Here is a 131,377-nt window from a genome sequence, read left to right on the forward strand (position 1 = left end):
GGCATACTGCAGGATTCCATACAACTAAACCCAGCAACACTAAGGTCATAAAGTCAATTCAATTACATAAATTGACTACACTGCAGACACAAGCAATGCTTGTTATCTGGGTATAGGTTGATAGTGGGCTGTAAGAGGTTATTATAGCTTTCTTGCTGCTGTAGACGTCATACATACAGTAACTAAGCTGCACCCACACTGTGGTTATAGACATCCTTCCTGTACGTTTGCAAATGTTCTGTTGTAGGGAAATTGAGCGAGAATATATGACAGCATTGATCATAGTATAAAACGAGCGCTCGTTCTGAATGTGGCCGGCCACTTCTCGTTTGAAGTGTGGCCTCCTGGTCGCTAGCTAAGCGACCGACCAGGTTGATGGTCGCGATGGTCAAGACCATCGCGACCATCGGGGCTTGCGACGAGACCCTAAGGTCTCGGCAACCGCAAGCCCCAGGGAGCTTCCTGCTCTGATCGAGCAGGATGCTCCCCACTGACATCACTGCTGATGTCAGTGCGGCAGCCCACAAAACGGCAGGCGTTCCTTAAGGAACACCTCCGTTTGTGTAACCACCCCCCCGCCACGCCTACAAAACGGTGCGCACTGAAAGCCACCCATTTTGTATTGAGCCCCAGAGCGAGAGAATTTCTCGCTCCGGGGCTTGCGCACGCACATTGCGGCCACAGCGCGTGCGCAGGGCCTAAACATCGACCCGCTTGCGAGCGCTCAGCGCTTGCGAGCGGGTCTGAACGAGGTCCAATATGTGTCCAAGTTGTCCCTAAACACAGGGCCGGCAATAGAAATCTTGGGGCTCGATACACTATCTCTGAGGGGCCTACCCTTTGTACCCCAACCCTCGAGTCCCACATCCACACATCCCTCCCCTGCATTTGCCAATGCATGTAGCAGCAACACAGCATATTTATTTTGAAAAATATCCCATATATAATAATCCAATCCAAAATTAAATAAATGATTTGACTTACCACACCACACAGTTCAGGCATCTGCTGCGCTGCCAGTCAGTGTCAGTCACTGTGGACTGGCTCATGGGTGGGTCAGGTGTCTGTAGACGGACTGGAGTGGTGGTGCTACAGGCCTGCTGACGGACTGTGCAGTGCTGCCTGTAATGTCACTGTGACTCAATGTGCCTGGCGGGCAGTGGCAGCCGACGGTTACTTCCTGAAACCGGCTCGCCTCGGATTCTCCTCTTTGTTTTCTCGGGCTGCGGCGGCTTGCGAGGCCATGAAGTCTGCGTCCATGGACGCAGACCATACTTGCCTACTCTTGAAAATGCATTTCAGGAAGATTGTGAAAGCACCATCTATGAGTGCGGTGGTAAAGTGGGCGTGTACTGCTACATCTGAGAGGCGCGTCATAAAATTGCCTTATATCCAAATGTAAATGAGCCCCAAAGCAGTTAGTAAGATCTAGTTGTTGATGAAAACACACTAATGATACTGAAATTAACCTCTATATACCCCTGCCTGTACCTCCTAAAATCCTTCCTATAGACCTGTAAGGATGACGCTAATTTGCGTACGCAGTCATACAGTAAATAAAAGACTCCAGACTTGGAACGTGTGGTTCCGAAGCACAAAGTATTATTCAAGTAAAAGTACAGTCAGTTACACGCTATTGATTCAGACTCAATTAGACGCAAAGGAATTATACAGACCCCAAGTACAGTATATATACGCAGCGCTTCCGTACCAGATGATAGGCATCAGCAAGAAACCCCGTCGTCATTCAGCATTCAGCACGAAGACTAAAATCCCAGTGTTTGAGCGCACATATTTTTTATACCCCCCCAGAATAGACCGGACAATAGGGAAGTTTGTTGCTTATGTCATTGGTTCCCAGGGAGGAAGCATCTGTTACAGAGAGTTTGACAGGCTGGTTCAAATAGACTCACCCAACAACTGGGGGTCTCTGCCCTCCCGCCCCCATGCAAAATCCTAACAGTTATACATTTTGTTGCTTGAAGTCTCTGCGGTCCATAAGTTGAGAATGCATGTTGCGATCTCCACACCGATAGTACCGGAATTCTGTTGAAAGAGTACGCATCAGTACGAAACCAAACACGGCTTTCTTAGCATGTATAAAACCCTAGTTATCAAATATCTTTATTTCACAGCATTTATACTAACTGAACCAACTTAAATCTTATACTTTAAAGCTTATTAAACCTTATGTGTGAATATGTAATGTGTGAGTATGCGGGGTTTGATATAAGGACGCTAGTTAACTTGGGGCAGATGCGTGCGCATAAAGCTAATAAAACAGCGATTTCATACAAAGTCTTATGCATTCTCTAATATACGACTAGTTAACAGCGCAAGTGTGCGTATTAATGTGTGTATGAGAAATGGTGAAAGATGCAATCGCATGTTGCTAATAGTAATATCGCCACATGTACTAAAGTGTAAGTTTATCTAAAATGGCGCTTAGGCGGCCATTCGCAAAATGGCGTCTTGCGATCTCATTTTCTAAAATGGCGTCTTGCGGCCAGTCGTAAAAGATGGCGTCGCTGCGATACAATTTTAAACTGGTCTTGTCTCAGCCAATTATCCAGCTTCGACAGTCCACCCTTTGATAGCAAACAACATGCTATCACAATCTGTTATTGGAATTTTTATGTTAGGCTTACATTTACATATTATTTCGTGTTATTATGGGATGGCACAAGGTGGTTCTTAATCCATCAATAATGTGTCTCTGGGTGAGGACATAAAACTACTATTATACGCACACCGTGGATCTTGGAAGATCATGTGAAAGGTGTGGGAATGCACCAGTCTTATAAAAGCAGTCTTGAAGGGGAATTGAGACTTTACATTATCTGAGGTGTTTTAAAAATAACATTTCAATAATACATTCTATGCATGTCTAATATAGTACATTAAATGATGGTATTTCCTAGCTCAGGGTTGTAATGCAGTTCTCTATTTACCTCGGTATTCATACTGGCCACCATCATAATTTCATTCTTTCATTTTACTCTATTTTTACATTTTCCTTCACTTCAACACAATAGGAACACACCGGACGCATATGCCAATTATTATGACGACAATTAGTATAAGGATCAAGAATTTGCCTATGCTGGCAATCACTTCCTGGACCCATTCCTCTAGACCTGAGAACCATTTCACTGGGTTCAGCCAGAGAACCCATCCTTCTATCTTTTCCCCTACTTCAGCCACTGAAGCATTATGGTTCTTACGAAATTCCCACTTTAGCTGCAGGATTTCATCCATCTTCCGGTCTATCACCTCCTTAGGGTCGCTGGTATCGTTGGTGATATAGGTGCAAACTTTAACTCCAAATTGGGTGGCTAACATTACGCAATACCCTCCAGTAACAGCAGTTAAATAATTCAACACTAGCCTGTGTTGCACTAGTTCTTTCTTGTACGCTTGTAATTCGCTCCCTGTATACCTGAATGTGTAATCGTACATCTCGGTAATATTATCTATCAATTTAGCAAGTTCCTGAATATATCTAAAATTTAATGTTCCCCCAGTGATCCTGGTGGGATCCAGTGCCACTAAAACTTGAAAGCCAGTTGTCTCACTAATTAACTGAGTTGCTTTATGCACATCACCAGGTATCATATTTCTCTTGCCTCTGTGTTCATATTGCATGTGAAGATATGGTGTTGGTGTGTTTTTATGTATACCAAGCATTTCAACATGTGTGAGGGTCATAACTTCTGAGACTACTCTTCCCAGGTAACACAAACCTTCGGAACTCGGGGAGAGCCATTTATACGCTTTTCTTCCACATACAAAATATACATTATCAGGGAGAACATAAGGGATGGTATGCATCATTATCATTAAGCACATTTCTCTTGCAAACAATCCTATTTCTAGGTTTTCCATCTGGTGCATGCAAGTCTCTGGCTGTATTATTTTAGCACAATAACCATCTGGCACCTTACCAATAATCTCCTTGGTGGAACTCAGTCTATACCGACACCTAAAATGTTTCCCACTACATTTAATTGAGCGTAACAGATCATGGTTTATGGACTCATTATCAGCTCTTTGTGAGAAGGTCATCGTCTGGTTATTCCCCGTCACTTCCCAACCTCCGGGTTTATTGGGGTTGGTTATGTTTAAACACAAAAGTGATCTATCTACTTGGAATTGATAGAGTTTGAAATGAGGTGGTTTTAATGAGAGAAATCATGCATGTATGAATTTGTACATGTATATGTGCATACTTTATGTGAATGTGTGTACACATGTACTAATGCATGCACCTCATATGAAACCCTTGATAAATCAGGGGAATTATCTGTCTCTCATTTGGGTATCAAACAATTGAGTTTAATAATTTTGCTTCCATCATCCTCACTATTGATGAATTAATCATTACTAGGAATATCTCAATTACTTTATTCTAATATTAGTGCTATATATATGGCTATGATATGCTTTCTACTTTTTATTTATGTTATCCATGTATTTGGATAACATAATAGATTAGTAACTCTCTCTGGGCATGTATATTATGTCATAATTGCCAATTGGCTTTCTAATTACTTTAACCAGGTAGGGTATAAATATCACTTGAACACATCACACATCACACTTTGCTGGATGTGAACAAGCCTCTCAATAGGCGAAACGTACGTCATCAACAATGGTCATGTGATCTGGGAGGCAGGGCACCCTCCCGACTGACGTGCACAGGGATTTCCCCTGCACTTCACCGCCACTTGGTTACAGGACGGCAGCCGCAACCACTTGTCCTCCATGGACACATCTTATTAGAAGTTGCCCTGATCTGCACGCTGTGCATCAGCACGAGGTATTTGAATCCCCGCACCTACAGACACCACACGGAGCTGTGCGGTGATTACAGCACACCCGTCCGGGACTCAGTCATTCTCAGTGAGCTGTGACTCCATGGACACAACTTATTAGAAGTTGCCCTGATCGTGCATCAGCACGAGGTAATCCATTCCCCGCACCCACAGGCATTATACGGAGCTGTGCAGCGATTACAGCACACTCGCCCAGGACTTAGTCACTCTCAGTGAGTTGTGACTCTTTGGTATTATATATCACAGATTTCTATTACTGTTAGGAGCAGGACGCTAGGTAACAGATAGAACTATTTAGTTAGCCCTCTGGCGTTTGCATACACTGGGGACAGTCAGTACCATTACATTGGGATACCAATTAGCACATGTCCTCCATATCCAACGTATGCCTTAGCAGCTATTTATTCCACCTTCACTAACTTTATTTTGTTGAATTGCAGTGGCAAACGCAGGATTTCTAGAGGGGGGTTTCCAAATGCTTGATTTTAGAGTGAGTGTGGCCAGTCCATGAAGAGGGAATAAATAGCACTTATCCAGCTTTAATATATTGTGTTGCATAATCCCAGCATATACAGGACCAGTGATCACAGTAAGCCATTAGATGCGTCAGTAGGGCCATCCTGCCTGAGCCGAATGTTTTTATGTCTGATGTGGGCATCATTCCAGAGTATTGGAGCAAGTTTGGGAGTCTGGGGAAGCAGCAGAAGAACCTAGCACTGCCCTGGACATATATGTACATATCGGACTCCTTATGTACTGGATAGTGTATTATTATACAGTATTAATAATTAGCCCTATAGATGGTCTGTAGCTGTGCACCCCTAACAGTGCATGTTTTCCACATCTCCTAGTTGGTGCACAGGTATATTTATTACTGGCTGACACATTTTAAAAGATACACAGGTGGTGCTAATTATTTCATTTGTGATACTGAGAAGAACATGCAGCGCTAGTAACATTCTATTATATTACTATTTCTATTGTTGTCATGGTGTTGGCCTGTACATAATTCACCTGTGTCTGTTTGACAACTCCCATCCGTATAAAAAGTCACATCCACATTCTCTAAAGGTGTGTCATTTATGTAAGGTCTAGCAGTAAAGGTCTGATTCAGATATGTCATACAATCATGCGTATCATTATGTCCGCTGAACTAACCTCCCGCCAGCAACTCCACCCTTTGTACATCATGTACATATGGTAAATACGTTGCTGGATTCAGCATGCTGCAACGTTTAACAGTGATGTTTGCGGGTGTGATTAGGGCTAGTTCCCGTTTGGTAAACCTAGCTGAAGAGACGTGTCTGGTTTGAGCTGAGTTCAACAGAGCAGATACAGCATGGGGAGTGTAGACAATCATATCATGGCCCAGTACTACGTCCTCACTTTTACTCACCAATAGAGCGGTAGCTGCTACACTTCTCAAACAAGTGGGGAGTGATCTTGCTACCGTGTAAAATTGGGCACTGTAGTATGCTACGGGCCTACTGACATCACCATGTTTTTGTGTAAGGACACCTGCAGCACAACCATCGGCTTCCGTACAATACAAATCAAAAGGTTTTTCATAATCAGGTATTCCCAATGCAGGAGCTTTTGTCAGGCTATCCTTAAGATTAAGGAAAGCCTGCTCTGATTCCTCTGTGTGTATGACACGATCGGGCTTTGAGGAAGAGACTAATTCCTGTAAAGGCAAGGCCAAAATAGAAAAACCTGGGATCCACATTCTGCAATATCCACACATTCCCAAGAAGGTACGAATTTGCTGTTGATTCTGCGGCAGTGTCATGTTTTGTATGGCTTGGATTCTATCATTTGTAAGATGTCGTAACCCCTGGGTTAGGCAGTGTCCCAAATATTTTACTCTGGATTGGAACGGCTGTAGTTTGTCCTTAGCCACCTTGTGTCCTGTATGCGAGAGATGAAGTAACAAAAGTTTAGTATCATTCAAACATGACATAAACGAGTCAGAACATAGCGATAAATCATCCACATATTGAATTAGAATAGATCCATTGGCAGGTTGAAAAGATTGTAAACAGTCGTGCAATGCCTGGGAGAAGATACTGGGGCTGTCTATGAAACCTTGGGGTAATCGTGTCCATCTATATTGCACACCTCTGTATGTAAATGCGAATAGGTACTGACAGTCAGGGTGGAGAGGCACAGAGAAGAAAGCAGAACAGAGGTCAATGACAGTGAAATGGGTTGCATTTGGTGGGATCTGCATCAGGATGACAGCTGGATTTGGCACTACAGGGAATTGGCTCTCTACTACCTTATTAACACCTCTAAGGTCTTGTACCAGTCTATAGCCCCTCCCACCACTCTTCTTTACTGCAAAAATGGGACTGTTGGCTACACTAGCTGTACGAACTAAAATTCCCTGCTGCAATAATCGCTCAATTATTGGAAACACCCCTATTTCTACCTCCTGTTTTAGTGGGTAGTGGGGAATTTTTGGAGCTTGCCTACCGCCTTTTAAATCTACCATTACAGGGCTTACGTTTGCCATTAATCCAGTGTCCTGTCCATCCTTGGTCCAAAGGGAATTTGGAATTTGGGACAACATTTCATCTACCTGTGATGGATTTTCATTTAAACTTGTAGAGTGATACATTATCCTTTGAGGAGTGTCCAACATATCCCGTACCTCGTGTGCAATTCTCTCTGGGATATCTAAAAATACACCATCAGGGGTGCAATATATAACACATCCCATTTTACATAACAAATCTCTTCCCAGCAGGTTAGTAGGCGTCGCAGCAGCCAGAAGGAAAGAATGTCTGGTATGCAACAGCCCAATAGTAACCTCTGTGGACTTTGTTAAAGGATAACGTTCCACTTTACCTGTTACACCCATTGTTGATACTGTCTCGTTGGTCACCTGTAAATTAATGGGAGATTTCATGACTGACCTGGTCGCCCCTGTGTCTATAAGAAAAGCATATTCAGTACCAGCTACATCAACCATCATGACCGGTTCTTCCTTAGTACTTCCCGTTAACCTGACTATCTGTAGACTACAGGCATGACCTGACCCCTAGCGTTGGTTACCATTCTCCAATAAAGCATTTACGGCCACAATTGGAGCTGGTGCCTGTTGAACATTTGCTGGTCTCTGTGCATATCCCTTATGGGGATATCCAGGTCTTCCCTGATTTGGGGTTCCTACTCGTTTTACTGTACAATTTCTACTTAAGTGTCCTGTTTGTTTACAATTAAAACATGTCCGTGGATCAGGTGAAAACATGTGTTGTGAGGTTTGAGCAGAGGGTAAAGGTGGTGGATATGGGTAAGGATAGGAAGGGTAAGGGTATTGTGGGGGATATGAGTATGGGACCTGTGGTTGTATTGGGTTAGCGGAATAGAGCTGTGTTTGTTGTTGTGTGGGGTTAGTGAGGGCAGGTGTAAGTGTGTGTGCAGGTGCGAGTGTGTCTGTTGGCTGTGATGTTACAGTCATTCCCTCCAGAGCTTGGATACTGACAGCCATTAGTTTTTTGCTCTGGATCTCCCTCTTTTTTGAGATGTTTTTATCATGTTCTATGGCAGACTCTATGAGGTTATCTATTGTGAGTCCCCTCCAGCCAGGCTGTGAGGTCTGAACTTGAGTTTTTAAGTTCTCCTTCAGACCGTCCATGAGTACCGTGACTATCATTCCCCTCTGGTGAGTGCTATCTTTAATATCTTCTATCCCAGTGTTCTGCAGTTTCACTCTCCTTGGTTGTGAAAATTTTGTTCCAGTTAACTACTACTGGAAAATATATACCCAATTGAGTTACAATGCGGGAAAAGTTACCTTGGTTTACTTGGTCTGTTAAAGGAACGTCACCATCCAATACACAATCCGTGATAAATTTTGTCACGTCGGTATTGCGTGGCAGACAGGCTCTTAACACCACATGCCAATCTTTATTAGTTGGTTCATGAGAACTACCCAAATTTCTCAAAAATCTTTGACATTTGGCTAGTTCCTTTTTGGGATCGGGGAAATCATTTATGATGGAGTTTAGTTCTGCTCTTGTCCATGGACAATGCATTACTACTTCTCTCGTGGGCACTACACCGTTCGCATCTGCATTTCCATTCGGAACAGTTATCGTCCGAATGGGATGCAGACCGGTAGCGTTGCTACCTCTGACCTGGTTACCTGGCTGGGGGTTTAATCTGCTGCTGCTACGTATGGTATGAACAACTTCCTCTACGGGTGCAGAGGGTGTTAACACTTCCCTTGCTGTTACCGATGGAGATGGCGGCACCACTCGTGATTGTGGTGATGCAGCATCTATCATTTGCACAGCATGGGAAATGGCAGACATTACAATAGGCTCATCATCCACATCATAAACATTTTCTTTATGGTTACTTAAGAGGGGGTACAAATTGCTTGTTACAATTTTATGGGTATTTTTGGTAACTGTACTTGCACCTCCATCCACATAAGGTGGGGGAGGTGAGCGTGAATTGCTGACAATACTTTCCACAACGCTACCACAAAAGTGCATCTTTACTGTGCGCAAAACTGCGACTCAACCGCGTACTCAATACTGCGGCACCCCTTTTAAACGTTAGGTTCTATCAACAAAGGAAAACAGACTTTTTCCTTTCTTGTCCCTGGATTCTAGTCAGCTTCCTTTGCTCACACGAAAACGGGTAGCGATCTTTCAGCACAAAGCGGTTACAGGAAAACCCTGCATGTGGCCACTCCACCCTTTGCTGAGATATCGATAGCCGTATGTGCCGTGTGAGTAGGTAAGTGACCTCACTACTACGAACCCCCAACTAACGACACTGAAATGAACCTCTATATACCCCTGCCTGTACCTCCTAAAATCCTTCCTATAGACCTCTAAGGATGACATTAATTTGCGTACGCAGTCATACAGTAAATAAAAGACTCCAGACTTGGAACGTGTGGTTCCGAAGCACAAAGTATTATTCAAGTAAAAGTACAGTCAGTTACACGCTATTGATTCAGACACAATTAGACGCAAAGGAATTATACAGACCCCAAGTACAGTATATATACGCAGCGCTTCCAGACCAGATGATAGGCATCAGCAAGAAACCCCGTCGTCATTCAGCATTCAGCATGAAGACTAAAATCCCAGTGTTTGAGCACACATATTTATACCCCCCCAGAATAGACCGGACAATAGAGAAGTTTGTTGCTGATGTCATTGGTTCCCAGGGAGGAAGCATCTGTTACAGAGAGTTTAACAGGCTGGTTCAAATAGACTCACCCAGCCTCTAACAACTGGGGGTCTCTGCCCTCCCGCCCCCATGCAAAATCCTAACAGTTATACATTTTGTTGCTTGAAGTCTCTGCGGTCCATAAGTTGAGAATGCATGATGCGATCTCCACACCGATAGTACCGGAATTCTGTTGAAAGAGTACGCATCAGTACGAAACCAAACACGGCTTTCTTAGCATGTATAAAACCCTAGTTATCAAATATCTTTATTTCACAGCATTTATACTAACTGAACCAACTTAAATCTTATACTTTAAAGCTTATTAAACCTTATGTGTGAATATGTAATGTGTGAGTATGCGGGGATTGATATAAGGACGCTAGTTAACTTGGGGCAGATGCGTGCGCACAAAGCTAATAAAACAGCGATTTCATACAAAGTCTTATGCATTCTCTAATATGCGACTAGTTAACAGCGCAATTGTGCGTATTAATGTGTGTATGAGAAATGATGAAAGATGCAATCGCATGTTGCTAATAGTAATATCGCCACATGTACTAAAGTGTAAGTTTATCTAAAATGGCGCTTAGGTGGCCATTCGCAAAATGGCGTCTTGCGATCTCATTTTCTAAAATGGCGTCGCTGCGATACAATTTTAAACTGGTCTTGTCTCAGCCAATTATCCAGCTTCGACAACACTGATACTTCTCAGAAAATACATGTAACCATAGGGATCATTGTGCCTTATAACCAATGCAGGGAAATTATACTAATGATCCCATTTGATTTTTTTTTATATAACAGTTTGAAAATGAGGGTAAGGTGCAATCAAGGAGATTGCTAGTCTCTTCAGGGAGATTGCTAATATTTCCGGGAGTCTCCCTGACAATGAGGGAGAGTTGGCAAGTATGACGCAGACCATGGCCACATCCCTCCCGGAAAATGGCTATAGTACTTTTTTATCCTTATTAGATGCCAATGACCCATTTTGCGCCCCAAAATCTATGGGCACCTCTCTGTGCCTGCCTACGAACACACGCCACCAAAAACCATGATGGTCTATGGGGGTCAATCCAATTAGCCTCAAAGGGGGCGCGTTGCCATTGAAGAGGTACCGGAAGTGCGGCATACAGGAGACTTGCAGCTAATTAGTTTGACCCTTATGTGCGACTATATAAGAAATATTAAAATGGCCCCAGTTCACTATCACCACATAACTTCTAAAGAAAATTAGAAAAATTCACCGGGAAATCACAAAAGCACTGACCACTGACGGAGGCCATGCTAAATTCAAGAGATAAATTGTGGATAATAAAGGGGGAGACCCTCTGGATAATGTTTCTAAATTATACCAGAAAGTTAACTTCACAGCTTGCCTAGTAAAATCTTTTACATGAAGGGGTAGAGTATTTAAACTTTGGGAGCCATATAGAAAATATATTTTTTTTCAGCCCTAGTCCAAAAATCTAACAAATATTCTACCTAATCCATTTGGTTAAGAAATGTCAACCTAGGAATCATCAATGATATTGAAATGGTCTCCCGATTAACGCACTGGGATAGGATTGTATTTTTAGCAGCTGCTGCAGTTCGGGCTAAGTGTATGGCAGTGCCCTATGAATAAGGGCATGGAAAAGAAGAGGCTTGGAGAACCCACAGTGCCCATGCCATGTCAACTGTAAAATTTATATCCAGGGGGGCGTGGCCTGACTGGATACCAGGGCAGACGTGTTGCACCTCAGCTCCCTACAAACCCTCATAGATTGCCCTGCTACGCCTGCCCCTTGCTGTTTGAGGAGACCTCTCCTGCATATTTACCCCCTCTGGGCTCCGCTGATCCCCCGGCTGGAAGTCGCGAAGGCTTATCTCCTCCGGGGCCTTTGCGGCCTACTCCGCCTCCAGAGTCCCCGGCCTCGATTTTCAAGCCGGGCCCGCCGGTGCCACACCTGCCGCCGATCGCGGCCGGACTTTCCCGCGGCCGTCCTGTCACCTTGGACCCCACTCTGCCTGACTGGAGTGGCGGTCTAGGTGGCCTGTGGAGTCGGGGGAACCCAGGAAAGACCAGTAAACGGAGCCGCGAATCGCGGGAGGGCGCCATTTTGGCTCCTTTATAACTCCCCCTGCATTACCTCAGCATCTGCCGCTTGGGAGACCCTGATACCAGGAGTAAAGAGGACACCTTACCAGGGCCCCTTTGACCAACCACCTCTATACACAGGTACATGATAATATCAAATTAATTCCTGTGTTGAACTGTGGCTCGTGATCCCTGGCTCCCTTAAATCTGCTCCCTGAGTACACATTGAGATACTGCAGCTATAGGTGGCCGTGACGAGTGACCTGTCGGCTGGCCCGGGGTTGCAGTTTTGACTCTGGTCTCCTTAATATTGCAGTACCCTCTTCAGAGAGTAATCGAGTTATAGCAGACGCCATTTTGGATCTTCTGTGCAAACATATAATACCAAAATCAGTCACCTCTATGGTTATTGCTCTATATGCCTACTTGTTCTCCAGGAGCCCGGGCGGATTACTGAAGTGTCGTTACTAGTTGTGACTCATTATGTCTCTCTGAAACAGCTTTCCGCGTTGACCCTGATGCCTCTCTGAAACTTATCAACATGCAGATTTAATCTTTCCTTCTCAATGTAACCACCGATCATAAATTTAAACATCACCAGTACCTGTATCTGCTCGACACTAGTTGGAGGTGCCGCTTCATTGGATCACATCGATATGGCTCCAAAAAGAATAAAAGCGGCCAAATCAGCCCCACCTGTTCACTTTTTTGGATCCTCTTCTACCTCTACTAAAAGTCGTCTTCAACAATCACCACCTGAGTCTGCTACGTCTCCAAAATCCCCACCTAGACAAGCAAGTGGTCCTCCTGTACCTTCTCAGGAAAATGAGGACAGTTTAGATGGTCCAGTTACCCTGCGTTCCATTCATACTATGTTAACGTCATTTAAGGTGGATATAACCTCGGAATTAAAATCTACAATTCAATCTCTGAGAGCTGATATTAGTGAAATCGGAGATCGTACCGACCATTTGGAATCTAAAATGGAAGAATTGGTTGCATCACATAACGACCTAATCTCAGCACACGACTCTCTGCAGGAGGAATTAGCCTCTGTGCGAGACAAGGTAACAGATCTGGAAGACTGCTCCAGACGCAACAACATTAAAATAAGAGGTATTCCGGACTCCGTCACAAATGCTGAGTTATATGATTATGCCACGGAATTATTCCAGAAACTTCTTCCTGATGCCTTACCCTCTGATCTTCTGATTGACAGAATCCATAGACTTCCAAAATCCAAACAAGCTCCAGCCCAAGCACCTAAAGACACCCTCCTTAGAGTTCATTTCTTCCATATTAAGGAGCGTATACTTAAGGCTACTCTCCCTTCCTCCCCCACAGTTGAATGTCTGGATAATCTCCAACTTTTCCCTGACATTTCCCCAGCGACTCTGGCAAAACGACGTCTTTTCCTCCCAATTACACTGGCCTTGCGTAAAGAAAATATTCAGTACAGATGGGGATTCCCGACGAAACTGATTGTAACAAGAAATGGCTCGTATACAGTCATACAGTCTCCAGAAGATGGGCCGGCTATTCTTCAAAAATGGGGTGTTGCTCTTACTAACCCTACCAATATGCCTCCTAAACCTATACCCCAAGAATGGTCCACAGTGCCGAGGTGATCCCTTGGGGTGAAGTATCTTTACAGTTACTGGCTGTAGTTCTACCATTCCAAGCTATATTTAGTATTTTGTTATTCAATATGCTCTTTCTGTTTTTATTTTTTTTTACCTGTACTTTCTATGTGTAATAGGTCTACGGCTTTATGATGTACTTTATCTAAGATTTTTCATTCAGTCCTTTCACAGCTAAGGGCATATATTATATTTGCGTGGTTATTTAGTGGATTGGGTTGATGAAGAATATACTCAATGTTATTGGTGGACCGATAGATAGCTTAATGGATAACTGGTAGTATATGAGTCTTCCATATAATTTGGGAACTGCTTTCTACAGTCTTTCTGTCTTTTGTAGTGGTTACATTGCATTTAATTTCTCCTTTTTTTTTTTTTTTCTCCTTTCTTTATATACATAAATGATATTTGATAGGTTGTATCAAATATGGCTGTGTTTGAATGCTAACTATGTTGTTAATATTACAATTGAAGGAATTATTTGAAACGAGGGGTATTAGGTGGTCTTCTCTTTGAGCCTCCCCCCCATACTTTCAATTTTTCTGTCATGTTCTGTTTCAATGACAGAAACTCTAGCTCCTTTATGGATGCTATTTCGGTTTGTCCTGTTTTTTTGTTTTATATGTTTGTTATTTTATTTATTAATTTTTTATGCATACAATCTCTGTATTTGTCATTTTTGTGCAGGTCTATTTGTAAAAAATCCACACCACATTTATCTGATTCCTCCCCATGGTCAATTTTTTAAGCATAAATGTTAAGGACCTTAATTCACCTCATAAGCGACGTCTTGCATTAAAATACTTCTTAGATCAAAGAGCTGACATAGTAGCAATCCAAGAATCGCATTTCCCATTACATTCTACTCCTCAGTTTATTAATAAAGCCTATCCGACTTGCTATACCTCCTGTAGCCCATTTAAGAGGAATGGAGTAGCCATACTTTTGAGCAGATCATGCCCATTTAAAATAGAAAGTAAATGGGTGGATTGCAGTGGTAGATATATTATCTTGGTGGGGAAGATAGGTACTAAATACATCACTCTAGTGTCAATATATGTCCCTAATACAAGACAACCTAGTTTTCTTAAAAAGTTTCTACTTAAATTACAGGAGACTAGAAAGGGTGCTTTATTCATTATGGGCGACTTTAATCTTGCACCAGATCCTAAATTGGACAAATCTTCTTCTCTCGATAAACAATCATTGAATGTGGCTTCCTCCCTAGCTCGTTCCTTCTCGCACTTGTTGGCTGAACATGACCTCTATGATGTTTGGAGAATCAAACACTCAAGAACACGTGATTATACCTTCTATTCAGCAGTTCACAAATCATACTCTAGAATAGATCTTCTCTTGACTGATAAATGGTCTCTCCAGTCCATTCCCCGGATTGATATTTTACCAATTACTTGGTCCGACCATGCTCCCTTACTATGGTCTTGGACCCCCTTTCCCACGTCTCCCACCTGTAGACCTTGGCGTTTACAAGAATATATTTTATTAGATGATGTTGGCTCGCGTGTCATGACTGACACATTTACTGCATATGTAGAACTAAATTCTCCCAAAGACACTTCAGCCACGAATCATTGGTGTGCACTCAAGGCGGTAATGAGGGGGGCTGCTATACAAGCCGCAGTTAAGATTCGGAAATCGAATCAAGAAATATATCTCGCATATCAAGCTGATCTTTTAAAATTAGAAACACAACATAAACAAAATCCAAGGGATTCTATTGTCCTCTCTGCCCTATTAGAAGCCAGGAAGAAGTTAAATAATCTACACCTCTCCCAAATTCAACGTGCTATCACTAAATTAAATCAGAAGTTTTACTGTCTTGGAAATAGAGCCAATAAACTGCTAGCCCACAAGCTTAGAGGGAAAAATGCTATCAATAGAATTAAAAGTCTCTCTAACCCCAATGGATCCTCAATATCAAATCCTAAAGATATTGCTCAACAATTCGCCTTATACTATGAAAAGCTTTATAACCTTTCTCAAGATACCCATATACCTCAGCCCTCTGAATCTGTGATAAATTCATTCTTAGATTCTATTAATCTTCCATGTCTTTCCCCTTTAGAAGCAGAAGCTCTATGTGTCCCTTGGAGTGATAGCGAAGTATTAAGAGCGGTTAAATCCCTTAAAAAAGATAAAGCACCTGGCCCAGATGGATTCATTAACAGTTTCTATATGCATTTTCAAACCATTTTGACCCCTATTTTAGTAAATTTATTCAACGATGTCTCTACTCAATCATTTCCTAAAGAAATGTTAGAAGCCCAAATCATCACTATTTTGAAGCCTGGCAAGGACCCGACACTTTGCCCAAACTATAGGCCAATAGCTCTATTAAATTCAGATATCAAATTATATGCAAAAATAATCGCTAATAGATTGAATCCTATTCTCCCTAATTTAGTTTCTTTTGATCAGGTGGGCTTTATCTTAGGGAGACAAGCACCAGACAATACCAGAAGAGTTTTTTCCCTTCTGGAAGCCCAAGCAGCTTGTTCCGTGCCTATGGTTTTATTGTCCTTAGACGCGGAAAAAGCCTTTGATAGGCTACACTGGCTTTTCATGTCCCGGGTCCTGGTTAAGTTTGGCTTTTCTGGCTTGTTTTTGAAGGCTATCTTGAATCTCTACACTGTCCCTTCAGCTAGAGTATACAGTAATGGGTTTTTGTCCAACGGTTTTAATATCTCTGACGGGACTAGACAGTGGTGCCCCCTTTCACCTTTAATTTTTGCACTAGCTATGGAACCCCTCGCAGAAAAAATTAGATCCTCCTCCTCCTTTTTGGGCTTCAATATTGGCCATAAGCAGCATAGGATATGTCTTTTTGCTGATGACGTCCTGCTATTCGTCACGAAACCAGACATTTCCTTACCTGCTCTTCACAATATACTTCAAGAATATACTGCATCTTCATACTATAAACTAAATACCTAAAAATCAGAAGCACTAGCATTCAATATTGATCAGGCTTCCCTAGATAGTCTCCAGAATCAATACCCTTATGCCTGGCAGACATCATCTCTTAAATATCTGGGGATCAATATCCCTTTAAATCCTCAAAATATTATTAAATATAATTATCAGCCTTTGTTAGAACAATTCTCAGCACTTACCAAAGCATGGGTTAATTATGAAATCTCCTGGATGGGCCGTCTCTCTTCTGCAAAAATGATGCTTCTTCCAAAAATTCTGTACTTATTTAGAGCCATTCCATATTTAGTTCCATTGACCCTGCTAAACAAATTCTATGCAGTTCTATCTGCGTATATTTGGAAGGGTAAACATCCTCGTATAGCTAGGACTCGACTATTTCGGTCCAAATCTAGAGGGGGACTAGCGGCTCCTAATCTCAAATTCTACCAACACGCTTGTCTTTTGGATCAGATGAAAGACTGGTTAGCCCCTGTACCGATTAAGCCATGGGTATCTATTGAAATCTCTGTATCTCAAACTCTCCCCTTACAGGACATCTTGTGGACTAAAACTGCTGATAGACCCCATAAATCCCTTATTCCAAAGAGCGTCTCTGATACCCTTATAGCTTGGGACAAATTGATTTCCACACATGGAGAATTTTCTCTTCCCTCGTCTCACATTTCTATATTAGCCCTTTCTCGACTGATCCAGGATCTAGTATTAACACCCTGGCATGAGAAAGGTATTATAACAGTTAGAGATCTTTATACTAACCATCAATTTAAATCCTTTCAACAATTACAGGATCAATATGGTATTCCCAAAACTGACTTTTTTAAATTTTTGCAGGTGAGACACTGGGTATTTTCTAACTCTGGCCCAAATCATCTCCTTCCCACCCCACCTCCCTATATACTTTCTAAACTGTCTACTACTGGCCATAAGAGTGGTATTTCTATGTGGTATAATACGCTTATGACTCCAATAGAGGAGTCTAAACTTTCTATACAATTCAATTGGGAGTCGGATCTTAATATATCTCTAACTTAAGAAGATTGGTCTATTCTATTTATGAACATTTTCAAAATGTCCAAATGTTTGAACCATTCTGAAATGCTTTATAAACTAATTCACGGCTTATATTACACCCCGGTCAAGTTGCATAGAATCTGGCCAGACTCCTCTAAATTATGTTGGAGGAATTGCGGGTTAGACGGTACTCTGATACATATCTTTTGGTCTTGTCCTAATATATTTTCCTTATGGTTAGAGGTATTTCAATTAATAGCTCAGGTCACTATGGAGCCTCTTCCCCAATCTCCAGAAATCGCACTCCTACATTATTTTCCTCCTACAATACAATCACATAATAAGTATGTTGTTGGACACATTTTGATAGCTACAAGGGCAGCTCTAGCACAATATTGGAAGAGACCTGACCCCCCATCTCTCTCGATAATAATATCCAAAATTCAGAGAAGTTTTGAAATGGAAACCTCTGGATTTAAATATTCTTCATCATCCTCGTCCCCACTGCTAAAATGGTGACCCTGGTCGGCCTTTATTGAATCATCTTCTCACACGACATCCATAATTGGCTAGCTTTAACACTGCCCCAACTTGATATGGAAAAGGTTAATATGACAGACCACACGTTTTCCCACAATTAATGGTTGTATGTATTGTACTGTTCTGTTTTGTCTATTATAATTTATAGTAATGTTTTGTATTACTTGGTTTTTCTATGTAATACTTGCTATATTTTTATTTTCTTTTTTTTTATATTATATAATTTGTCTAGTTTATATGTTTTTCTGTATTATATATTTTTTTCTTTTCTATTTTATTTTATGTGTATAAAATTTCAAAAATATAAAGTTTATATTATGATGATTGTAAATTACTGTTTACTATTGTCTTATCTGATGTATATTGGATTTTTTTGTTCTACTAATAAAAATTATTTGAGTAAAAATTTATATCCAGATACAATGTAATATAAGGCTGAACAGTCAACCAGAACTCCTGTACTTTAGCACAGGACCACATGCAGTGCAGCAGATCCACCTTAGGCTGAGAGCACTTGAAGCACGTTAGGTCTGACGAGGCACTCATCAGGCATCTCAACTTCAGAGTATAAGCCTTATGATACAGCTTGAAGTGCATCTAAAGGTGCGTACACACTTGCCGATATTTTGTACGACTGAACGATATCATTGTCGTTCAGTCATTCACTATATCGGCCAGTGTGTACGCTAAAATGAACGATAATGACGAACGACCAACAATGCGCGCTCCCGCAGGTCATTGGTCATGTCGTTCATCGCCTTAACATGCAGGCCAAGCTGACGATATTGTCAGGTTGTTACATATTCGGGGGTGAGGGAGTGTGCCTGGCACTGAACGATAACGTTCATGATATCAGTCAGTGTGTGTGCTCAATGTCGTTAACGACATTGAGCACACCCCTGCCGGGGACACACTAGACAATATCGCTCATGGAGTGAATCATGTAGTGTGTACGCACTATTAATGGGCGAGTTGTTCTGCCTATATATTTTAGATTGCTCCACCAGGTAAATTACATCTAATAGAGTAAAAGTCTATAATTTGAATTATGGAACTTGACACCTAGAAGTGGGGGGTGGGCCCACTGGCAGTGAGGCCCACCGGGGATTTCCCCTGTACCCCTTGTGGGCCAGTCCAACAGCCCCACGATGAAATCCCGATGCCCGGCATACTGAACATAGGTAAGCCGGGCGTCGGGAGCTCATAGCCGCGTGGAGGGGGGAGGGTTAGGTATAGGGACTCCTGGGGGGACTTAGGGTCAGGCACCTCCCCGGTAGGGTAAGGCTAGAGGAAGGGGGGTTAAGTTCAGGCACCACCAGGGGAAGGTTAAGGTCAGGCACCTCCCGGGAGGGTTAGGTTTAGGGTGCGGTTAGGGGGGGTTAGGTTTAGGCACCCCTGGGGGGAGGTTAGGGTTAGGAACTAGGGGGGAGGTTAGGGTTACGCACTTCTAAGGGAGGGTTAGGAGGGGAGAGGGGAGAGTTAGGGTAATTACTTACCTGAGTCGGGATCTTTATCTGCCGGCCTTCCAGCGTCGGGATTTTATCCACTGGGCCTAGGTCCAGCGGTAATACATACCAATTCCATATGACATAGGATGCGTCACAATGAATATAAAAATTTTGTAGCATAAGGTTTTTCCCCCTCTATGGTGATTGTGAGGGTTTGGTTTTGTACAAAATTACAAGTAGTGCATCTAGTTTTGCCACATTTGAAGTACCCCTGTGGCCTCCTTGGAAGCCAGTTGGTTTCTTCAATTGGCACTTTTTGTATTTCCTTTGAATGTTTTAAATAGCTTGGTGCTAACAAATTCTTTAAAGATTTATTTTTACAAAAATGAAACTCGGCTTCTGTGGTAGCAGGTTACATAATATACTATCTTGTTTGAGAATGTTATAGTTATTCTGAACAATTTTCTTAATTTCTGAACATTGGTTATTATACGTAGAAATAAATTTAATATCCTTTACAAAATCTTCTTTATTCTTTATTTTATTTTGAATTAAAAGGCCATCCCTATTTATATCTTTGACTTCTTCAAATGCTCTTTTAACTAGTTGTTCTGGATATCCTCGCTCAAAAAAGGACTCCATCATTGGTTTTACTTGTGTATCAAAGTACTTCACGTCCGAGCAATTTCTCCTGAGACGTAACATTTGACCCTTTAGAATATTCTTGTTCCAAGGGGGGTAATGTGCACTGCTGTAATATAAGTCGGCAATACTGCACACTTCTTTAGAATAATTATATGCGCATATTTTGTTGTCCTTAATTTCAAGAGTCAGGTCCAAGAAGTTAATTTGTGTTGGATGGAAAGAATGAGTGAAACTTAAATTTAAATAATTAGAATGCAGATGACTGATGAAAGAGTGAGCAGAAGTGAGGTCCCCATCCCAAATAATAAACAGATCATCTATATAACAGCCATAGAGAACCAGGTGTGCACCAAAGTCACTCCCCCACATGAGCTGGTTTTCGACCTCGCCCATGTAGAGGTTGGCATAACTGGGAGTGAACCTGGTTCCCATGGCCGTACCATCACCTGTAAGAAGAATGTGTCCAGAAATAGAAAATAATTGTGTTTTAAAATAAAACAAATAGAGTCTAGAATAAAGGCCCTGTGTTTCTCCATGAAGTCCCCACCTGTTATTAATTTATTGGCAATAGCCTGCACACCTAACTCATGTGGAATATTGGTGGATTTACACCCCCATTTTTTCTTGGACTACTGCTACCACTATTAATACGGGACTTTATCCTCCAGCAGTGACTTATGGTAAATACCTAGTATGTGGCTTATGCCCAAACGTGCAAGAAGTCCTTATATCTAAACTGACCAGCTATAGTGTAGTCCAGTTATCTGAATAGGAACAAGCATTATTGTATACATTGGTTCTTACATTATAAAGCTGATGCGATAACAGATTTTAATTGTTTAATCTGTTTTATATATTGTGATTATATACTAATGAATTTATTACTATGAGGTAATTCTGTGCATCTATTTTTTATTAAACATCTGCTATATTTTATATTATATAATTTTCATGTGTGTGGAGGAGACTTCTCCTATTGTTTAGTAGCTGCTTTAGAGCAACATCCCTTATTAGTGCCCGAATACTACCATATTGGTTATTTGCTACTCCTGGTTAAGTGTCTTTTAATGGCAGCAGACACTGCAGTTTAACATATACATACAAAAGCCTGGACAAACAAACACAGTGATGAGACGAGCAGGTGAAAAAAAATTATCCCGTGCCCAAAATGCTATTGTTCAGTCTGCGGCAATAGCATGCAGCCACAGTCTGCTATGCTTCCTAGCACAGCCGAATCTGAAAGTCCCTGGCACTGAGGAAACTCAGGCCTACTTGCTGGCCACTATTCGGTGTCAGTGCCCAGAGCACCGGGTGAATTAGAGTTTTAAACGCTTCCTGGTTTCCATTGATGACTTGCAGCTGGAGCTGTGCAATCCTGAAAACCCAAACCTTCACTGCTACTGCAGACTGCATAGATTTTAGTTTGGTCTCCCTTGGGGGGAGTTGATCCCACCAGAATGTAGGTAATTCAGGTGAAAGACAACCCCTCTCACCACACCAGTTACATGGTCACCTCATGGTATGTTTGTGGTCTCCCTCCACTGGCTTGAAGTGTCTAGTTCCAAGGAATGCCTCTGCTTCTGCGGGGCCTCTGGACGCTCCTATTCTCTATGGCGATGCTCATTATGCAGGCCCTCCAGTGGGCTCCTACCCTGTTCCACTCACCACTCCTCTTCTTCCATCTCAAGGGGATCCTCTTCTCTGATCGGGTCCTCTCTTCTCTGTCTGCTTCCCTCCTGGAGCTGCTTAATCCCTCGCCACTCATTATGATAAATAGGCTACTGGGAGACTAGAGGCAAGGTTTGCAGCTGACATGGGTAGTGCAAAGGAGAGAGCAAGAAGAGAGAGCCCTGCCCATGACAGCTAACATACAAAAGGGAAGGATTAACAGTAGGATGGTGTTCTGGCAAGAAGAGCAGGCCAAGGGAGGAGACGGGTGATGAGACAGGATGCAGCCATATTGCTGGCGTACAGAATGCCAGGTGTCAATAAACCGACGACCGAATCCCGCTGCCCGGCAATATGCCAACACAGATATCTTGATGGTGAACAGGATACCAACATCGGCATCTCGAAGCGCTGCAATCCCGATCGTCCGGTAGGGGAAAGGGCTGTGTCTCGGGGGAAGGGGGGGTTAGGTTTAGCCACCCCGGGGGGAGATTAGGGTTAGTCTAGGGGAAGGGGGGTTAGGTACCACTGGGGGGGGAGATTAGGGTTAGACACCCCCTGGGAGGGTTAGGTTTAGGGTGCGGGGAGTGGGGTTAGGTTTAGGCACCCCAGGGGGAGGTTATGGTTAGGCACTAGGGGGGAGGCTAGAGTTAGGCACCCCTAAGGGAGGGTTAGGGTTAGGGGGGGGAGAAAGGGTAGGTTAGAGTACTTACCTACCAATGTCGGCATTCTGTACCATGCGGCCTTCTACTGTCGGGATTTCAGCCGGCGGCTATTCAGCTATAAAGACAGACACTGACTCACCCCATACAAAAACAAAGGTGTTAGATTTTAGGAAGGCTGATTTTGTAGGGATGGAAAGATGTGTAAGTGAATCTTTGGCAGAGTGGAGGAACTTGAAAGGAGTGCAGGAGAGGTGGGAAAATTTAAAGAGTGCAATATTAAAGGCAACAGACCTTTGTATCAAAAGGGTTAGGAAAACCACAAGGAAAAGGAAGCCAGTGTGGTTTGGGAAAGCGGTAGCAAGTATTGTGAAAGCAAACAGGTGGAATAAAAAGACTAAAGACAGAAAGAGGAAGTCTTGTTGAGGGAGACAATATAATAGCTGATCATCGTAATAATTATTTTTGTTCAGTATTCACTACAGAAAGGGAGGGCAAGGGGCCACAGTTAAGTTTCAGGTGTAATCAGAAAAATGAGGTAGGAACAAGCACATTTACAGAGGAGAAGATCCTAACAGAACTCTCAAAACTGAAAGTGGATAAATCAATGGGGCCAGATGGGATACATCCAAGGATACTAAAAGAGCTTAAAGGGGTGCTGGTAACACCATTATCAGAATTATTTAACCAGTCACTAGCTACTGGAGTAATTCCTGAGGACTGGAAAAGAGCAAACGTTGTCTCACTGCACAAAAGTGGAAGCAAGGAAAAGGCAAGCAACTACCGACCAGTGAGCCTTACAGAAGTAGTAGGGAAATTTATGGAATCACTCTTAAAAGAAAGAGTCGTAGATTATCTCAAATCCAGCAATTTGCAGGATCCCAAACAGCATGGATTTACTGGGGGGAGAACATGTCAAACAAATCTTATTGACTTTTTGACTGGGTGACTAAGGAAATAGATAAGGGGGGGGCATAGATATAGCTTATCCAGACTTTAGTAAGGCTTTTGACACTGTTCCACATCACAGACTGATAAATAAACTGGAAAGCATGGGATTGGATACAAAGATAGTTGAATGGATAAGATCATGGCTGCAGGATAGGAAACAGAGTTGTAGTAAATGGAGTGCAGTCTCAAGAGGGAAATGTTACCAGTGGAGTACCTCAGGGATCTGTACTTAGACCAGTGCTTTTTAATATCTTTATTTGTGACATTGCAAATGGTATTGAAGGGAAACTATGCCTTTTTGCAGATGACATAAAGGTATGCAACAGGGTAGACACACCAGGAGGGGTAAAACAAATGAATGATGATCTAGGTAGACTAGAGGAATGGTCAAGAAAGTGGCAACTACACTTTAATGCCAAAAAATGCAAGATCATGCACTTGGGTCTCAAAATCCAAAGGCTAAATATAGTATTAATGGCACTATACTGGAAAGTACTGAAGAGGAAAGGGATCTAGGAGTCACTATTTCAGGTGACTTAAAGGCAAGCAAACATTGTAACAAAGCAATGAGGAAGGCAAGTCAGATGCTTGGTTGCATAGGGAGAGGAATCAGTAGCAGAAAGAAAAAAGTGATAATACTACTGTATAGGTCATTGGTACATCCTCATCTCGAATACTGTGTTCAGTTCTGGAGGCCATATCTCTAGAAGGATATTAATACATTAGAGACTGTACAAAGAAGGGCAACTAAAATGGTGCAAGGTCTACACCACGAAACGTATCAGGAAATACTAAAATATCTTAATATGTATAGTTTGGAACAGAGAAGGGAAAGGGGGGACATGATAGAAACGTTCAAATATATAAAGGATTTTAACAAGGTAAAGGAATGAGACATTCTTCAAAGAGAGAGAAGTATTAGAACAAGAGGACATGTTCTGAAACTGGAGGGTGGTAGGTTCAGGGGAAATTTGAGGAAAAATTACTTCACAGAAAGGGTAGTGGACAAGTGGAATAGCCTCCCATCAGAGGTGGTAGAGGCTAAGACAGTAGAGCAATTTAAACATGCATGGGATAGACATACGGATATCCTTCAGAAGAAGTAAGGATCAATAAGGGTTGAGGAAAAATATGTTTAAAAATGGGGCAGACTAGATGGGCCAAGTGGTTCTTATCTGCCGTAAAATTCTATGTTTCTATGTGGCATTTCATACCGATTCCGTTGAGACATAGGGGGAAGGGGGGTATGCTGTATTGTTAGTATCTCTTTAAATTAAACTGTTGCTACTGTTATGATTTTAGATTTAATTCCTAGTGCGTATTAACTCTTCTCTCAATACTGATAATATATGTATCTTCTGCTGTTATTTCTGATTCTTTTACTGGTGCATTTGAGTAAGGTCTCTGTGGGGCTTCTGTTATCATTCATCATATCCTTCTCATCTCAGCACTGTCACCAGACTAGTCCATTCCAGCTACTTTTTAGACTAAGAAAACATTTACCTGGCCGTAAGACCTTCAGCAGTTTAGGTGAGTACCAGTAACTTTTTTTCATAGAAACCGGTAACCTTTTCTTATAGAAAAAAAACGAAAACACTGCACCTCGGTTTACACCTCTATCTCTCCCTCTTTCTCTCCCTTCATATGTAACAGTAACACCACACCCTCTATCTCCACCTTCTGCCTGTCAGTCTCCACCAATCGCACCTCCACCTGCACCCCTCGGCCTTCCCCTTAAGCTGGGTACACATTAGCCGATATGTAGACGATATGTTGTCCGATCCGGTGGATCGGACTTACACATTGTCGACATTGGCCAATGTGTACGCTCCTGTTTGGGCATCAGGTCGGCCCTACATGCAGCTCAATCTGACAATCTGGCTGATGACTGTCACAAGCCGCCGTACTGAGGGCCTGATTCAGAGCCGAACGCTCTGACCAGAGCGCTCGCTCTGAATCAGGGCCCTCCTCCATGAAAATGGAGCGTCCTCCCGGACGCTTGCATAGCTGTGGGTGACCTGTGGCTATTTCCTGCTGGTGCGAAGGCTGCTTCGGTGCCGGTGAGAGCGTTTCACGTGTTTTTGGTTTTGGTGTTGTCTCCTGTTATCCAGTCGAGTACCCGGTTCTCCTGTCAGCTTTAGTTACCTGCCATTTGTGTCATCTAGGCGGCACGGTCTGTGTATCCTCACTCAGCTGTTTGTGCCATCCAGCGGCACAGACAGCACTCAGTGTCCAGAGTGCGCAGCTCAGCGTCCAGCTGCTTGTGTCAACCTGGTAGCACAGGCCGCAATCCAGCGTCCAAAGTAGGCAATCCAGCGTACCACAGCTTGTGTCAACCCGGCGGCACAGGCCGCAATCCAGCGTCCCACTGCTTGTGTCAACCCGGCGGCACAGGTTGCAATCCAGCATCCCAAGTACGCAATCCAGCTCACCACCGCTTGTGCCAACCAGGCGGCACAGGCCGCAATCCAGCGTCCATGCAGCGTACCACCGCTTGTGTCAACCCGGCGGCACAGGTCCTTCATCAGACCATCACAGCCAAGGCTGCTTCACAGCCCAAAGGCCACATCTTGTTCTATGGCCCAGAGGCCACAGCTTTCCAAGGTTTACCAGCCCATAAGGCTGCCACAACTAGTTAAAAGCCTACCTGCCCTCAAGGCTGCTCCACGGCCGTAGCTAGCCAAGTGTTCCAGCCCTCAAGGCTGTTGCGGGACTATATCCTCAAAAGATAATACCCATTCCTAACAATGACCCCATGCAGTGGGATGCATCTGGTGTCGACATATCGGGCGGTCGGATCGTGTAATGTGTACCAGCCACCCGATATGTTGGCCAGTCAGCGGCGCGGATGGCCGTTGTATTGCTGGGTACACACATCGTTAAGTGTGTACCCAGTTTAAGTTTACTCAGCTAGGACAGCATCCTCTCAGTGTGTGGCAGTTTGCTGGGTTCCTCCTTCATTGGAGTCCCACCATATCACCTCTTGACGTGCATGTGCTTCTAGTTTCTTTAAAGTGTTCTGCTTATGCTGAATAAAGTGTTACAGGTGATTGCTTTCTACTAGTTCAGCTGTTGGGTCCTCCGCCACGAAAAAAAGGTTAGCCACTGGTGGAGTTTCTTCAGCCCAATCTGCATCCACATTTCCAGTCAGATTGCATTAGCCAGTTGCTAAAAGTCTCAGATGAAAGTTCATGGGTTCTTTAAACAGCGTATAACCGTACATCACTCCACTTGCTTTGCCTTGGCCTTGAGATTTTTCTACATATACTCTACAGCTGTTGCAATGTTAGGTCTTGTGTCAGTAGCAATCAAGCACTTTTCCAACTGATTTTCTATCCTTGCTGTGTGCAGAACACTTCATTAGGTTGTGCACCCAGGGAAATCTAGAAAGTAATACTCTTCTCTGAAGGGGGTGTTTAGCACTATTGTAATGTCATCGATCCCCCCTCTCATCATCATGTCCCCCCAATCTCCTCTAATATCTCACCCCATCTCTCCTATATCATCATATCACCATCAACTCTGTTAACTCACTTGCCTATGACCATATTATGCAACACAGTAGTGCCCTACTTCGTATTATGCCAAATACAGTAGATACTGACAATGTATTTTATATAGTACAAGTGTAACTCTCTTCACTGCTCTAACCTTAGCTCATCTCGGTGAGATGATTAGGGCGCAAAGTGTAGTGGAGTGGAAAAATGTGCTGCTATGTCTTGTGAGATGGCATCCACCATTAGGTTGTGCCTGTACAGACCTTGGTCCCTATGTGCCCATTACTATGTTTTCGGTATTGATGATTATCTGATAGTGAAATATCTTGGTTATTCATTTCGATTGTGTAGTGTCCATGGGAGTACTTACAGATTTTGTGTCTTGTATACCAAAATGCTCAATGATCTTTTATATCATTTGATTAGGAAGAAAATTGACATCTGCTCCTCTCTCAGGGCTTTATTCAAAGGCGGCCGTACGGTCTATGACCGCACGGCCGCCTCGATGTTTGTCTAGTGCGCATGTGCACGAGGGAGCCGGCTCCTTCGTGCGCATGCGTGAGACCCGCTACGACCGACAGCGCCGGTCGTAGCGGGTCTCTTTCCAAAGGGGGCGAGCTGTCGATGTTGATTTACAACGCGCCCCGTTTGGAAGGCGGGCCGGGGGGTTGGCAGCCCAAACGGAGGCGTTCCCATGGGAACGCCTGCCGTTTGGGGGAGGTCCCACTGACATCACTAGTGATGTCAGTGGAGAGTTTCCGGCTCTGACAGAGCCAGAAGCTCTCCGGGGCTTACGACAAGTGAGACCCTACCCTAGGGTCTCGTCGTAAGCCCCGATGGTCAATGACCATCGCGACCATCACTCTACCGGTCATTAGAGCTGTGGGTGTTAACCCACAGCCTAACGACCGAAACAGAAGCGGGCGGTCAGGATGCAAGCAGCCGCCCAGTTTCTGAGCGACCGCAATCTGAGTATACGAGATAAAGTGTTATGTTCCTGAGTTCTTTTGTCTAAAAAATCCTGGTTTAGGATTTGTAGTATACAATTTCATTACTACTTGCTAAAAACGGAGTATGAGATCATTCCTATAAATGAGCAATTAGAGGGCCTGATTCAGAGCCGGACGCTCTGACAAGAGCGCTTGCTCTGAATCAGGGCCGTCCTATTTTTGGAGCGGCCTCCTGGCCACTTGCATAGCTGTGGGCGACCATCGGGCTTGCTACGAGACCCTTGTGGTAGGGTCTCGTCTGCCGCAAGCCCCGGAGTGCTTTTGGCTCTATCAGAGCCAAAAGCACTCCCACTGACATCACGGGCCGGCCCCAGACGGTAGGCGTTCCCATGGGAACGCCTCCGTCTGGGCAGACATGCCCCCGGCATGCCCACCAAAGGGGATGTGCTGTCAATCACCATCGACAGCACGCCCCCTTTGGTGCGAGACCCATAGCGACGGCTTGGCCGTCGCTATTCGGGTCTCGTGCATGAGCACGACGGAGCTCCCTCCGCCGTGCGCATGCGCAGTAGGGCAACATCGACCCACTTGTGAGCGCTCAGTGCCCGCGAGCGGGTCTGAATCAGGCCCAGATTTATCTGTCAGTCAGTCCCTACGTCGTGGGCTTTGATAGCAGGTGGTGCATGCACAGTCACGCTCTCAGAGTATTTTTATGAAAAATACCCTGAGAAATGTGCAGAGAGGATTCGCAGGGACAAAGCTTTCTCGTAAGCTCTGCCCCTATGTCACGCTGGGAGGCGGGTTTCTGAAAGCTGAGGCCTGAGGCTGCAGGAGGAAACGCAGGCGAGGGTCCTGAATGTACGACCTCCGCATCCACGGGTCTTGGTCGTTGGCGAGACCTAGTCAAAGGTGCGGAATCTAACCCACGAGATGGTGTTCGCCAGTGACCCCACCAATCGGGATATGGGCTTGAGCTGCACCTCGTAAGCAGGTCGCGGTCCTTTGACAAGGTGACCAAAGCCCGCGGGAAAAAGGAGAGACGAACACTCGTGGCCCAAAGGGTCGGTGCCAGTAAGAGGCACGTAAGGACAGGGGTGGAACCCCTAGTTCGGGATACGGCACTACGGACACACTATACTGGGTTGCCGGTCAGAAGGAGTGCACCACGGTGCAATACTGTAGCACATAGGTAGGGACCACAGAGTCCAGTAAAGAGGTGGGTAGTGGTGCTGGGGCCAGCCAGAGATGATGACACTGGAGAGGTGGGTACGTATAACTACACCCAGGCTTTGATGGTAAAGCACTGGTGAAATGGATAGTATACTGCACACAGGCTGAGGTGGTAACGCACTGGTGAGATAAACGATATAGCTGCACACAGGCTGAGGTGGTAAAGCACTGGTGAGATAAACGATATAGCTGCACACAGGCTGAGGTGGTAAAGCACTGGTAAAATGGACGATATAGCTGCACACAGGCTGAGGTGGTAAAGCACTGGTGAGATGGGCGATATAGCTGCACACAGGCTGAGGTGGTAAAGCACTGGTGAAATGGGCGATATAGCTGTACACAAGGATAGATCACTGGAAGCAAGGGAACCTGGAACGAGAGACCACTAGTAACACTAGCAGCGACAATGGTTGTTCAGGCAACTACCTGATACACAGGAGCCGGATGTATACCCCTGGAAGCCCACTTTGGTCCACAGAGTCAGCTGACCGGCCAGACTGTCAGGGAAGGAAGGCTAGTCAGAGAAGGAAGTGTCATGGTGGCGGCCATGACGGAGACACTGATCCCCACGCACCAGGCCACCCGATACACCAGCATCAGGGAGAATGCTCAGCACCTCCCATGTCGCCGCACCAGCCGCCCGACTGCCCGGGAAGTCAGAGGAAGCCGGCGGGACGGTAAGGGACGGCCGATCCCCGGCTGAACTCTGACAGTACCCCCCCCTTTCAGGGTGGACACCGGACACCCACCATGTTTACCAGGAAATCGAATATGGAAGGCTCGAACCATCTGAGGCGCGTGAACGTCTGTGGCTCTGATCCATGCCCTTTCCTCCAGACCATACCCTTTCCAGTCAATTAAATATTGGAGGTTGTTAGATTTGGCAAACCGAGAGTCCAAAATCCTCCCTACCTCGAACTCTGTACCTTGAGAAGTTTGCACTCGAGGTAACTTGGGAGCAGAAGTTTGAAAACGATTCAGCACTAGAGGACGCAGCAAAGAAATATGAAAGGTATTGGATATTCTTAGTTGAGGAGGGAGTTCCAACTTACACCCGACTGGGTTGATGACCTTGGGAACACGGTAAGGACCAATGAAGCGTGGGGCTAGCTTCATACTGGGTACTTTCAATCGAATGTTCCTGGAGGATACCCAGACTTTATCTCCAACTCTCAGCAGTGGAACAGCGACGCGTCGTCTATCCGCAAATTTCTTGTAGTTCTTAGACGACTGCTTCAGAGAAGAATGAACCCTCTTCCAAATGGTTGCGAAAGACTCCACCAATTCAGAAACTGCAGGGACCTCTACTGTAGGTAAATTTTGAAAATCTGGGACTCGAGGATGTCTCCCAAACACCGTAAAAAAAGGAGTGGCTTTGGAGGAAGTGTGATATTTGAAGTTGTGTGACATTCTGCCCAAGGTAATAGATCCAGCCAGTTATCTTGTGAGGAGGAAACAAAGAGTCTTATGAAAGTCTCCAGCTCTTGGTTAACTCTTTCGGTTTGCCCATTAGTTTGTGATAGGCTGGTGAAAATTTTAACTTGGTTCCGCAAGTGCTACATAAGGCTCTCCAAAATTTAGCTACGAATTGAACTCCGCGGTCGGAAATGATCTCTTTAGGAAGTCCATGCAACCTGAATATTTCCTTAACAAAAACTCTTGCCAACTGAGGAGCAGAAGGAAGACCCATCAATGGAATAAAGTGTGCCATCTTAGAAAAGTGGTCCACCACTACCCATATGGTATTGTATCCTTGGGAGCATGGTAGTTCAGAGATGAAATCCATGGATATATGGGTCCAAGGAGTACTAGGAATGGATCGGGGTCGCAGGAGACCTGCTGCCTTCCTGCGGGGAGTCTTATGCTGTGCGCATTTTACACATGAAAGAATAAATTCTCGAATATCCCCTTTCATTGTGGGCCACCAATAGGAACGCTGAAGGAACTTGTAAGTCTTGAGGATACCAGAATGGCCAGCGAACAGAGAGCTATGAGCCCAAGTTAGTAATTTTCCCCGTAGTTCCGGGGTCACAAAAATTTTCCCTGGGGGAGAAGTCAAAATTTGATTAGAGATGAAGACTACAGGATCTAAAATTGGCCGGGAACGTTGATGATCCTCTTCCTGAGTGCTGGACAAGAAAGACCGTGAGAGGGCGTCAGCTTTTCTGTTTAGACTGCCAGGACGAAATTGAAGTTTTAAATTAAATCTTGAAAAGAACAAGTACCAATAGGCCTGTCTAGCATTTAGACGGTGAGCCGTTTGGAGGTAGATTACATTTTTATGATCCGTGATCACGGTAACTGGAAAGTTGGCTCCTTCCAACAAATGCCGCCATTCCATTAAAGCTAAACGCATGGCTAGTAGTTCCTGATCACCAATTCCATAGTTTTTTTTCGGCAATAGAAAACTTACGTGAAAAATACCCACAGGGATGGTACTTTCCATCACTTGAGATTTGAGACAGCACTGCCCCTACCCATACTGAAGAGGCATCTACCTCAACTGTGAATGGTTTGTCCAATTGAGGTTGGCACAGGATAGGTGCAATGGAGAAGGCTTTTCATTTTTGGAAGGTTTGGATGGCAGTATCTGGCCAGTGGATGGGATTGGCACCCTTCTTTGTGAGATCAGTGATAGGTAACACCAGTGTGGAGAAATTTGGTATAAACCGTCGGTAGTAATTTGAAAATCCCAAGAAGCGTTGAGTAGCCTTCAAGGATTTGGGTAACGGCCAGTCAGAAATGGCTTTTAACTTCTCCGGATCCATCCGGAGGGTCTTTCCAGAAATTATATGCCCTAGGAAGGGTACCGAGCTTTGTTCAAAAAGGTACTTGGATATTTTTCCATAAAGATGACGCTTCCGGAGGCGTGACAAGACTTCGCGGACATGCTGGCGATGGTCTTGCAGATTTTTGGAAAAAATTAGAATATCATCCAAATAGACTATAACAAAGCTGTAGAGGACATCCCGGAAGATCTCGTTCACATAACCCTGGAATATCGCTGGAGCGTTGCAGAGTCCGAAGGGCATTACGAGATATTCAAAGTGGCCGTCTCTGGTGTTAAAAGCGGTCTTCCACTCATCTCCAGCTTTAATACGTATTAAATTATACGCACCCTGTAGATCAAGTTTAGTGAACAAAAAGGCCCCGCGAACTTTGTCAAAAAGTTCCGGAATCAAAGGCAGAGGATATCGATTCTTTACAGTAATCTGGTTGAGACCACGGTAGTCAATACAAGGCCACCGTCCTTCTTGCTAACAAAGAAAAACCCTGCCCCTGCTGGAGAAGTGGAGGGTCGGATAAACCCCTTAGCTAGATTTTCTTTTATATATGCCGCCATAGCGGCTGTTTCAGGAACTGATAATGGGTAGGTTCGACCCCGAGGAGGATTCTTCCCTAGCAGGAGCTCACCCGACTGCCGGGAAGTCAGTGGAAGCCAGCGGGACGGTAAGGGACGGCCGATCCCCGGCTGAACTCTGACACCCTACATGCGATATTTGATGCATCATTGTGGTGTATTCAAATATTACACTTCGATTTTGGGCAAATTTATCACATCTCATCCAAATCTGAGATGTGAATTGTGTTTAAATAAGCCCCTAAGAATGCAATTATGATAATCTTGACAATTATAGATGAGGTTCTTAGCACATCAGATGGGTCCCTAACATCCCTAATACTAACACATTGGGGTAAATTTACTAAGATGGTAGTTCTATTAAGAAGTGATGTTGCCCATAGCAACCAATCAGATTCCAAGTATTATCTTCTTGAAGGTGCTAGATAAATGAGAAGTAGAATCTGATTGGTTGCTATGGGCAAGATCACTTCTTAAATAGAACTCCCATCTTAGTAAATTTGCCCCATTATGTCAATTAATGACTTAGGCCTGATTCAGAGCCGCTCGTAAGCGGCCGCTTGTTCGCTCCGAGCGATGTTTGCCCAACTGCGCATGCATACGGATCGTTATACGCATGCGCGAACCAGTCAGTGCGGTCGAAATTCATGTGCTCGCAAAATAGCGAATGCCTGATAATATGAGTGACAGGAGTAGGCGTATGTGGGTGGTAACGGGGGAAGGTACTTGAAAACGGGGAGTGGAGATCCGAACGCAGGCGTGCTTAAAGGTCAAAACGGGCTTTTATGGGTGTGCATAATTAAAACAGCAGCGTCATTGACCACGTCACTGGGTTATTTTATAGCCAGAACTGCTCGCAAAATTGTGGTAGCAAAAACCAACCCCAAGAATAGCGAGCAGTTCATACACTGGTCGATGTACTCGATTAATCTAATAAATAGCGGACATGATGCAGGATGCGAGCGGCCAGGGGGCGTATTTTTTCAAAAAACGACCGCAAGTTTTGTTCGCTCTTTCAGACCTAGAGGCGTGAACAGACCGCAAAGAGAACGGTTGATTTGAATAGCCACCCCTATTTTCTGGACGAGCGAGCGCTAATTGCGTCCGGCTCTGAATCAGGCCCTTACACCGCTGTTATGCTACTGACATCTGTTGCAACCAAACAGGTTCTACCAATAGGTTTTACCATTAGCCTCTACCTTAAAGTGTACTTTATATACACAAATACAGAGGAAAGGGGTCAGACTGGACTGCAAACCCTAATTTTAAACATAATAAGAGGTGCTACCATGCTGAGACTTGTAGTGCAATACAAGAAATCATCTGTGTTTCTGAACCAATGTTTAGGACTAGACAATGTTTTTGACCAATGTACTACTGATGTTTCCTTTTCAGAAAAGTAATACTTTTCCCTGAACACCTGCCATGGCCCTATGGATTTCCCCGCCGCCGCCGGTATCTGTGCCCCCCCCCGCCCTCAGTTGCAGCCCCCAATGTCTGTGACCCTACCCCCATGCTAACCCCGCTGCCCTCTGTATTATCTCTCTTTTCACAGTGTCCGTGGTGTGCACTGAGGGCCTGATTCAGGGAGGGAGCTCCGTCGTGCGCATGCGCGAGACCCGGCTAGCGACAGGGTAGCCGTCGCTCCAGGTCTCGCACCAAAGGGGGCGTGCTGTCGATGTTGATTGACAGCACGCCCCCTTTGGTGGGCGTGCCGGGGGCGTGGCTGCCAGACAGAGGCGTTCCCATGGGAACGCCTACCGTCTGAAGCCGGCCCCACTGACATCAGTAGTGATGTCAGTGGGAGTGATTTTGGCTCTGATAGAGCCAAAATCACTCCAGGGCTTGCGGCAGCGAGACCCTACCGCAGGGTCTCCATCGCAAGCCCGATGGTCGCGATGGTCTTGACCATCACGACCATCATCATGGACGCTCGCTATAGCTGTGGGTGGTCACCCACAGCTATGCGAGCGTCCATGAGGCCACTCTAAGTTGAGGGAGGAGGGCCCTGATTCAGAGCGAGCGCTCTGGTCAGAGCGTCCAGCTCTGAATCAGGCCTTCTGCCCTCTCTCTCTCCCTCCCTTCTGTTCCCGGTTGGGCTCTCTGTTCCCACACCCCCGCTCCCTCTCACCTGTCTCCTCTTCTTACCCGGAGTGGTGCCATAGAGCCTGGATGGAAGGAAGAACGTAACAGGTGAGTAGCAGCAGGAGGCAGTGTGGGTTGTACACAGGGCTGCGCTGCGGTGCCCAGAGCTCTCTGCTCCCGCAGCTCAGCAGTGCAGATACAGCAGGGAGGGATCTGAATAGATCCCTCTGCTGGCTGCAGTGGCTGCCATGTAAATCTTCACTGGCTACCATAAAAATGCAGCATGTGAAGATTATGGGGGGCTGTACGCCATCTGACATTTTTTTGAATAGTCCTGAAATTGATATAAAAGTATGTGAAAGGGTTAATTTTCACCTGCTTTTATATAAATTAAGTGATGATGAATAGACCCCGCTGACATGAAGGAGAAACAGTTTAAAGGGGCCTATCCATTATAGCCGGCAAGGACCAGCGATGTTCAGAGATAGGAGGTCGGGCTCCTGGACTGAATGGCGTTCAGTGAACGCCGTTCAGTGCGGGCACCACACCTCGGCGACCTGAAGGTCTGAACGCTAGAATTTCAGTCTATTAAAATCTTAAAAGCTTTATTATTATTATTATTATTTTAAATTATTATGCAGTACCAATAGGATAAGACATAAAAAATAAGACAAGGTTTTGAATTACTATTTAGAAATATTATTTATTTAAAAACAAAACAAAAAAAAAGCAATATTTAAAAGAAAGGGAGATACTGAAAGTGTTAAGTAAGATAAATTAGTTGAATCAATGTACATTACTTTATAAATCATATATTGTAGGGGAGAATTTTAGAGTGTTCTATATGGATTTGTCATAAAGGTGCTATGATCTTATTACCATGTCTTTGTATAGATTTTTTTTCTTAGTTTAAAGCACCATCTAGTGGTTGCTTTGGAATCCTATTTGACTTTATGGATACATTTACTAAGCGGCAGCTTTCAATTTGCTGCTTCATGCCGGGTTTGGCCCCTAAATTTAAAAGCAAAAGAAGCGTATGTTGCTTCAAAGACAAGTGCCATTTTGGGGTTAAATCCACCTAGAAGAGGCAACTTGCAAAAGTCACTGCTTTTACCCCTAAAAAATTTACCCCTTTTTATTATTATTTTTATTATTATCCAAGAAACTCTTGGGGTCATTTAGACCCGCTCGCGAGCGCCGTCGTTATGGGTCTCGTACCAAAGGGGGCGTGCTGTCGATGGTGAGTGACAACACGCCCCCTTTGGTGGGCGTGCCGGGGGCGTGGCTGCCAGACGGAGGCGTTCCCATGGGAACGCCTACCGTCTGAGTCCGGCCCCACTGACATCAGTAGTGATGTCACTGGGAGTGATTTTGGCTCTGATAGAGCCAAAAACACTCCAGGGCTTGCGGTCACCAAGACCCTACTGCAGGGTCTCGTCGCAAGCCCGATGGTCGCGATGGTCTTGACCATCGCGACCATCATCATGGACGCTCGCTATAGCTGTGGGTGGTAATCCACAGCTATGCGAGCGTCCATGAGGCCGCTCCAAGTTGAGGGAGGAGGGCCCTGATTCAGAGCGAGCGCTCTGGTCAGAGCGTCCGGCTCTGAATCAGGCCCGCTGCATTCTGGCTGGACCAAATTGCAATATATAGCACCTATCCTTGTGTATCAATACCTATTTCCATATAGATTGTAAGCTTGCAAGCAAAGCTCTCTGACCTATATATCTGTCTGTTATTACCCTGCTTTGTTCTATAAATGTTTCCAATTGTAAAGCACAACGGAATATGCTGTGCTATATAAGAAACGTAATAAATAAAATAAATAAATAAATTATCCGTCTTATTCCCAGAGTGATACTATGGGGCTGATGCACATAATACAAATAATGCCCATTAGTATCACTGACAATCAGATATATAACAAGCTACACAGAGTTCCTTAGCAACCAAAAATGTAGATGGTACTTTAAGCTCAGAAAGTACATATACTTTATATACAAGGATATAGCAATAAGAGTCAACGATATATTAGTTCATTATAACAAATGCACCTTGATGACAAAACCACATCTAACCGATCACTTTAAAAGCAGTAAAAATGACCCTTATAATCTCTTGGACGTCCCAGTGCTCCTTACCCACATTGATAAAATGGGTTCCGGACTATAGATAGACAGTAATTAGATAAACAATGTCTAGATAGAGACCAGATGTTAGACAGTCAATAGTTAGACAGGGACAAAAGGTCAACAGGGACAAAAGTCAGACACACTAAAGTTCGACAAGAAAATGGTCGACACAAAAATGGCCAACACATTTTGTTAGGGTTAGAGTTAGGGTTAGGCACTTACTGGAGGGTTAGGCACCTACCCCCACAATTAGGGTTAGGCACTTACTGGAGGGTTAGGCACCTACCCCCACAGTTAGGGTTAGGCACTTACCCAGATGGTTAGGCACCAAGGGGAGAGTTAGGGTGAAGATTAGGGCTAAAAAAAATCAATTAAAAAAACTGTTGACCATTTTCATGTCGAACTTTTGACCCTGTTGACCTTTTTACATGTAGAACTTTAGTGTGTCTTACTTTTGTCCCTGTCTAACTATTGACTGTCTAACATCTGGTGTCTATCTAATTACTGTGTATCTGTTATACCACACCCGATAAAATTATGACTGCTCTACACTTTGCAGCCCTGCGGGTGACACATTTTTTTAATCCTGAGTAGGATGTATGCAGTGCTCAAAGTGGGAATTTAGAAGTGGGGGTATGGAAATTTGAATAGAACAGCCAGGGGTCGGGGGCCACTTCAGGCCCCAGTAGCTTTCAGGATTTTGAGATTAATTTTAGATTATTTTTAGTACTATGTAGTATGATATAAAACATATTATATGATGTAAGGCTATTCAACCTGTGTCATACTTGTCTATCCACCCGGAACGGCTGGGTGGTTCCCGAAAATTGGGTGGCATTCCCGGCTGCCCAGAAGAGTGGGCGAGTCTCTCGAGGGGGCAGACAGAAAGTCGGCACAGAGACACTCTTAACGCATTTATTTCTCGATGAGAATTCTCTGTGCCGGACTGCACAACATATCCTATTTCTGGACCGTGGGAGAGTGTGTGAAGCAGCGCTACAGTTGTTCACTACCCATGTGATCTGGGAGCTTCTGTTAACAACTTTGTTCATATTGCTGAATACTGTATCTACGAGTGCTGCCGGCTCCCTTGGCGTGACCTGGCTGGTTCTCCTTATGGGATCTTGTGCTCAGTCCTGGACGGGATTCGGCTTACACTTTGACCGCATGAATCAGGTGAGCAGACTACTTATATGGTGGAATTTGCAGTGAAACCCAGAGACTGATGTTGTGACCAACGAATGGTCTATCCCGATATACACACTAATCAAAGATGTTAGTTATATTTGTATACTTACCAGCTTTTTGCAAATACACGCTCATTTGAATTCCTAATCTTTAAGAACAATTAATTCATTAGAGCCCTAGCTTGGATAAGCAATGTTCTGAAACTTTTTCAGCTTATGTAAATGATATATGCAAATGCTATTTCTTAACTACTGAGACATTACTGATTTGCACCTTACATTTTATTGCCCTATATACAGTATTGGATTAACTGCAGTTTATACAGATTCAATTCAAAACTTGGACAAATATCCCATGATTTTATTTTCCTTTGAAGATATTAAGTGGGGAAGGTTGATACATGTAAAACAGAGTTTGTTTTACACGCAGTTTAAGAGATGTGTATAATATAATGTTATTTTTATCAGTGTTATAACACAACATACTTTTTAAATAGAAGTATTAATATAATAAATACATTTTTATTTTTAAATATTGATTTTTTTATGTCTCATATCTGGTGTGGGCTATTTGGTGCTACCATTTTCAGGAGGTGTAAATCCGTCCATCTCTGAATCCAGCAAGGGGTTATCACCAGCTCCCTCTAATTTAGGTATGATTAGGGCTGGCCTCCTAAAACTTCTTTATTTTGACAGGCAATCAGCACTCTTTGATGTACAGTAGAGAAGGTGGTAAATATAACAAATGGCAAGTGTATCTTGATTATCTGCCACACTATAAGCGTATTTATAATGGGTGAAGGCTGTGTGGTAAACATGGACCCCCGTACCACACACCTGGCCCCCATAGTATTCTTACCTTGTGCCGGCAAGCATGTCCCTCCTCCTCCAATGAGCCATCTTCCCAGTGACATCTTCGGGAAGATGGCGCCGTGCAGTGAAAGCAGAGACTCTGTCACTGTGCCAGAGCCTTTGTTTTCTTGTGCGCATGCATCATCTTCCCAAATATCATCTCAACTGTTTAAGAACCAGGGAGTGCTTTATCCTGTCATTAATACCTTTCACATTCCAGGTCAATATCTTAGTCATACTTAGAGAGTGAGAAACCAGAAAGAGTAAGAACAATACATACGGCAGTGCAGTACATCACGGCCCGACAAACAAAAATAACATAAACAAACATAACCCACCAAAATTTCCGCCACCCTGTATACCAACCGAACTAAGGCATATTTAGATCCCTAAACACTAGAAACCCCAAAAGGAAACTAACACAACCCACCCAGTGGAACAATTACCCCAGTAGCCCAACTAAGCTCAGGGAAAGGAAAGCAATGAATGCTTATAACCACCAAAAACACAATGAGCTCCCCAGCAAAAGAAAAAAGAAAGAAGAAAAAAAAAACCACAACAGAGCCCAGGTCGTCAAATATTAACATTAATAGTTAATAATTAATGGTGATAGGTACCCTATGGGGTAAACAACCTGCTCAAGATATAAAGGCAAATCTCAATCTAATATATATCTAGTGACTAGATAATGTATACACAGTAATCATTGTGATAAAATGCAAAATCCAACCAGAATAGAATCATTAGGAGAGTCTCACAGCTCAAATAGTAGATTACTAAAATTATGACCATACAATTATGACTACATAAAGTCATTCTGGTTCCATCTGCCTTGGACCGGGCAATCGGAGATCTAACCAGGCAGCGGCCTCTCTTGGAGTGGCAAAAAAACGTAGTTTCTTCATCTGCTACCACCCGCAACTTAGAGGGAAATAGCACTGCATAGGACAGATTAAGGTCAGAAAGGTTACGCTTGATGGGGAGGAACTTTGCTCTATCCTTCTGGACATCCACCGCAAAGTCAGGGTTAACAGAGGTTTTAAATACATTCCTGTCCAACGGACCTTGTATACGAGCCAGTCTGAGAATTGTATCACGATTCTGGTAGTGAGGTAGTCTAGCAATAAACGTGCGTGGTGGGGCACCAGGTGGTAAGGGCCTAGGAGGAACACGGTGTATCCGCTTCACCGCAAACTGTGCAGAAAAGGAATCCCAACCATAGGAATCAATCAGCCATTTTTCAAGAAAAACCTCAGGAGAGGTGCCCTTCTCCTTTTCAGGAAGTCCTACAATTCGCACATTGTTTCGACGGAGTCTTCCCTCAATATCAGAGATCTTATTCTGCATAGTAGCCATTTGTGTAGTTAAAGAGGCAACTTGGGACTGCAGTGGGGTGTCTGAATCTCCAAATACGGGTCTCCGCTTCCCCAACACGCTCCCGCACCCACTGCACATTATGTCATAATAGGGATAAATCAGATATTATCACCCAACTTTGTTTCGCAGGAGGTGACTGCCTCCAACACCTGCTTTAAGGTTACTTCTGAAGATAGAATACAGCTCAATCCAGAAACAGGTGTGGCAGAGGATTGCCCAGATGTTCCCTGAGGGGTTGCACCCGGGTGTCACCCGCCGAGGGGTTACACAAAGGTGCAGGCTCCCCCTCAGTGACAGGAGTCGGGTGCAGCCCTGTAGCATTCAGTGCAGCACTCGGCTCCTGTCACAGTGAAGGAGCTGGTACTGCCCACACCTCTGGCACTCCCCACCACCCCAGTGATAACCACTGGCCGATGTTCGGGCCGTGAGGCCATGCCCCCTCCCCAAGACCACGCCCCCTTCCCAGAGGCCATGCCCCATTTTTGCCAGGCGCACGGCGACACGTGCATTGCATCCCTCCCCGCATCAGGTGTCACTGCTGGGAGGGACGCCACTGGTTAGGAGGTGTGTAGCTGGTAGTTTATCACTCTTCAATTTATCACTTTCCAGAGCTTAGTACACCTCGCTCCAAAGTGTGAATAATCAGTTTGTGGAATAACAATGTAAGTGAATGCTCCCATATGGTAAACTGAATGTGAATCATCAAATGTTTAACCAGGATTATACCAACAGGTTGCTCAGATCGGCATGTGGTCATAATCCCGTCTCCAAATAATGGCCCCGAAATCCCAACACCTGTCAGAATCCCAGCATCGGTATCCCAACTGCTGACATCCTGAAGGAAAATAGTTGGGTTAGGGGGAGGGTTAAGGTTAGGATTAGGGGTTAAGGTTAGGATTAGGGGTTAAGGTTAGGCACTAGGGGGAGGGTTATGGTTAGGCACTGAGGGGGAGGGTTATGGTTAGGCACTGAGGGGGAGGGCTAGAATTAGGCACAAGCTTGTGTAGCATGTTTATTAGCATGATGTGCGCCATTTACATTCAGTTTCTACAATGAACAATAATGTAATTTACCCCAATGTTTCTAATGTACACTGACAGTATATGGTGCAGTCCGGGCTGGTATGAAATTAAGCAGTTATATACAGATGTGTCCTCGCTCATCTTTGCTGCAGTTCCATCAAACAGCCCCTCTTGGCCCAGGAGACTGTGCTGATTAATTTGATATGCAGCACTTGTATATCTGTGTGCGATTGAGTCTCTTAATCAGATTATGAAGTGCTATGGTGCAGCGGTTACAGCTTTTTCTGTTTACAGACTCAGTCGCACATAGACACAGATATACAAGTGTTGCACAGTCTCCTGGTGCGTCTATTTTTGTAAAAAAAGAGACCAGATGCTAGCAAAGTTGCATGGGAGCTGGCGACTCACTTACGCCAGGCATAGCGCGCTGCGTGGTGCATTGAGGCTAGATGAGCAAGGACACATCTGTAATAGGTTGTATATCAAAATTGTGTGACATCATTTTCTCTCTTTCTCTTAAAAGAATCCCCAAACTGTTTGGGAGGATGACAACAAGGCTGTAGGCACAGGACCGGGCCTGCAGGGAAGTACAGGTAATGCTTGTATAATACAAGCACTATATAATAAAAGCTGGGTTTCTATATAGCAAAGCTTATGATCTTGGGGCCTGATTCAGTTCGGATCGCAATATAGCGTACGCACGCAGTTCAATTGCGATAGTTTGCTAATCCATAGCGATCGCAATGCCACCGCAGCACTACATAAGGACGCCCACTTCACCTACACGTACATCCGTAATGGTTAGCAAGATTGCGAAAACATCGGTACAATCAAGTACCATCGAAACCATACGCACAGTTAAGGCAGGTCAGACCTCACTCTGGAAATGCTAACTTCAGCGCATGCTATGAGGCCTCAGGCTGCCTACAGCATCGCAGTGGCTAATTTATGTACGCCCATGCAACGGCATTGAAAAGCACTGGCACGGCTGCGTTCGGCCGACCACCTCCCCGTCACCACCCACAAACGACACATCCTGTCAATCACTCTGCAATGGGTCTGCGTGGTCACTGCGATCGCAGTTGCCAGTTCGCGCACTGCAATGCATACGCAGTACGGCCGATTGCATGCGTATAAGCAACTGCGATCCAAGCTGAATCAGGCCCTTGGTCATTAGCCATCATGAAAACAGTGACCATATTTTTGTTTGCAGCTGATGATAGAAATCCCCATCTTTCCTTATTGGCAGAACAGCTATAGTTTACCTGGAAATTGTTCTGTCACTAATGAAATACTGGGCCTGATTCAGAGCCGAACGCTCTGACCAGAGCGCTCGCTCTGAATCAGGGCCCTCCTACCTGTTCTTGGAGCGGCCTCATGGACGCTCGCATAGCTGTGGGTTACCACCCACAGCTACAGCGAGCGTCCATGATGATGGTCGCGATGATCAAGACCATCGCGACCATCGGGCTTGCGACGAGACCCTGCGGTAGGGTCTCGCTGACGCAAGCCCTGGAGTGATTTTGGCTCTATCAGAGCCAAAATCACTCCCACTGACATCACTACTGATGTCAGTGGGGCCGGACTCAGACGGTAGGCGTTCCCATGGGAACGCCTCCGTCTGGCAGCCACGCCCCCGGCACGCCCACCAAAGGGGGCGTGCTGTCACTCACCATCGACAGCACGCCCCCTTTGGTGAGAGATCTCGAGCGACGGATTCGCACTTCGGCACCATCGACCCGCTTGCGAGCGTCCTGCACTCGCGAGCGGGTCCGAATCAGGCCCTCTGTCCTATATGCCATTTTTTCTGTTACGTTTTGCATACCATTTCTTAAACTTGTACATCTACTTAAGTATCATATTATATAAGTTTATGGTTTTAATCTTCAGTTTCATTCATATGGGTTTCAGATTGTTGATTGCCAAAGTATTTAGTGCTAGATGTTAGAAAAAAAAAACTATTTTAATTTACATATTTTCAGATTTAAAAAGTGATGATTCAGATTTTTCAGAAAAAATGGTTAATTTGCAAAATGTTTCCACGTAATGTATCAGCTATACTGGGGACTATTCCTGGCCTGGTATCACATAAGGGACTATCCCGGATAACATCTTAATCATATGAGAGTGTAACTAATGAATTATATTTTAGACGCCTGTCATTTAACCCTAGCCGGGATTGAGGAGTCGGGAAGCCGGCGGTCGGTATTGCGGCCGCCGGCATCCTAAACGTATACAGAAACCACATACATTGACGCTGGTTAGGTCTGTGTATAATATATGAAATAATCACACTCTCTAAACACTGCACAGTCTGACACCTTTGAGATGCTCTGTAATCCATCATCATTTGATAAGATTGGCATTGTAATGTTGTCACGACCTGGCCCTTGTTAACTTCAGTCGGAGGACTGAGGACCTCATTCAGAGCCGCTCGCAAAATGCGAGTGCTCGCTCTGAATGAGGGCAGCCGCGTCTCTAAAATGAGCCGGCCTCCTGGCCGCTCGCTAAGCTGTGGGCGACCACCCACAGCTTTAGCGAGTGGCCAGGTTGATGGTCGCGCTGGTCAAGACCATCGCAACCATCGGGGCTCGCGACGAGACCCTTGTGGTAGGGTCTCGTCTGTCGCAAGCCCCAGTGAGCTTTCGGCTCTATTAGAGCCAGAAGCTCACCACTGACATCACGAGTGATGTCAGTGGGGCCGCCCCCAAATGGCAGGCGTTCCGTCGGGAACTCCTCCGTTTGGCAAGGCACCCCCCCGCCTCGCCTACAAAATGGTGTGAGCTGACCATCGACAGCCGCCCCTTTTGTAGTAAGTCCCGGAGCGAGAGAATTTCTCTCTCGCTCCGGGGTTTGCGCACGCGCAGTGCGGCCGCTGCGCGTGTGTAGGGCTCACTTGGAGGGAAGGCAACAGCAGCCGAGGAGGGCAGATATAGGGCTTCCTCATAGACAGGAATCAGTAGCTAACACCGGGTTTTAGCGTAGACCTAACCAGAGGCGCAGAGTCTAACCCGCCGGGGGTCCTCACCAGTGACTCTAGCAAGAGGATATGGTCTTTGCAGCGCCCGACGAGCAGCTCACAGCCCCCTGGCTAGGTACCCGGCAGATAGCAAGGAGTAGGGCAGAGGAAGGTAGGAGACTGATGTTGAAAATCAGTAGAGGATATCTGTAGGAACCGATGCTGCGTGTCACTGGAGTGTAACTGAAGAATATTGGTGTGGACCGATGCTGAATATCACTGGAGAGTGTCACTGGAGAATATTGGTAAGGACTGATGATGCATGTCACTGGAGTGTATCACTGGAGAATATCGGTAAAGACCGATGTTGAAAGTCACTGGAGAATATCACCGGAGAATATCTGTAAAGACCGATGTTGAATGTCACTGGAGAATATCGGTAAGGACCGATGTGCGTATCACTGGAGAGTATCACTGAAGAATATCGGTAAAGACCGATGTTGAAAGTCACTGGAGAATATCACTAAGGACCACTGGAGAGTATCACTGGAGAATATCTGTAAAGACCGATGTTGAATGTCACTGGATAATATCGGTAAGGACCGATGTAAGTATCACTGGAGAGTATCACTGGAGAATATTGGTAAGGACCGATGTTGAATGTCACTGGAGCGTATCACCAGGGAATATCGGTAAGGACCGATGTAGAGTATCACTGGAGAATATCTGCAGTGAACACTGAAGAGCACACTGGAGATATTGCCACGTTGGAGCCTGGAACAGCGGTCTGGTGCAACACAACTAGAAGTAGCAAGGGCATTTTCATAATGGGTGCAGGGTGTGCGGTGGGGGAGCCTGCACCGCACACCTTGCACCCATATTATACTTACCTCTCCGTAGTCCCACGTCGGTATCTGCGCTATAAAAATGTCTGGAAAATGGCTGCTGCTGCCATTTTTCCGTCATTTTGTGCATGCGCAGTACAGGGAAAATGGCCGATGCGGCCATTTTCCCAATGACCTGCACATGCGCTATAGACTCTGGGCACACTCTAGTGCACAGAGTCTATAAGTGCAGCACTGCGCTCAGTGCGATGCCAGCCGCCGGACTGAGAGGAGGGACCCATGATGGAGACTGCACACATCCCTTTCCACTCTTGAAACGCCCTTGAGAAGTAGAGAAGTTGTTCCCAGAGTCCTGCTTTATACCCTAAGGTAGCTTGCTATATGCAGACGAAGTCAGCTGACTGACAGCAGGAATTCCCTTGGTGGAAAGTCCAGTCAGCTGACATATGGCAGCGCCCATGACGGCAGCCAAGGGAACCTCACAATGGGAACACTGGAGTCCTCAACCCCTGGCGAGCATAGACAATGCGGCCACCCGCCGCCATACCTGACATCTGACTGCGCGGCTCCTGACAAATGTGACTTAAATGTTATTATATCCTACCCTGCCAATAAATACACATATTCAGGGATTAATTTCTCATATGAAGGCTTACAATAATAATAGCATAAGGGTCAGTATGTATACCCTGAGCATGCTGCCCAATTAAAGATGTGATGTAAAAAGTACTTACCTCTCCTTCCAGTTAATGACACCAAGGGGCATATTCAATTTGGTGCGAAAAGTCCCATATTTTTCGCATGCCGGACTTTTTCGCCGACATCGCTGTTTTTCCAGGCGGAAAAGTATCGCGCTCGTCCTCACTTACCCCATATTCAATTAGCAGTCGGAGAAAACAGGACCCAGCGAACTCGGACCTGGCGAAAAGTCCTGTCAGATTTGGGGAAATCAGCCTGACACCCCCCAAAAGTTGAACTAACATTGGGGATCACTATAGATACCCCCGAATAGGCCTGCTGAAGGTATTTGGGGTACTTAAATGCTCTCAATAGCTGCTAATTAGCATCTTTGTAAAAGTGGTGAAGAATAGTATTTAGCAGGGTTTTTTTGCAGAAAATAAGTAGTCCCAGCAAATTTAGGGTACATGAAAATGGATGCTAACATATTTTAAAGTTGCTAAAGTGAAGTTTTTAAAAACGTAAAAAATCCACCTCCCGCAAGCACCTGAAAACTTGGGGACCCCCTGGAGTCTATTTTGATAGTTTTTAAGTTTGTCCCCCAACTTCTTCAAAGTAATTTTTTGGGGTGTTCTTAAGTATTTTTCAAACTTTTTTTTGACACAGTTTACCTTTGGGGGGCTGTCCCAAGGGTGCAGTGTGGTTCCCGCAAGTTTGCACCCCAAAACCCCAATGCTGCACTTTTTTTCGACAGCTTTCATAGGCAAATCTTTTTCGCCTATTCCAATGCATTGACTTTCTGCACCAGCGAAAAGTATTTGGAATTGAATACGGGGATAAGTTTTTGACTGGCAAAATGATGTCACCGGCGATACTTTTCCGCAGAAACTGGTTTCTCGCACCTAATTGAATATGCCCCCAAGAATCATCCCATCCTGCAGGAGAAGACAACCTCCTTGTACAGAGGGGCCCAGGACCTGAAAGAGGACAGGAAACAGGTGAGTTGTCTCTTTCTCAGCCTCAGCTGATCATTCTACACCTCTAATGGTACATACACACGTAACGATCAGCCAGCGATACGAAATCGCTGACTGATTGTTACGCACCCTCTCTGGTGTGCTGGAAGATTGATATCGATCATCCAGCACACCACCTACTATACCGTAGACCAGGGGTGGGTAAACTTTTTTCGTCCGAGGGCCATTTTAATATATATAACATTATTTGAGGGCCCAGTGCAGGCCACACCCCCTCCATGTGATGTCATGTGGGGGCGGGACCACAATCGCCAGGGATTACAGCAATGCCCGGAGCATCCTGAGGATGCTCCGGGGAGCTGTAAGGGCAGCAGTGCAACCGTCTGACGCATCCTAAGGACGCTCCAGACAGCACTGCTGCATAGATTCTGGCTGCAGGATGCCATTCTAGACACCCTGCTGGCCAGATGAGGCTAGCAGAAAAATGCTCAGAGGGCAGCACCAAATGATGCACGGCCGATGGGCGATATCACTATCGTCCATACATGGCCACGCATCGCTGGTCGATGGTAAGTTGGTAGGGACAATTTAAAAGAGCGGTTTGAACGATATTATCGATATCGTTCAAATCGTTCTTTTAAATCGCTACGTGTGTACGCACGATAACTCTCACAGTACTTAGCTACTTCGCCTTTATGTATTATTTTCTGCTTTACCTATCCCTTCTTCCTGATATCTCTGATATTTGTAAGTGTTTCCTGAACTTGAACCATCCAATTCTGTGCTGTATTCACACACTGATTATTTCAGCAGGAGCCGATGCAGAAACTGCTGGGCAAGAGATCAGGAATTCGTACCCAGAAGGTGGATAAAACCAGCAAGATCAGTCTGCAGCCAGGTAACATCAAGTGAGAGAGGAGACCGAGAGCACAGAGGACCTCATTCAGACCCGCTCGCAAGCGCTGAGAGCTCGCAAGCGGGTCGATGTTTAGGCCCTGCGCACGCGCAGCGGCCGCACTGCACGTGCGCAAGCACCGGAGCGAGAAATTCTCTCGCTCCGGGGCTCGCTACCAACATGGTGGCTGTCGATGTTGAACGACAGCTCGCCCCGTTTAGTAGGCGGGGAGGGGGGGTAGTTTCACAAACAGAGGCGTTCCTTAAGGAACGCATGCCGTTTTGTGGGCGGCCGCACTCCCTGCGATGTGCCTGGAGAGCTGCCGGGGCTACTGCTCATGCGTAGTCACGCTGACTGCAAATGCACGGCCGCCATTGCCAGGGAGGGTTCCGGAGGATGCCTCCGCCGGCTAATTATGTGCGGTGTAGCCAATCGCTACAGCAGCTAACGCCATCTTCAGAGGGGCCAATATCCGGAATGCCTCGCAAAATGTGTATTTTCTGGGATTATACCTCAAATATACAATGAGACGTGTTGTGAGACGTGTTGTGCTGTAATATACACGCAGGTGGGATTAACCTTTTTGCAGTGGACATTTTGCTTGGCCAGTTGCTATTTAGGATACTACCACGTGGTGGTAGCAGTAGTATAGATGAAGACTTGACCATAAGAGGACCTCATTCAAAAGATGCAATGAATGGGCACTGCAAAATGCCTTGGCACAGTCCTTCCCCCATAGGACCACCCCTTTAATTAAATAAAATATATGGTTTTCTCCAAAAATACTACTTGGCTTTGCCTCATTTTATGGTTTCATTTAATCAGTGCTGAGGGAGCATTGGGACTCTTTATTACACACGTCACTGTTGTATGCTTTGATGTTTTTTTTTAAGCTGTTAACATTGGGCTATGGGTCTGACTCAGAGATAAACACTATGCCGATATTTATGCAGATTGACCAATTTTTAGCCATTACGCACACGTGAAAGCCGTACTGCGCACGTGCAGCAATTGGTTTGCAATTACACTCACAAAGTGAGTGACTGGAAGTCAGCGTTTGTGGGAGGTAACAAAGGGTGTCGAGTTCATTTTAACACTGTTTCATGTGTGTGCATAAATTAGCCATTGCGATCTCCTTCGCAGCAAAAGATTGCAATTGCGATTGCATTAGCGTAAATTCGGAATCAGGCCCTAAGTGCACCTAGAAATGCTGAGAGTGCCGTGATTACAATTTCAGCCTCAACAAACTTTATTGTCCTATTAGAACAACATTTACAATAACTTTATTGTTCAGGAACGATCCCGGGTAGTGACACTTCCGGCGGCGGCATTCTGAATCTGGTTCGCGGGTATGTAACTCCATCAGCTACTGTACTCTTACACCTTGAAAAAGACCTTAGTGGAGGTTCCCTCCCCTTTTATCACATTTACAAAAGGAGGTCTGTGGTATACATTGACCTGAACGGCGTCCGGCTTTGATCACCTCACCAGCCATCTCTCTATGCTGCACAAAATAGAATCATCCACCTAGGAACATTGGCCCTCATTCAGAGCCGTACGCTCTGAGCAGAGCGCACGCTCTGAATGAGGGCCGGGCTCCATTTTCATGGAGCGTCCTCCTGGACGCTCGTATAGCTGTGGGTCACCACCCACAGGCTATACGAGCGTGCATTGTGATGGTCGCGATGGTCGAGACCATCGCGACCATCGAATTTGCGAGCCGGAGCCTGCGGTTGAGGTTTTCAACCGCAAGCTCCGGAGTGATTTTGGCTCTATCAGAGCCAAAATCACTCCCACTGACATCACTAGTGATGTCAGTGGGCCGGCTTCTGACGGGAGGCGTTCCCGTGGGAACGCCCCCGTCAGGGAGGCACGCCCACCAAAGGGGGCGTGCTGTCAATCAACATTGACAGCACGCCCCCTTTGATCGGACACAACGAGCGAAGGACTTTCCTTCGCTCGTCGCGTCTGGCGCATGCGCACGACGGAGCTCCCTCCGTTGTGCGCATGCTCAGTCCATAACATCGACCCACTTGCGAGCGGACAGCCGCTCGCGAGTGGGTCTGAATCAAGCCCATTATTGGAAATAAATCACCTACTTATACCCTTAAAACTTCACAGGTGTATATGTTCTTTAAGTTAAACCTTATCACACTATGGATTGTTCCTTTCTTCTTTTTATGAGAACATCATTTAAAGAAGAAAAAGGATGAACAACCATTGGAGAAGAATACTTATATAGTCTCAGACTACAGAACTGGGATGGACTATGTATCAATTGTGCTATAAATTTTATGTTGGGCAAATCACACTATAATGGTATGGAGTTTATATGTGCTTTCTGTTTGAATCTTGCCATTGGCGCCAGGTCCCGTTGTTGTTGTATTTATGATTGAGGAGTTGGTGGTCCTTTTTTATGGGTGGCTACCTAGTGACAGTAGCGACTGGGATTTTTATTTTCATATTGTTTTTTTGAGAGTCCCACTCTGCCCAACTCCTTCCACTGACTGGTGCAGACTTCTGTTACCCTCTGACATCATGTTCCATAAATACATGTGTTTGGGTGGTGATCTTGTTGCACAGCTCCTCCAATGAGGCTTTTGCGCTTTGTAACTTAGGCAGTAATGGACCGATGCAGTTTTGCAGGCAACTCTCTTGCTTGTTTTCACCCTGCACATGCTCTGTAGTCAAGCACCCAAATCTAAAAGTGAATGCAAGCCTGTAACTAAGCTGTAATGGGGAATTCACATGTCGGCAAAGCTTAGTGAAGGCGTACACAGTAGATACACCTGTTTCCACATGGATCTCTTACAAGAAGGATAGGGCTGATGCAAGTGTGCACTGATAATAATGATGGCTATAAAAAAAGCATATAGATACACATAGATGCCTACAACTCAGCAAAGAAATTAATATCTGCATTTCATACATGCACGCATTGTGTGATTAAGCCTGGCGTGCTCAGCTGTACCTGAGCCCATGAGTCTTTAGATTTCCAGTTTTATACCAAATATAACGCTTTCTATTTTGCTGAGTGATGTAACAACTTTCTGGCTAGTGTGGAGAGGATATTAACCTTCTACCTGGAGCTTCAGAAAGACTGCCGCTGCCTGGGGTGGAGCAACAATTATATCTGGGATAGAGTAGGATGGAGTTTTGTTAAGAGTGTATTTTCCTGCATAGAACAGATGAATAATTATAGATAGGATGAGCCACAAGTTTACAGCTAATTATACTGTGCCTATAATATTAAATAGAATAACCAATTAACTGATTGTAATTCTCTCACACTAAAGAGATTTTAGAAAGGAACAATCACAGCCCTTTATATATTTCCAGGATTTCCTTCATCATACATAGGCGTAATTATAATATATAGTTAAACCTTCAAGACCTGTTGGGGTTTGAGACTCTGGCCTGCCTGTGTCTGGTACTTTAGTGTAGTATTTATATGAGAGAGACTGCTTTCATTTGTAAATTGGCACTTGATTTATTAAAAGTCCAGAAAATGTGTGTTATCCTAAACCTAAATTCAGATCGCCCTTCTGCCATATACATGTAACACATGGTACATTACCAGGAATAAGACATTTGTGTATCAAGAAGTTAATAAAAGCACCATTTATATTGATAGTCTTTTGTGCTATTACACCATAACACATGGGGAAGGTTAAAGGTAATTGTTCCCATCACAGTCACTTTCCAGCACAGGTTATCTCCAGGGCCAGAACACACAAGGTATAATATAGATTCACCAGGAGAAGATGGTCTGATCCGCAATATGTCGGCGTCCTCCTATGTAAACATAACTGGAACATGATGCAGCGTACCTGAAATACTAAGGCCCATGTTTACTAAGTGGGTGTAAAGTTGGAGGCACAGTGTTTGTAGGTGATATGAAAGCACTTAGTAAATATGGCCATATGTTCAGTCTAGAGGCCTCACACTTCTCCCTTAGCTCCTCGTTTTTCTTTGCCAGTTGGTGACGGAATAGGCTGGTTCTTCTTTAGCACAGCTTCCTCTCCATATCTCTGTACACACTGTGTCACCGCTTGCAGGACTATCTGCACACGTCTGTCCAGGGCAGCTAAGTGAGGCTCAGTGAGGACGGCTTCCAGATGATCGCGACTTAAAGACTCTCTCATAACATCGCTCAGCTGGTACTCCGGCAAGGCGAGGAGGCTTAGACGTTGCCATGTGTCCTCTCTCACTCTACAATAGTAAGTCAGGTAAATGTCACAGCAACTAGTGACTTGCACATAATGGAGTAATCAGCCAGTGTGTAAGTAAAGTCTGCCCCTACTATGGAGGATGTGGACATGGTCTCATTTTTAGGTAAGGCCTAGTACAGAATTAGGACAGACTTTATAATCCTATAGGAGGAGAATATCAGTGACTAGAGCCCAGTAGGAATGAAAATCTTATCTAGGGTTTGTGAATTACTTTAAACTAGAAGAGGTACAGGCATGTTTTCAGGTGATCGGTATGGAATACCGCCGGACGCATATTCTAATTCCGACGGCGGAAGACCGGCAGTGAAGATCCCGACAGGTAAGTATATTTACTATTAACTAACCTAACCCCCCCCAACCCTCACTTGGGGGGAGGTTCGGGTTAGGCCCCCCTAAGTGCCTAACCCTAACCCCCCCTGTAAGTTCCAAAACCTAACCCCCTCTTCCCTGCAGCCTAAACCTAAGTCTCCCGGAGGGCCTAGCCCTAACCTCCACCTGGGGGTGCATAATCCTAACCCCCCCTTCCTCTAGCCTAAACCTAACTCTCCTGGGGGGGGGGGGGTGCCTAACTCTAAGTCCCCCCCGGGAACCCCTAACCTAACCCTCCCCCCCGCGGCTGTCCGCGCCCAGCTTACCTTTGATCGGTATGCCGGCCGTTCCCAGCGTAGGTAAAATGACAGGTGTCAGGATTTCGACCCCTGTCATTAGACCCTGCCGGGATCAAACAGTCGGGAAGCCGGCGGTTGGCATTTCGACCATCGGCTTCCTGACTGCAACCCGTTTCCAGTAATGTAGTAGCTAAGCCCCCTTGTTAGACCAAACCTTTTAGCAAGGATAGAATATAAAAGAAGGAGACCCAATGCAGTGCATATATTTTCATGCAGTGTGGGTAAGACTACACCCCATGTGATATAGTGGAAACCTATGTTAGTTATATAATAGGAAATGTGTAATACTCACAGACAGCACTGGTACAGGGGCGCCAGGATGGAAAGCTCGTCATGGGCGTGTTGCCCAAACCTATAACACATGTAAATATGGAAACATTTAAAAACAAAAGCACAACTAAAAGATTAATCTGGTGGTAAATAATGGCGGACAGCAGTGACACAATGTCAGGTGCCTTTACGCAGAGGGGAACCCTTGTAGTGGTGTCATGTGTTTATGGTTATGTACTGGTAATTATACTGAATATGGATTGTAAAAGTCACTGCGTTCTGTGGCCTGTTTAAATGTACAGCACATTGTTTATTTATATGGTCATAAAACTCCAATATCTTATAATTTACAGTAAATTGTGAATTATACCTTTACATACACAATTTTCTAAAGAACTGAAATGAGGATATCAGAACTGACTGTTTATACAGAGATTAATATAAATTGAGTATTACATGAAAAGGAGAATTTACCCTCTTGCATTGTCCAGGTGCAGAAGAAAACCATCGTCACCAAACTTGGTGAATATTTCATAATGGTGCCGGTCCATGTTTCCTGGAGAGTGAATGAATGAAAAGGGGTTTATAACTTCCTGCACTCAAACTTTGTGAGCAAACACTAACTAGCCTTTTACATGGAGGTTCCACATCTCATCCTAGGTCAGTCAGAAATAGAACATGCTAAAGTGGAAATGCTAGTATCTATTTTCATATAATAACAGTATACAGAAGGATGCCGCTTTCTGAAATCTTTTTGGGAAAATGTAACCTAGAAACCCCCCCTGCCCTCCGATCAGTGCCGTAGTGCCATCCGTTTCAGTAAGTGTACTGCGGACTGCAGTGAGTGCGGTTCGCACTACACAGTAACAAACACACCGCTGGCAGCAGTGTGTTTTTTATTTAGCAGCCAATGAGAGTCAGAGACTCATTGGCTGCTGCATCCACGGAGGGAGCCGGGCTGGAGCTCACTCATGAGCTCCGCCGTCTGGCTCCCGCAGTGGGTGATGGGACAGTGACGTCATGACGTCTATCCCTTAGTGCCGAGCGGGAAGACAGAGGAGCGGACGTTGGCGGGCGCAGGAGTGGGGAATCAGGTAAGTATATTGTGTCTTGTTTTATATATGTAAGGGCACTGCATAGGGCGGACCACTGTATAAGGGGCACTACTGGGGGCACTGCATAGTAGGGACCACTATATAACGGGCATTGCATAGGGGGGACCACTACTGGGGGCACTATATAAAGGGCACTGTATAAGGGGCCCTACTGGGGGCACTGCATAGTAGGGACCACTATATAATGGGCACTGCATAGGGGGGACCACTACTGGGGGCACTATATAAAGGGCACTGTATAAGGGGCACTACTGGTAGCACTGCATAGGGAGGACCACTACTGGAAGCACTGCATAGGGGGGGACCACTACTGGGGCACTGTATAAGCGGCACTACTGAGGGCACTGTATAAGGTGCACTACTGAGGGCCCTGTATAATGGGCACTGCATAGGGGAACATTACTGGGGGCACTGCATAAGAGGCACTACTGGGGGCACTGTATAAGGGGCATTACTGGGGGGAGGGGAGTCTTTAATAAATCATGCTGGCTGTATTTATTTGGTAATATATGAGGTGAATTTAGAGGCTGTTCACCCCAGGGTGCGCTCACATAGACACACATAGACATCAGGATCAATATAATACAATAATACATTTCATTAAATATATATACATTAAAAAACAAAATAAATATTTTTTCAAATCAGCAACTGAATATCTGTTCTCTCATATCCTACGCAATATATATCATTAGTATCATTAGTATCATGTGCCGCTCACACCGGAGTCGGGTCTGCATAGATCCGGTTTTCCAGGCGTGAAAGTGGACGCTTGGAGATGACGTCATCTCCAAGCGCCACTGAAGCCGGACCAGTCGGCCGGCTTGCAGCGCACTCCAGGTCATCGTGATCCGGAGTGTGATGTTCTCACAGCAGGGTTTCACAGGCTACGCCCGTGTTAAACCCTGCTAGTTACCTAGGTTGGATTGCCGGGTCACTCGACCCGGCAATCCAATCCTCTCCCCTTTTACACCTGCAATAACCCGGGTTTTAGCTCCGGTGTAAAAGGGTTATAAGAGAGTACTAGGGGTAAATTTACTAAAGTGATAGTTTTTAGAAGTGAGTTTTAAAAGTGATGTTGCCCATAGCAACCAATTAGATTCTACTTAACATTTAACTAGCACCTTCTAGAAGATAATAGCTAGAATCTGATTGGTTGCTATAGGTAACATCACTTTTAAAACTCACTTCTAAAAACTCTCACTTTAGTAAATTTACCCCCTAGTCTCTAGTCCCATCAGTGGTTAAAACTCCCAAATAAAAGGTATAATGTAACCTCCATGCAAATTTCAACTGTTAAAGTGTCTACTCCAGTGGTGATTGAAATCTCCAACTAACACTATCTGCAGCCAGCCGAAAGTAGTCTGATGCAGCTATTTCCAAAGATAGTGGTAATGTAATTGTTCAGTCTCGGTATATTTACCCAGCTGTTTTGCAGTTACAAAGTCATGGAGCCCCTTCCCTGTATTGGTTCAGGGGGATGGATGTTTCTTGTGTGGTCTCACCTCACACGGCAGGCTCTCATTATCTCGTTATCATTGCGGGAGATATATAGGGGTATTCAATATGGGTGCGATAACATAGTTTTTTGCGTTAATATCGCACTTTTTAACGGTTTTGTGTTAATATCACTTGTTTTAGTTTTGCACCGTATTCAATTTCAAAGACTTATCGCAGTTTTGAAAAGTCTTTGATAAAAAACGGTGATAACTTTTCACCATTGAATAGGTGTCGAAAAAAAGTGCAGAATTGGGGTTTAGGGGTGCAGGCTTAAAAAAAATAGCCTGCACCCCTGAGATTGACATTTAAAAAAGAACTGTGTCAAAAAAAGTAAAAAAAAAAAAATAGGGACACCCCAAAAAATGTATTTAAAAATTGGGGTGCAAAAAAATAAAACGGAAAAAATTGTTAAACAATAGGGAAATAAGTTCAGGGCTATTCTGCAAGTATGCGGCAGATGTTTTCTAGAATAGAATTATAGCGGCAGGTGCACAAATGCAGAATTTTTAAAAACTGACTTTAGGGACTTAAAAATATGCTAGTACCCATTTTCATGTACCCCGAATTTGATGGGACCACTTAAAAAAATGAAAAAAAATAACCTAAGTGCTCTTCTGCATCACTTCTTCAATGTCGGAAAAAAAACACCTGCTGCGGCTATTTAATTCCCCGACTTTCAATTAAAGGCTAAAACGGGGGTACCCATAGTGTTCCCCTATGTTTTTACAACTTTAGGGGGTCTTACAATTATTTTAAGGAAAAATTCGTAACTTTACGCAAATCCAACTTCGGAGTTTCCCGCTTTTGTTAATTTTATTTTGAATACGGGGATAAGCGGGAGCGTGCACCATACCTTTACGCAGAAAAAAACTCCGATATGAAACGTTAACTTTGCCAGGGAAGTTAACCTTTCATATTGAATACCCCTCATAGTGTGAAGGAGACAATGTTGCGATACAGATATTGTAACTGTCAAGTTCCTGCCCTCTTAAGGAAACGGTCACGTGACGGTCATTTGAAATTATTACGCACAACTGAATTTATGGACATCTATGGTGTGATTTCTTTGCATATGTGGATTGCATGGGCTGTTGCTGACATTTGGTGAAATTTTAATTACAATAGCCCCATTTTAAATATATTTACTGAGAAAAATGTTGCTGTGTTCAATGCTTATTTTACCCGCTGTGTTTATCTATATTATCTGTACCCATGCCATTGTTTATTTAAACACTTTTTTGAACTTTAAATTAGGGAGTACCGCCTCTCTTTTTTCTTATTGCTGTGGTGCTGCCATGCACTACTATAGGAAAAATCTTCTTCTACATTTTGTTTAGGAAGGCACCCTTTAATATTTTTCTTATCCAGAGTGCCTAATCATTGGAAATTATATATGTATACATATATATTGTAAATTTATTTCTAGTTAGTTTTTTCATTGGATTAGGAAACCCCCCTTTCAAAATCCTGCATTTGTCACTGCACCTGGACAGTTATCAAACGTATAACGTAATCAATGTAATTAAACTACCTCCTAGAGATATCTGTCAGCTGTACTAGTTTCTCCACCAAACCTTGCAATGTAATAAAAGGGATATACAGTATTTTAAAAATAAATTGTGTGTAAGTGAAATAATATTGTGAAACGATAAAGGACAAAAGCACTAGTGGTATAAAAGCTATGAATAAATAAATAAATAAAAGCTTCAATATCTTAACAGGCCTTGAGTGGTCTCTGAATCATGAAAGGAGAGTGCTAAACCACATATTTCTAGACAAAGGAAAGGGTACATGCTACTGATTCATTGGTACATATTGTTTTTGGTATGTGGGAGGCAGCCTGCAAGGACTTAGAATGGTTCAAAGATTTAGGGTCTGATTCAGAGATGTATGCTAACCGGATTGTAGCCGCATGTGCAGAGCGGCAGCAAACTGTCAGACGTGTGGCTGCAGTTGGGGGGAGAGGGATGAGGCCAGTATCTCTGTCGGCTGATGGAGATTTCCTGGCCTCTTTTGAGCAACTGCGATCTCCGGCTTGAGTGACCCCATGGTCTTTCAGCCGGCAGAGGATCACGCAGATCACGCACATCAGATGGTCCGATGCTGCGTCCACGGACACAGCTTGGATCAGTAATGCATGTAGGAGGCAAGACGCCACCTGCTGCATTACCATATTTGTGCGATCGCAGCTGCTACCATAGCAAATCCGTCCGAGCCTTAATCACCTCCTTAATACATTGTAGTGTACGTGCATTTTACCATTTAAACAATCACTTCATTTATTTGAAGTCTGTTTTGTGATTTTTTTTTTGTTCAGCTCCCACTTATCTAAGTGAAACTGGTTCACCTTGTGGTGACTAAATAACTGCGGTTCCATCAATCCATGGAGACACTGGACCATGAGGTTTAGAGCATCCTTTAGGACAAAGGGACTTTAAATAATTTTTAATATTTTATGCTCCTCCCTCTTCCACATCCTGCAAGGAACTCCAGCAACCCTGCTTTCGACGTAGGATGTCTCTCTGGAGGTACCCTTCTCTGTCTGACTGGGCAGGGGTACTGCAAGTGTCTCCTCCATCTGGGTACCTGTGAAGTGTAGATCCGTGAGTCAGGTTCTGCTGGAGACCTGGGCTTTGCTAGGCAGCAAACCCCAGGTTCTGCTCAAGAGGCTAGCTGACCCACACAGGGCACAATCTCAACCCGAGGGGACAGTCTCTGACAGCGGTTGCTGCAGTGCTGATGTACTGGGCGGTGGGCCGGTGGGCCTGTCCCCAGACTCATTTTAACAGTGTACTAAAAATCAGTGTAAAACAGACTCTGTGTCAGCAGGTCCTTCTTACATCTTTGTCCAAAGCTGCAGGTTGGGATTGCATTGGGATTGTGTGTTATTTTCTGCACAATTTCTGCTGATTTTATTTGTTTTACCCAGTACACTTTTTCTTATTGTGTGCTCTGTATTTCTCCCTCCTCCTTTATTCCTGTCATGTTGGATAATAGAAGGTTTAAGACTAGTGTGGCTTTATCTGTGAGTTTTTAATACTTGTGTTAAGTTTCATGCTAAATTGACAAGTGGACAGTAAGTCAGAGAAGCCTATTTGCTCCATGTGAGATGGGAGGCTAGCTGCGGGCACTCTTGGCCCGGTAGAAGCAGCATAGACTAAAAGTCTACTTCTAATTTCACAAAGGGACCCATTTATTAATGAACATTTGCAATGTGATCTGGGCATGATATTTCCACCCATGATCGCATTGCAAGATGCGATCATACCGGTGGAATGTACCAACCGCCACAGGAAGGGACAAGCTGTCCCTTTGCACAATGGAATTTGATAATTTGTGACCACAGGTGCAAGATCCAGGGCTAGGGCTATACTACTGTTTCAGGGTTGAACAGACAGAAGTCAAACTTCCAATAAATGTTCTAAAAATAAAAGCAATTATAAATGCTCTGGTTTAGGGTCCTCTTTTGTTGCAAGTACAAGGAAAACCCATAAGAATCAATTCAGTCAGTCATAAACTGCATAAGAAACTCTACCTACAATATCGGTCATGTTCATTGCATGGGTGGTAAACTGGCAAGCAGATTACCTCAGCAGGCACATCCTGTACCATGGAGAGTGGTTCCACAACTTCAACAGCTTCTAACAGCTTGTGGAGAGATTTGGTCAGCCAAATGTCGACAAGATGGCATGCTGGTGCAACCAAAAGGTGGAGTGTTTCAGCGCAAGGGTCAGAAGACCGCAAGCAATACTTGTCGATGCTATGACCAGAGAAGTTTCAAATGATTTACCTCTTCCCACTGGTGGTGATGCCTAGAAACATTAAAACAGGAAGGGGTCCAAGTGCTGTTAATAGCACCAGACTGGCCAAGATGGTGATGATACAGGAACATTCTCATAATGTCAGTAAGTCCATTATTATAACTTCTTTTAAGCCAGGACATGTTAACTCAGGCCTTTTTTCATGATCAGAGTTTAGCAGGACTGGCTTTTAGGTGTGGCAGGTGAAACCATGATCCTTAAGAAATAGAGGTTCTTTGGCAGTGTGGCAGAGACCACGCACAGAGCCAGATTGGCCATTTCAGCACAGAATTATTGGTGGCATTACAATCCCCCAGTGAACTAATTGACACAGTGGAGTGGAAGTTTCTACTTAGAAAACCTCTTTGTCATTTCCAAAGGCCCAAAATGGTGTAAGAGCTGGGGCCTTTGTCTTGCAAATATCCCTCTATGATTTATAATGAGTATAGGGCAGCTCTGAGGACAAACCATCTTTTCTGCCTAAGATGGTTTCTAAGTTTCACTGAAATCAAGATACTGTGATTTCTGCACTAGGTCATAATTCATCTATGGAGCAATATAGATCTCTTCACTTACTGGATGCAGCTAAGGCATTGAAGATCTTTGTCAAAAAGTTGAGAAAAACTGAATGTCCTCTAGACCTCCATACAATGTGAAGGCACATACTGCCAGGTTGGTGTGCACCTCGTAGGCAACGCACACAGAGCTTCGGCCGACCAGCTGTGCCAGGTAAGGTACTTGATACAGTGCGCACTTTCACAACATTTTTCAAGTTCAATATAGTTGTGGGAAGAACACCTGCAATGCAGCTCTGTGAGTGTACCCACCCAAAGAGGTTGCTTGGGGACGTGCCAGAGGTCCGGTTTCCTCAAATGGATGATGGAGATAATGGAGTTTTTTTCTTAAATTCTCTCATGTGAATCCTTTGGGGGACACTACATATCCAGTTCTTGTTCTCCTGTTAAAAGTTTACAAATGTTCTATTTGTTTTGTTCTGCTCTGTCCTGTGGAACTTGGTTTGAAGAATGACAGAGTATAAAAGGGAGGAGCATAAAATACCTGAATTATTTAGAGTTCCAATGTTCCAGTGTTCCCAAGGGATGCAAAAAAAAGGATCCAATTTTTTTGTTAATCTGAGTTTTCCTATTGTTTTATGTTAACAGCCATTTTAGACAAAAGGGCCAATTCAATTCAGCAGATGTGTTGCCGAACATCACTGCAATGTTCAGTTGTGCACATATCCACCGTATAACATATATAGCAGATATGTGCACAGCTAAACATTGCAGTACCCCCAACATTGCTATTTTGCCTGCGTACCTCTATGGGGTGCGAGGGTAACGTAGCAGTGATGCTTATCAGGATATGTCACTCCAAGAAGGCACATTTGCCCATCACGTTTAATTTAATCACCCTAAAAGAGACTGACTACAGTGTCCTCCACCTGAACTATTTAGGAAAGCTGTTGTGTGCAAGAAACATATTCTCAACAATCACCGCATTATCTCCAATATCTCTGTTCTGGTAAGCCTGTTTCTCTTTTATTTAACTCTCTGGTCACTACAGACAATGTGTTACCTATTAAGAAGTCAAATATGGCCAGGTCCATCATGTTGAGAAGCCTCTGTGTGTTGCTGTAGGGATGCAACAGTTTTACAGAGTCGCAGTAAGATGGATTTATTTCCCACCTAAAAACAAGAATAATTAACTTTTAGATCCTAAGGTACTCAGAAGAGGCAGGAATATATACAGGCTATAACAGTCAGATATAGAACCTCAGCATTTTTCTCTTTCATTCATACCTTTTCTTTCTGGGAACAGAGGTGTAGTGTAATAAACTGTGATGACAGAGAACTGCTGAGATGGATTTGGGGTGAGTGAGTTGCTGTTTATTGCCATTAACTTGATGTGAGGCTGCTGCGTGTATTGTAACAAACTTTTAACCAGAAGAGGAACAGTCGGATGTTTTAAAATGTTAGAGGCTTATTATTCCCATACGGGCTGCATTTGCTACTCATGAAGAAAATGACATGAAAATTCCAATTCACAGTGGAGTAGAGCACACATCCACGGTGCCTTTGCATATTTCACTGTAGAAATGTCATCACAATTTTCCAATAAAATGCAGAAAATATCTAAAAGTGGCTCCCCAATGCAGGAATCTGCTTTCAGTGCTGACATGCAGTTATATCCCTGTTTCCCCACATGATGGCGCCATGCTTTGCAGCATAATATACTGCAGTGAACTTTCAGAAGAGATAATTGGGTTAAATAAATTATTATCAAACAATGAAAAGTCAGCGATTCTGCGGCTCCATGGATGCGATTTCCCCACCCTCGGGTTCCTGCATCTTAAAATCCAGATGTTTTGTGTAAATGTCAGTGGAAAATTGGCCACTGAGATTATTTTTTCCTGTATTTTGAAAAACAACAAGTTGGGAAACCCTTTCACCACTAGACAGGGGAGGCAGCTGGGAAACTAACCCCAATACAAAGTTAAATGTAGTGGTGATTTGTTTGTACTGTAATCATTCATTCCCTGTACCACTCAATTTTTGTATTAGAGAACAGTATATACTGTAGTAACAGAGAATACGAGGCATGATATGGCAGTCCAGCACTAGGTATAATGGTAATGTATAGTTTACATTTGCTACAGATGGTCTGGGATTACCAGGCTCCACAGAAGTAGAATCATTGGATATGGCATTGCACAATATTAGCCTTCTGTGGTTAGACTGCATTTGGATAGTGAATATATGATATTGCAATCCAGCACTGGGTATAATGGCAATGCATAGTTTACATTTGCTACAGATGGTCTGGGATTACCAGGCTCCACAGAAGTAGAATCACTGGATATGGTATTGCACAATATTAGCCTTCTGTGGCTAGACTGCATCTGGAGTGTGAATATATGATATGGCAATCCAGCACTGGGTATAATGGTAATGCATAGTTTACATTTGCTACAGATGGTCTGGGATTACCAGGCTCCACAGAAGTAGAATCATTGGATATGGCATTGCACAATACTAGCCTTCTGTGGCCAGACTGCATCTGGAGTGTGAATATATGATATGGCAATCCAGCACTGGGTATAATGGTAATGCATAGTTTACATTTGCTACAGATGGTCTGGGATTACCAGGCTCCACAGAAGTAGAATCATTGGATATGGCATTGCACAATACTAGCCTTCTGTGGCCAGACTGCATCTGGAGTGTGAATATATGATATGGCAATCCAGCACTGGGTATAATGGTAATGCATAGTTTACATTTGCTACAGATGGTCTGGGATTACCAGGCTCCACAGAAGTAGAATCATTGGATATGGCATTGCACAATACTAGCCTTCTGTGGCCAGACTGCATCTGGATAGTGAATATATGATATGGCAATCCAGCACTGGGTATAATGGTAATGCATAGTTTACATTTGCTACAGATGGTCTGGGATTACCAGGCTCCACAGAAGTAGAATCACTGGATATGGTATTGCACAATATTACTCTTCTGTGGTTAGACTGCATTTGGATAGTGAACATATTTACCTACACCTCACACTGATCTCATAACCAAGCTCCATGTAACAGACTCACTAATACTCAGAGTGCTGTCATTATTTCTCAACATGTTTTTTTAACGTTTCATCAAGTCTCAAATATTCAACCCTTCAGAGACACCATTTCTGGAAGGGGAGCGTATGATGCAAGCCATGATCTCTGATAAACAATGTGGTTTTATAATTACAGACTGGTTGCTAAAAAGGGCGGATATTTGAAGCTAAATAATACGGATAATCTTCTGATCTCTGGGGTCCCGAAAGATTACAAAGCTACTAGCATAGGCCAATGAAAAGATGAGCAGAACTATAGACTGGGCGCACTATAACTGAGCAACTACTGTAAACAGAAAACGAATTGCTGAAAATATCAGTTTCACCATCTTTACTTTGTAAGTAATGTCATTGCTTTGGCTGCAGACAACCCTATTACTTCTTGCTCATGTGTTGCTAAATTGCAATATAGGGATGTACATTTCAATGTATCGAAGAGAAGATTGAAATGTATTCAGCATTTATTGAATGAGGACAAGGGGTTAAAAAAAGCAGAGAACATTTAAATCCTGGCCACAGCATCTGGTTAGCGGACGTTGCGTTGGGCTCTGTGACTCAAGCTAAGGATTGTGGGATCTGTCTTACATCTGGTTGCATACACAAAGAAGAGTCATTGAGCTTATCTGCAGATGGATGTGGGTGCCTTATAGTGAGATCATATAACACCCTACATTTACTTAAAGAGATAGTATCATTCAAATATGACTGTTGTAAGATTTGAAAAATTAAACTGAAAGAATATTTAAATTGTTTTATCTGCAGTACCATCTTCTAGCCTCCAGATGTCACTGTCACTAGTTAGATTGTCCATGAAAAATGAAAAATGCGTGACTAGTGTTTTCTCTGCGCATGCTGCAATGGTAGCACCTATGGTTACTCAGGTCAGAGGTTACAATGCAGTACTTACTCTTCTTTTCCAGTGAAGGTATAGGACCTTATCCAGGGATTCGGGACAGACAGACGGGGTGCAAAGGTCAAAGATGGCAGGAACACTGAGAGTGAGGCCTCTAGCATGTGGGGATTTCCACAAACGGCATACTCCGTCTTACACATGTACAAACACTTTGCATAAAAACACACATTGTGTGCTGAGAAAAGAATAAATAAAATGACAGTCACAACACAGACTTGCATAAGGAACTGAAGTTGTACATGTAAATGCTGAACTAGTCCTCTGGGGGATCCCTTCCTGTGGATGAGAAACACTCCTGTAATGAAGGATAACCTTGAAGTATTGCTGCTGGATAATATGTTTGCTCAATAAAAATATGTTGTAGTAGACAAGAGTCTTCATGTGGAATGCACCAATCACTGTATACACAGAACGCCCCAATTATAATGGGGTAAAGCTTTGGTGTGCAAACTTATACTTCTATTATATCTATTGTACCCCTCTATGGTCAGGAGGCGTTGGGGCCTCATTTAATTTTCTTTCTGGAGAACCATTTTTATAGTGAAATATAAAGCCCAAATAGCAGCAGGTCAGCAGCTGAACAAAACACGGTTTTGGCATGGTACGAAGTGTCGATCAAAAACTACCTAACTCCTATTAATGTAAATCGTTATTCTCCACATCAAATCAAACTGCTGGCTGCAAAACATCAAACCAGACGTGTCTAAATGACTGTGCTAATTGCAGAAAGGAGCTGTTCTAATCACCGTACTCCAACAGCAGTGTCTGTGGCCATCAATCATTCTACACTCTGAGCTCTCCCAGGAGCCTCCTCGCTCAGTTACATACACTGTCAGGGGCCATCCTTCTGTTTACATAACCAGGGCCAGATTACCAATAGGACAGATGGAGCTACAGTTCCAGGCCTCCACATAAAAATAGGCCCATCATCATGGCAGTAAGATGATGGATAGCAGCCCAACTGGCCAAACAATTGGCGTCAATCGTAAGTATTAGTATTAATGTCTAGTTTTTTTCTCAAAATTTGCCAATTTTGCTTGATGTATAATTGGTATATTGGTGTATTTTGGAATTCCAAGGTCAAAAAATATACATACTAAAGAAACTACATTAAATAACTAATACCCCTTTTATACCAAAGTCCCGGGTCTGACCCGAGATTTGGAACACATTTCCAATGTGGATCAGACCCGGGACAGACCCCCTTTTACACTGCGGCACCGACCTGGGCAGCACTGACCCGACTCTCCGGCTCAGATGAGCAGCGCTTCTTACCCTCTCTCCTCCTCCACGACCCCTTTACCTTACTCCGAAGTGGTCCGGAGGCATGGAGGGCGGTTGGGGCGCACTGCTCCGTTCTGGTCGGCCCGGCAGTGGACACTTGGAGATTATGTAATCTCCAAGCGCCACCGAAGCCGGCCAATCGGGCGGCCTGCGGTGCGACCCGGGTCATCGTGACCTGGGACGCGCCGTTTACACTGCAGGGTGACACAGGAATGACCCATGCTCAACCCTGCAATCCAGCCGGGTCGGATCCCCGGGTCACTGGACCCGGGTTGATCCGTTTAAACCGACAAAAATCCTGGGTTGACGCGTGTTCACGTGCATCAACCCGGGATTTTTAAGTCGGTGTAAAAGGGGTATTAGACATTCAAGGGGAGATATATGTACCAAGCCTTGGAGAGAGAGGAAGTGCAGAAGTTGCCCAAAGCTACCAATCAGCTTCTAACATTCATTTATCTAGCACAGTCTATGAAATGATAGAAGCTGATTGGTTGCTTTGCGCAACTTCTCCACTTTATCTCTTTATGGGGTCCATGTACTAATACTCCATTTATCGTGGAGAAAAAGCTGCTCCTGCTTCGCCTATTACTGGTGTGAAACAGGAGGTGGCCACCATGATTTTTACTAAAAATATCCCTGCCAAGGACAGCACACGAAAAATCACCCCTTTAGTGATGTCAGTAGCACAGAGACATTCTGCATCTTGAATAACTTCTGTCCCATCCTCCAATTATAACTGCCCCACAAACCTGTGCTCAGCATCCTCTCATCTGTAGACTTGTAAGAGCATATACTGCAGCTTTAAGGAAAAAAAAACTATTGATAAAAGAACAATACTACAGGAGAGGACGTCCAGATTTCAACTCTTCTCTCTGCTGGGGGCAGATAACGGGACCTCCAAGTGACGACATCAGCGCTGGAGAAGACAGCTGATGGTCATTATGGCAGCACCAATATTTTATCCTGCGCTATTTAGCGCTAGCAGGCAGAAGACAGAGAACACCCTTTAGTACATATAGGGAAGTGATATGTACAGGGATTTACCCTGTGTTTTTCGTTTGGCCTCCTTATCTCCTCTTAGTACATGGACCCTTGTAATGGTGGCCATACATGGCATGATATACGTGCCGATCCGACGGATCGGCACGATATAGGTGCTGTATCGTGCCTTGTATGGGCACGATATCGAACCTGATACCGTGCTGCGCGCTCCCGCGGGGTCGTACATCGCATCCCCAGGTCTTCCTGCAAAACCATCTGATCTGGGATGCGATGTACGATCCCATTCAAATGGTGGAGGGGGGAGCCGGCATATCGTGCGGTCTGCGGGGACCACACGAATGCCGGGAGTGACAGCACGATCCGTCTGATGACGGATCGGCAGTCGCACTACACGGTGTATCGCACCGTGTATGGCCAGCATAAGGCATGATACATCTCTCCCTTAGTTCATTTATCCTGTTGTAAAATCAAGTTCATGAATAATCCCAATACCTGGAGACACAAAGAAAACACTCTCTAGCTCTGTGTTGCTGGTCACTTCCAGGATATCTCTTGTTACATTGACAAGCCGTCCAGCGACAGGAGGAACACGCCGGAAATCCAGGATCCTGCAACACAGAAAAAATATGCGAGATGGGCAGCATTGGAGGTATCAGTATTGGCACTGAAGAACATGTACAAGTATGTATCACAGCAAAGACTGCCAATTGCATGGTCAAATGTTTACTTTTACATTTATTAACTAATCTACAAGACTATTCAGACCTGGCTCTTTAGAAATTCCGGGCCTGATTCCGACCTGTACGCTACGCATTCACAGCTGTGTTCCCGCACGCAGCCGATGTGCGAACATATGCTAATGCTGCAGCCGCTGTGCGAACATATGCTAATGCTGTAGCTGTCTGGAAATGTATTGGGACGCTTACAGGTGGCTTACCAGATCCAAGCAAGTTCGTACAAATATGCAGCTACCGTCGCAGATCATTCGATAAATGGCCATATGAGCAGCCCTATGGTCACGTAGAATGGCCGCCTGGCCTGAGACGTCGGAACCACTTTATCTGCGTACAGGATCGCAGACGCAGGCTAAGACATGTCCCAAAAACAGCAGGGACGCGCTTGCAATTTTTGCCGCAACTCCCTGTTACCTCCCCCAAACTGTCAATCACTTTAAAGGAAATCCTTACTGCGAGCAGCATCACAAAGGCACCTTGGCACGTGCGCAGTGTTACTGATAATAGTTGAACTGCGCAAATATTGGAATAGCGTACTTCTCTGAATCAGGCCCTATGCTAACCTAGAGCTCTATTTCTGTTATTCAGCACAGTCAGTGGCGTAACTACTGCCCCCACGGTGGCTTGGAGGCGCCGGGTGGCTTGGGGGCCGTAGCATCACCACTGCAACTGTGAACGCTGGCCTCTGAAGTGATCGGAGGCTAAAGAAGCCTCCGGTCACTTCAGAGGCCAGAGTTTCCAGTAATGCAGTGCGGGGGTGACGTCATGACGTCACCCGCGACCTGGGGAACTTGCGCGGCCGCGTCTGCTGGATCAATTTAGATCCAGTCAGCACGGCAGCAGAAGTGATAGCCCGGACGAAAGCGTGGAGTCAGGTAAGTACTGGGAAGGGGAAGGGAGGGGAGGGGGCCCGACTACAGGAGGCACTACTTAAAAGGATACAACTACAGGGGGCACAACTCAGGGGGCATTACTTGAAGGGGCTCAACTACAGGGGGCACTACTTGAAGGGGTACAACTAAGGGGGCACTGCATATGGGCACAGCTACAGGGGGCACTGCATATGGGCACTACTTTAAGGGGCATTGCGTAAGGAGCACAACTACAGGGGACACTACTTTACTACTACAACGGGCACTACTACAGGGGGCATTGCATAAGGGGCACTAGTACAGGTGGCATTGCATAAAGGGCACTACTACAGGGGGCATTGCATAAGGGGCACTAGTACAGGTGGCATTGCATGAGGGGTACTAGTATAGGGGGCATTGCATAATGGGCACTGCTACAGGGGGCATTGCATAATTGGCACTACTACAGGGGACATTGCATAAGGGGCACTATTACAGGGGGCATTGCATAAGGTGTACTATTACAGGGGACATTGCATAGGGGCACTAGCACAGGGGCATTGCATAAAAGGCACAACTACAGGGGGCCTGCATAATAGGCACTACTACAGGGGGCCCTGCATAATGGGCACTTCTACAGGGGGCATTGCATAAGGGGCACAACTACAGGGGGCCTGCATAATTGGCACTACTACAGGGAGCATTGCATAAGGGGCACGATTATAGGGGCATTGCATAAGGGGCACAACTACAGGGGGCCTGCATAATTGGCACTACTACAGGGAGCATTGCATAAGGTGCACTATTACAGGGGGCATTGCATAAGGGGCACTAGTACAGTGGCATTGCATAATAGGCACTACTACAAGGGGCCCTGCATAATGGGCACTACTACATGGGGGCCCTGCATAAGGGGCACTATTACAGGGGGCATTACATAAGGGGTACAACTACAGGGGACACTGTATAAGGGGCACTAACTTGATATATACGCAGTTTACAGGTTATAAACTATGTTCCCAATAACCTGGTTCTGCATGGACATAAAAACTGTGCAACTTGTCTTGAGCTGAGGTGACAGACTGGGAGGAGCGGAGAGAAGGGCTGGTGAAGTAGATCTGTCAGGGTGGGATGTAATGGGCATTGCTGTGTACACAATTTGCTATTAGAGGTATTACTTAGTGTGGCATTATTGTTATAAGGGGCATAATGTGTAAGGGGCATTACTGTGTGGCATAATGTATTGTATGTGGCATTACGGTGTGGCATAATGTGAAATAGGGGCATTATAGCATGGCATAATTTTTTATAAGTGCATTACTGTGTGTCATTATGTGTTATACGTGGTATTATTGTGTGGCATGTGTAAATGGCATTGCTGTGTGATAATGTGTTGTAAGCGGCATTACGGTGTGGCATAATGTGTTATAGGGGCATTCCGGTGTGGCATGTGTTATATAGTGGCATTACTTAGTGTGTCATAATGTGTAAGAGGTTCCCAATCATGGTCCTCAAGGCTCCCCAACAGTTCTTGTTTCAGTGATATCCATGGTTGAGCACAGGTGACTTCATTAGTACCTCATTCAATTTCATTTAACCACCTGTGCTTAACCATGGATATCACTAAAACCTGAACTGTTGGGGAGCCTTGAGGACTGCGTTTGGGAACCTCTAATGTAAGGCACATTACTGTATCTTGAAACCAACACCTTAAACGTCGTCTTTGGGTGTATTTGTATTTTGGGCGGGAAACTTTTTTGGCATGGGGGAGCAAAATTTATAGTTACGCCACTGAGCACAGTCTAGTTACATTATTGTGTTGTTGCCGCTCTGAGGATATTTAGATCTGTAAAACATACAGTAATTTGAAGTTGTTGCCCCTTTACTTATGTAGTAATTAAGTAGGAAACACACAAATATATTAACCATAAGTACACCTTCCTAATGGAATAACAGCAAAAACAAAAATTATGACTAATGGAAGGTAGGAGAACTGGCTTGCTACCGATTGATTATTCATATATTAAGTTTATTTATTGACCACTAAGGGGTAGATTTACTAAAGCTTCTCAAACAGAAGTGATGGTGTTGACAATAGCAACCAATCATTTCTCTATTGAATTCTAGAAAATGATAGGCAGAATCTGATTGGTTGCTATGGGTAACACCACCAGCACTTGTCTGTTTTAGAAGCTTTAGTACATCTACCCCTAGGGCTCAATATTTGCACTACCATTCAGAGTGTAAAATGTTTCTGTGCCACCAACTGGACATATGGTCACATATAATGGCAGACTGCTTGTGATACAAAGTCACAATCTGAGAATAATTAATCTCAGGAATAACTGTTTCATTCACAATAAGAAAATATATATTTTGCTAATGCTCCCAAACCCAAACTGGGTGCCGCAGGGCACTTGCAGGGGTGCCATGGGTTTATGATCAAATCAAATGGTCAAAGTGAGAGGCAAAACCAGTGTTAGTATCTGCCAATCATATAATATGTAGACAAACAGAAGTGTAACCCTGTCCACCACCACATAACTGACCCTAAGGATAACAGGTATGCACAATTTACTTGCTTTACTTAATTTAATAATTTTGGCTGAATTTCTTAATATCATACTTTTGAACTAGGGGTGCGGTGAACAAATTGGTCATACTCTAGGGCGCTGTGATTCAAGAAAGTTTGGGAAGCACTGCCTTATAGCATGTGGAAAAAGTGACCCGCTCAAAGTTTACAAAAGTTTTTCTCCCATTAAATGAAACACGAGAACTTTAGTCAGAGATTACAGCTCACAACCAGACAGTCAGATTGTGTCTACTCTACCTATGCACTGCACATCCAGAAGCTTATAGCAACATCCCTTGTGCACTATATTCTCCTTTACTTCAATATGAGAACAAATATTTGCATATTGAAGACACAATTTGCAAAACAACTTTTTTCTTTTAATAAACAATTTTTATTTCATTGGCAAACATGGTAAACATTTCCATAGCAAATACATTCCAGTGCAATAGTACATTGACTTCTGCATTATTTGAACTATGGGTATTTGCTGGTAAAATAATTACATTTTTCGGAGTACTGCCCCTTTAAGAAACCTGACTTCTGAGTTTCTGCAGTATCAGCGCCTGTTTCTAGTATCATAACAAGAAATAATGGAGGGTGTTCCGTGGCACCGGGATACCCTGGAGGTATTGTTTCTGGTTTGTATCTACAGTAAAACAAAATTCATTCCATCTCCCTGAGTCTGCTTTACACAGTGATCACTTGTTTATGGCTGGTGGACATTATGGGGAATCGTCTGTTTGGGCCACATCTTGTACATGTATGGAATGTGGAGGAGGGAGTGGCGAGGAAAGAGGATTTCACAATATCATTCAGAACCATTGGGGAACATCAGGCCAGCAGATTATTAATCCAAGGGAAAGTTCTTCACAATGTTCACCATATAATATGCATGTGAATTGTCCAGGAGAGGCAACCATTCCTACTTACCCTCTCCCCTTCATCAGTTATCTCTCCCTGGGGTAGATGTACAAAGCCTTGGAGAGAGATAAAGTACCAACCAATCAGCTCCTAACTGTCATGTTTCAAAGCTGTGTTTGAACAGGAACAGTGCAGGTTTGTACTTTGTGATAGTATTATTTAACTGTTCTGACTTTGGTGTGTTCATTTTACTTGGTACATGAAGGAGTAGGTGCAATCCTGTCCACACCTCCCTCACAGACATTGTGCCAAATGTAATAGGGTGAGAGATTAGAAAATGTGATAGTTTAGCAGTAAACTCTCTATTTAAACTCGACCAATGTAATAGAGGCTGAGAACATACAAACTCGTATGCTTTTCAGACTCAAAAAACTCACAGTTTAAACTCTCATTCAGATGTTTTCCCATTTTGAAGATACAACTCGACCAATGTAATAGTGTGAGGGTTTACTGCTAAACTCTCTCATTTTCTAATCTATCACATTTGGCCCATTGTGTGTATAGTCATCCATTTGCTATCAAATAGATCAGAAAAACACTATTGTTCGCAGGTCTTTGGCAACACAGCAAAGCCAGAACTATTATCCTGGAGCACCATTGTCCTAATACACAGGTAATTATACATTACCGTTTTGTATTGATTCCAATCTGTTCAATGACCCAACAACCTACCATTTATTTTCACTAATCTACCCAAGACTTGAATTTATGTTAGTAGCAATAAGTACACTGAATTTGTAAGAATGGGACCACTTCAAAGCAGGAAATCTGAAAGTTAGAAATAAGAAATCTGCAAAATATATATCCCCATATACTGTAACTATGCTAGAAAATATCTGAACTGATCATTGAGAAATAGAACTCAATAAATAATGCTGGAAGTCATAGGCCTAGAGCTGACCAGTGAGTTTCAAGTGCCCCTCTCCCAGACACTTCACTTTATGTCCTAACTATCCTCACCCCTGGAGGAAGAACGGAGCATGGTAGTGAGTTGTACATTGTATAAAATACTACTATGTGGCATAATATGGTTATAGGTAAATGAGGTGACGGATTTGGGGGGATTGTTGAAGAATATGATGAAATGAGGGCAGATTGATGACATGGAAGTAGTGCTAGACACACCCCTGGCTACAAACCCTAAGGAAATGTTGTGGACGCCAATACTGAAAGTTTGCTTGGAATCCTATAAGACTTACCGGTCTAAGTGGAATGCAGCGATCTCAGCATTGTGTCGCTGGTAGTCCACAAAATAGAAGACGTCTTCTCCGGTCTGTTCTTCTCGGCTCTGTCTTATGAGGGATTGGATGAAATATGAGTAGACATGGCCCAGAACAAAAAGAGAGAAGAGACAAGTTACCTGCTTTGTCCAGTTTGTTACTAATTGTCATAACTTTTACAATTCTGGGTAGGTGGAATCTATCCCAGCTTACAGAGGTGGCACTAGTGGAGTTTTTAGACTACTGTAGCATCAATTTACTTTTTTTCGTAGCCCAACATCAGGAGATTTATATGGGCAGGACCTTATTATGCAGCTCAAATCATGTTACAATTCTGTCATTCCTTTAAGCAGAGTTTCACAAGCTCCGCCAGTACAGTCCATGTTTTAAGGATATCCATGATTGAGTCCAATTGGTTAAATCAAATTAACTGAGGTACTACCTGTGCTCAAGCATGGATATCCTTAAAACATGGACTGTAATGGCGGAGTTTGGGAAACTCTGCCTTAAAGGATTTGTGAATTTATTATGCCCTGTAGGACACCCGCTCTTTGTCCCAATGGTCATTCCCTGGGGAGCGTATGTGAGAACCACGAACCACTTCCTAGCTTCAGTTATGGCACTACATTTGGCCTACCAAATACTGATAAATGGGCCACAACAAGGCCCTCCTAAGCATTTTGTGGTTCCCAAACGTCCCACAAGAATATTACTAAAACATACCTTATACAAAAAGCAGTGCCTTGTACAAGACTGCTAAATTTTAATAAACGGCACTTAAAATAAATTGCATAAACATGAAAAAAAGAAATACAACTTATTCTCACCAACACCTATCCCCAGATCAGAACTTCCCACATACCTCATAGGCTTAAACATGGCTTTCCCAAAATCCTCGAATCGCATGATCAGTTTCAAGTGAGTCCCGCTCGGCTTCACAACTGTGACAGGGATAAATTCTGAGTTTATCAGTTACTGTTATCACTGTACTTCACAAGTACATGTACAAATCACTTGTATAAAAATGCAGCCGGCAATTTACAAAAAAAACACACGATGAGATATAATGAAAATGGGGTAAGGAGATGGATAGTGTGGATTTAGGGGCACATGTATCAAGTATAATAACCTCCTTTTGCAAAATTTTCACAGAAAAAAAGGTTTATTGCGACTTCAAAATGTACTAGTCCGTGGAAGCGTTGCCTTTGGTATCTGTTAATAACTTTGCTGTCATAGTCGGCTATGGTGGAAAAGCGTGACGGGCACATACTAAGCAACAAACAGGCTGACTCGCTTGTCCACAACTGAGGATGGCACTATGGTCACACATATGTCCTGCAGCTGGATGTCCTTGTGCATGTGCCATCCAGGCCAAATTAACTTTCACGTGTTTCCCCTAATCTCACTCATGAACAACGGGGCTACCCAGGAGCCATTGCATATACAGGTACAGGGATCGCTGGAGGTGGGATTTTTCTCTCCTCCTCTCCGATGACTGACATATTAATACATTCCGTGGCTATAGTGTCCTGCTTTGCTATGAAATATGGCGAAGCAGGAACTGTAATAGCGCTGAGAAAAGTGTTTTTTTTTATATATATTTGCTCCTTAAGCCTCAGTTTTATACTTTGCATTTCCCACTTTTATGTTACTGTATATAATGATGGCGGAAACAAATCCATATGCAGTCCAGTTATACAATCTAGAAGGAGACAAAATGGAAAACGAGTGCAAAGACCGCAGAGTTAAATGTGGGGTGGTAAGCTAGAATGTAAGAATGAGTTTTAAGATCACACCCCAAGGCTGGTAGGAGCAGCACAGGAAAAATCCTGAATGCAAGAATGGGAAGTGTAGGACAGGGAGGAGGTGAGTGAAGAGAGTGGGAGAGAGTGTGTGAGGATATAAGGCTGAAGATGTAGCGGTGATGCTGAGAGCTTTGTAGGTGACAGAGAAGAGTTTGAATTTAATAGGGAACAAGTAAAGTGACTGGCAAAGAGGAACAGCAGAGGTAGAGCGAGGAGACAGGAAACTGAGGCTGGCAGCAGAGTTAAGGATAAACTGTAGACGGACCAGACGAGAGTTAGAAAAGCCTGAGAGGAGCAGATTGCAGTAATCAAGGTGGGAAATGATCAGGGCATGAATCACAGATTTAGTAGCTTCCCAGGTGAGGTAGGATCTAATTCTGGAAGTATTGTGGTGATGTAAATGTCAGGATTGTGAAAGGATTGATTGTGGGGGGACAAGGAAAGGTCAGAGTTAACGGTGACACCTAGACATCGAACTTGGGGAATCAAGGAAAAGAGTTGTCAACAGAGAGGGAGAAGGTGGCAGTACAGGGGTAGAAAAACCATGAGAGAAAGATGATGAATTCAGTTGTTTAAATATTAAGTTTCTGGAAACATTGTGTCCTCCAGGATAATATGGCTGATAACTGGGAGGTGACACAGGAAAGGACAAAGGAAGCGAGGTTCGGGGAAGAGAAGTAAACTGGAGTATCGTTAGCATAAAGGTAGCAGTGGAACTGCAAAGCTTACTGAGGGAATAGGTGTAGGGGGAGAAGAGAAAAGGCCAAAGACAAAACCTTTGCAGGACCCCAACCTGAAGAGGAAGTGGAAGTGCCTGTGGATACAGAGAAGAAGCAGCCAGACAAGTAGGAGGCAAACCAAGAGAGAGCTGAGTCCCAAAGCCAAAGGGAGTAGATGATTTGAAAAAGAAGAAGGTGGTCATCTGTTTCAAATGCCAATGTGAGGTCAAGAATATATAAGAACTGAGGTCTGGCCTTTTGATTTGGTGATATCATTAGTGAGCAGGTGGAATGAAGAGACCGAAAGTCAGATTGGAGAGGGTCTAGGAGGGAGAGGAGGTGAGACTATTGTAAACTAACGGTTCAAAGAGCTTGTAGACAAAGGAGAAAAAAGGTGGGATGGTATTTAGTTTGCAAGGGAGGAGGGGTCAAGAGAGAGTTTCTTAAGAACTGGGAGACTACGGCATGCTTGATGAATGCAGTGAATGCCAGAAGAGTCCGACAAGTTGATCAAGTGGGCAATGTTTCAGTTTGCTTCAGAGTCAAAAGTATTAGGAATTCAGAGAGAATGGAGTCAAGCGGGCAGGAGGAAGATGGAGAGGAGGGTATTTATGGCTTGGGTTGAAGGAGGACGAGGTTGCCATTCCTGGTAGGGAGCCCTGAAGTTTTAAGATCAGATGTCATGGCGAATTAACACTTTTTGGGAGTGTTCCCTCTAGAGCACTGAGGAGGAAGGAAGGCGGTACAAAGAAGAGGGGGTCGAAGGTAGTGAAAAGGCAGCGAGGGATGGAGGCAAGGGATGAGATGAGGGTTTTGAAGTAGGTTTGATTAGGGAGGTAAAGAGTGGAGCAAGAGGATGAGAGAATGGACTTGAAGTGGAGGAAATTGGCGTGAAAGCGTGACTTCTTCAAAGGCCCTCAACAAAGCGAGAGCACTTTTGAGAGTGTAGAGTGCCAGGGTTTGAAAGGGGATTGTCGAAGATTGATGGTAACAGCAAGGCAGCAGAATCAAGGGTAATAGAGAGAGCACTGTCATAGAAGGAGACAGCTTGATAAGGGCAGGTGACGATAGCCCAATATATACATTTTTACCTTCTTGCTGTGAAAATTGTTGTGTGATATTTTTGCTACAATTTTATCCTGTGATTTTTTTTTAAAAAATGTTCTGTTACGTCACAGAAATATCTATATGATTTCATAAATTGTGTAACTGCATACATTTCTCTGTTACCATAAGGCACATTATGTTATATCACCAAATTACAGCATGCAGATTAACTGAACACTCATGCAGGCCTGGTGTGATGGAGGACAAGGTTGGCAGCCCTGGCAGGGGCCCTGAAGTGTAAAGATGTCATGGCGAATGAACGCTCTTTGGAGCACTAAGCAAAGTGAGCTTAAAGCGTGAGTGCCGTTTAAAATTTTCAGCTCCAACCTGCAGAGAAGCAGCAGCTTACAAAAGCCGACCCTTCGTAAATATAGCCCAATATCATTTTTTCCTAATTAAATATTTCAGTAAGTATTTGATTTGACATCACCTTTTTATTTTAATGATAAGATGTCAGTTTACACTTTAATGGCATGCTACTACTCTGAGGGTTACTCACTTTGGTTGCAGTCACACTCCCCATTCAAAGCTTTTTCATCTGCACTGTAATCTGTAATAAAGAAATGAAAAATATGTTTATAAAAAAGAAGCTTGGTACAGTATACTGACTACAGAGTAACATAACACACTGTATGGCCAAGGATGACCTGTAACCCATGCCCTTGGCAGTCCCACTAATTGTGCCATCTGCGAGCTGGCATACAATGAGGCAGCTAAGTGCTGTAATTACTGGGGCACACTAGCCATGTCTCAGCAGCTTCTTGTAACAGTTCCCAGACTAATGAATGGTTGCGAGGGGCTATGCGGGTACTGGGCATGTTCAGGATGGTTCAACAGCATATAACCAAGACCTGAGCCACTGCCTATACTGATCACGTCTCCTATAGAAAGTAGTGTCTTAATGAGATCAAGAGGTGAACTGTAGAAAACTAATGATGGGGTTAACTGCTCAGCATTTGAACATCTACTATACTATATTACTTTAGTAAAATAACTTCTACAATCTCTACCAGGTATTGGGTCTCTTTATTCCCTACCCCCTGAGCAATGATAGCACATCACACAGAAAGAATGTCAATAATGTCAGTATAAAGATAATAACAACATATTTGTATTATTAATTTATTCAATGAGCATCCAGAAGTACAAGCTGAGTAACTCTCATGTACAGTATATTTTGCCATGTAGATGTCTAGTATCTAGAAACACAGTTTCCCCTTTACTGAGCATTCTCTTAAAAAATGTATAGCTCATTAGCAGAGGTCGATGTAATATAATATGCAGATTATTTTCCTCTCTAGAGAGCAGCACAACATTAATCTGTTTCATCATCTACACACCCTGAATGATATTTACTGATATAAGGACTGATTCTGAGTGGGACGGATCTCTGGACATTGACGCATATGGCGAGATTTAGCATAGAACGCATGCGCATATGCTAATTTACACTTATTTGCATATCTCCGTCCTATTCTGAATCAAACAGAACTAGGCCGGGTCTGTCTTTGCGTGAAATAGCCTTTACAGGGCAGGAACTAGGAGGTGACAATGCGATCGCACAATAATATAGAAGTGTCATGGGAGTGTCCTGCGACACTCCGTGTGATTCTGAGTCATGCGTATGGAGAATGGTAGCCTGCTTCTGTCGGATCTCCTGCACTTAGCATGGAGCTGGTGCAAGTGCTGATACTAATGATCACGGTCACTGTGGCTGGCCAATAATCAATGGGCAATAATATAATAGGTGTTTATCACTCTCAGCGAGAATCACATATAATTGTCTACAAATTCACAAGTGTTAAGTGTCACCAGTGTTTTTTCACTGTTGGTGTTTATATGAGTGCACTGTTTGTGCCATTTTTTTTGTTCACATTTTTACAAGTTGCATGGCTTTCTGCTTGCAGACGCACTGACCCTCGCATTAGGCATACGGAATCCCGCATTAGCAAAAGGTAGTAAATGAGGCTTCCACTACTACCTGCAGAGACAGCCACTTTGCATCAAACTCTGAATTGGCCCTATAGTCCCATAGCCTGCAGAGAACAGGTTGTAAGCTTGTGATCAGGGCCTTCTTACCTCTTTGTTTATCTCTTTGTCTGTTGGTATTATTATGCTTGCAGTGTGTGACACATTATATCTGGTGTGTTGTCATTAAACAGTGTGCAAGTTCTGAGACTACTGTATATCAAATGGATCTCATGTCACTCACTACACACTGTCAGCTGTCACTATACATTGTGTAGGATGTAATGTGGAGGGGTGATTTCTCTACATACTGTGGATGTGATGTCACTGCACATTGCGTAGGATGTAATGTCACTATACATTGTGCAGGGTGTGATGTCACTACACATTGTGGATGGCTGATGTCACTAGATATCGTGGGTTGTATAACGTCACTACACCTTATGTAGAATTTGATATCATTATACATTATGCGTGGTGTGATGTCAGTAAACATTACGCGTGATCACAAGTTATGAAGGAGTTAATAGGTTTCTGCTGCTTGCTGACTGAGATGCAGTAGAAGAGTAATTATACAAGATGCTAATGATACAGGAACTCTGACAGATGTAATTTGCACGTCTGATTTCCACAGGGGCACCGTGTATATTTTTGAATTTATACACTACATTTCTTAGATTTTATATGATCAGCTCATTTATGACATGTTACCCCTCACAGATACACAACTAGTACAGATAAACAGGTGTACATTGGCGTGTGTACAGGCAAGAGTCCAACACAAAGGGCCTGATTCAGACGTACAAGTCCGATGGCCGTCTTGCAACGGGTCTTGCTCTTGCAAATAACAACATATGATATTTGTATTATTAATTTATTCAATGAGCATCCAGAAGTACAAGCTGAGTAACTCTCATGTACAGTATATTTTGCCATGTAGATGTCTAGTATCTAGAAACACAGTTTCCCCTTTACTGAGCATTTACTAGCAAGACCCGTTGCAAGAGCAGGACCCGTTCTGCACATGTGCAGATCGAGTCCTACATCCTCACACACAGTCCAACTGCAGACGTCAGGTGAGTGACAGTCTGCAGTTATTTGGGGGCGTGAAGCGGGCGACATGGGGTATATTTCACAGGACTGAGATGATTTGTGGGAGTGCTGAGGCCAGTGTTTGTGTCTTCCAACGCAAATATAGTGGCTTCGGCGGCAGAGTTTGGGCAGCCATTCTGCGTAAGCTTAGGCTTACTCAGATGGCCGATGCTGCAAACGCTGCGAATAGTGATCCGATGCTACAGTACGTCTTCAGGTGCAGCACTTGGATCTGCTATGCAGACAGGAGGTGTCTTTTGTCCTTATATGCCTCCTGCAGCATTAGCATTTTTGCACACAGCAGCTGCATCCAAAGACGCACAAAAGGCCTGATTCAGAGTTGTACGCATTTACACAGCAGCTGCTGTACAAAAATATGCTAATACTTGCGGGAGGCGTCTAGATGGAAAAGACCCCTCCTGCCGGCATCTCAGATCTGATGCCTGCGTCCAAAGACGCAGGATCAGATCAACATCGCGACAATCGGTCGTGATGTTAGCAGTATCAGTCACAAGATGCAGACACTGGCCTCAGCGCTCCCAGGAAATGGGGTATCACCTCCCCGTCTCCAAACAGCTGGAGCATGTCAATCAAACTGCAGCTTGGGGGCACTGTGTGTGATGTCCCCCCTCCATTAGAGATGTACGCAAATCTTAGGGTTTGCGTACATCTTTAAAGCAGGCCCAAAGTACACAGACAGTCTGTGATTTTTGTAGTACTACCATCAAATTCTCCTGGGCTTACTACACAACACGTCGGCACTCAACAGACAACTATGAGGGGTGACAGGGAAAATGCCCGAGCTAGCCCTGTTTTCTGGTACAAACTACCCCATTCCCACACCACTTTTCCTTTAAGTTTCTCTGCATGCTGGTAGTGTACAGATGTATACGAGGTGGAGACACCGATGCTCTCTGTGTGTTTACTGTAGATCATTGAACAATTGTGAAAATGTGAAGTGATTATAAGATGTATTATACAGTAATTTATTCTGTAAATTCATTTATTTTGTAAAGTGTCCAAATTACACAGCACAGCTCTCTTGAATACAGGATGAAGAGCTAGTTGGTACCTGTGGGTGGTAATGGAAGCCACAACTCTGGCCCACAGCTTACCTGTACTTATAAGAGTCATATTGCTCATTCGGTCAAGGAGACGGTCCACTACAGTGCTGGAACGTGGGTAAAGGGCAGTTTTACTGATCCCCAAGTGGAACTGCAGCCATGGAGCGTTGAACTCAAACCTGGCATCTATGAGAGGGGTGGTGTAGTTCAGCTCATTGTGGCGTGCTTTACGGCGTCTGTAAAGAGAAAAAATTACAGGGTCACGTACTGTACCCCAACAAAGTGTTCGTTTCAGCTGATAAAAGAGGAAATTAAAGTGTTGGTGACCCTAGCTGCTAAGGGGGTGGGATTCTCTGTGCTGCCTGCGTGGTTGTCATGTGTTGAAAGATTATCATCTAATATCCAAATAACAATCTGTTGAGTCTATTTAGTGAAATCACTCCAAATATCTTCTTAATCTACCTCTGAGAGCAAAATACTGCCTGAGCCAGAAACCCTATAGATGAGGAGATAACAGAAGGGGTGTGCATCGGGTCTTGAGATAAGGACAGTGCTCAGCTGAGAGAGTTCCAGAGAAGAGAAGTCCTGTAGATGTAATTTTGAGGAGATAATGAGACAGGACGAGAATTAGGTTTCGGGATGTTGTGGGTGTTTAGGAGAGATCAGGAGAAATCCTGTAGAAAGTACATGTGAGAAGATACTGAGAGGGGCTGAATATCGGCTTCTGGTTACAGCACAGTGGGCATTTGGGAGATACTAAAGTTGGATGTATGTAAGTATGGATATGTATAATGGAGCAGAATTGTGGATGACTTTATAAGTTAAGGATAACACAATGAATTTTACAGGGAGAGAGTTACATTAGTTTAGGTGAAGAATGAGGGACAGATATATATAATTTTGCTCCCTAGAAAAACATTTGTTCCTTATCTCTCTTGTCATCACAGATCACCGTGGCCAAATTTTTCACCACATCCCACTGGCCACAAAGAGATACATGTGTATTATGGGCAGGATTTAAAAAATATATATATATTTTGTAATTGCCACAGTATGTCTGGTCCAACATACTCACTCCCCAATTAAAAAGACACATAAAACAACATTCAAAATTAAGATTAAATGACAAAGCCTATGATATGCTAACATCTGGGTGGCATGGTTGTCAGAAGAGGGTGTAATGCAGAGATGATGTGTACGTGAAGTCAGCGATGGAATGTGATGATGGACAGAGGTAACTATGGGAAGTGGGTGATAACGGTTGTTGACAGAGATTGGAAATTTAAATGGCAGTGGGACATCCAGGTTTATCTGTAGTATAATTATTAAGACACACGAGACCATGAAGAAAGGGTGTGCATGACTTGAAAGATGGATTTACATATGGTATAAAATGTAACACATACCGACAAAAAAATATATATATATTCTGTTCTAAGTACGCCAATACTTTCCAAGGCATTAGGTTATGGTATATTTTCCTACACACAATAAACTTTCTGTAATGTTGTAATCAATGTGGAACAGATGAGATCATGAATGAAAGGGTAAAGGTACAGCAAAAAATAATAGCTCCCACCAGAAAATGTAAAGTCATTAAAATATTTGTTCTTTAATCTAAATATGATGAAACAGGAATTATTTCAGATTTATCTGTGGATATCATAATGGTTATTTTTTACAAAGAATCTCATGAATATACCCATAGTTCTCCCTTAGGGCCTAAAGCGGATTATGATGTGTGGGAAGAGGATGCAGGTTTGTAGATTGCGGTGTATCTTTTACTAGATAATTGCAGAGCTATTGAAACAGTTTGGTAGTTGGGATCCACAATTAAACTCCCACATTCTAAATACAGCTAAGCACTATATTCCCAGACTTCCTATAGTCACACAGAAGCACAGCGTAGGTCTGAGTCCCCAAAAATAACAAAAATATGTTACATTTACTGTGCTTCTATATGTATGTTTTTTACATGTCTACATCTTGGCAACATTCATGGATATTAAGAAGGGTACATACTATACGATGTGTGTCCCAAGTGATGGTATGATGAGATGTAACAATACAATGCGCACGCTGTACCCACCACACGATCCGGTGTACCATGGCGAGATGTGTCGTTACATGCTGCATGTAACAGAACTGTGTCGTTCATTGCATCGCCCCATCTGCGATGAACAACCGTCATTAATGACGAATCAGACGTACATATGATGTGTACGATGCATTGTACCGATCCGCGTAGGGACAAAATGTAGTATGATTTATTGTATAGTGTGTACCCAGCTTTAGAGAGAACGAAAAGCCCATATAGGGATGGCCATCAACCTTTGATGGTTAACAACCATCAATGGTTAAGCCCCCCTGAAGCTCCACCCCCCCGACTGTGATTGGTCTGCTGCTCCTGAGGACAGGGATGACTATCAGTGGGCGAAATCATTGGTGGTTCACGGGCGATGGATTTATACCATTGAGGTTAGCCACCAACGGTACCATCGATTGTGACCATCTATAGTTAACCTACCGATGACCATCCGTAAGCCCATGTAATGCCAAGAGCATGCTCACTGTGCTTAAGTAAAACATTAGTCTGACTGCCAGTTTTCAGCACATTGGCTCTGAATGATCAGTGGGCCTGATTCAGCAAGGAACGCAAAGGAGAGAACGCATGCACTTGGCTGTTTTTGCTCTGCGTATGCATCGCACTGCGCGTGCGCAAACTAGCCAGTGTGTTGGGTTATGGTAGGCAGACTACAAGCACTGTGTACGCAGACCCTTCCAATAGTGATTGACAGGAAGTGCCATTTGTGGGTAGTGACGGGGGGTGGTCAGGCAAATGCAGGCATCATAACGCCGTTATAGGGGCGTGCATAATGAAGGCAGTGCTGCGGCATATGCAGCCATACCACATGTAACACAGGAAGCAGCCAAAATCCTGCGGTAGGTCAGGTCAACCACTATTGTGCGTATGGGTCGATGTATATGCTATCTTGCGTACTGATCAGGCTGTGAGTAAAGGGAGATGGGCAGCTTAATATGGGGCTGGGCGTCTGCATCTTGTGCTGCAGTCTCCATGCGTATGCATTGATTAGCATATTCCCGAGGCGAATGGGTGCGTGCGTCTGCTAGCGTGCCTTCCTTGCTGAATCAGGCCCAGTGTCACAGGAACTTCTGCATTCTCTACAGCTAATTTGAATAATGCTTAAGGCCAGAACTTGCACAATTCAAGAAATGCGATGACAGATTCACTTTAAAATTTGACAAAATTTACACATTGACGGGACCATATACTAATTTCCCACATCATTCTTCCCAACTGTAGTGATATATGTACACTGAAGTGCCAAAAGAGATAGCAGTATGTAAAGGTAATGGTAGAGAATTGCGCACACCTGTATCAGTCGTAATCTGACATCTTGTGAGTCAGTTTGAACACCAGCTAGGCTGCTCATGGCAATGCGATGTGAATTATTGGAGTTCGGGGCATGATTGTAGGTGCCCGACAGATGGAAAATTCCATTTCCGAAGTTGTTCCTCGATCTACATGTCACGTGTGTGCCGGAATACCTCATGGAAGGCATTACCACTCACCATGGACAGCGCAGTGGCTGATTAATGATCAGGTTCAAGCTTGTGATCGACGTCTGGCCAGAATTGTCCGTGATAACAGACAAGGGACATTGGCTCAAATTACATCCACAGTCAGTGCAGCGTTCTTTAGCTTCCATGGGAAATGGAGCAGAAGACCCACCAGAATGCCCGTTAACACTACGACACTCGACACAGCGCCTCACCTGTGCTCATGACATTGCTATTTGGACCCCGGAGACAGGCAACATGTGGCGTGGTCCAATGAGTCGTGGTTCCAGGTTGTTTCGGGCTAATGATAGGATTCAGGTGTGGCGCAGACCCAATGAGGCTAAGGACCCCAGTTCCACAATGGTGTGGAGTGTGTTCACATGGCATGGGTTCGGTCCGCTGGTCTGACTAAAAACGTCATTGAACGGTAACCGCTATACTGTATTACTTGATGACCATTTGCAGCCCATCATGGACCTCATGTACCCCCACAACGACGGAATATTACAGCAGGATAATGCACTGTGTCATCGGTCCCAAGTTGTCCAGAATTGGATTGAGGAGCATTTGGAGAGTTCCGAAAAATGGTGTGGCCACCTCGTTCGCCTGACATGAACCCAATCGAGCATTTATGGAACATGGTGGAGAGGTTCATTTGCACCCAGGATGCTGCACCTTCAAATAACAGGGACAGCATGGGTCAACATCTCTCCAGAGGTCTTCCATTCACTTGTGCAAACGATGCCACGTCGACTTGCTGCACTTCACGGGCTAGTGTTGGTTCAACACGATACTAGGCATCTATCCCACGACTTTTGGCATTTCAGTGTTATATATATACACACACACAATTAATCCGGCAATTTGCAGGCTGTGTAACTGTAAATCCAATGTTTCTTACCCTGGTGTCTTCCTGCCTTCCTTTACACATCCAGTGAAGCCTCACATATGAAGTCCATGCTGGCGGCAAGATCTTGCACAGTGACGCAAAATGCACGACCAAATAAAGCATTGAAACGTTGGTAACTCACCTTGCATGTTTGTTTATTTCTAAGTGCCACCAGAATGGACTTCATATCTAATATTTCATGTCCTTTTGATGTTTCCTTGGTATGAGCTTACTGCTGTTGCCTTTTACTTCGAGGAACTTATGTACACTCGTGTGTTGTTGCAGGGGGTCTGTGTAATAAACGCACACCGGGTTACACTGGTAAAGGGGGCGGAGCTTAGCAGACGCTGTTGCTGGAAGTCTCCGGAGGTGGGGTGAGTGACACTGACAGAGCCAGCGGTGATCCGGTGGTACGCTAATGGGGTAGTTAAGGTATGTTCCTTATGTATTCAATGTTGGTGTATCCTGATGACGGGTTGCAATAAACCCGAAAGGTCGATTATGTAAAGGGACCTGAATAAAGTGGGAATCTACTGAGGAATTATTAGTCTGATTAAGAACTTGAGAAACATACAGTAATAATACCAATGACGCCAGGGGCGTTTTAAGAGAGGAGGAGGCCTGTGTGCAGACTCAGCGCATGCCCCCTCCTCTTTCCGGTGGCCGCGGGTGCAGAAGATTGCCAGAATCTACTGCGCATGCGCGGGTCTCCAGGAAAATGGTCTGCATCGTTTTCCCGAGGACAGCAGTACTGCACATACGCGAGTCACCGAGAAAATGTCTGCCGCCATTTTCCCAGTGATTTTTGCTGCTTTGCAGCGTTGGCCCAGCAGTGGTTTGGGCACTCCACACTCTGCACCCATTATAGATACACCCCTGAATGACGCATATGTAGGTTCACACAATCAGAGATGATGGTAAAAGCAGCATCATCTGGACAGTGGACAGCATCATCTGGATAGCGGACATCCGGCCAATTGCCACGGCTCAGAGGACTGCTATCTCTGCTGGCGGCTACCAAGCAACATAAGGTTCGAGGTGATATGCTGTTTTTTTGCTTTTACCATCATCTCTGATCGTGTGAACCCACATATGCTTCTTTGGTATTATTAGTTTGTTTTTAATAAATGTTATGCCTATTTACTGAAACGGCTATCTCTTGCTTCTATATGCTATTAATCCTATGCTGAGGATAAGAAGCATTTGTTTATGGAGAGGATATACTCAGTATCATAAATCTACCCACTGTATGATGTTTGAGTACGGTATGCTAATCTTTTGAAGAAGTCTACTTGGTATGGTGTATACTTTTTTCCACATGGTGGAGGGCGAATCTGGCTTTAAAGATACCTTTATGTGCACTTAATACCCCATTCCATTGTGAGTAGGGTATGCAATTTTGTTTGTCTAGAAATCTGGATTAGCTGACTGATTTAAGTAGGCTTGATTTGTTCTTCATCTATTAACACTTTCCTAGCTGACAAAACTCTGGGGGGTGTCATAATCTACTACACTATGAGTCTTTTTCTATGTTTCTGTGTTTATTTCATATGAGCGAACTACGTGTTAAGTGTCTGCAAACTACTACTGAATTCCGTGACTAGCAAAGACTGCAATTACATCATATATATGGACATTTTTTATGTGTGGTAACATAGGATATATTGTACCGTTTTGGAACTGAACTGAGGCCCTGATTCAGAGCCGGACGCTCTGACAGAGCACTCGCTCTGAATCAGGGCCGTCCCTTCTCCTTTTTGGAGCGGCCTCCTGGCTGCTCGCATAGCTGTGGGTGACCATCCACAGCTATAGCGAGCGTCCAAAATGATGGTCGCGATGGTCAAGATCATCGCGACCATCGGGCTTGCGACGAGACCCTGCGGTAGGGTCTCGCTGCCGCAAGCCCTGGAGTGCTTTTGGCTCTATCAGAGCCAAAAGCACTCCCACTGACATCTCTAGTGATGTCAGTGGGGCCGGCCCCAGATGGTAGGCGTTCCCAGGGGAATGCCTCCGTCTGGGCAGCCATGCCCCCGGCACGCCCACCAAAGGGGGCGTGCTGTCAATCACTATCGACAGCACGCCCCCTATGGTGCGAGATCCATAACGACGGCTTGGCCGTCGTTATTCTGGCTTCGCGCATGCGCACGACGGAGCCGCCTCCGTCGTGCGCATGCGCACTTGGGCAACATCGACCCGCTTGCGAGCACTCAGCGCTCGTGAGCAGGTCTGAATCAGGCCCTGAGCACCAGACCTGTTTTTGTTTGTGTTAATGAACAGAAATATATATAAACAAAAAATGTATACATGAATGTATAATTAGTTACAATATACAGATTAAGTTATATCAACTGTTTTTATTCAGCCTTCCCCCAGAAAATTACCTGCACTAAAAGATTAAATCAATAAATGATTTTGCTTGTTTCTTTACTTTTTCATTTGACAAAGAACTATTTATCACAGTGAAAACAAAATCTTTGCAAGGCTTGACATAGTATAATTTGCCGACCTATAGAGCTCTAAGGAGACAACAATAGTCAGACAAAAAAAGTTTCCAGGTGCATTCATCATAAATGCACAGACAAACATGCAATGTGACATGCGTCAGTGCTCCAGTACATCTCCTGTCAGGCAGTGCTCCAGTACATCTCCTGTCAGGCAGTGCTCCAGTACATCTCCTGTCAAGCAGTGCTCCAGTACATCTCCTGTCAGGCAGTGCTCCAGTACATCTCCTGTCAGGCAGTGCTCCAGTACATCTCCTGTCAGGCAGTGCTCCAGTACATCTCCTGTCAGGCAGTGCTCCAGTACGTCTCCTGTCAGGCAGTGCTCCAGTACGTCTCCTGTCAGCCAGTGCTCCAGTACATCTCCTGTCAGCCAGTGCTCCAGTACATCTCCTGTCAGCCAGTGCTCCAGTACATCTGCAGTGTTATCCCCAGAAATTTTTTCCAGCCGGGTGGCATCCAAAAGTAGCCGGGTGGGGGCCTTAGCAATTATGCGCGCGCTGGGAAAAGGGGTATCTCCCTTACCAATCCAGCCCGATAGGTCTCAGGCTGCTTCCCCACTGGCTCTCAGTCAAAAGTGCCCATAATACAGTGCCCCCTGTAGTTTTCCCCTTTATGCATTGCCCCCTGTAGTTTAACTTTGCCCTTATGCATTGCCCCCTGGCTGAAGTAATGCCCCTATGTAGTGCGCCCAGACTGGTCTCTTATGTAGTGCCCCCAGGCTGGCCCCTTATGCAGTGCCCCCAGGTTTAATAGTGTCCCTAATGCAGTGCCCCAGACTGGTCCTGGCCCCAGCCCAGCACTTACCTTTACTTGCTGGCAGCTCCCGCTCCCTTGCGCTGACTGGATCTAACTAGATCCAGCAGGCGTGCGGGGCAGGCTCCCCACATCGCGGGTGACGTCATGACTTCCCCTCACGCAGTGCATCACTGGGAACGCTGGCCTCTGAAGTGATCGGAGGCTTCTTTAGCCTACGGTCACTTCAGAGGCCAGCATTCCACAGCAGGGAACTGCGGGGGTCGGCGGGGGTCAGCAGGGAAAAGTGCCGGGCGGCAGGCTGTTTCTGCCGGGCGATGCGCCCGCAGAAAACAGCCTGGGGAGAACATTGCATCTCCTGTCAGGTATGTGGAGTCTCCTTAAACAAACTGGCATAAACCTTATGCAAACTCCATATTTGGCAGCCCTGACACTCCATTGTTCCTGTATTTATAAATTCAACTTTAATTTTTTGGGATTAAATACTGTGTTAGTGCAGTAAATGAAATAAAAAAGAAATGCGGTCCCCTGTCCTCAGCCAATACAGGTAAACAAGCTGTCTTGTGATTTTGACATAGAGCAGGTCAGCCTAGCAAAGGTCACATTCTTATCTGGACAGTGGTATGTGAAATTATCCATGAAGTTATTGCACAAACTCAGCGGATTTTAAAAGTGTAGATGGTGAAATAACTGCAAAGTTGTGTTATATAGATCAGGAAAGTAATGCTGTGCTGTAATGCTAACTTTACAGTGAGTGTCAACCTGTTGCTTCATCCAAGAAACACACTATGTTTTCTCACTACAAATGCTCAGTAAGTGAGAGCACACAAGTACGGGAGATGCAGAGTAAATAAGCATTTCATCGTATCTACACTTATAGCTGAACAGGGGGAACAGAGCTGTAATGGAGCGATCTCGCGTAGGACAAGTTCTGTGAGTGTATGTTGACCGAATTGCAGGCTATGCAGAGTTGAGTGCAAGCATAAATAAGCTGTATCTTTTACAACTAGTAACAGTGCGCAATTATGATGATGATGACTAGAAGTACACCAAGCATACACATAGGGGGTGGCCACGCAGCACAATGCATACAACTCTATATACAGGCATTTTCCAACTCTGTATCAGGCCAATAAACACACTATTGGGGGTATATGCACTAGCGCACGCAGGGGGGGTTCTGAGTACCCAGAAAACCCCCTGACAGACTGGAGAGCAGGCACCATCTTCTTAAGCACTGCCCCCTTGTGACAAAATGCCACGATTTGCGGGTCAATCAGGAGGAGGCAGAGTCAATATGACGTGACTTCATTAGAACTTCATAATTTGGCTATGCCCCTCCCGATTGACCTGCAAATTGCGACATTTTGTTGCTAGGGGGAGGGGCCCAATGACATGGTGCCAGTCTGCCAGGTCCCATCCCCTTATCAGATCTACAACCCGCAGCTGCTGCAAGGTAAGTGTGTGTGTAATGTATGTGTGACATACAGTAGGTGTGTGTGTAATGTATGTGTGACATACAGTAGGTGTGTGTGTAAGGTATGTGTGACATACAGTAGGTGTGTGTGTAAGGTATGTGTGACATACAGTAGGTGTGTGTGTGTAATGTATGTGTGACATACAGGTGTGTGTGTGTGTAAGGTATGTGTGACATACAGTAGGTGTGTGTGTGTGTGTGTAAGGTATGTGTGACATACAGTAGGTGTGTGTGTAATGTATGTGTGACATACAGGTGTGTGTGTGTGCAAGGTATGTGTGACATACAGGTGTGTGTGTGTGTGTGTAGGTATGTGTGACATACAGTAGGTGTGTGTGTGTGTAAGGTATGTGTGACATACAGTAGGTGTGTGTGTGTGTGTGTGTGTGTGTGTGTGTAATGTATGTGTGACATACAGTAGGTGTGTGTGTAAGGTATGTGTGACATACAGTAGGTGTGTGTGTGTGTAAGGTATGTGTGACATACAGTAGGTGTGTGTGTAAGGTATGTGTGACATACAGTAGGTGTGTGTGTAAGGTATGTGTGACATACAGTAGGTGTGTGTGTGTAAGGTATGTGTGACATACAGGTGTGTGTGTGTGTGTGTGTGTAAGGTATGTATGACATACAGTAGGTGTGTGTGTGTGTGTGTGTGTGTGTGTGTGTGTGTGTGTAAGGTATGTGTGACATACAGTAGGTGTGTGTGTGTGTAAGGTATGTGTGACATACGGAATCGGTATGATTTACCGCTGGGCGCACGGCCGGCGGTTCAAACACCGACAACAACGTGAGGCCGACAGGGCTGACAATCCCGATCGTTATAAGGTAAGTATTGACTAACCTAATTCCCCCCGTAACCCTAACCCTCCCATAGGGGTGCCTAACCCTAACCTCTCCCCCAGTGCCTAACCCTAATCCCCCTTCTAAGTGCCTAAACCTAACGTGTTTAGGCTTCCCCGCTGCCTAAACCTAAGTCCCCCGGGGGGAGCTAACCTTAACCTCCCCCCTGGGGGTTCCTAACCCTAACCCCCCCTTCCCCTAACCTCCTGGGGGGGTGCCTAACCCTTGAAAGGAAATTATGGGAGAAAGCACAAACATACAGCATGTGGGTCCCCTTAGGGATATACAGTTACTACAGCCTGTATACACCAACACATAACTCTATATAATACCGCAGCCCCTATATACCGACACACAGCTCTATATACCACAGCCCCTATATACTGACACACAGCTCTATATACCACAGCCCCTATATACCGACACACAGCTCTATATACCACAGCCCCTATATACTGACACACAGCTCTATATACCACAGCCCCTATATACTGACACACAGCTCGATATATCACAGTCCCTATATACTGACACACAGCTCTATATACCACAGTCCCTATATACTGACACACAGCTCTATATATACCACAGTCCCTATATACAGACACACAGCTCTATGGACCTCATTCAGAGTCGGTCGAAGCGGCCGCACGGTCGTATAGAAAAAGGGGCCGGATATGCTAATGATGCACACGCATGTTGCGTCCCTAAGGTCGGATCGTTAGCTGGCCGACCAAGGGGTGGATGCGGTCGGATCGCTAAAAATACGCCCACATCTCGTACGCATAGCACGTCATCTCCGGCTACATAAGGATTAATCGCGAGCATCGTATACCATCGGAACTGGTCGTAGAGCTAAAGGTTGACCATACCTTCTCTTAATCTCTACGATCATGTCAGTGTAAAACCTCCCCTGTCACGTGTGCCATGACACTACTTTGTTAATTATGCACTCCCATAAAACGCCGTTCGCAAAATGAGGCACGCCTGCGTTCGGATCTCCACACCCCCGTTTTCAAGCACCTTCCCCTGTTACCACCCATAAACGCCGCAATCTGTCACTCAAACTACCGACCTGGCGGTATTCAAGGACAGAGAAATTTCTGATCGTAGCGGCTAGTTTGCGCACGTGCATTGCGAACTGTACGCATGCGCAGCTTAGCGAACATCGGCTGCGTACGACCGTGCGGCCGCTTCGACCGACTCTGAATGAAGTCCTATATACCACAGTCCCTATATAAATAAACAGCTCTTTATACCACAGTCCCTATATAAATACACAGCTCTATATACCACAGTTCCTATATAAATAAACAGCTCTTTATACCACAGTCCCTATATAAATACACAGCTCTATATACCACAGTCCCTATATAATGACACACAGCTCTATATAACACCAAAGCCTCCTATATACAGACACAACCCCCTATACACTGAAATACAGTTCTATATATACCACCACAGCCCCTATATAACAACAGAGCTTCTCACATAACATCCCCCTTAATAACACCACATCTCCCATATAACAACACAGCCCCCTATTTATAACACTGCATCCCCTATATAACAACAGTGACAGTCACCTGCTGGACTCACTCACCAGCCACAGTCATGAGGCTGCCAGGCTGCCGACATTGAAAATAAGATCCATTCCCTCTGTGCTGCAGCTGCACCTGGCTCCTCTGAGACCCCGGACCCAGTTACTGCCTGGCTCCTCCCCTTCCTGTCACACTGATCCATTCCCTGCACAGTGCACGCACCCTACGTACTGCTGCTCTCAGCAGGGGACGGGGCTGTGTGTCTCCTTGCTTCAATACACAGAGTGGAGCCCCGCCCCCCGCTCACTCAGCAGACATGTCCAGTTACGCAGCCAGCAGCAGCCCTCTAAAGCTCTGCAGAGCGATGCAGCCTGCCGCGGTCCTTTCAGCGCGGCCAGTGTTAGTCAGACACTGCGCTTGTTTACATGCAGCCCAGCCCCGGACACTGAGTACTAGTGGCCGGCCCTGGGGGAGGGAGGCAGGAGCACATTTGAGTCGGCCCAGCGGGAACTGTCCCGATCTCCCGGCGGCCCAATCCGCCCCTGGTGTAAGGTATGTTTGTGTGGAAACCCCCCTGTAAAAATCCTGCGTTTGCCCCTGATATTTAAAGTGCAGGCTTTTAGAAGTGGAGTTATTGCCCATAGCAACCAATCAGATTCTAGCTATTATCTTCTAGAACAGGGGTCAGGGAACTTTTTTACCTTTTACCCCAAAATATATTTAGATACGCCGACGTTACCCCCTTGATTTGAAAGGAAGGAAATTATATAGTAGTGCCCCCATATAATGCCCCTGTAGTAGTGCCCCCATATAATGCCCCTGTAGTAGTGCCTCCATAGTTATGCCCCTGTAGTAGTGCCCCCATATAGTGCCCTTGTAGTAGTGCCCCCATATAATGCCCCTGTAGTGCCGCTTGTACAAAAAAAAACCACCTTAATCCCCGCTCCTGCATCCGCCGCTGTCCTGTCCGCCCGGCTGTTCCTCGGAACTATGGGAGAGATGTCATGACGTCTCTCCCATAGTGCGCATGGAGAGGCGGAAGTTGGGAGTTCAGAAGAGAACTCCAGCCTACGGGTAACGCGGCGCTGCAGGGAAGGAGCCAGGCGCCCACTGGTAATAACATCTCAGCGGGCATCCGGCTTAGAGCCTCCCAGAAGCACAGCCAGGCATGCATATGAATCATTCTATATTATAGAATGATTCATATGCATGCACGGCTGTCTATCCATTACCCCCAGGAATTTAATTTTTACCTCATGTGGGGTAATTTACCCCTGTTCCCTGACCACTGTTCTAGAAGGTGCTAGATAGGTGATACGTAGAGGAAGCAGTCGGCTTCCCGACTGTCTAATCCCGGCAAGGGTCTAATGACAGGCGTCGAAACTCCGACTCCTGTCATTAGACCTACGCCGGGAGCCCGACGTCCGGCATCCCGATCGAAGGTAAGCCGGGCACGGGAGGGTTAGGTTTAGGTTAGAGAAAGGGGGTGTTAGGGTTAGGCACCCCCGGAAGGGGGGTTAGGGTTAGGCACCCCGCCACATGACTTAGGTCTAGGCAGCGGGGAAGTGGGGGTTAGGTTTAGGCACAGAGGGGGGATTAGGGTTAGGCACTGGGGGGGAGGTTAGGGTTACGATTCTGATAAGTAGAATCTGATTGGTTGCTATAGGCAGCAACTCTACTGCTACAAAATAAGCACTTTAGTAAATATACCCCTTGGTTACTACATCTTCATTACCAAATCCCATTCAGTAACAGATCAATATATCAACATTAATTGAAATTGTGTTTTTATTCATGCTTGTTAAACTGTTCAGCGATAATCAAAGCTTCATTTGGAGTTGTTAACTGGTGTACTGTCATATGAGAGGCAAAATAACAGACCGTAAATATTTATCTTTAGAAGGATGTGTACAGCCTATTTTTGTTGCACATTTTGTCAGGTAGGTAAGTGTGTCCAGAATGTTATGGCCAACATGCCCCGGTTTCCCAGAACGCTGACCGTCCCCACCCCTTAAATGTCAATCAGGCAGAGGCATTGCAGGGGATGCGTGCGATCACCCTCTGCACATGAGCAGGACGGTCCTGTGCCCGCACAGATTCCCGATAATCGGGAATCTGTGTTCAGCATTGCACCCTACTGAATTAGCCCCAGAAGCTTGAAGAACAACATTTTTTACAGGCTTGCAAGATATGGCCAAGGCAGTCCGGGTTTCAATCAAGGGTCTCGCAGTTTTTCTTTTATTGGAAATATTGGTTAGTATTTACTGTATATATCTGCTGTTTTACACTGCATGTCATGTGCAGATTTTACTGTATGTCCTCTTCAGCTGTTGAAAAAAAAACATTGATTTCTCATTTATTCCTGGAACTGGGATCACACAATGGTGTGCAATGGAAACTTCCAGCTCTATTAATATACAGGCTATGAATGTACAAATTAGGGTATTTTCATGAAACTCTGATATACACTTTAAAGCCTATGGTGGCACAGACTAAAATATGACATCATCTCCAGACGAGCTAATTAAACACACTGGGTAGGGATGTACTAAAGGGTGAAATGTGGTCAAAACTCTGAAAACCAACAATTTTTCTGGTTTTGTCGCAGTGAATATGCTGACATTAAAAATCAGTAATCCCACAAACATTTTTGTTATGTGATGGCAGGGTAAGTCACAGTGCACAGAGCAGACACAAAACACATTGTGCAGGCATAAAGCGGGTTATGCCACCTGAGGATGGCATAGACCAAAGGGACCAGAGGTACATAGGGGTCAGATCGTAGTCCCTCTTGATAATAGTGGGGACTGAGATATGCCCGATAGTTAAGCAGGTTACACACCTATACAATCGCCGGACAGATCTTCCGAAAACCTACTTGTTCGTGAGTGTGCGCGTCTACGATCATGTTTTATCAGAAGAAAACTGACCGCATCTGAATATTTGATATTATGAGCATTCTAAAATCCATCACTTATAATGGTACAATGGGCCTGATTCAGAGCTGTACACTAATGGTGCCACAGCCGCGAATATGCGAAAATATGCTAATGCAGCAGCCGCAGAAACTCGTATTGAGACACCAACCGGAGCCTTCGTAGCTAGCACACATATGAGGAACATCCTAGCTGGTCAGGCAAACATCGACTCCATGGGCAAAATTTACTAAGCGGCGGTTTGATGGCAGGTTATACTCTATTCTAAAACCCGGGGGTTTGGTGGCGGGTTCTATTCTGTTCTAAACCCCGGGGGTTTGGTGGCGGGTTCTATTCTGTTCTAAACCCCGGGAGTTTGGTGTCAGTTTTGCAGTGGTTTCTAAATGACATCCCTGTTCTATTCTATTCTAAAATGTGTTTTGATGGCAGATTTGCAGCAGTTTTGGCCTTAGTAAATCGCAGATAGCAAAACCGCCGCCAAACCACAGTCAAAACACATTTTAGAATAGAATAGAACAGGGCTGTCATTTAGAAACTGCTGCAAAACCGCCACCAAACCCCCGGGGTTTAGAACAGAATAGAACCCGCCACCAAACCGCCGGGGTTTAGAATAGAATAGCAACCTCCGCTTAGTAAATTTTGCCCCTTGAGTGAGTCTCTCACCGTGCAGCAGTGCCGCCGTACCTGAGACGCTGGAGCCAAGATCTATGCATACAAGATCGCAGACACTGCTGTAAGCACGCCCCAAAAACGGCCGGAACACGCCGTTACCTCCCACAAAACATTTGCTTCCTATCAATTACTTGCCATTGCACCGTAACTGCAACCGTAATTGCAATTCAATCTCTGCACATGCACATTGCCGCAGGGAGGCATGCACAGATCACCGATGGTTGCTCAACTGCGTGAACATCGGAATAGTGTACAACTCTGAATCCGGCCCAATGAATCCGAAGCGAGAGCGGCGGCCAGGACCATTGTATAAAACGGGGGGTTGTCGCCACCATTTAGTAAGCGTGTCAAGCCCAGCGACTACATCATCGGACCAGAACCAGGAAGAACCTGGCAGAGGGCTTATCTCCGAGCCCTGCACTCGGATGGCAGGTGCCAGCAGAAGGTGTCTATTTCCTACAGACACCTCCTGCTGCATTTGCATTTTAGTTGGACGGTATGATTCTTTTCTGCAGATGCTTTAGAGCAGTGGTTCTCAAACTCGCGCCTCAGGACCCCACACAGTTCACATTTTCCAGGTCACCCAGCAGGTGCACAGGTGAATTCATTACTCACTGACACATTTTAAAAGATCCACAGGTGGAGGTACTTGCGATTCTGTGAGGAGACCTGGAAAACGTGCACTGTTTGGGGTCCTGAGGACCGAGTTTGAGAACCTGTGCTTTAGAACAGTGGTTCTCAAACTCTGGGCCTGATTCAGACTCAGTCACTAGATGCGGACGCTCGCTCCCAGCGTATGCAAATTCAGCTAAGGGACGGCAAAGCAGGCGATCGCACGGCAAGGCATAAGCACGCCCACTATGTCTTGGCGTGCGATCACTTTGTTTTTGCTGAATCAGGCCCAATGTACGTACAAGGACCAGAGGATGACACTGCTGGAGCTGAGCTACTTGTAAAGCGATCAGTATCCTTCAGTTAGCATCATAATCTGCAATGTTTTCTCTGAACGTCTGGACATTTTCCTGTGAATCATGACCATAGCCGTGTTTACTTGTCCAGGCTTGACTGCCAGCTAGTGAGCATATAACCTGCGTAAAATCTGGCTTTTTGTTTTTGTCGTGTCTTTCATGAATACACTCAGCCATGACTTGCTATATAATCCTAGGTAAACAGACACAGCCCTGCTTGGCTATCTCTGTCAGTAGGAATTAAAAACCAGTGTGTAATACCCCTTTCAGATATACAACCCGGGAAATTTCCTGCTCAGACCAGGGAATTTCTCCTGTGCAAATTCCCAGGTATTTGGTGGAGACCCCCCTTTCACACTACAGTGTCTACCTGGGAAATTCCCAGGTAGACCCCTTTCAGACAAGAGCAGGGTTTTCCTGCTCACCTGCCTCTTCTCTGCCATCTGCTCCTCCTAGCCTATCCCCTCTCTGGCTGATGATGATGATGATGTCATCATTCAGCTGCCGGAAGCCGGCCAATCATAATGCAGATTTTTTTTTAATTATTTTTTTATTATTATTTTTTAAAAATTTCTTTTAATTCCCTGGTGGTCCAGCTGGAGTGCGTGTGGCCCGCTATGGCTAGGACCAGTCGGCGGTCTCCAGCGCGGGTGTCCCCGGTGTCCGCCTGGAGTCCTGTGTCGCTGACACAGCGACCGGCGTGGCAGGCGGCCCACTGTGGCAGAGACCCGCCGGCGGGTGTCCATACTACCCAGCTGGGGTTCTCTGTACACAGCTGGCCGGCGCTGAGGGTGGTGAGCAGCAGCGCTGAGCGTCCTATAGGACGCTCTGCGCTGTAAACTCCATGTAAAAACTGCCTGGTGCTGCCCGGGAGTAGTAAATTCCAGGGTAGTACCATTCAGACAGAAGCAGGGTAATTTCCCAGGACTTAAGTCCCGGGAAAAACCCTGGTCGATTGAAGGGGCGATTGAACACGTTCCCGGGTAGGTACCTTTCAGACAGACACGGCAACCCGGGAATTTGGCTGAGGCAGGCCAAATTCCCGGGAATCTCGAGATGTCTGAAAGGGGTATAAGACACCCAAACTGTGTATATTTACATATATCAGCCTATAGACTTTAACCTATATACATATAAAACATACACTTTTGTTGTAACTGAAATGACCACCACCCAGTGTAAATAAGTCAGGCTTTAAATCATCCTTTACTACCCTTTATCTGACTGAATACAGAGAAAAGAGCACATACTAACTACTAAGAATTACATATAACATACAGGTGGCATACTGTGCTTTTGTCAGTACAATCAAAATAGACACAAAGCATACAGTGCAAAAAAAAGAGACAATTGTTATTGTGCACCTTCCCATACACACGGATGTGGAGAAATAGATCCGGAATAAGGCACAAGAAAATAGACGTCACACTATGCACTTTGTGAAATGAAAGTGATATTGCGTGAGACATTATTTTCAGGGATGCACCTGGATATACAGTAAGCAACACAGCTGGCAACTAAGAAGAATCATATAAAATGCACACGTTAATATTAATTTTCACAAAATCTTATGCAAAACTGTCCACCTGTCTGTCACTCTCTGCTGGGACAGACCATGAAGTCCTAGACACCCCCAGAACCAAGGGGTCTATTTACTAAGCCTTCGATAGAGATAAAGTGAACAGAGATAAAGTACCAGCCAATCAGCTCCTAACTGGCATGTCACAGGCTGTGTTTGAAAAAGGACAGGAGCTGGTTGGCTTGTACTTTATCTCTGTCCACTTTATCTCCAACAAAGGCTTAGTAAATAGACCCCCAAATCCCTGAATCCCCAGCTAGCTGATAACCCTGACTGCTACTTAACACACAACAGTGTCATACCCAGGAACAGAGGATAAGCTTCAGTTAACCCCTTCACTGCCAGAGCCATAATACAGAGGCCCCAGTACAGGTAATGATAATACCCAGCAGGCAACACTTAATTGTTGTGTCCTCTATGCCAGGATGTTACATTATGAAAAATCCATCATCCAAAACCAGAATATCAGCCTTTAGCTGTGACCTCTGGAAACGAAAACAGTACAATAAATCCCCACCAACTGAAGAATCATGTTCCAGACCTACAATCCTGACACCCAATACAGCCTGTTCCCCTAGAAGTCGGCAGCTGAAGGGTAAAGGGGAGCCAGGGAGGAAGAGCAGTGATGAATTTCCCAGCATGCCAAACTATGTTAAGTTGGCGTTTGTAGTAGACGGGTGTGAGGCCAGACAAGAGCTGGACAGGACCTCCGCCTCTATCCTGAGAATTCAGCCTTTATTCCACATATTTCTGTCATGAGTAAAATCCTCCTCTGTTTCCTAACAATGTCACTAGCTGAATGCTCTGTGAACTTCCAGAGAGCGAAAACTACTCTGTATACCCACTGACTGAGCTTCTACTGTACTACTCATGTTGGCCGGGATGTACTAAAGTGTACAGCAGCGTATAGTGGCCCTGATTCAGACCTGCTCGCTGCCGGACGCAGCTCGCAGATCTGATGGGCGTTTTTTTTTTTCTTGGGTCTGGCCACCCACAGCTTGTGCGAGCTGCCTGGCGATGGTCGCGATTATCGCAACCATCAGGCTTGCGACAAGACCCTTGTGGTAGGGTCTCGTCTGCCGCAAGCCCTAGTGAACTTCCTGCTCTAATAGAGCAGGAAGTTCACTACTGACATCACTGGTGATGTCATTAGGGCCACCCACAATAGGCAGGTGTTTCTTCAGGAACGCCTCTGTTTGGTCATCCACCCCCCTCCCCGCCTACAAAACGGGGCGAGCTGTCGATCAACATCGACAGCCGCCCCGTTTTGTTGCGAGTCCCGGAGCGAACGCTATGCGCCTGCGAGCGGGTCTGAATCAGGCTCAGTGTCCCTTGGCCGCTGCAGTCACGTGTTTGCATATGTATTATTAAAGTTTGATTGAAAAGAAAATCGTTGAACTACCGCAGTGGGAAATACCGCAAGGCTTCCGGCACAGTATTTCAGTCCATAGATGGCTGAGGGGCTGACTCGGGGATGTTATGTACTAACAGCAGCCGCGGTTGATATCGGGACTTTCATAACGCCACCCAAAGCAGGCGTAGGAGTAACAGTTTACATTATTTTAACCAGAGTTTAGACAGATTTGTCCAGGTAATCTTTATGTTGGGTCTTTGATGTATTTTCAACAATAAAGTATATTTATATACAGTATATTCTATCTGTCCTAATTTTATTTTAGTTAAAATGGACGGTTTGTTTTATATTTCTGTGTAAACAAGCATATGTTAAATATAAACATATATTCTCTTATACTGTATATATATATATATATATACATACTGTGTGTGTATATATATATATATATAACCACTGAAAAAAACAGCACTCCTGGGTCTGAATGTCACAATGATGCCCTGGTGCCTTCCCAATCTTTACTTGCAAACACAGCCTATTATATCACCGTGTAATTACACGGCTTGTTATTACCGCACTGACTCTGCAGCGTTGTGCAGGTGTCCCGCTCGCTACTACAACTAGCACTGTGAAAGCTTGACACGCGTTTCGCTAGTGCTTTTTCATAAAAGACAGACTGCCTTTTTAGAAAAAACACTAGCGAAACGTGCGTCAGGCGTTCACAGTGCTAGTTAAACTATGCCATAATATGTGATTGAAACCTATATATATGTGTTTGTGATAAGCCGCGGTTGTAGTAGCAAGCGGGACACCTGCACGATGCTGCAGAGTCAGTGCGGTAATAACTAGCCGCTCGCCTCTATGAATTATGCTGACAGCCCCGTGTAATTACACGGTGATATAATAGGCTGTGTTTGCATGTAAAGGGGGAGAACTATACTAGCCGTGTGTGCTATGCTGACAGTCTTGTTTTGAGCAGTATACTGTGAAAGACTATGTCAGCGCTAAGTGAATAGTTACTGCCAATTATAACCCACTATTATTGTCCTAATATTATTAAACTTCCACCAGAATAATTTTTGTAAACAGCCATCCATGCGGAATGGCTTTGAATAAATGTGGTGTATAATAGGATAACACCATTATATAAGACTGGTGAGAAAACACGAGTGGGGTAATTGTAAATTAGCATTCCCTCAAGAGCCTTTTGGATAGAATATACTGTCAACCAATAACTTCAATGAATGTCTTCAGGAATAACCACAGTATATATTAATTTAGATATCTGTGCGATTAAATATATATATATATATATATATATATATATATATATATATATTGATTTGTGTATATTCATGTGTTAATATTAACAGAGATTGAACTAACATCATTTGTACAGTATTAGGAGATCCAAACACTACGTATTTAAGGTTTGAGATAATGTTATGGAGTGAAATAATAGAGATATTGCTCTACATATAAATATTATCCCAAACATTTCTCTACCTATCATAAATATTTATGATTATAAGGCATATATGAACTGGCACTGGTGTATATTTTAATCACTTTTCAAACTATATGTCTCACACTTTAGTATATTTGTCTTCTATCTTGCTGTGTTTTAATACCACTTGAGTGGATATTATTAAATTAAATTAAAAGTTAAGTTTTAACTACATTTATTGCGAGACTGCTGTGCACTTGTATGGGACGATCATCTCTGGAGAATTGTGTTGCTAATTGTTACTTGTGCTCTGTTTATATTTTTGTTACTGTATTGTAATGTTCTGTGTACCCTGTACTGTCCTACTGTTGACGTATGTACGGCGCTGCGGACCACTTGTGGCGCCCTATAAATAAAATGTAATAATAATAATCTCTATTATGATGATACTCAGATCTACCTTTCCTCCCCGACCTCTCCCCCTCTCTCCTCACCATTATTTCCAAATGTCTCTCTGCTATATCTTCCTGGATGTCCCAGCACTTTCTTAAACTTAACATAAGGGAGCCATTTATCATTGAATATTTGAAAAAAAGTTTCCCCCAGATGTATCAAGGAGGGACCAAAGCAGGATACCTGCTGTGATCCCTCCATTCCCGCAGGCAGCCGCATCCCCCATAGGTTTCTATGGAGGATGCGATGCTGCCAGATTTACCAATATCCGGAATGCGATGCATTATGGATATTGACCCCCGCAGCTAACGCCATGATGGTGTATGCACCGTACACCCTGCACCCATTATAGATATGCCCCTGGTCGCAGTAGTGATACGAATAGGATCCATATTTTGTATAAAAGTGTGTGACAGGACGAATGGTGCAGCAGCTTAGTCGCAAACTTTGAAGGTCCAAACGGGGCTATTTGGCACAATTTGAGGTAAGTTTATGATTATTATTATGAGGACACATATGTACAAAACTATTTCATGATAAGGTGTCACATGCAAGTATTTTATAGAGCTCTGCAGAATACAGTACTAGCCTGTGACACCTTATCACGAGTTGCGATTACTTTTTTCATTAACCTGTCACTCAAAGCCTCTCTACCTAAGTTGTGTCTGACCAAAATGCATCCTTATACAGCTCTAGGAAATTGTTAAATGTGTTAGTAGATAGAGAGTTATTTTTATCATATTTTGTCAAGTCCAGAGCTAGAATAGGGTAGCATAAACTGCGGTAACAATTGTCATGTTTTTTCACATTTTTATATCCTGACATCCTTTGCTGTTATTGTATACAATTATGAGTTCTGTTTTTAATGTTTATTTTCATCAAGCAGGGTGTTGAGTTCTAGTTTATCTCAGTAGTAAAAACCAGACTAGTGTGCAAGATGGTATAGGAGACTTGTTTACCAGATCTAGGAACTGGATATAAAAGACTGGGTTCTGATTCAGCAAGGATCGCAGTTGCAAAGACGCACGCAATCGGTTGATTCATTCACATTGCGCATGCATCACAGTGCGCGAACTAGCAATTACAATGGGAAATGCGTTTTCAGAGGATATGCAGACCCCGAGCACAGTGATTGACAGGAAGTGCCGTTTGTGGGTTGTGACGGGGGGTGGTCGAGCGAACGCAGGCGTGCCAGTGCATTGGGACGGCGTTGCAGGGGCGTGCATAAATTATCCATTGCAATTCCATACGCAGCCTGAGGCCTCATAGCGTGACCTGAAGTTAGCAATTCCTGAGTGAGGTCCGACCTGCCTTAACTGTGCGTATGGGTCCGATGTTACTCGATGTTAGTGATTATTTCGCTATGTTGTCCAAGTATACGGATGTGTGTAAGGGGAAGTGGGCGTCCTTACGGTAAGCTGTGATCGCAATACGATTGCAAACATTTACATTTCACCGCGAATATTAGCAACTGCGGTGCGTGCGTTCTAACAGAATAGTGATCTTGCTGAATCAGGCACTGGGACCGTTCAGATACGGAGTACCTGGGAGCTCTGCACTGAGCTGTAACTTCAGCAAGAAGCAATGTTATACTGGCAACAGAGGCCAGTTAGGAAATGGAATTTATAGGGGAGGATTCCCAGGGATTGGATGCTGCGATCAGCAGGTCTAGGAGAAGCACTCTGAGTGGTGGAGGAGAGTCAGATGACAGAGTCCAACATGGATGATTTCTGGAGCGAACTCTGTTGTGCAGTGTGAGCGGACCTCCGTGCTATCCGGGAGTGATGCACAGCGCGAGCGGAAGCAAGGAATTTAGTATCACCAGGAAGGGAGGTAGCTTGAGTATTAATGAAACTGGGTTGATTACATGCTCAATGGTGAATGGCCCAATGTAGCGGGGTGCAAATTTCATGGATGGCCTTCTTAACTGTAGATTTCGTGTAGAGAACCAAACTCGATCACCTTTCTTGAGACTGGGAACTGCTCTCCTCTTCCTGTAAGCAAACTTCTTGTACCGCTCAGAAGCCTTCACAAGGGAGGAGCGGATCTCTTTTCTAATCTTGGAGAATTGCTGAAAGGTGAGGTCAGCAGCTGGAACCTGTGAGGCAGGAAGCGGCTGAAACTCAGGAACTCGAGGGTGGAGGCCATAAATAGCATAAAAGAGTGTGGAACCTGATGAATGGTACTGACTGTTGTGAAAAATTCCGCCCACCGAAGTAGTTCAGATCGGTTGTCCTGTCAGAAGGCTATATATAAAGGAAGAAAAGACTCCAGATCTTGGTTGACTCTTTCTGTCTGGCCATTAGACTGGGGGTGGTAGGCAGTGAAGAATTTGAGCTTGACTTGAGGTGAAGAACACAAGGAACGTAAAAAGTTGGCGACAAACTGAACTCCCCGGTCAGAGGTGATTTCCAGAGGTAGTCCATGGAGTCTGAAGATTTATTGTATGAATAATTGAGCCAACTTGGGAACTGACAGAAGACCGGTGAGGCGTATGAAGTGAGCGACCTTGGTGAACCAGCCAACTACCATCCAGATGTTGTGGAACTTGTTTGAAACCGAGAGGTCGGTAATGAAGTCCATCGACAGACGTGACCACAGTTGATGTGGAACAGAGAGAGGTAGTAACTGCCCAGTTGGAGACTGTCTAGGCACTTTAAGCTGGGCGCACTTGTTACATGAGACAATAAAGTCTTGGATGTCTTTTCTGAGAGAGAGCCACCAGTAAAATCTGGAAATGAACTCAAAAGTCTTTTGTATACCTGCATGACCTGCGAAGCGGGAAGCATGAGCCCAATCCAGTTTGCGTAACGCGGGCTTGACAAGAGATTTCCCAACAGGTGGTGAGGATTCTACTCCGACTGCAGAGAAAGCTACTTGATCAATGATGAGATGCTTCTCAGCATGTGTAGTCTCATTTTCTTGCTCCTTGGACAGAGAGAGGGCATCAGTCTTTTGGTTCTGGACCCCTGGCCGAAAAGACAATTTGAAGTTACATCGTGAGAAAAAGAGACACCATCTGGCTTGCCTCACATTCAGACAATGAGCTGTTTTAAGATACAAGAGGTTTTTGTGATCTGTGATAATGGAAATGGGATGCACAGCTCCTTCCAAAAGATAGCACCACTCCTCCAAGGAAAACTTAATAGCGAGAACTTATTGATCCAGAATAGAGTAGTTGCACTCAGCCGGAGTGAATTTTCTGGATAAAAATCCACAGGGATGCAGAAGAGCGTTGAGAGAGCACAGCTCTGACTCCTACGGAAGAAGCATCATCCCCCAAAACGAATGGGTGTGACATCAGGTTGACGAAGAACAGGAGCTGAAATTAACTTGCTTCCTCTGACCATCGGGATGGATTGGCACCTTTCCGGGTGAGAGCGGTAATAGGTGCAATGATGGTAGAAAAGTTCTTTATGAATTTGCAATATTAGTTTGCAAACCCTAGGAAGCACTCAACAGTCCTGAGAGTATTAGGATGTGGCCCTTCCTACATTGCTTGGAGCATTTCTGGGTCCATTTTGAGGCCAGAACCTGAAATGATATATCCCAGGAAGGGAATAGACTTGACCTTTTGCAGTAGAGACGATTGGAACGGAGACGTGTCAGAACCTCCTTTACTTGCCAGCTATGTTCTTCCAGATCATTGGCGAATATAAGAATATCGTCAAGATAGACAATAACATGTTTGTACAACAGATCATGGAAGATCTCATTGACATAGTGCTGGAATACTGCGGGAGCATTGCTGGGAGCGAAGGGCATAACGAGGTACTCGTAGTGACCGTCGCATGTGTTAAAAGCTGTCTTCCACTCGTCTCCTTCCCAAATTCGTATGAGATTATATGCTCCTCGCAAGTCCAATTTGGACAGGCACCGGAGAGTTAAAAAGGTGGTTTTAAGTGTCCGAAGCGTGACACTATAGATGACATTGCGTATAGAGGATTATGTTTTTTTAGGGCCAGTGAGGGATCCGAAGTGGCACTTAGCGCATGTGCAGCCTGATGGCAGCGTCTGTACATTACTTCACTCGGATGTGAAGACATCGCCTGGACTTCTGTGTATTGTGGATCTGTCCCAGCAAGAAGAAAATTATATGTACTGGTGAGAGATCCCCCAGGTAAGTAGGCAAAGATGTCCGTTAATGTTTTCATTAAAAATGCGATCATCAATACATCTCATCCTTTAGTGGTGATTCAATTGTTTGTACCTCTCATAGCTCGCATCTAAACTGCACGGGAGCTATTCAATTGTTTTGTGTGATCAGCCCCAAGGCTGTACTTATCGATGATTTTTGTTTGCACCCTCCTGAGGTGCAAGCAGAAATCTGCGAAAAGTAGAGTTTTGGGTCTGGTTGCAAGTGCAGGGCGCACCATAACTGCAGCGCTTAGCATGGGAGAAGCTGCTTAATGCGGCTAATCCCGTGCATTCTCGCGGGAGAAAGGGAATAACCAGAGAGACAAACCACCCTCCACTCAGCTGGCTGCATACAGCTGTTGAAAAGACATCAAGTTAAGGGCCAGACCCAATTGCCTGGCAGGCTGCTTATGGATTGCTGGCCGTATTTAGCCCTTCCCTAGTCTAGATATTGTATTATTGGTTGATTTAAATATTTACACTTGATCATAATTAATCTACCTTAACTTACACACGTTATTTCATTTTCTTATCTTAAGAAAGGATTTCAATGTGTATGGAAAGTTTACTGGTTACAAAACTGCTATGTACACTATTCCCATGTGCCTCCAGCCTCTGGCAGCATCTAGAATTGCCTCCCGAGTCAGCACACTTTGTCTGCAGCCTAGTTAATGAAAAGTAATTTAGCTAAATGAACAAATAGACAGAACATCCTTAGACAAACACAATATATCCTTCAAGAACTTTGATATGTGAGATAGCTTAACCCTGTAGTGTTTGGGCAAAAGTCCCTTTCTAGCTGTCATATAAATTAAAAATCTGGGTTATGTCATTTCTTGGGGTTCTGCACATTACATAAGTAGATCTGAATTTTAAAGCCTGTGGCATGTGATATACATACAGTATGGTGCTGAGTATCTTCTACTATTAAACAGTCATACAGCATGCGTCCAAGCTTATTTTGAGTGTTCTTCATCTGTGTCTTCTGTAAATGACAACTAATATACATCGTGATATTGAAATACAGTAAATAAAATAAAAATAATATTGCTAATGTTCTTTAGGAAAAAAAAAAGAGGAAATTTGTTAAATAGTGTGATCTGTCCCGAGCTGGGCATAGAAGGGGGGGTTGTTGTTAGGAAAAAGAACATGTTTTCCAGGTAACTTCTTGAGCACAGGCTTATTAATTAGTGACTAATCTGAAACAAACCACATGTAATATTATTATTGTGAGGAGAGCAGCAGTATATGCGCTGGATAGGGGCCTGGACTATTGAAGCTGTCTGATGAAGCCCTGGCAGATGGTATGTTGGAATAAGATATGAATAATGGTGATGTATTCCTATATAAGGCTACATATCAGTGTACAGTATATGTATAGATTTTAGCTATATGAGCATGGTGAGATATCAAAGGGAGCCAGCTATTTTCCACTGGTTTCTATTTAGCATTTAAGCTGGGTACACACTACCCAATTAATATACACACTAAGCCAATTACCGAAGAGTCGGTAATTGGCTTATCGGCCTTATAGTGTATTGTTAGTGTGTATGCCGGAGCGTCAGCCGATAAACGGCTTCAAACGCTTCTGCAACGGTCAGACCGGGAGGTCGGGATCTGGTGTGCTGCACACGCTATCTCATTCCCGTTTAAGAGATCAGAAGGAAGCAAGTAATTTCTCAGTGTGTACACCGATCCGATAATCAGATCGGCAGAATTTATCAGATAGTGTGTGCCCAGCATTAGTTTTTGTATATCCACACCCACCCATACTATTTCGGCAATATATGATGAACGGGATCTACTTTATATCCCGGCTGTCGGGTTGCTGGCGCTGGAATCCCGACACCAGTCAGATTCCCGGCACCAGCATCCCAACGGCAAGTATTGGGGTTTGGATTAGGCACTAGGGTTAGGCTGCGGGGGAGGGGGGGAAGGGTTAGGCGGTGGGGGGGGGGGGTTAGATTTAGGCTGTAGGGAGGGTTACATTTAGGGGTAGGATACTTACTGACTGGTGTTGGTCTTCTAAACCTATCGGGATGCCAGCGTCGGGATTCAACCCACCGGGATCCTGGGCACCGGTATCCTGTACCCAACCCTGATGGATAATTAGCTAATGAAAATTATGATGGGGTGCTGTGCATATAGCAACAGACATAACCTTTGCAGATGCTCATATAGGGCTCAGTTGTAGACGACCCAATATAACCTCTTCCACAAGGTACCAAATGCTCTGCTGCCAAACTTCCCAGTATCTTCCTATTGCAGTTACATAGGTTGAATTTAAGTTATCTACCATTGGTTCCAGCATTAGGAAAACAAGCAGGAAATTTGAAAGCAGAGCATTTTGTACCAGGTAAAAGCGGTCATGTTAGGTCAAGTCTCTATATATAAAGGCAGTGTTGCCGGAAACACATAGGGCGGGTAGAGCCCACCTCTCATCAGGTACATACCACAGTTGATTACCGCGGTATGTACATAGAATATCGCAAAGGACAGCTCTCCTGATAAGAGCTGTCTTTTGCAATGCCCCCAGATAGAGGGACTTCCGGGTTTATCACCCAGAAGTCACTCTGGCATCCTTCTGCGCATGCACAGAAGGCCGCAGGCAGTGGGGGGTGCTGGGAGAAATCCAATTGGATCCCTCTCAGGGGAGGAGTCCCGAAAAGAAGCCCATAGGCTTCTATTGGGTAACGCCACCTGAAGTTGGCATTACCCTTCAGGACAAAGCACCAGAATGCTTGATACATATGAAAAATGCGTTAAAAACCCCTGAAAACTCCACATTTTTCCCTTTAGTACATCCCGCCCCTAAGCTGCTATCAGTCATGTTTTCAAATATTTAAATTAAAATGAAGAAAATACAGTTTCTATCTGTCTAGAAAGACACCACATGGTAGACAGTCACAAAAGGTCGACAGGTACAAAAGGTCGACACACAAAATATCGACATGGATGAAGATAGAAAGGTACAAAAGGTTGACAGGGTCAAAAGGTCGATATTGAAATGGTTGACACACAAAAAATGGTTGACACATGTTGTGTGTTTTGTTTTTTAGGGTTATGGTTAGGGTTACGCACTTACCGGAGGGTTAGGGTTAGGCTCTAGTAGGGAAGGTTAGGGATTTACCCCGACGATTAGGGTTAGGCACTAGGAGGGATGGTTAGGGTTAGGCATTTACCGGTGGGTAAGGGTTAGGCACTAATAGGGAAGGTTAGGGTTAGGCATCAAGAGGAGGATTAGGGTGAAGATTAGGGTTAGAAAAAACACACAAAAAACACGTTGACCATATTTGTCTATTTTCATCCATGTCGAACTTTTGTCCCTGTCTACCTATTGACTATCTACCATGTGGGGTCTATTCAGACATTTTCTGTCTTTTTAATGTAGATCTTTTATACCTTCCGGGTGTTCTGTCTCTTTCATTCTGATAGAAATGAATGGTTGAATAAAGAGAAATAAAGGATAGACTGATTAAAATTGCATTGTGTGTTGGGTCAAAAACAACCTGCCAGACCAGACAATTGTCTTTCTTATGCAAAATTACAAACAGTGTAATAGAAGCAATGGTTTCTCAAACAACTCGTTTTAAATTAGGCATATTAATCAGACAGATTGGAATACGAACGACTTCATATTAACTATTATAATACAAATAATGTGCAGGCAATTAGATAAAACTGATCAATCTGGATAATAAGGTCTGTGAGTATGTGTGCGCTTAAATAATGGGTTAAGCCAGGCGTATTTAAATTCTTACACTGCAGTTTTCCTATGGCATCTGAAAATGAGTTTGAAGCATCAACTTACGTTTTAGTGAGACACCTTCTTACCTGTTGAAGCTGGCGACTCTCCTCTTACAGTTGCGGATGGTTTCTTGGGGATTTAGTAGTAAATCCTGTGGTATGGATTTTGTGCCTTGTTCCTGGTACAGAGGATGTGAAAAAAGGTGCTGGAGTTTAGAACCAATATTGCTGGTAGTGGACCACTGAACATATGCTGTTGTGCGGTCCATTGTAGATGAATGGTTCTTGCAGTCACAGTCCCTGCTGAGTCTAATTTGAATTTCTGGCCACAGGTGGAAGTAAATATCAGCACCCAGGAGAGCAGATAGAGTCAGGACCAAGAGCAATCGGTCCCTGCGCAGGAGCAACATGCTGGCCCTAGGTAGAAATGACAGTGACAGCTGCAGATACTGAGCCAGAATGGATCTCTGTGTCTCTGCCAATAGGTGCTGTTTGGTGACACAGAGTCTGTATCATGGGCTGCACTGAATGGGCGAAACAGTGTCTACTGTACATGTAACACTTAAAGGTGTTTATGTTGGATATATAATGGGTGGGGTATCCTGGGAACTGACTCTTTACTATCAGTGCCCAACATTCGTAGTAGATGTGTGGGTGCTGAGTAATAAATGGTAACTTTAAGCTTTTGTACTGAATGACAATAAGTGTTGTGTCCTGGCTAATGATAGGTTACAGTGGGTGCTGCTTGCCATTTACTTTGTCCTGAATGTTGATGAGTTTGAGTGGTTGCTGTCTCCTGAATGTTGTTGGGTAGCAGTGGTTGCTGTTTCCTGACTGTTGTTGGGTGAGTGTGGATGCTGTTACCTGGTGAAGTGTTACAATTTATTTATGGGTAGCAATGGGTGCTGTTTTGGTGAGTGTGGATGCTCTTTCCTGGGTGCTGTGTTCTGGCTGTTGAGTGTGGATGCGGTTTCCTAACTGATGATGAGCGTGGGTGTTAATTCCTAGATGCTGTGTCTTGGCTACTGATGACAGTGGGTGCTGTTTCCTGTGCCCTGGCTATTTTTGGGTGACAAGTGGGTTCAGTATTCTTATTGCCCTGGCTGTTGATGTGCGAGAGTGAGCACTAATGTTAGATTTGAATGGGGGTAATTTGCTGCTTGCTATGTACTGGCTGTTTTTGATGGGTGAAAGTGGGTGTGCAGTGTTCTGGATGGTGGTGGCTGACAGTGGGTACTGTCTCTGGGTACTGTCTCTTGCGTGCTGGATGTATCTTTGGCATAGATGACAGCTACTGTCATGAATAACATGTGCTGTGCTAAGATTACTGATGTATATTTCACAATCACTTTGTTATAGATGTGGCCATTATAATGTCCTGAATAGTCAGACTGCAGATATATGTCAGTTTTGCTGGGTGCTGTGCCCGATGTGCTGAGTAGCTAAATGTCCATAAAGTGCAGAGCAGTGCTGATGGGTGGCACTTACTGGGTGCTGCGTCCTGAGCTTGAGAGTGACACTCACTAGATGCTGTATACAAGATGCCCAGTCACAGGAGGCGGTGCAGGGCTTCGGTGATAAATGATGTCACTGCCTAGCAGACAGGTGCAGCAGGTCTCGGTATAGGGCACCGGTGGAATATGATAGTAACGTGTAGCACACAGGTTTCTGACAGTGCAGGGCTCCAGTGGTATATGATGGTAACGTATAGCACACACAGGGCTCCAGGTGGTCTTCGACAACGTGTAGCAGCCAGATCTGACAGACAGTACAAGGCTCCAACAGAGGATCCTCAGGCTCTTGCAGTTAGCAGCGTGTTCTGTGCCGGCTGCAGGGAGGACTCCTCGGGCTCAGCTGTATAACCTCCAGATGTGATCCGGCAGATAGAGGCTTCCTCTCCCCGGGAACTGAGCGACAGTGCACACACTAAGCTAAACCCGCACTGTACTGTATGTGACTGTACTGACCCTGCACCGCGACCAGCACCGTACTGACACCGCTCCCTCATACCTGCTCACTGTAATACTTCTACACACTGTTGTGCAATAAGTCAGCTCTCACTACACATAATGCAATGTCTCATATACGCGTGCAACGGAAGATCCCCCTGTGTGCAGCTCCTGACCAACCACTAGGCGGCTGCGTGGGGCGCTGGGGCTCTTGGGAGACGCTGCCTAAACTTCAGGTGGCAGAACAGCCAGAGCGGTACTCCATAGGTCTGAGATGCTCCAAGAGCTCTCAGCGAGGCGTCGCTGTCAGTGTACAGGGGCTGGGGGAGGACTGACCGGACTGCAAGGAAGCTGCACAGCAAAGCTCATAGGGTCGAGTTTCTAGGTGTGTACATTGAATGCAGAGCAATTTTTCTTGTAACAAGTGCTTAGCGTGCCCTCTACGGGTGTGGCCATGCCAGCCACTGACACATCCACTACCCCTGCTCATTACTGCAATGATTGATTTGTGTCGGCACTTCAGCCGCAGGAATATCGTGTGTTGGTATTGGTAATCTCATATCCTTACAGTGGGGTGCTTGCATGATTCGCATCACTCCTATGTATGTATATGCAGCTATAGCATACTTGCCAACTCTCCCTGAGTGTCAGAGTCTAGCAATCTCCCTGATTGCACCTTTCCTATATATATATATAAGCAAAATATGGCAGCACTCAGTGGACTTGAAAACAATCACAGTACATCGTCATGTGTTACCAGATCATGTACTGTGATCACGGAGTGCTGCCATATTTTGTTTATTGAAGGGGTCTGCAGAGGGCTTCCGGAGGTGCACCCTGGCTTTACTTTGGAGTGCCGGCCACTATACTGTATATATATATATATATATATATATATATATATATATATATATATATTTCTACTTCAGGGTCCATAGAGTATCCACAGGATACCTTGGGGTATAGGTGTGACATCAGTCATCGGGCACCATAGAGTTAAGCTTTCAGCCTCCCAGGATGCACTAGGGTCCCCCTCCTATACCCCGCCCCCGAGCCAAGGCACCCCAGTTTAGTTTGGTGCCCGGCCGGAGTCGGGTGCACCTGTTGGAGTGGGGGCTAAGAAGAGGCCCTGAAGTTTTCCTGCATGCAGCTGTGGCTGCACATCTGGATGTACAGCATGGACAGTCAGTCCTGACGTCCATGCTGTCTTCCCTACACCCCCGCCGGTACCAGAATGCCGGTACCGATCCGGGGATGCTGGTGAGCATCTGGGGTCACAGCTAGCGGTGACCCCAGATGTTCCGGACCATGGCCGGAATCAAGGGGGACAGCTAGGTAAGCAGCGGGGTCTTGCGGTGGGTCCCCGCTGTTACATGGTCCAGAGTCCCCAGGCAGGGGGCTCCCTGGGGACTGGCTGCAGCGTGGAGCCCGGTAAGAACCTGCGCTTCCACTACCCCCCTGGGACAGCGGACCGCAGCAGTGCGGTAGCGCTGCGGCGTCCCGGGGGTTAAATGCATGCCAGGGGAGCGCGCCTTCCCTGTCTCACAGCCGGCACCTCCCCCGCTGCACACAGCCCTCTCTGCACACTGCCGACTGGCCCTGTGGCAGCGCTCCTCCCTCAGGCCAGCCTCCTCTCTGCTCCTCGGCGGCCATCTTCCTGAACGCATGGTGAACGCTGCTGGAAGCCTGGACGGAGGCATCGTGGTCTGGGTCCCCCCGCATACCTCTCCTCCGCTGTGGTCAGGTCTGTGTATGCTACCAGACTCTGTGTCTGCGTAGTTGAGTGATCAGCGCTGGTTAGTGCAGGAATTGATTTTCTTTGCATTGTATGTGACTGTGCTAGCGCTGCTGCCTGTATCTTCTATTCTGACTGTCAGCTTTATTACTGTCCCTGTTCTTTCTGATAAGCCCTTGCGGTGCGGTGCTGCAGGGTGGTCTCTCGCCTCTTTAAAATACAATTGGTGAGAGGGGTCACATACTTGGTACCATCATGTCTGAAAGTGATTTTCCTCTCCGGCTACAGTGTACTACGTGTAAAGTACCTTTAGCCGAGGGGGAGGGTAGCGCGGAGGGCCTCTGCCGGCAGTGTTTGTCAATGGCGCGGCCTATTACGGTTACAGCACCGGTACAGGAGCCGCCCTGGGCTTGTTTCGCTCAGGCGCTTACAACCTTAGTGGGCCAGTTAGCTCCGCAGCCCGCGTTCACGCAGATGGGTTTGTCCCAGCAGTCAGTGGTGTCGTCACCCATGCAGGGTTTCCCAAGACAATTGGTGGTACCCCGCAGTCTCCCTATTTCCCCTCTCCCGGTTTCTCAGGACCCGGCGTGGGTTAACTCCCTGACGAGTTCTGTACAGCACTTGTCGGATGTGTTGCAGGGGGAGGCTGTGATGCGGCCACATAAACGGCCGGTGGCGTCTGTCGGCTCCTTATGAGGATGACGAAGGGACGTCTGATGATGGGGAGATTCTGGATCCTTACAATCAGGAACCTCTCCATACTAAGGACGCTGACGCTAGGTCCAAGGTGTATATTCCTGGACTTATTCAGGCAGTCCGCACAGCCTTGGTGATTGAGGACGAAGTTCCCCCAGCTGCTAAATCCAAGTATGCCTTTTTTAAGGATGTGAAGGGTGACGCCACAGTCTTTCCTCTTTCGGGTCAGTTAATGGACCATTTAGAGGAGGCGTGGAAACAGCCTGGCAAGCGATACCAACCGCAGAGGCGCCTGGCAGTGGCTTATCCGTTCGCGGATAATTATTTTGCTAAGTGGGAATCCCCTCCACAGGTGGATTCTCATGTGACACGTCTTGTCCGTAGTGCCACATTGCCGATGCCATCCATGTCCTCCCTTAAGGATGCTACGGACCGCAAGGTGGAGATCTGCCTGAAGTCCACTTATTCCCTTGCGGGGGGGCAGCGCGGCCGGCTATGGCCATTTGCTGGGTTGCCAGAGCGATGGAGCGCTGGGCAGATTCATTGGAGGCGTCCTTTGATTCCGACTGTGCGGCCAAACAAACGGAGTTGATTGTTAATCTCCGTGATTCGGCCACTTATATCAACGAGGCGGCCTTAGACATTAGTACACTGGTGTCTCGAATTTCTTCGGCAGCTGTGTCTGCTCGTCGCACCTTGTGGTTGCGATCCTGAAAGGCGGACGCTAACTCCAAAAAGGGTTTGGAGGCGTTGCCCTTTAACGGAGAAGTTCTCTTCGGTCCAGATCTGGACAAGATTGTGGCCACGCTGGCGGCAGCCAAATCGGCATGTCTCCCGTCGGCCGCGGTTCCTTCTGGTTCAGGACCATCGTCCTTTCGGTCTTATAGGGCCCAGGGCAGGCCCAAACCACAGTCTTTTCCCCGACAAGCTGGTCCCAAGAAATCGGCCAAGCCCCGGAAGCAGGCATGGAGTACCAGACGTCCGGCCCCTAAGCCTGATGACAAGCCTGTGGCCTGACGGTCCGGGCCTCCCGTTGGGGGATCCCAAAGTGGGAGGCCGCCTGCTGCAGTTCGCCCGGTGTTGGTCGGTCACCATGACAGACACTTGGGTTCTCGAGGTGGTCTCCCACGGGAACGCCCTCTCTTTCCGGCACAGACCCCCGGCTCGATTCTTCACCACGGGTCTACCATCAGACCGGAACAAGGCCACGGAGCTGCGGAAGGTCTTGCACACTATGCTCCAGGCTGGAGTTATAGTGCCTGTTCCATTCTCCCAGAGGGGCCAGGGTTTCTATTCAAATCTTTTTTTGGTGCAGAAACCCAATGGGTCGTATCCGATTCTCAACCTCAAAGCTCTCAACAAGTCTTTGCGGGTGCCGAAGTTTCGGATGGAGACCCTACGGTCCATCATTCTGGCGCTGGAACCTGGGGACTACATGGTGTCATTGGACATACAGGACGCTTACCTGCATGTCCCTATTCTTTTGCGCCATCAACAGTTCCTCAGGTTTGCAATCCGCAGCGACCATCTTTCAGTTTCGGGCGTTACCTTTTGGCCTGGCGACAGCACCGCGCGTGTTCACCAAGGTAATGGCGGTCATGGCGGCTTCTCTGCTGCTGCAGGGAGTCCGCATGTTGCCGTACTTGGACGACCTGTTATTAGTGGCAGGATCTCCAGAGCTCCTTCTACGCCACTTGGACCTGACCATTGCGCTACTGCAACGGCACGGCTGGTTAATCAACTGGCAGAAGTCCACTCTAATCCCGTCTCAGCGGATTCTGCACCTCGGGGCCTTATTGGACTCGGGACAGCAAAGGATCTTTGTGACGGGGGAAAAGATCTCTGCTTTACAGTCGAGGGTGCGCAGTTGTCTTCACAGCCGCCGGGTGTCTCTACACTCGGCGATGAGGTTACTGGGCTCCATGGTGTCAGTGTTCGACATGGTGGAATATGCCCAGTTTCACTCCAGACCTCTGCAGCACCTGATCCTGTCCAAGTGGAACGGGCTGCCTCAGTCTCTAAAGTCCCAGACGATAGTGCTCACCCCGGAGGTTCGCCTGTCCCTTGCCTGGTGGTTGCAGACGACCCATCTCAGCAAGGGACGTCCGTTCTGGGTACCAAATTGGGTCCTGTTGACAACGGACGCCAGTCTTCGGGGCTAGGGAGCAGTTTCGGGTCCACACTTGTTCCAGGGCAGGTGGACGCCGACAGAAGCGGAGCTTCCAATAAATATCTTGGAACTCCGTGCGGTTTTCAATGCTCTCCAGCAGGCACATCGGGTTCTCCAGGGTCGCCCGGTGCAGGTCCAGTCGGACAACGCTACCACCGTGGCCTACATAAACAGGCAAGGAGGAACCCGAAGTCGGGCTGCTAAATAGAGGTGTCTCGGATCCTGGTATGGGCGGAGCGCAATCTTCCGGCCATATCAGCGGTCTTCATCCCGGGAGTGCTAAATTGGGAGGCGGACTTTCTAAGTCGCCAGGACGTTCATCCGGGGGAATGGTCCCTGCACCCGGACGTTTTTCAACTACTGGTGGACAGGTGGGGTCTTCCAGAGATCGACCTCATGGCGTCCCGCCACAACAACAAGTTGCCGGTGTACGGGTCTCGCACAAGAGACGAAGAGGCGTCTCTGGTGGATGCTCTGTCCATCTGGTGGACGTTCCGGTTCGCATACCTGTTTCCTCCGGTTTCCCTTCTTCCACGGGTAATCCGGAAATTCAAACAGGAAGGAGGGATGCTCCTGTTGATAGCTCCCGCGTGGCCCAGACGGCACTGGTTCTCAGACCTTCAGGGTCTGTCCGTGGACAGTCCTCTGCGGTTGCCGCTACGACCGGACCTTCTGTCGCAGGGTCCTTGTCTTCACCCGGACCTGGCTCGGCTGTCTTTGACGGCGTGGCTGTTGAGACAGCCATGTTGAGGTCAAGGGGGTTTTCCAGCTCTGTGGTGTGTACCATGTTGCGAGCTCGAAAACCGTCGTCCGCGAGGATATACCATCGCGTGTGGCATACGTTCTTCCAATGGTGTCGACCGAGAGGTTATGCACCGCGGGAGTTTCGTCTGTCTAGGATACTTGCCTTCCTACAAGCGGGACTAGATCATGGGCTTCGCCTTGCTTCTTTGAAGGTACAGGTTTCGGCCCTGTCTGTCTGGTTTCACCGTAGGATTGCTACAATCCCGGATGTGCGCACCTTTATGCAAGGTGTTCTCCGCAATCAGCCGCCCTTTGTTCCACCTGTGGCGCCTTGGGATTTGGCTGTGGTCCTGAGGGCTCTCCAGGGACCGCCGTTTGAACCACTGGGCTCAGTGGATCTTAAATGGCTAACAGCTAAGACTGTTTTCCTTCTGGCCATAGCTTCGGCCAGACGTGTTTCTGATTTAGGGGCTCTCTCTTGTAGACCCCCTTTCTTGATTTTTCATGGGAACAGGGCAGTGCTCCGCACTCGGCCTGAATTTCTTCCCAAAGTTGTTTTCCAGTTTCATGTTAACGAGGAAATAGTTGTTTTCCGGCCTTTAACTCACCTGGTCTTTCAGTGGGTGAGGCCACTTTGGATGTTGTGCGGGCCTTAAGGACTTATGTTGACCGCACTTCTTCGTTTAGGAAGTCGGACGCCTTGTTTGTCCTCTATGGCTTCCGTAAAAAGGGTTGGCCTGCTTCAAAGCAAACTTTGGCAGCCTGGATCCGTATGGCTATTTCTGGAGCTTATCTTCATGAAGGTCTGCTGGTTCCTCCTTCTGTGAAGGCTCATTCCACTAGGTCTGTGGGTCCTTCGTGGGCAGCTCGACGTGGTGCCTCTGCAGTCCAGATCTGCAAGGCTACTACGTGGTCCTCTGTCCATACCTTTGTGAGGTATTAAAGGTATGACACCCTCGTCTCTCAGGATGCTTCCTTCGGGCGGACGGATTCTCCTTTCAGCACAGGAGCGTCCCCACCCTTAAAGGATACAGCTTTGGGACATCCCCAAGGTATCCTGTGGATACCCTATGGACCCTGAAGTAGAAAATATGAGATATGGTAAGAACTTACCTTTGTTATCTCTATTTCTACGAAGTCCATAGGGTTCCACAGGACTCCCGCCCTGTCGCACCTGTGCTGCAGATGGGCTTTGGTCTGGTCACCGGTTTTCCCGTCTCCCTCTGGTGAGAGTGTGATTCTTGTGTGTATCCAGATCTTCTTTCTCTCTCTTCCTTCTCCTCCTCCGGCCTATGGCTTGGTAACTAACTGAGGTGCCTTGGCTCGGGGGCGGGGTATAGGAGGGGGACCCTAGTGCATCCTGGGAGGCTGAAAGCTTAACTCTATGGTGCCCGATGACTGACGTCACACCTATACCCCAAGGTATCCTGTGGAACCCTATGGACTTCGTAGAAATAGAGATAACAAGGGTAAGTTCTTACCATATCTCATATTATATATATATATATATATATATAAATAAACAGAGCTATATACATTCAAATGGTATAATCAGTGCCATTTCCATGCATTGGTTATAAAGTACAGTTGGGTAGTTGTATGAAGCAGTGAAGAGCGTGGAGTAGTGTACCAGTGAAGAAGTTGCCTATGGCAACCAATCAGCTCCTACCTATCATCTTATAGAACAGGGATGGGGAACCTCAGGCCCGAGGGCCGTATAAGGCCGCCGGAATCATTTGGTCTGTCCCTCTGAGCTTTTTTTGCTAGCCTCATCTGGCCAGCAGGGTGCCTAGAATGGCACACTGCAGCCATAATCTATGCAGCAGTGCCGCCTGGAGCCAGTGGCGTAACTTCATCCCAGGTGCCCGGAGGCAAGATAAATGTTGGCACCCAACCCCCAAATTAAAATTTACCAGCACCTGTGCCAGCCCCAGCTACCGCCGCCCCCCTATGCAGTTCCTTTTATACAGTGCCCCCCGTAGTGGTCTCCCTATGCAGTGCCCTCAGTAGAGGTCCCCCTATGCAGTGCCCACTTATGTAGTGCCCCCCAGTAATGATCCCCCTATGCAGTGCCTCCAGTAGTGGTCCCCCTATGCAGTACCTCCAGTAGTGGTCCCCAAATGCAGTGCCCCCAGTAGTGGTCCCCCTATGCAGTGCCTCCAGTAGTGCCCCTTATACAGTGCCCCCAGTAGTGGTCCCCCTATGCAGTGCTCCATATACAGTGCCTTCAGTACTGGTCCCACTATGCATTGCCCCCAGTAGTGCCCCTTATACAGTGGCCCCAGTAGTGGTTCCCCTATGCAGTGCGCCCAGTAGTAATGCCCCTGGTAATGATGCCCCTAACAGTAATACTCCCAGTAGTAAGGGCCCCTGTAGTGCCCCCAGTTGTAATGCCCTTGTAGTGCCCCCATTAATAATGCTTCCTGCAGTGCCCCAGTAGTAATGCCCCTTGAAGTGTCCCCAGTAGTAAGGGCCCCTGTAGTGCCCCCAATTGTAGTGCTCCCAGTAGTAAGGCCCCTGTAGTGACCCCAGCAGTAAGACCCCTGTAGTGCCCCCAGTAGTAAGACACCCCCCCCGCACGCGTGCACATACACACAACACTTACCTTAAACCCCGCTCCAATGCCTGTTTCCGTCTGGCGTTCGTCCTCAGAACTATGGGAGTGACGTCATGACGTCACTCCCATAGTGCACTGCGGGACCCGGAAGCCAGAGCTTAAGAGTAAGCTCCGTCCTCCGGCTGCCGCTGGGAGGCAGGGGGGAGAGTGGAGAGAAGGAGCGCCGTTCAGCGGCAGTGCCCGGAACGGCCGGGTGACAATGGAGCCAGGTGCCCCTTTTAAGGGCTGGCATCCAGTGGCAAATGACTCCATTGTCTCCGGGAGCTCCGCCACTGCCTGGAGCATCCTTAGGATGCTTTGGACGGTGACACAGTTGGCCTTACAGCTCCTCAGGACGCTCCGGGCATTGCTGTAATCATTGTTGTGGCCCCGCCCCCGTGTGACATCACACGGAGGGGGTTTGGCCTGCACCGGGCCCACGGAAAATGTTATATATATCAAAATGACCCTCGGCAGAAAAAAGGTTCCCCACCCCTGTTATAGAATGTACTTGATAAAAATGCACCCACAAAGCTGATTGGTTGCCATGGGCAACTTCACCACTGGCACACTTCTCCACTCTTTTCACTGCTTCATATATTTCTGTCAGTGATCCCTATGGCTACATGCATTTTCTGAAAAGTATCAGTGTGTTTTCACCAACAAATAGACCTTACTAGCTGCTGTGGGGCTCATTTACTATTGGATGTAAATCAATGTTATGACACGCCTCTCAGATATAGCAGCACACGCCCACTTTACCGCCGCGCTCATAGGTGGTACTTTCGTAATCTCCCTGAAAAACTTTTTCAAAAGTAGGCAAGTATGATTTACAGCAGCAGCGACTCCTGCACTCTTACCTGAAGGGGGCTGCCGCTGCTCCTGGCTTGGGTCCCGGCACCTGCTCAATGAATCTGGCAGGCGTCAGGACCAGCGCATGAGCGGTGGTAGAGCCCCGCATGCGCACGCTTAACACCAGCTTCTCGGGGCTGCATTGTTTGCGTCATTTTGGCCCCACCCCCTGCTTCACAATGCCTGTATTATTGACCCCGCCCACAAACTGCAGTCATCCACCCGGCCACGACCTCTTTTGCCGGCTACGCCCCCCCTGCCCTGCCGATCTGGCTGCTCCCTCCCGGAAGGCGCAGCCAGAAAGTCGCCAACTATGCGCTAAAGCAATCCCAGCAGGTCTAGAGTGTCATCTTGGGGCTGCTTATAATGTTTGATTGTGGTGAGTTAACCTTTTTGATATACAACCTCAACCTAAAGTTTTCCCACTGGTCATGTTTTTTGGATTTTTGTCTGTGGAAGGTGCCAGCTGGCTCCGGGAGACTTGCCTACTCTACTGGACGGCTGGGAGCGCCACACGATTTTTGGGAGCCTTCCGGCCGTTCCGGGAGAGTAGGCAAATATGGGAAGGGCTGAAAATAGCATTAGCATATAGTCACAGTTGCAACTACTGTAGGGCAAATGACTCTATAGCGCTGGCAGCACCTGTGTGTCTTTAACATCAAGGAGCTATCATGATTGCATTATCATTCCTTATGGCACACAACTTCCTTTTTACATTACTTGGATGTCTCTTCCCCCTTAGTCACAAACTATGACTAGTCATTCATCTTTCACAATATTTTATAAATGTTCTTTTCTCCGTCTTATTTCCATCAAATTGGCTCATTTAGAGTTGGACGAATATGCACTTAGAAAGTCTGCAGAGAAAAGACAAAGTTAATATAAAAGCATATTTAGGTGCATGTGTTGAGTCTGACACATCTTTCCATGCAGAGGCCAAACATGTATGAATTAGAGGCCCTGATTCAGAGCCGGACGTCAGTATTTGGGGATGGTGACGGGGGTGTGGTTGGAGAAACGCAGGCGTGCCTGTCCGTTTGAACGTCGTTGCATGGGCGTGCATAAATGAGCCACTGCGACAGCATACGCAGCTTGTATACTCACTGTGTGCAATGAGTCATGCAATTTCTGAGACAGGTCAGAGCTGCTGTAATTGTGCATGACGGGCCGATGTTACTCATGTGTACAGAGGACTGCGAGGTATTACCGATGTGAAAAAGCGGTAGTGGGCTTCTCTATGCTGGCTGAGCGGTTGCAAACATTAGCATATTTTCGCAGCTGAATTGCGTGCGATTACGCAGCTGCGATCGCAGTAGCGATCTGTGCTGAATCAGGCCCTTTGTTTAAATGATTAATGAAGCATACAGCTTAGGCAGACCTTAAGCTCCTGTGATTCATTGGCCACTGTCTTTTAATGTCTTCAAAGTCCAAGAATGAGGCTGCTTCCTCAGCCCATATTTATAAGAAATAATTAGAGATGTGCACCGACCCCCGTGTTTTGGTTTTGGATCTGTACCTCCTCTGGTTTTGGATCTGGATTGGTTTTGCCAAAACCACCCTTTAGTGTTTAATTTTTTATTTTGGATCTGGATTTAAAAAAAAAAAAAAAAATCATAAAAACAGTTACAATCACATAATTTGGGCCTGTTTTTGTTCCTACAGTATTATTAACCTCAATAACTTTTATTTCCACTTGTTTCCAGTCAATTTTGACCACCTCACAGCTCACAATATAGATTTTTTCATCTAGTTAAGGGCCAAAAGGTTGCATCCAGCTAGCTGGCTGGCAAGATTCCTAGGCGGAATCAAAACAAAGCAAAGATGATGGTTTGGGTACCCCTTGAGGATTGAAGAATTGATAGTTGATAATTGATACAGTCACTGACTAAAGGATGAATTGATAGTTGATAATTAGTGCAGCCACTGGCTGAAGTAAGAATTGATAGTTGGCGCAGCCATTGGCTGAAGTAAGAATTGATAGTTAATTGTTGATGCAGCCTCCAGACTGAGTAGTAGTGGAATACATAGCTATGATTAGAAACCAGTCCTGATACAGCCTTGAGAGCTGGAACTCTTGGCAAGTTGCGGCCGTTACAGCCATGAGGGCTGGTGAGGAGTGACGACAGGTGGCCTTTGGGCCATGAAGCAGGATGCGGCTTTTGGGCCGTGTAACAGCCTTGAGGGCTGAGAGCTCTTGGCAGGATGTTGCCTTTGGGCCGTGCAGCAGGATGCGGCCTTTGCGCTGTGTAGCAGCCTTGAGGGCTGAGAACCCTTGGCTGAATGTCACTGTTGTGCAACTTGTGCCGCCGGGTTGACACAAGCAGCAGTCCACTTGATTGTGCACACTTGACGCTAATGTGCGGCTTGTGCTGCCGGGTTGACACAAGCGGCAGTACGCTGGCTTGCGTACACTTGACGCAGCAGTGTGGTTTGTGCCGCCGGGGTGACACAAGCAGCAGCATACTGGATTGCAAACACAGGGTGCCGAGGTGCGGCTTGTGCCGCCTGGATGACACAAACGGCAGGAGACTGAAGTGCGGACCATGCCGCCTGGATGACACAAACGGCAGGAGACTGAAGTGCGGACCGTGCCGCCTGGATGACACAAACGGCAGGAGCAAAACAACGCAGACTGGGGAACTGGATACCTGACTTGAACAGGAGACTCACAGCAGAACCGGAAACATGTGAACCTAAGCAACGCATCAGCAAGGTAAAAAAAAAGGAGGACGCACCAATCCTGTTCCAGCAGTGGTGATGTTAGCCAGATGGCCACCCAATCAGTTTGGTGGTTCAGAATTATTTTATTTTTTTTAAATGAAAGGGTCATGCAGGAGATGCTGTCAGTGGCATTTGCAATTTCTGGACATTCATAAACCATAAAATTAAAAATGTCAGGCAGCAATGCCCCAAACAGCACATAATGTAAGAAAAGAGGTGCAAGATGGAATTGTCCTTGGGCCCTCCAACCCACCCTTATGTTGTATATATGAACCAGAACATTCACAGTTTAACAAACCAATCACTTCAGTGACAGGAACTGCCACCTGTGGCTGTAATGCTTGGTTTGTTTGGATTCCCCCACAAAACAAGCTGCCAATGCACAGTGGACATTGGTGGCAATGATCCCATACACAAACTGGCTTTACAACATAGGTAAGATCAGATGTTGTCATCGTCATCCCCATCAGTGTGTGCATCCTCCTCTTCACACAATATTAATTCGTCCTCGCTGGAATCCACCATTACAGACGCTTCAGTATTTTTTTCACTTAATTGCTGGTAAACGTCTTCCTCATGGAATTTGTAATTCATTTTGCTGAACATAATCTTTTCCACATTTTGGGGAAGTAACCTCCTATGCCGATCACAGACAAGGTTCCCGGCTCTGCTGAAAACTCTTTCAGAGTACACACTGGTGGATGGGCAACTTAAGTAAAGCAAAGCCAGTTTGTGTAAGGGACTCCAAATTGCCTCTTTTTCCTGCCAGTAGTGAAACGGACTGTGTTACATGCCTATTTGGATGCTATCCCTAAAATAGTCATCCACCATTCTCTGAATGGTGACTGTATCAAGACAAAGTCACGGTAGACATGTCACTCATTGTAGGCAGTTCTTTCAAACCCAACCAGATGTCATTAGGTTTTGCTGACTGATCTGCATCACCACCAGCAGTTGGTCTCTTAGGAAAATGTAATTTTTTCCTGGCAGCAGCAAAAACTGAAGTAGGAAATGCTGCCGTGTCACGTGCCACTTGAGCTGACAATTTTTTCACCAACAACTCTTTGCATCTTTTCAGATTTATGTCCATCGAAAAGAAAGACACAAGGTATGACTTAAACCTAGGATCAAGTATGGCCACCAAAATATAGTTATCTGATTTCAAGAGATTGACGACCCTTGGAACCTGGCGAAGCGAATGAAGGACTTGATCTACAAGTCCGACATACTTAGCGGAATCACTTCGGTTCAGCTCCTCCTTCAGTTTCTCCAGCTGCTTTTGCAAAAGTCTGATTAGGGGAATGACCTGACTCAAGTTGGCAGTATCTGAACTAACTTCACATGTGGCAAGTTCAAAGGGTTTGAGAACCTTGCACAACACAGAAATTATTCTCCACTGCGCTTGACTAAGATGCATTCCCGCTCCTTTCCCTATGTCATAGGCTACACTACTTAGCATTGGATGGCCTTTTTCTGCTCCTCCATCCACTGAAGCATATAGAGGGTAGAATTCCACCTAGTTACTACCTCTTGCTTCATCTGATGGCAGGGCAAATTCAACAGTACTTGCTGATGCTGCAATCTTCAACACGCAGTTGCTGAATGTCGAAAATGTCCCGAAATCTTTTGGGCCACCGAGAGCATCTCCTGCATGCCTCTGTCATTTTTAAAAAACTTTTGCACCACCAAATTAATTGTGTGAGCAAAACATGGGATGTGTTCGAATTCACCAACATGTAATGCTCGCACAATATTGCTGGCATTGTCAGAAATCAAACATTCCCAAGGAGAGTCCAAGTGGGGTAAGCCATTTTGCAATGATTTCCCTGAGTTTTTCTAAGAGGTTCTCAGTGGTATGCCTCTTAGTGAAACCTGTCATACACAGAGTAGCCTGCCTCTGAATGAGCTGGCAGTTGTTAGATGCTGCTGCTGCTGTTTGCACTGTTGGAGGCGATACATCAACCCAGTTGGCTGTCACAGTCATGTAATCTTTAGTTTGCCCTGTCCCACTTGTCCACATATCTGTGGTTAAGTGGACAGTGGGCACAACCGCATTTCGGAGGACTTTAAGGATTTTTTTAATGTTCTTGTACAGATTGGGAATTGCTATTCTAGAGAAGTGGAATCTAGAGGGACATGGTAGCGGGGACACAGGACCTCAATTAACTGGCTAAAACCCACTGCATTAATGGCGGATACTGGACGCACATCTAATACCAGCATAGCTGTTATGGTGTTAGTAATACGCTGTGGAACTGGGTGTCTGCTGTCATACTTGCTCCCCAATGCAAAGGATTGTTTGACAGTCAATTGTTTGGTTAAACTACTAAAAGTAGTCTTCTTCCTGGTCCTCTTCTGGGATGAAGGCGAGCACTCAAGGATCCTTCTGAGGATCGTTCCTACCGATGTTCGCACAACTGCGCATGCGTACGGATTTTAATACACATGCGCGAACCAGTCAGTGCGGCCGAAAATCGTGTGCTCGCTAAATAGCGAATGCCTGCTATTTTGAGTGACAGAATGAGGCGTTTGTGGGTGGTAACAGGGGAAGGTGCTTGAAAACGGGGAGTGGAGATCCGAACGTAGGCGTGCTTAATGGTCAAAACGGGCGTTTTAAGGGTGTGCATAATTAACAAAGCAGCGTCATTGACCACGTCACTTGGTTGTTTTATAGTCAGAACTGCTCGCATGATTGTGGTAGGAAAAACCAACCACAAGAATAGCGAGCAGTTCAGACGCCTTTCGATGTACTCGATTAATCTAATAAATAGCGGACATGACGTATGATGCGAGCGGCCAGGGGGCGTTTTTTTCAAAATTACGTTCGCATGATTTGTTCGCTCGTTCAGACATAGAGGCGTGAACAGACCGCAAAGAGCGAACGGTTCATTTAAATAGCCAGCCCCTTTTTCTGAACGAGCGAGCGCAAATAGTGTCTGGCTCTGAATCAGGCAGAACTACACCTGTGATTCCAATCAGGGCTAGCAGTGTTCACAGACAGTAAAGGACCTAGGTGAAATAATAACTGTGGAAGGAATGCATAGAGAAGTGCTGCAGCAGCATGATCAGAACAGATCCTCCAGGTAAATTACACACACAAATCCATGGAGACAGCTGGCAGTGGTAAGTCAACAGACAAAAGGTGAAAACTAGACATGGTCCTGACAGTCCGGTTTTGGGTGGAAATAATTTCACACATGAGAAGTGGATTTTTTGTTCCTTTGCCCAGGCATGGCAACAATGGGATAATTCCCACCATGGGTAACAACTGATTTACAGTTTTTACACAAACATCCTCGGCATCAACATCCTCATCATGCTTGTTGATATCACCAACTACATAAATGTCCACCTCATCCTCCTGTTGCAATTCCACAGAAGCATCCACGATTTCTACGTCAGCATGTTGACTTGTGCTTCTCATCTCCACATTTGCAGAGGGCACACAAATGGTGGAAGGAGGTTCCTCTTCAAGTATTAGAACGGTCAGGCTCACACATGGCAACCGCGGACACACTTGGACTCTCCTCGGGGATCTGTGACTTTTCGGAGCACACAGTTGGTTCCGGTGTCTTACTCGTTTTAACAATACATTTTTTTTTTATACCTCTCCTACAAGCAGAAGGGCTGAAATCATGGCACCTAGAACCACCAGTCATAAATAAAGGCCAAAGCCTTATCCTTTCCTTGCCACTTCATGTAGTGAATGGCATATTGCCAATTTTTGTTTTTTTCAAACTGAGTTTAGATTTTTGTTATTTAACAGGGTAAAAGTTGATATTACATGGCCTGACTTAAGCCCTGGGGCATCGGCCTTCATAGATGACGTTGACGGCCTTGCATCGTCATCATGACTGCTGCCGGCAGCTACAGGGCTGGTATGTGGTTCCTGCTCTCCTGTCATGTGACTGTCCTCCATACTCACTGCAGTATTGCAGCAGTGTCACCAAGCAATTATAGCGCAGCTAAGTTGCGGCTAACGCACACAACCACACAAAAAAATAAATATATTTTTAAAACTGGGGAAGAGCACCCCTGAATGAGGCAGCAGCCCCTTGATGAACGACACAGGCATCATCCCTGGGCAGCTACGTTGTTGATAAATGCGGCTAACGCGCGCACACAAACACAGAAAAAAAATACTTTGATTAATTTCTTCTTTTTTTTTACACTGGTTAGGAGAGCACCCCTGAAAGAGGCAGCAGCCCCTTGATAAATGAGACAGGCAGCACCCCTGCGCAGCTACTTTGTTGATAAGTGCGGCTAAGGCACACACACACAGAAAAAAAAACACTTTTTTAATTTTTTTCACACTGGGGGTGAAGAGCACCTCTGATGACAAGAGCACCCAGTGGACAACACAGCAGCACCCCTTTATGGACTGCAATGACACAGGAGCCACTGAAATCCCCCTCTTCTGTCTGCAGCACAGCTCCTATAGAGTATAGACAACAACACAGCCCTTATGGACAACAGCACAGTCCAGCCAGCCCCTATGGACAACAGCCCGCCAGCCCCTATGGACAACAGCCAGCCCCTATAGACATTAAGCAGCCAACCCCTATGCCAAGTGACAACAGCAGCCAGCCCCTATGCACAGCACAGCCGCTATGGACAACAAGAGCACAGCCCCTCCATTGCTTCCTCTTCACTCTCCACAGCCGGAATGAAAATGGCGGCGAGCGCGGGGAACCTTTTATACAATCCAAAACCTGCGAGAATCTAACAGCGGGATGATGACGTTTTGCCTCGCTTTGAGATCTGAGTCTGGCGCGAAAAACCGAGCCGGTCTTGGATCCGACTGCGATCTGCAAAATTCGGGTGGGTTCGGTTCTCTGAGAACCGAACCCGCTCATCTATAGAAATAATACAAGTATTAGGAGTTCCAATATAGCAGGGCATAAGTGATGAGTGATAACCTAAGGAAATATTATGTGCTGACTTTAGAATGTTGTTAAATAGGAACAAAACATCCTACAGCCATATGCACATACGTATTGGGTCTCCAATCTTGTACACATTAGATATTTTTTGCTGTAAACTGTTATTCACATATACCCATTCTTACCTACTCTCCCGGAATATTTGGGAGACCTCCGAATCTTAGATGGCACTCCCGGACAACCGGAAAAGTGGGCAATATCCCAGGGCGCGCTCACCGCGGCCGCCCACTGAATCGCATCATTGTGGCCCCACCACCGCTTCCGTTGCACCGTTCTTTATTGGGGTGGACGCATGGTTTCAGAGCTAATTTAAAGGGACAGTCACATAATCATATGGGAATTGGCTAGCCAATGGAATTCTGCTTACTCTGGCACATAGTATATGGCAAGAGTATTAGGCTTACTACCTGTGTGCCAGCATTTCTGGTTTCATGATGTTCTGTATACAGTTTCCTGACCCAGCTTGTCTTTGACTCTCCTTTTGGCTTGTCCACAGTCCTCTCTTGTGCCAGACCCAGCTTGTTGTACTCTTTGTACTTTACACAGACATGCCTATGAATACCTAAAGATCTAAGTACCTGAATGTCGCTATGTAGCGTTGCAAGTCGCACAAGAAATATTTGCTTTCCAGACTTTGAGTGTGGTTCCAAAGCACAAAAAGGTATTATTCACATAAAAGCATTTAGTTACATGCCTTGATCTAAATACAATTAGCGCAAAGAGATTATACAATCACAAGGTACAGTCTATACATACGCAGGTGAAGCCTCCATCAAAAGAAAGAATATGATGACTGACTACTGGAAATAGAGAGTCTGAATATATACCCTTACAGAGAGTAGGCAATACAATAGAAACGAGTTGTCATAATCCCATTGGTTCTTCCATTTGGTTCTTCTGTTACGATGTAGTTCATAGGTCAGTTTGTACAGTTCAGCCCTCCAACGGCTCTTTGTGTATCTTAACCCGCTAATAAACATTACATTACAGGGTACATTTCAATACCTAACTCTCTATAATTCATAACTTGCAGACGCATGTTGCGGTCTCCTTGCCAATGGAACCGGAGATCTGCAAATAAACAGTGGTTTAGAATGGCACCAAACACGGTCTGCTTATCATGCACTAAACCCTAGATATCAAATACATGTATTTCACAACATAACTGATAACAAGTAAAACCTCTAATATTAACATTAATGCTAGGGAACCTTATAGTGTAAGTATGCAATGTGTCGGTGTGGGGATATTAAGAAAAGACGCTAGTATGCGTTGTGCGTCTACATGTTTGTGGAGTACATTATGAAACGTGCTTTGTGGGGTTGTTCATATTATATTTATTAATAAATGTACGTATTTGTATAATGAGGACTTTTAACCTGGGTCAGTGGCAGACGCACAACGCTAATAATCATAATATAGCGCTGTACACGGGGTGTCATGTAGACAATGCAAATGGCGTCGTGCGGACAACGCAAAATGGATGTCGTGCAGATATTATTGTTACAATTTAGGTCTCAGCCAACCATCCGGCTTCGACATGCCATAACTGGGGACAGAGCTGAAGACCGCAACCTGCCGGCCTTTCAGCATGTACCACTGGTGAAGACCAGGGGCTCAACACGCTGCACGCATCTACTACTGACAGCACAAATCCACATTGGCTTTTGCGAATCCACTAACCATCTTAAATTATTACCAATAGTTGTACACCATTGTATACTGCATAACAGAATATGAAGACATACATTTATAAATAAGCAAGCATGAAGCTAAACACAGTAGCAACTATATCAAACCTGTTTGCCTAGCTGTTGTAACCAAAGGAACCCAGGAGAGTTATTTATCTGAGGAAACAAGCTAACCCCTTTCCACCTCTGTCAAGATACTTTCACCTGTAGGGCCGAATATATATAATGGGTGCAGTGTGTATGGCCCACACCGGTCGGGCTACACCAGCTGACTATACAGTACTTACCTTTCATCTGACAGAGTGCGATGGGAGGGGGGGGGGCGAGGGGGTGACTCCTCAGATAAAGCACCTACTATAAGATCACCTGCATCAGTTGTAAATGTGAAACTCTTCTCCTATAACAGCACAAGTATATACTAGGATATTCTACTTTGTAAAACTAATCTTACCAGATGCGCTCCTCCTATTAATTTGCCTTATGCAAGTATTTATCATTCATTTTAGCAAGTTGTCTATTTATAACTTGTTTAACCCCAAGTTGAGTGAATAAAATTATGAAAACTGCTTAATCCTACTTAAATCCTACCCGGTGTCTAATTCTCTTTTCCAATGTTGCACATGCATGGTCTGCAATCCTGGCATGTGGTATGATGGGATGTACTCAGCATCCCGGCATGCAGGTTACCAATGGTTTAAATACCGGCGCCTGAATCCCGACAGCGTCGGGATCCCGGCTCCAGTATCCCCACTGCCGGCGTCTCGAAGGTAAGTATCGGGGGTTAGGTTTAGGGTTTGGCACTAGAGGGAGGGTTAGGTTTAGTGGTAGTATCCTTACCTACCGCTGTCAGGATTTTCACTGTCAGGATGCTACTGTCGGTATTCTGACCAGCGGCATCCCGACCACCAGGAACTCATACCCAACTTGGTATGACATCTCTACATAACATCTACCTGTCCACTTCACAGTCAACCATTTATATGCTTTATAACAACATATAAATTACATAGATTTAAGCAAAGGACAGTTCTCCCAATAAGAGCTGTCCTTTGTGGTGTGGGGACTTCCAGGTTTATTACCGTCAGCCAGCACATAAGCAAGCTGCAGGAGACCCTGGGAGGGATTATATTCTCCAAAAAGAAGCCCATAGGCTTCTATTAGGCAATGCCATCTATAGATGGGGATGGGATGCCGGTGGTCGGGAACCCGGTTGTCAGAATCCCGACGCTGGTATCCCGACAGGGTTAGAATACCGACACTTGTCAGTCAGTATTCTAACCCCCCCCTCTCCCTACCCTAACCCTCCCTCACCGGTGCCTGACCCTAACCTCCCCCTAGTGCCTAATCCTAACCTCTCCCTCCCTACACCCTAAAGCTAACCCTCCCACCTTAGTGCCTAACCCTCTAGTGCCTACCCCTAAAGATAACCCTCCCCCTAACCCCGCTACTTGCCTTCGTGATTCCAGCGGTTTGGATGCTGGCACTGAGATTCTGACAAGCTTCAGGATTCCGGCACTGGCATTCTGGGCGCTGGAAGCCCCGCGGTCGGGATATTGACCACATCCACTACAGATGGTGTTGCCTATAAGGTCCAAGCGCTAGATAGTTTCGCTTTCTGGCGCTAGGTACATATGGGAAATGTGGACAAACATCTGAATACTTCTTTTTCTGAGGATTGACTGCATTTTTGATTTTGCTGCACCCCGCCCCATATAATACAATGAAAGTTATTATTAAATAATATTGTATTTTTCTGTGCACCTCGTATAGACAACCCGTTTGTTTTGTAGTATAAAATTAGTTGTCAATGGTAGCATCAACTCAGATATCTATTTACAGATATACTGGTGCAGAGAATTGTGATCCTGATATATGTATACAATTGGAATGAAGAAAATGGCATTTGCTAAGCCCAAAACAGCATGCCCTCCATGATTATCATGTATGTTACAGCTGCCAGGGGATGTGATATTTTGTTAAAGGCTTCGATAATCAGTTATAATCTCCATAGCCCATCTGGTTTGTTCACAGTGACAAGCCAAACTCAGGGCCGGTGCTAGGATGTTCGGCGCCCCCCTGCGAACTACAAATTTGCGCCCTCCACCTCCGTAATGGTCCCTTATGTCCCAATTTTCCTGGAACACAGGTTCTCAAACTGTCATCAGGACCCCAAACAGTGCATGTTTTCTAGATCTCCTTACAGAATCACAAGTGAAATAATTAGTTCCACTTGTGGATCTTTTAAAATGTGTCAGCCAGTAATGAC

General features: G+C 45.3%; 1 protein-coding gene across 1 annotated transcript; it reads right to left on the minus strand.

Moving 5' to 3' along the window:
- Positions 1–51,140: 51,140 nt before the first annotated feature.
- On the minus strand, positions 51,141–111,122 carry FAM20A (FAM20A golgi associated secretory pathway pseudokinase). The gene is given in 12 exon segments (XM_088482662.1): positions 51,141–51,661; positions 51,664–51,887; positions 52,868–52,927; positions 53,320–53,401; positions 60,839–60,948; positions 63,788–63,968; positions 66,572–66,687; positions 72,360–72,452; positions 73,243–73,321; positions 76,511–76,561; positions 80,187–80,371; positions 109,102–111,122. Coding segments are annotated over 12 exon segments (1,536 nt in total). The 5' UTR covers positions 109,425–111,122; the 3' UTR covers positions 51,141–51,629.
- Between the last annotated feature and the right edge of the window lie 20,255 nt (positions 111,123–131,377).

This window comes from Taudactylus pleione, unplaced genomic scaffold, assembly GCF_031769625.1.
Source record: "Taudactylus pleione unplaced genomic scaffold, aTauple2 ptg000290l, whole genome shotgun sequence".
Lineage (NCBI taxonomy): Eukaryota > Metazoa > Chordata > Amphibia > Anura > Myobatrachidae > Taudactylus > Taudactylus pleione.